The sequence below is a fragment of the Cyrtonyx montezumae genome, unplaced genomic scaffold (genome assembly GCF_038088225.1).
Source record: "Cyrtonyx montezumae isolate F1298 unplaced genomic scaffold, pur_monq_1.0 scaffold_11, whole genome shotgun sequence".
NCBI classification, from domain to species: Eukaryota; Metazoa; Chordata; class Aves; order Galliformes; family Odontophoridae; genus Cyrtonyx; species Cyrtonyx montezumae.
Genome location: NW_027071837.1, coordinates 3,123,767 through 3,260,658, shown reverse-complemented (window position 1 = coordinate 3,260,658; position 136,892 = coordinate 3,123,767). Strand labels below are relative to the sequence as shown.

General features: G+C 45.2%; 3 protein-coding genes across 3 annotated transcripts; all 3 read right to left on the bottom strand.

Annotated features, from left to right (window-relative positions):
* Positions 1–18,413: 18,413 nt before the first annotated feature.
* On the bottom strand, positions 18,414–30,496 carry IL13RA1 (interleukin 13 receptor subunit alpha 1). The gene is made up of 10 exons (XM_065729387.1): positions 30,394–30,496; positions 27,179–27,336; positions 25,678–25,813; positions 24,647–24,767; positions 23,017–23,201; positions 22,513–22,664; positions 21,069–21,201; positions 20,570–20,666; positions 19,968–20,052; positions 18,414–19,717 (listed from the first exon to the last, which is right to left on the bottom strand). Exons 1-10 carry the CDS (start codon positions 30,473–30,475, stop codon positions 19,598–19,600), a joined length of 1,269 nt encoding a protein of 422 aa, XP_065585459.1. The 5' UTR covers positions 30,476–30,496; the 3' UTR covers positions 18,414–19,597.
* Positions 30,497–36,180: 5,684 nt separating this feature from the next.
* Positions 36,181–106,013, bottom strand: DOCK11 (dedicator of cytokinesis 11). Its single transcript, XM_065729386.1, has 53 exons — positions 105,838–106,013; positions 88,968–89,084; positions 88,652–88,741; positions 88,050–88,132; positions 87,504–87,573; positions 85,437–85,532; positions 83,551–83,685; positions 82,544–82,721; positions 81,994–82,073; positions 81,633–81,716; positions 79,625–79,765; positions 78,153–78,362; positions 77,774–77,896; positions 77,356–77,438; positions 76,179–76,301; positions 75,937–76,013; positions 75,182–75,366; positions 75,041–75,106; positions 74,769–74,861; positions 74,243–74,366; positions 73,057–73,178; positions 72,553–72,639; positions 71,610–71,699; positions 70,089–70,207; positions 68,057–68,126; positions 67,854–67,979; positions 67,244–67,315; positions 67,007–67,153; positions 66,471–66,554; positions 65,948–66,059; positions 63,086–63,264; positions 61,207–61,323; positions 60,558–60,633; positions 60,339–60,433; positions 58,286–58,397; positions 58,085–58,151; positions 57,692–57,739; positions 56,544–56,686; positions 56,257–56,372; positions 54,746–54,883; positions 50,642–50,824; positions 49,979–50,092; positions 48,145–48,360; positions 48,007–48,064; positions 46,441–46,547; positions 45,365–45,487; positions 44,661–44,774; positions 43,122–43,268; positions 42,514–42,724; positions 42,004–42,194; positions 41,283–41,383; positions 39,717–39,855; positions 36,181–37,124 (listed from the first exon to the last, which is right to left on the bottom strand). Exons 1-53 carry the CDS (start codon positions 105,958–105,960, stop codon positions 37,002–37,004), a joined length of 6,228 nt encoding a protein of 2,075 aa, XP_065585458.1. The 5' UTR covers positions 105,961–106,013; the 3' UTR covers positions 36,181–37,001.
* A 3,852-nt stretch (positions 106,014–109,865) lies between these two features.
* WDR44 (WD repeat domain 44) lies at positions 109,866–130,299 on the bottom strand. The gene is made up of 20 exons (XM_065729385.1): positions 130,208–130,299; positions 125,625–125,658; positions 123,747–123,821; positions 122,639–123,269; positions 121,930–122,060; positions 121,742–121,834; positions 120,751–120,887; positions 120,004–120,087; positions 119,622–119,728; positions 118,518–118,669; positions 116,989–117,127; positions 116,830–116,894; positions 115,538–115,651; positions 114,266–114,388; positions 113,528–113,719; positions 113,242–113,343; positions 112,632–112,747; positions 112,223–112,350; positions 111,400–111,528; positions 109,866–110,955 (listed from the first exon to the last, which is right to left on the bottom strand). The coding sequence occupies exons 1-20, from the start codon at positions 130,282–130,284 to the stop codon at positions 110,861–110,863; spliced, it is 2,724 nt and encodes a 907-aa protein (XP_065585457.1). The 5' UTR covers positions 130,285–130,299; the 3' UTR covers positions 109,866–110,860.
* Positions 130,300–136,892: the final 6,593 nt, after the last annotated feature.

The following is a 136,892-nucleotide window of genomic DNA, read 5'->3' as shown; positions in this document are numbered from 1 at the left end:
TCTTAACTGTGTACAGTTGCTCAGTAAATAAATGAATAAATACCCACTCTTAACAATTCTGAATCCTGCCTGATTCATTCTATTTGAATATACCTAAGTCACTTCTCTTCTTACTTCTTATTGATCTTTAGAACACGATCACTGAAAAAAAAATCCTGGCAAAGGAAATGGAGTGGTTTTGTTCCACTGCTAATGTGTCACCAGTCACAGAATCGTAGGGGTTGGAAGGGACCTCCAGAGATCATCGAGTCCAACCCCCTGCCAAAGCAGCTCCCTAGCCCAGGTTGCGCAGGAGGCATCCTGCTTCCCTCTGTTCCTCTTCTGGCTCTGAAGCTCTGCTTTTCTTTTTCAATCCATTAGTTACTTCGATTTTTGTCCCTAGAATCCTGCTAACCAGGTATCTCAGCCTTGCCTGGATTTGATCTTCTCCATCTTTGAGGTACCTCTCTCCTTTAAATCAGGCAGAGTACTAATTGTCAATTCACACTTGCTGTTTTAGGTGAGACTTTCAGCTTTTTACACATTTCTGACTTGCATAAAACCAAATACGGCATGGAAAGGTCTGTAACAAATGTATTTAACAGGGTAAGAATAGGACAATTGGGATGCATGGCACAATGTGTTTGTGCCACACACACCCAGAAAACCGTGGGATGATATGGGGAGTGTGGCCAGGGAGGAAAGTCTGCCAGGGAATCTTGAGAAATCAGCCAGGCACGTAAGGACTGAATCACCAAGCCAGGCGGAGAGGTGAGGTAGGCTGGCACCATAACATCTAAGAAAAGGGTTGTAATACTGTTTGCCACTCTGTAATTAGCAACATCTAATTTGTTCATTAAGAAAGCCAGATGGTCAGTTGCTGATACTGCTGTATGAAAGGTCTTCCCTGCCCGGTCACAGCCCGCCCTGTAAATGCCTGTTGCTGCTATTTTCCAAGACTTAAATTGTGTCTATAATCCATGTGGGACCACTCTTAGGGCCTCACAATACCAATGCAACCCAAATCAGACCTTCTGTTTGTGTCGTTGCTTTCAGCTGCTGTGTTGGCATTGCTGGTGAGAAAGCACAATTATTTTTTCACCAGAAGACTGCAGGAGGTGGTAAAAACACAAAGCTCCTTGGGATTATCTGTACCACATTACCTGGTTTAGACCTACCATAAAACACAGCAGAGATTTCTTTCACACTTCCAAACTTAAATGAATAACACATCATTACATTGATGAGCAGAAAAGTATTATGTTTTATAGCTGTGGGCTCTAGGGACTCCTCAGACCTTCCTCACAATAAAAGCAGCATAGCTGAAGGGTCATCCCATAGAAGCAGAAAAATGCATCCCAAACTGGTAAAATACAATGCCTTTCATGCCTGTACGTTTGGAACTATCCACTGAAGATGTTTTGGAGGTTAAAAGTTGAGTGAGACCAGAGAAAAAAAAAAAGGCTGCATATTTATTTTATTAATGAGAACAACAGAGATGTAAAGGTTCTCGGAAGGATATAGTTTCTCCATTCCTCGACATAAATCAGTTGCTGATTCACGGGCACTAGGAGTCACTTTGTCTTAGAGGCAAGTTATTCAGCAGCTGCAGAAATTCCAGCACTGCTGCTGAAAATTACTGAAATTACTGATCCTCCCTAACGTGGAAGACAGATGTAGATCTCATCAATCAGAATTTTGATATTTCTGCAACCAGTTCATCTTTTAAAACTGTAAACCCTTGCCACTGGATTGGAAACATCCACTTCTTCCCGTTGCTTCCCCATCCACACCTTGCATCCAGGCTCCTTGCCTCCCCACGTTCTCCAGCTCCCGCAGCATCCGCCCTTCTCTGTTTCCTTTGTGATCTGGTGTAATTGTTTCCAGCCTCCCGCTGCCTACGTGCACACAGGTGAGTGCCAGGACTTAAAGTAGAGGCTCCCCTTGTTTCCAGCATGGTGGCAGCAGCCCGATGCCATCAGGAAGAACTGACTGTCAAAAGCCTCCAGCTCTGGGTTTCCCAGGGCAGCAGGTGCTTGAAGCTCCTACAGCACAAATGGATTATCTGGAGAGTTCAGCTGCCAGTGTCAGCTAAGTGTCCAGATATTACAGTTCTCGTGTGATATGGCTGAATTGTGCACTTCATCCTGGAGGCAACAGTGGCACATCCTTCACACAATAATTGCTTTACCACATTCCACGTCCTCCCTCAAAAGCAAGGGGGCACATTTCTTCTCCTCCTTAGTGGGGCAAAATGATACAACTTCCTGCAGTCTTCTCCTTAGAAATAGCTGAACTATTTTTTAATTGTTGCTTCCTGCAGTTTTAAGGAAAATAATCAGGCTGAGATAAACGCCTAGAATGGAAAAGGTGGGTGAGGGATGCTTGTTCACCATCTCCTTCCATGCAAAGACTAACAATCATTAAATTAAACTAGCAGGTGCCAAATTCAAAACAAACACAAGTAGGTACTTCTTCATAGAGGGTATAGTTATACAGGGGAACTCATTGCTACAGGCCAGAAGTGACTGGACAGTGTAATGGAAGAAGAAAAAAACATTGGGAAATACTATTTATAAAACTAGCACCTCTGGTTGAGGAAGTATGTGAGCTGCAAAACCCTGGAGGTGTGTGCAAGCACTGCCCTGGCAGATGACAAGGGTCAGAAACAAGCTACCATGGCAGATACTCATTCTGGCATCATCTACCCGTTCCTGTGTTGAATTCTCAACCTGAAGGGTTAACATTTGGCCAAATGGTAACAGCTGGAATGAAAAATCCATCCTGCCATTGTAGGCAGAGCTGGTTGTCCTGCTGGAACAGGGAGACACGGTACCCACAGTACTAAATAATTCTGCAGCTCAGTTTCATCAGCTCTCTCCTGGAAGTTACGCCTTGACATAACCAAAGTATCAGTAAGATGTCTTTACGCAGGTACTGAGCTAACAGTGAATGCATGTTGTACCCATGTAGTGAACGGTGAGTCACTGTGTGACTAAAGGTTACGATAAGTCAAATGGTCTATTCATAGGTTCAAGGGCAAATTTTCCACCTCTGTCATAAAAAGATCCTTGTCCTAGTGAAATTCATGCTTCAGTGCAGCGTTTGGCTTAAAGAAGCCCATCTTCTGTAGGGTAGTCCTGTGCTTCCAACATTGCAGAAGTGAGATAGCATTAAATGCTGTGTTTCTGACGTTGTCATTACAAATACACTTTACTTACGCTTTCATTTGTAAAATAAACAGTATGTTTATACACACATATATGTAATTATACCCAATTCGGTAGTTTAACATCACAGAACATAGATCTTCTTGAAGGAATGTTCTTACATATTCTCCTCCCTGCTTGAAAATATATTTTATTCTTTTAAATAACTCTGCTCTAATTTCCCCCCATAGCAGGAAACCAAAATTTCAGCAAAGCTTGCGCTCTTGGAATACCAAAAATACTTTGGCCACAGCAGTGGAAGAGGTAAAGGAAGTGAGTGAGAGGACCTGCCAGTGGGCAAACAAAATGCCAGCCCCATCAGCAGGCTTCTATACAGACATATATATAAGTAAAACACATACAGTATTTATAGAATTTAAAACATTTCTATATAAGGAAATGGCAACAGGAAACTGGGTCTAGTAGAACTTTTATACAAAAAAAAAAAGCTGCTGATCCACAGGGGCTGATAGCCCCAAGCAACCTTCTGCCAGCATCCAGCAAAGAGAAGTGGGATGGGTTACAGGACAGAGACAAAAGAGAGACAAAGAAAGAGGAATTTCGTAAGAAGGAATAGGAATGGAAAAGGAATAATAAGAAAGGAAAGGAAAGACAATTTCAGGAAGTAGTAACTTGTCTCAGCAATTCTCCCTTGGAATTACTATTTTTGAGCACTGGATCTGCTCACCTTTTCTACCACATCTTTGATCTTTTTGGTGTCTGACTTCTCTTGCTATCCAGAAGACAACAGTCTCATCACACCACGCATGCTGGTCCAGGCCTGCAGCAAGGCAGCAGTGATTTGGTGAAGGAAACTGGGAAGAAACAACCAGAACAATGAAGTGCTAGGAGGACCGACTGAGAGCAGAAGTCTGCTCTTCCCTTGCCTTGCCAAGCTGCCAGCATCCAACCAAAACCAAGAGAGCACTTGTATGTATACACACAGCTGTGTACACATACAGACACACGCACACATAAGCACACCCATTTTCAGCTGATCTCCTCATCCCTCCTGAGAGGCTTAAAACCTGCCAGGGCCATGGGTTTGCTTGGTGCTGCCCTGCCACGTGCCTCACAAGCCTGCTTCCCTCCACGCTGGCTGCAGCAACAAGAGTTGCCTGTTGGGCCCTGACAGTGTTTGGCTCCTGGGAAGAAGCATTCACACACGGTGGCAGCTCAAGAGAAAAGTTGAAGAGGAATCAAAGCCATCTCTGTTGAAATAAACATCTGCTCTCCATTCAGTATCGTGGCAACGGGGCTTGCAAAATGCACAGGCAGCCCTCCAAGGGCTCCTGGCACATCACAGCTATTGGTACCTGCTGAAAACAGGCTGGCAGAGTGGTCACAGCCTGGTGGGGAGCACAGACGGGGATGCTCAGAAGAGAAAAGTTGGGTCAAAGCTAGAAATAACTTCACCGTTCCCTTGGAGGAATATAGCTTAGAAATTTGCTGCCCCTGCAGTGATGTTGGCAGATAGGAAGAGACTGCAGCACCATGAGTTCTTGCACGGAACTGGGATCACCTCAACCCACAGCCGTTTTCTTCTTTGTTGCCCCAAAACTGTGACCTAACAGCAAGCTGAGCCCAGAAGGGACAGTGTGCCTGAACTGTTTGTTGGGACTGTATTACTGCCACAGCTAGTGGACCTCAGTGCTGTATTTGCCTTGTATACCTTTGCTATTAATGACAGTGCCCTGGTAGGGGCAGGACCATAGGAGACCCACCTGAGCCTCCAGCTGAAACTCGGTAACGATGGCAACAAGTCTTTTAAGTGAATGATCTGGATGTGTCTGAGCCAGGAACTGATGTGAAAAGACAGCCTGGCTACCAAGCTCCTTTCCAGAGCAGAGATGCACATTGTATGCGTGAAACTGATACCTTCCTGGGAGGGAGAACAGAGAGATTTTTGTCTCTGGTCCAATTTATTCCTCCCAGAGCAAAAAGTGACAAACATGGCCTTCACTGGGAGCTTCAGAAGAAAATTCCTGTTTGCACAAAAGGCACATGAAGTTGAAGAGAGTATGGAACAAATCTCTTAGAAAAATGTCCAGAAGCCACTAGGTCATGGGAAATGAGGCACAGCATCTGTGTCCCATTTGGGCTGTCAGTAGATGAGAACAGCAAGTGCCCAGTTTTGGGCATGCTGCAAAACATCACAGGTTGTGGCTCAGGTAGAGGAAGTCGGGAGATGCTCATGTATTTATCAAGGCCAGTAAGGGGGAAAGAGAGGCCACTGGGAAGCTGAGGAGGTGGGGACAGTTCAGAGTTTTGCTAGTTTTAGGGCAATATATATCAGGAAACACAGAGCTACCAGAAAAGCTTGCTGGCTTCTCATTGCCATTTGAATATGAAAGTAAGGTGATCTGGGAACTTTCCTGCCTTCACAGTTCTTGTTTCCAAGAAATTAAGTCTAAAGCAATGCTGCAAACCAGCCCAGAACTGGGCTGAGGAGCAAACAAAGAGACAATAGAGCTGACACCTCTGTCTCAGTTCTGCAATCAATCTGCAGAGCCTCACAGGTAAGATATAAAGAACTCTACACAAAGGGTCTCTCTATGTGAATGGATCACACCTAGATACCAACACTGGGAGCTGGTCTAAGTGGCTGCAGTGTTACATCTGAAGGAGGGAAGGGAAACTTCAAGTACAGCCCTATGTGTAGGGAGTCACTTTAGTTCCAACTAGGAGCAACCAAGAGCAGATGCCTCATGAGTCACTTCACTCCCAGCTGCTTTGGGAGCTCTCCTCTATCTGATCTAACTGCTATGGTCACCTGTTGTGCTGATGAGGAAGTCAGGCAAAAACATGTGGATCAAGGTGAGCACAGCTCCCTGGGGAGACTGTAAATGGCATGAGGGTGACAGAGCTGCATCTACACAACAGCTAGTCATAGCAGTCAGTGCATCCTCCATGCGTGCTAGTGTCACATCTGAGAAAGTGGGCATGCTTCTAAATAAAGTGTAAATAATGGTGAGACTTAGGTAAGTACCCTCTCCCACAAGCAGTACATTCAGTCCATGCTCAGGTTCAAGTACACAGAGGATGGGATGAGATTGGGAAGAGGAAGCATTGCAGACCCCATTACCATTCACTGCTAATGAGCTGCTGAATACGTGGGCCATTAATTCTCTTTCTCAACGTGTCAGTGCAAAAGACAGCAGAATAACCTGCCAGAGTGCAAAAGGATCCCCGGGAGAGGTGTCAAGGGTGCACTCCACAGCCTCATCCTCCTGCTGTGTTTGGAGAGGCTGCTACATGGCGAAATGGTTACCAGACCGACTCAGATACCAATCGGAATCAGGGGGTAACTGGGAGAAGAGGGAAACAAAGAAGTCAGTGCAGCAGAGATGAACTTTCATAAGAAGGAAGTGAGGAAAGCTTGTTTATGAGCTTTGTCAGGAAGTCCTGTGACTAACCCTATTTCACTCACCGATTTTATGTATCAAAATTGTGTTTATTGCATGCAGGAAAAAGTGCACAACGAAGCAGTGAAAAGATGGGCTCACCTTCTCTTGGCAAGGTTATTGCCAGCTCTCTGGAAGCTCTCCTGCCAGGAGAGCACCCACCAAGGCACAGCTCTGCCTTTGCAGCTCTGGCAGTCGCATGGGGACCTGCAAGCAGATTTTGTAACCCTGGGGAGGAAGCACAGTAGAGCCGTGTCTTGCAGAACCCTTCTGTTTTTGCAATTTCAAATAAGAAAATTTGGTACGCCATAGCTAGGCATTGTGCCAATCTGACTGTTCCCATGCAGCACAGTGTGGCATCTTTTTCCATTCTCTTTCCTCTACTCTCCAAACTCAAAGGAAGGCAAAACTAGTTTCTGCAGTTTCAATGACAACTGCCGAATCACATGAAAAATAGAGTTGCTTATGAGCCTTCTCTAGCAGAGCTTTTCATTTTCTGTTCATACACAGAATCACAGGATCATTAAGGTTGGAAAGATCATTCAAGATCATTCAAGATCATCTAGTCCAACCATCAAGCCATGGGCAACCATCACTGCTATGGTGTGGACAGAAGACCAGAAATACTCTGGGAGTTTGTGCAAATCAAACAAAATGAACATGAAGCACAGCATCATCTTGACAAGCTTGTGTTCAATGGCAAGGCAAATCAAGTATGATGCTTACAGACTGAGAAATTCAGGGGAGGAGAAGAGGGAAGGCTCAAATGCAACAGTGCCAATGAAGGATTAAAGCAAAACATGCTTAACTTGGTTAAACATCAACTCACAGATAAGAGGAACAAGCCAGCCTCCTGAAAGGGTTTGCACAAGACACTAGGATGAAACAGAGTGCCAGCCTTTGGAAATACCTCTGTCACTGCTGGCTGCCCATGGTGCGTGATCCTGTGCCTCTGTCTTGGGCTGCCTGGGGACAAGTGATGAGTGTGGGTGCTGGCAGACAGGGTGAGCAGGTGCCCTCAGATGTCCTTTCTGCCCCACATACTGATGCCACCAAAAGGAAACCCTGCAGGGTGCTCTCCTCCCGTGCCAGCTCCCCCAGGGGAGATGGGTCACCGATCTGCAAGTGTAAGGTCAGAAAGGACAAGTCCCATATCCAGCCTTACACAGTGCCCAGAGATTTGTGCTTCAGCTGCTGGCCACAGTCCTCTTGTAGTTGTGAATTGTTTGGTGACAGCACCATGGCCTGAGACAGGCCCTATAGGGGCACACTTGAGTGATATAGGTCCAATCTACCCATATGTCTTCTCCAGCACATTTCCTCCTGCTGCGGTGTGATGGTTTGTGGCTGGATGGATGTGTTGTGGCCGCTGGCTGCCTTGTCCCTTGGAAAACACCAACCTAACCAACATTATGCTGTTGGCATGACAGCATGGGAAGGAAGAGCTCTAGGGCCACATCTTAATCTGCAGTGCTTTTCTTTCACTTCTCCTTGTGGTGGATGGGCAAAGGGAGCGGAAACCTCCTCTGTGATGGAGAGCTAGAGAGGAAGCTGGAACTTAGCCAGCAGCAGCAAATGGCACCAAGGTGATATGCACCCATCTGGGTGCTGGGACTCCTCATGCTTGGCCCTTGGTGGTCTCTTACCCATACCCCTTAGGTGAGCTGCCTATATAAGTAAATAAGTTTAACCCACTTTGATTAAAGTGCTGCTCTGTCAGCTGAAGGAAAGGACCTGAAACTTGAGCCGTGGCAAAGAGGTGCCCACCTGTGTGGTTCCCCAGACCTTGATGGATGTCCTTTTTGCCCTGGGCTGGCTTTTGAGAGCTGTCCTTGTGTACCTGACGCAGACCCTGGAGCCTTCTGCAGCCCGCCCCTGTTTGCTCACTCCTGCAGGATGGCAGTGACAGGGAGCAGTTTGCCCTGACCAATGCCAAGGCAAAGAGATCAGCCTCTCTCACCTCAGCTTTCCACTCAGGATGGAAAACCTGAGACCATTCCCATGGAAATCTGTCCTTCTCATTACAAAAGCGGCTCTGAGGAATGGTGCCATGTCCCTGCAAAGGTCTCATTTCCTGAAAAGCCACTCCACACCAGTCCTTTCCACTCAAAAAGTCCCCACCTGTCTTTGCTTTGAGGGTTAAAGGGAGAGGGAAGGCAAGCAGCAACCAACGTCCCTCCCAGTGCTAATTCTCGCCGTTGTTAGCTGGGAGAGGCAGTGCAACCACCAACAGTGAGCACTTAGCGAAGCAAGACTTCTCCCCCAGTTATTTCAGAGATACTTATCACAAAGCCCTGACACCTGCACCAGCACTGCCTTTGAAGCTGACTTGTTTAGGAAACAAAATTGAGAGAAAACAGCCAAGTCACCCAAGGTGTCCGCACCAAAAGGAAGCTCAGCAGCCAATTAGCCCTCCTCTGATGCCTGAAGTGGATAGGATTTGGGGGCGGAGGAGAGATAAGAGCAGATTACACCGACTTTCATTCATTTGCAGGTTAGGCCGGTTCAGCAGGATTTCTGGCTGCTGACATCAGAGTGCTCTGGGAGCAGGAGGCGAGGCAAAGCCGACACACTACGTTTTCAGGAAACGCCGAAGACTGTCATTAGCGGCTTATTAATAAAATGTCCCCGTTCCCTGTCATCTCAAGCTTTTGAACAGGGTCTGGGCACCCTGCTGTGCCCCGAAGGTGTTTCCCAGGTGTACTTTACCTTGACTAACTCAGGCTTTCAGGCTGTTGAAGTGTCAGCAGCAGGAGTCCTCTCTGCCGAGGGGAATGCGAGACATGCTGCCGACGCTGAGTAATTCGTGGGTAACAGCCACTTTGCTCCCCTAAAACAGAAGCTGAACGGAACTAGAGGCAGTGCCCAGCAGCTGCACGCTGTGCGGGACCTGTCCTGCCCCCTCTCACCCCTGGGTGAGACCCCAGCCCCGGCAGCGTGGCCGGCTGTGAGCCCCGGGGCAGCCGAGCTGGGAAGGGACGGAACAGCGCAGTGCGGATCGGTTCGTGGGAGACTCCTGCCCCCCAGTGTCGGCCCTGGGCAGTGCCAGCTGCGCTGCGTCGCAGAAGTCGGTTTGACGTCGGTTCGACAAATAAATAAACACACGTCGTTGTTGTAGCACCCTCCAGCCTGACCTGGGTGTCTTCAGGGATGGAGCACCGCCACCATCTCTTTGGACAACCCGTGTCAGTGCCTCAACCCCCCCCTGCTGTGAAAAACTTTTCCTTTATATCCTTTCTATCTCTCCTTTTTTAAGTTTGAAACCATTTCCCCTTGTTCTACCACAACAGAACCTGCTACAGAGTCAGTCCCTTCCTTCTTACAGCCCCACTTTAGATACTGAAAGGCCGCTATCGTCCCCCCAGAGCCTTCTCCTCCCCAGGCTGCACAGCCCCAGCTCTCAGGAGAGGTGTCCTACCGGCTTGTGAACACAGGAGATGGCTGAGAGCTGTGAATGTGTCTCAGGTGAGAGAAAACAGCACATCCCCCACCTGCCAGGCAGCAGTCTGTCATGGAGCACAAGGCACAGATCCTCAGGAATCAACACCTCATTCAGCTCAGTGCTCACAGCCTTTCTGTTGGCACGGAAAATATGGTACCTTCATCCCCGTGCCCCCTCCCAGCTAGGAAAAGCACACATAGCAGGAGCCCGGGCTCTCCCTTGGAATGAGCTATCCTCCAGGCACGTTCAAGCTGCAGCTGGCAGGATCAGTGCCTCTGACTGTCTGTAAACGAGGTGCAAGTAACACCAGGGCCTGCCGTGGATCTCACAGTGTTTGACAATTCCCCCACAGCTCAGAGTTCTGGTGACAAATGGCATCAGCTTCCATTGGAAAGCTTTTAACTTTCGTATAATCAAGGGAGAGCCAGAGGCTGACTCAATTGCACCAAAAAGGCAAAGAATCCAAGGGAGGAAAAAAAAATGCATGTGATGTGACCCGTCTGTATCTGTGTTATATCAATCCGAGTAAGCCAGCTTGGGTTCCCTGCTTTTGGAGACATAACATGCTGAACTTCTCCATTTTATCTAGATGTAGCCTTAAAAATAGAGGCATTTCTTTTATTTTTTTTCCCTCACAAAATGAGAAGTTTTACTCCTGCCACTCAGGAGTCAAAACATACTGAAGAAAGTACATGGCTTTAGCTTAAACGCAGCAACAACAGCTTTCCACCTTAACTTTGATAGCACTCAGAAGCACTTTCCACCACTTAAGCTGTACAGTGAAAGCACTCATTGTGTGCCAGTTCCTGTAGAGGCCGCACATAACTCACTTATCCCAGGCAGGTGCCTTCAGATGAGAATCTGCTCACAGCAGTGCTCGCTGCCATGACCTGTGCGCACTGGAGGCGATGCTGCTTTGGATCACTTATTCTGCTTGTCTGATTGCCGTGGTGTTGGCTCGGGTAGAGTTAATTCCCTCTGTAGAAGGTGTGCTTGGGACTTTTGATGAAAACAGCAGTGATAATGCAGAGGTGTTTTGTTGCTGCTGTGCTGCGTTCGCACCGAATCAAGGACTTCTCTACTTCGTGTGCTGCACTGCCTACAAGGGGCTGGGGGGCACAGCCAGAAGCTGGCAGCCCAAGGGCAGTCCCATCCTGTGTGACAGCACACTCAGCACTGGGAGCTGGGGGAGGAAGGAGGAAGGGAGGGGACACGTGTTGTGACAGCGGTCATCTTTCCAAGAAGCTTATGCAGAGTGAGCACTGCTCTCTCGGAAAGGACTGATGGGAAGCAGTGAGCAAACTCCTTGTTTTGCTTTGCATTCACACACGGCTTTTGCTTTGTCTTTATGTCATGCCATGAGTTCCCACACTTCCACCTTTCTGATTCTCTCCCCTTCCCGCTGCAGGAGGAGAGAGCAAGTGGTGCTGAGCTGCTGCGGGGTCAAACCTCAGCACTGGGCTTAAGGGGAAGAAAAGTGGAAAACCCACTGGCAAATCAGGAGGTTATCAACAGGAGGGCAATATAAGCAGCAGTACATTTGCAGAATCACCCAGAAAACACCTGTACTCATGTCTGTGATGAAGAAAATGGAACAGGGCTTACATAGGAAGACCATCAGAAATAGGACTATATGTGGTCGTATACATATGCTCAGGGAGCTGCCAGCATCACATCCCCCATGGGGCTGTGAGATGGACACTAGCTCAAAGGCCCACTCTGCATTCAGCTGCTCCCTCTTCCTAGTTGCTTAGGAAAAAAAAAAAAAATTAAATCACATTTCCCAACCCAGGCAAGATGTTACACTTCCTCATGAGGATGAAAAGCTGTGCAAGTACTGAGTCAGTTCCAGATTGAGAAAGATATACCTCAGTCACCCCAGGAGAGATGTGCACTCTGATCCCACTGTTACAGGAATCTACAAATCCACAGGGGCCACACTTGTGCTGTGAATTAGCATCTCCAGAAGGTTTTGCTTAAATAAAGGGAATAAAAACATAACAAACACGTGTGTTAAGAAGATGTTATACAACGTCCCAACATACTGATAAAACAGAAGATTGCAGCTGTAAATAAGGAGATATAAAGACCAGCAGCACAAAGTTGGGCACTGGCAAGCAGAGAACCTCCTGATAATTACAGCATATTTCATAGGAGAGTATCAGTGCCTCAGCGCTCTATTTTGTACAGTGCACTTTCCATTCTTATTCTACTTCGAGAACACAGCAATGGAGCAAAAATCCACATTGCATCTACTTCCACGTGTTTTTAAGAGTGAAGATTTACAAACGTGCAGCAATAGATGGCACCAGACCTCATCCTCCTGCCATATTTGGTAGAGCAACGAGGTCACGAGGAGAGAAGCAGCAGCCTGTCTTGGCAGGGCACTGGCATTGAAGCCTGCTTTGTGTATGCTGTCATTTGTGGTCACTATCTCAGTAAGATCTGATGTTTTTCATTCCCTCTGAGCATGCCCTGCCTCTGCTCTGCGCTAAGGCTTAGGGCATCCTGTAACAGAGGGTGAAGTAGGCAAGGAAAGAGCTCGCAAATATAAAAAATGAAATAGAGGAGTATGACCCAATGAGGAGGACTGGAACAGACAGTGAAGCTTGGCACATTCCATTTTCCTTTTGTTTCGGTCCTTGCAAAAAATTATTATCTGTAATCAGTAATTATCTGTAACCTTGCACTTCAGCAGGCAAATAGAGAGACATCCAGACGAACAGGCTGGAGAGCATTCAGACAAAGTGTGTGTCTTCAGGTGGGCAGGGCCACGCTAATCCCTGAGCACAGCACACCTCAATACTGCGGCTGCCTGGAATGCTGCATCTCCCTTTGAAGCCAAGTTCTCTCTTTGAAGTTCTCTCTAAAAACGGAGTGACAAACATCACAAATGTCTGTAGAAAGAAAATCTCCAAGAAGTTATTTGTCCGGTTGTCTAACTCTTGTTCCAAGATTTCCATAGGGATAAAGTAAACAGTTCTGTATCTCTTCGCATCTCTTACAAGCCCTCAACAGCAGTTTGTACCAAATATACAGGGCAACATCCTTCCAATCAACTCGAGGAACTACAACAGCTCATCACCGAGGTGGACACACAGCTTGCTAAACTGTAGAACAGTTGAGTTGGAAGGGACAAGTAAAGGCCATCTGGTGCAGGGACACCCACATCTCCATCAGGTGCTCACAGCCCATCCAGACCGACCTTGGTGTCTGCAGCGACAGCTCCTAAAGATCTCTTGACCACCCTGCAGGACAGAAAACACTATTTCACAGGAATCGGTCAGGCTCATAGCTTCAGTCAGCATTTTGAACAACTGAGCCATGTGGAAGAATGCACTCCATTGATTATCTTGAATGTAGATTGGTTAGGAAGATGTCCAGGGACACAATTAGAGTATTAAAAAAATTACAACAGCTTTCAAACAGCATAGAAATGTAAGTGACAGAAGTTATTAAAAACATTCCTCTTTGGCAAGAGGAATAAATTTCTCAGTAAAAAGTCACAGAGAGAGTAGAAGCATTGCTAAAAAGATCATGAATTATCAAGAGCCATAAAATGACTGTACAACAATCCATTGCAGCAAGGAGGTAATGTGGACCTATTGGGAAACGAGGACTGCAGACCACGAAGGCGAGTGTTCTGTTTTCAGGATGATGCAGTTTTGCATAGAACAAAACACAGGCACTATAAGGAAGAATAAGAAGTTGTTTAGAAAATGTGATCGAAGTGATGAGTTTGAAAGATCTGGGCTCTTTTCAAAGTGGAAAAGAGAAAGCAGACTGAAGTCAGGGCAACATCCGTGAGTGCAGAACCGCTGCTGAATAGCCTCAGTCCATAGCGATGCCAGGAAGGACAAGGAATCATCTCAATCTGCAGCAAATTCAATTTAGGTCAGTTACAGGGGGAGATTTCTAATTAAGGCAGATACAGCAGAACAGGAGCCTGGGAGAGCCTCCTTCACTGGAGATTTCTTTTGCAGGCAAACAGCCACGGTGGTGTCCTGAGAGCTCCTCCAGCCCCACAAAGCCTTAACCAATGGGTGATTGAACACAAGCCTCAGAGCCCTGTGCATGCAATAAAAGTGGTGTGAAAATCAGCTCTGGAAAAACACCAGCTAGTGGTACTGCTTCAGTGTTTGCCAATCTAGGCAAGGTTACCAACATTTGAACGTTCTCTTGGAAGATGATCTCCCTACCTGAAGGGAGTTTGTACTGAGCTGGGGGTGGTCAGGCACTGGAATGGGCTGCCCAGGGAGGTGGCGGAGTCACCGATCCTGGAGGTATTAAAGGAACGTGCAGACATTGTGTTGAGGAACATGGTTTAAAGAGAACTATTGCTGATGGGTGGACAGTTGGACTGGATGATCTCGGAGACCTTCTCCAGCCTTGGTCATTCTACAATAGAATGTAAATGAAAAGCTAAGTAGCCACGCTGTGAGTCATGCTCCTTGTAGCGGACACGCTGACATTTGAAGGGCTGAGCGGTTTCACAGCTCTCAGAAGTACCTCACTGGTATTTTCTAGGTTTCTACACTGACATTTTGTGTAAAGGAAGGAAATGGGCGATGCTCTCAAGCTTTGGTGTGTGGGAGGGAGAAAGGTTCCAAGAGGCAAAACATGATGACTAGGAGCTAATTTCAGTGCTCCCACTGCCATTGTCAGAAACCAACAATTTTCTCTCAACTTGCCGTGTTAAGGCAGGCCCAGAAGGGGCAGTGACATAGCTGAGTGCTGTGGGGAAGCACTGGACTTTTGTATTTTGGACTTTACAGAATGACACCAGTGAGCAACAGCTGATAAAATGTGATCTAATACATCTTTGATTAGATTAAGTAGGAAAAGAAACCCAGTGTGCATCCAAAAAAGGAAATCAGATTGTTTTCCAGGATGAAGCATGCATTCAATTTTATTACTTTTTTAAAAGCAGAACAGTAATTTAACCTTGGTTCAGCTTGCTCCTAGCTTTCTGATCCGTCCAAGTTCCATGCCTGAGCATAACAAGCCTCTTTGCCTCTGCTTTTAATCTCATGCTTTTAGCCAAGACTAATTTTAGCCATTTAGGGCAAGTTGAATACAATAGAACTTCAACACTGTGGGCTAAGAGGGTGATTACTCGAAATATTGGTTAGCTGGAAAACAGCTCTTTGTGGACTCTGCGCAAGAGCCATCAAAACAATTTCAGTGCTTTGGCAAAAGCAAAGCAAGGCACAGAAATTACTAGAGTACACTGGCTGGGTTACAGCTCTGCGGTGACAGCAATCATTAGCTTTCCCTGCTGAGTTATTACCTTAAGAGCATTGCTTGGAAATAACTACAGCACAGCTGCAGAGTGGATATTTTAATGACAACACGCTAGGTTTGCAGGAAAGAGAAATTATTTCATTAACCTAAACCAGCCTAATTGAGAAAAAAAAACAACAGAAAACCCAGAAGCCATCAGCATGCTTTCAAGATCTTGGTACTGCAAACCTGAGTGCACTGTTTCCGGACCTGAAAGAAAGTTTTTCTCTCTCCTGTGCCTCCCACCCAAACTCATATTGCTTTGCTGTGGTGACAGCGTGGATTGAGTTACATCACCGTGATCTTCAGTCATCTGCTTTCACCGTGATTCAACACAGCTCGTAGGAAACTTGTCCAAACTGAAAGACCTTAATCTGATTTTGTGTTTGGATTTCAGCTTTTATCTAGAAGCCACATTTCTACAGCTGGCAACACTCCCACCGGGGGTTGCTCCGACTGAATTCTCGCAGCAAAAAACAAGTGAGCAAAACCAAAGCAGTTGGCCATCATCTCAACGAGCTCTCAATAGCACTGCCTGACCTCCTGCTCTCTCCAGCCACACCGTGCCCACTCCCAGAGCTGGGGCACACAGCAGCTGCCTGAGCTCAGTGCTGGGGATGTTTCTGCAGTTCCAAGGCCATCCCTGGGCTCCCAGTCACCCACCTCTTTCTTTGAGCGAGGGGAAAATCCCTTCAAAACTGAAAGCTTTTTTTTTTTTTTTTGGTTAAAACTAAAAAATAAATGAAAAAAAATAAAATTCAACCTTTCCCTTCCAGTGGAAATTCTGAATATTTCAAACACTAATTCAGAACTAAATTTATTGGGTATTTCCATTCACTGGAAAGTCTTCAGTCTTTCAATCTGTGAATAGTTGTACCTATTAAGCACTGAAATGCTTTAGCTTACAACTGAGGTATCCACCTACTGATTCCTTTTAAGCTATCCAGCTATGTCATGTCATACCTTAACTGAGAGCAACAAAAACTTACAAGGAAATCAGGTGTTGGATTTTTCTAGACACGTCAAATACAGGAAACTTCAATTGTTTTGCATTGAGCACAATGTGTTAAAAACAGGGAACAACTTTGAGGTGCATTTAAAACCACTACTGCTCAATACTGCCACAAGAATTGTGGAATTGGAAAACAAAAATCCAAATAGCCTCGCTACTTATCTTCACAGTTAGTGCTTTAACTTTGAATGATTTGCTCACTGAACTGGACGACATGTACTTTCAAACAAGCCATTGCTGATGTGCTTATTTGGCACTTGAACACATCTGGGTCTAAGCAACCAGGCAATGGCTATCATCAGATTAGCAACTTGACATTTTTAAATTGCTTCAGCAGCTAACAGGCACGTAGAATAGCAAACTGCTTTTAAGGTTACGGCGAAATAAGTCAAATTTCTTCCTGAGAAGGTGTTATTTATTATCTCTCTATTATGGAAAAAAACAACAACACACCCATAGAAGAAAATAGAGTTGGAATGTGAATGCACAGGGCAAGAGCGTGCACCATGTGCACAGCTCCTTCTTATTGTTCTAGCCCCAAACCAGCAGTCCTAGCATTCCCCACTGAGGACACAGGCTGTGCTCACTGGAAGGAGAGGTGGCAAAGCAAGACTCGAACATGCATCCTCATCAAACCACTGCCACCTTTTCCTCAAGCCAAGAGTTAAACGCCACACACCTGTATCAAAAAATATTCCAACATATTTATTCGTTTTTTAAACAAACGTACAGATCAAGTAACTGCAACAAACAGCAAACAATAGCAAAACTGGGGAGAAAATCCTAACCGTAAACAAGATGTGTTGGAGACCACGATACACGCAGACACTTTGCATGCTAAAACACCAGCTCGGGAAGTGCATCCATCCCTCAGGAAGCACGTTAATTGCTATTACACAGAAAGCAAAGGATTGCCCCAAACATTTCTATATTGATATAAACCATCCTCCATATTTAAGCTCTTCTTTCAGCCGAGATCTTCCAGCCTGTTTTTACCCCCACCTTCTCCTTAAGGGATTTTTGTTTGTTTTCCAAACAAACACGCTTAGGTTTTACCACAAACACCAGAACAAAGTCAAAAGAATTCAGGGTGAAGTACCAAGGATTATCATCCTAGACTGATATGCCAAAAGCCACAAACCTTTATGTTATGATTACTGATACTGAAATCGTACATCTGTGTGTCTAGCAATCTAGAATGAACATCTGAGATGAGGTAGATGTGAGGAATCGTTCTCTCTCTATAATGACATGAACGTTGCATGGCAGCAGGGGCGAAGCTGATGAAGGAAATTAATAACTCTTTCCCCATGTGCTATTCTTTTACCTCTGGGATACCAAGCAGGGCTGCTAGCTGACTTTGTATAACCTGAGTGTCATTACACCGCACTGAAATCCCTGAGACTTCTTGTTTTGTCTCATCAACCAATTTTTTATAATTTATTTTTTTAAGCATGTTTGCAAGTAAAATATTTAAGGTAGTATGTGTTCTCTTAGTTCTGCTGCACTTCTTCCCTTTCCACCACCAGTAACTCAAGGTAGGCAGGAGATGTGGAAGGAACTGTGTATCTGAGTGGTTCAGTGGGAACTGGGAACTAACAAGGGGGAGGAAATGCATGGGAGGGTAAAGGATGTACATTTATAGCTCTGTTAGTTCAACTTCTTGCAGAATAACTCTGAAAAAAAATATATATATGTAATATTTCATTTCAGCATTTTGGTTGAATTGAGCTCAAGGATAGGGCTGCATTTTAAAACACCAGTGGTTTCAGAACACATTCCTAGCAAACCTCTGGAGATCTCTCCCCAGTCTGCTACGAGGGTCTCAATAGCCCATACACCCATATTGTGCTGCTGAGGGAGGAGCAAGAAGCCCCTCAGCTCCCCCTGCACAGCCCCTCTCTCCCCACAGCTTTCTGCCTCCAGCACAAACCAGGCGCTGCTGCCAGCAGCCCTGCAGTCACAAACTGACGCTCAGAATTTAGTGCTGAGAAACATCACAGTTGTGCCAGAAAACTTCTGTTGGGCTCTGCTGGCTAAAGCTACCCCAGAATAAAACCATGTGAGGAAAAAAACAGCGCACAAATTAATTCAAAAAAAAAAAAAAAAAAAAAAAAAAGTCAAATTTTTCCTTGAAGGGAAATAAGCACCTTTTTAAAAACTGCAAAGTCCCAAGCCAGGAAGCTGAAATCCAAAAGTCATCATCGTATGGTTGAACTAGATGATCTCAGTGGTCTTTTCCAACCTTAACAATTCTATGATCGCTACTGAAACCATGAATTCTGTCCCCAGGGAGGCAGGCCAAGGTTGTCCTCTTCTCTCAGATCTGTCAGCACAGCAGAACAGGCAAATCTGAAAGTCTTTGCATTCACTCTGTTTCTGAGGTTTAGGACTCACGCATCCACCCTGCAATTCTGCTGGATAAACTCCATATAATTCAGCTTCTAAAGTCATTTGGCCAATATGGCCAGAGCACAATGACTGCCTGGTGACAGCCACCAGCCACTGCACAACACAGCTGAAGATAACTGCTATCACTTTAAAAGTTTAAGTAACACACCAAGTTCATGAAGGCCTTGCATCTAAGGCACTTGATAGGACAAAAAAGCCAAAGCAAGCCTTCTATGGACAGCCTGGATACCAGCCTGAAGGTGAGGAGGAGTCTCATACACATGTTTTAAAGAAAAAGCAACCCTTGTTCTGGGTTTGATCAGCTCACAGCTGAAGCACAGCTTGGGAAGATCAGTCCACGATGCCCCCTGGAAGCCCTCTGCCCAGGGCACCCTAACAGCTGCTGCTCTGCATCCCATCCATTGGCAGCACAACAATGACTCACCCACTGTTATACAAGCCCTGCCTCACCTGCTGAGGAACAAAGCCAAACACTTCGCAGTGCGTGCTCCAAGACAAACAAAACCCAACAAAGCCCCAGAGAAGCCAATATTTACAAACTAACGTGCGGCACAAACGCAGGTGCAGTTGACAATAGGGCAGAGCAGGTTGGAGTCTGAACAACAGATGCTGTGACACAGAGGAAACTCATGTACACGCTCATCTCAAGGGATCCAAGATGAATTCTGCTAGCAGAGATGGCAGAATGGACAACATTGGTGATGCATCTTCTGAGCATCAAAGAAATAAGGCTCAGAACGGACTCTGTAAGGTAGGTGTTAGTGAATGGTCTGCAGGCATCTTCACATTCACGTTGCCACCTGAGTTAAGGGAAGACTTTCAGGGTTGCTCCTTTATCTTCCACTGTGAAAGCAGTTCATCGGTGTTCTTTTTCAGGATTAGAGGATTCAGGAGTTTCTATTAAAATTAAAGAATGAATTTCTTCTTCCTTGATTAACCTGTCGTAACCATTCACACAGTCCTCCTTTGCACAGCTCTGGAAGAGAAGAGCAATGTTTTTAGCAGTGTTTTTTTGAACGTGAGAACTGTTTTTTCAGCCTCCCAGAAGACAAACCAGTTTCACAATATAAAGCTCTGGGTAAATGTTTCTGTACAGCTCTTCCCATTGCCATTATTTGGACTTACGTATATTGTGTTGGCTTTGAGATAGGTGGTATCAAAAAGAATAGTGGAAGCTTGCAGATTCCAGCTCCGTAGATAAACCCACCAAACAGCTTTGTACCAACCTGGGGATCCTCATTCTGCTCTCCAAACATACGCTTCAGGATCTCCCGAGGGTCAGGGATTGGTGGAAGAATGAGTATCTTCAGCCTTCAAAGAATGAAAAAAAACTTCAGATGAATTCATTAAAAAAGAAAAATCACCATTTCAAAATCACGCTTGGGTGCAGACAAGAAAATGCGTGGAGTTGGCTTTGACACCACTAGCCCATATTTAGCTCCTGTGCAACCGCAGCCCAGTTTCTTCATTCCACACTTATATATATATATACACTTCCCATATATTATCTTAATTTTGAATTTGGATGAGGGAATGAATTTGGAAGAGGGGAGTGAGACCCCTGTGTAATAAGGATCTAACTGTAATCAGATACAAGAAATGTTACCAAAGGGCAATCAGAGCACCTATGTGACCTACAACCCTAACTCCAACAGATGAGGCACAATCCTGTTGCCATTTTTGTTACTTGACGTGTGCTACTGAAAAAGCAGCCACTGCTGAAACATGCCACATCATGAGCAGTCACCTGGAAGACAGATGCATTATAGGGTAAACCAAAGACCAGTCAGAAGTAACAGACAGTAAATAAAGCAATATAATTATTTACCTTTTAAGGTAAACGAGTAGAATTATTGTGGATACCATTACTATTAATGGAATGGTGATTATTAAAAGAAAGTTGAATGCAGAGTCCGGATTCTCACCTGGAAGAGAAAGGTTTTTTGAAACTTACAGATGTTTTGGGAGTGAATAAGTCTGTAATTAACTCACAGCCTGAATGTTTTCCAAACACACTAATACTTTTGGATGCAAGGGCTCATTTTTCAAAATATGATAATAAAACGTAGATAGTGTTGGCAGGAAAATGAAGAACAGAGACTCAGAGCTGAAAAAGTGACAGCACTTGAAAAAGGTGATTGCACAGCTAAACGGATGGCAACCCAAAACACATAGAAGTGTAAGCAGCAATAGAATTCCCTTGATCTCTCCTCATGCAAAATTAAATATCCACACTGGAAGATGATCCAGGACTCCCACTAACTCATCAGGCAAGGTATGAGATTCCTAACAGATGAAATTCAAATTCAAGGAAAAATTGCTCTCACCAATACTCTTTTCTTCGCTCCATTCACTGTAAAACTTGCTGCTGTAGCATTCAACCTTTGGCTGTGCTCTCACTTGGAAGGTGTACTTGCTATTAGGATCAACACTAGGAATTGACGTAGAATTAAATTTAACCTAGCATAGAAGGAAAAGGTAATTGGCTTTGTATGATTAGTGATACAGATGTTTACAAGCACATTTCCCTTTTGCAGTTATTGCAATACTAATGTTTTGATAGAAGATCTCATGAATACTGAACTTCAAAGAAAAAGACATAATAACATCTAATCAGCAAAGAGTGCCTAAACAGAGATTTCAAAGCCAAGATTTAAACTGACTCACTGCTGTATCTATTGTACAGCATTTGGCAAAAATGATTCAACAAAGACTTTGTGTCTGGCATGGTGCCTTTTTTTTTTTTTTTTTGGCAAAACATCCATGATCTGCATTGCCTGCCCCACACTCAGGCAAGGCAACAACACTGATCTAACTCTGACCATGAAAAACTTTACTGTGATGCCTCCATAGAGAGCTGGGCTTAAACTCCATATATTTTTGATGGAAGAGGCCAGTTCCCCAAGAATTGTTAACATAATTTGAGTTAGCTAAATTTTTTGTAGGACAAACGAGATGCTCTGCTGGACAAGACTGGTACCTTGCTCTTAAATTTATCTTGTTGTTTACCATTCTGATCAGACAGCACAGTCAGTTCGACTACACAGACTCAGGCATGAGTACATCCAGACACCAAAGTCAATGCTTTTTATACGTATGTCTAAATCAGTATACCTAAGAGTGCACAACTTTTTTTCCACTCCCAACCTCTGTCAGTTTTAATCCCCCATGACTTTCTGTACAAGGTTCTGTGTTCTTGTGGGCAGTTAATTTTACTTTACAGTACTTGAGGCATGTCATCCAAGGACAAGCAAGTCATTTGGCAGAGGGCAGACCAATAGCAGGCAAACACACTGCCACTGGACCAAAGTTCCAGATCAAAGAGAAGAAAGTAAGTTTATGCTCTACAGTATATTTCCTGGTGAGCGTTGCTACTTGGTTTAATATATACCTCTTTATCAGAGACTAACTATAATTTATTGCTTTGTAATATACAATGGCATGGATTTGGAAGGCTATCACAAATTATGTGTGTGTATATATTACATATACTACTACTGGAAAACAACTGTATAGGATAAAAATCCATCAAATGCACACAACGCTTTCAGCTAGTGCAACCAACCCATTCACATGCAGCACATACCATTATTCATTTTTAAACAACAAAGGATTGAGTTACTATGATCATCAGCACAAGTTATAGAAGATGCACTCCTGCCTATGGCAGTGGCTTGGAGATGGATGGTCCCTTCCAACCTAAGCCATTCTATGATTCTATGCACAGGGAAAAGAAATCCAAACTGTTAGATGTAAGCAATGAAAACTTACTTGAATTGTCTGAGCAGGGGTCAAATCACCATTGTGATATCTCACTTCATAACTGAGACAGTTTGCTGGAATGGTGCCTGATTCACTCCACTGCAGATGTATCCCACTGTTAACGTATGACAGTTTAACTATCCTTGGTGTAGCAGGTTTTACTGACATACAAAATATAAATAAACAGAAATAATTTAAACATTATATTGCATTGGTTACAGATGTGAGTAGAAGTTCTATACTGCATAACGTTACACATCTACCAGTTTGACAACAGAAGGAGGAAAAAGAACCAAAAAAAATAAAGAAAGAATCAAAGGAAGAGTAGAAATGAGTGAAAACAACTCTTCTTAAAAAAAAAAAAAAACAAAAAAACCCAACAAACCTTATCTATATAAATCCTAAATCAAAGATGGTGGAAGAAGGGAACATCTAATCATACTGTTTCTCAAACACATTGACACACCAGCAAATTTCTTTTCCCCCACCCCCTCTACGTGGCATTCAACTCACCAAGGGTGGTAGGATTTTCAATTGCACATATGGGCATGATCTTTTCGGAGTCATCTCTAACCAGTATACTGATGGGTGGGTACCTATTGGCAGTCTGAGGGAAGGTAAGACTGAAGGCACATTCAAACCTTCCTTGGCTCACAGAATAATTTTTGCACTCCTTATGTCTTTCCAAACCATCAAACCTATAGGAATAAAAAAAACCAAACAACTTTTTAACTTCAAAAGAGAGGGCAGCAAGGGGCAAGCTTATTTAGAAAGCTGCTACAAAATCTGAAGACAGATCTTGAGTTGTGCTATAGCATATTTTTTAGCGTTAGCTTTACATAAGAACCTTCACACTCATATCAACCTCCAGGAAAAGTATTATTTTCATAAGGAGTGTCCAGTAGCTGAAAGAGACAGGTCACAGTGTATGTATTGCCAAGCATCAGACTGATGACTGCTTTCAGTCTGAGTCCTCGTTTCTCCGTGGGAAAACAATTTCAAGGAAAAAAAGAAGAGTTTAGAAAGCAAACAGATCAGGATCACTTCCCATCAATAGTTTCACTTGTGATGGATGAATCTCCTTCAGCAGTGCCCGAGGTATGGCTGTTCTTGCTAGAGATGGACACATTTCACCTACTGCATGCATCTGCTTCCCACAACGTATTTCCTTCCAGTAACAGTGAGGTGACGGCTGCCTCCTTCCTTACATCCCCAGCTTCTACTGAAAACATTCCAGTAGCTTTCTCTCCACAGAAAATAAAGGGATTGCTCTCTAACCAACCACATGGGCTTTGTTTAAGAGCTCTATAGGAATGACACTTCCCTGTTCACACTGCCCTACACAGGGGGCTGCCAAAGGCAGAACTGCCCATCCTGTTTTCAGGTTCCCTCTTGTACCTGTTCTTCTTAACTCTAATTTGGGTCTAACAAAGAGGGGAAGCATTCGGAGCAGACAACACTATGGAGACATATCAACCTGCTCTGGAAAGCCTCCGTTTCAGCAGTGATCGCAGGGCACTGGCCCAATTTGTTTATTCTCAGCTAACATATCCATGGCATCCCACAAGCCCCATCAGCCAAGTTTCTGACTGCACTGCAACTCTCTTCCTTTGGAAGAACAGTCTGTTTATGGTAGTCAGCTGGCAAGCACTGCAGATGATAAAAAGACGTTCTTCATTACTTGCAGTGTGAATCAGTTATTTATGACAGAGAAATTACAAACAGGACTACTAAATGTTAATGCTGCCATATCATTTTCCAGTGATTTAAGAGCTGACGTGCATTAGTGAGAGATTCTGGCTTTAACTGCCCTTGCTTACAGGGCTGCAAGGAGAGGAACTAATATACACTGCTAGTGCAGATTTTTTCCTCATTTGAATCACAATTAGAAAAAAAATGAAAAGAAATAGCAGTAAAAGGGCTTTAAAAGCAGCAAATCCTTCGTATAATAAACATATCAATTTCTTGGACTCCACAGCAGCAACTTCTGTATCCTCCATCAGCTGAGCTTTCTGTTGGTCAGGACACCCTTGCGCTTCCAAGATGTTTCAGAGCAACAGGAAATAAAATGCATTAAGTTATGTAAAACTACAGATCAGCACTAAAGCAGTTTAGGGTTGGTAATAAAAAAGTGAATACGAACCAGTAGAATAAAGTATAATTGGTATCACTACTTGCATTCTCTCCAGGATGCCACTTACAAAGCATGTACTCCAGATTGTGCCAGACACAGCTCAAGCCAACAGCAGCAGTACCTGGAATACCTGCAAGGCAAGTATGAAAGTTTGATTTTTGCCAGCAAAGTCTTCTCACTGCTTTCCAAACATCAAACATCCCTTTTTAAGTAACTGAAAACATGCAAAAGGCAGAAGAAGAGTGATATTCCAACCCATGTTGTTCCAGCACAGCAAATCATCAGTTCCAGTTGTTCACTGACACCCCTCCAGGACAACTTCTGGATGTCAGTGATTGTAACAGTGATACTCAAAGTTTCCACCACGTGGGAATTACTACTGAGTTACTTGAGGTGATGAGTCAGGAAAATATTTTGTTTCTATTGAACTACAAATACTTTAAAAAGGAATTAAAATATATAACCATTGTAGGCACAGCACTGAGCTTTATCATCATCATCATCACAGACACCTACCTTGAAAACAGTCAATTATATTTATCTTCTCCAGACAAAAATATTACTGTCTCAGAATTCTGAATGGTTGGATTAGATGATCTTAGTGATCTTTCTCAGCCTTAATGATACTGATTATAGCAATACCTTTAGTTCTTAAACTTGGACAAACACAACACAGGGGTACACTGAATTTTCTGTGATCACAGAAATAAACTTAGATGCTAGGGTTTAATCAGTGGGCTTAAGCTGGTGTAAATTCCCTCATATCTCACAACCATAAGATAGTGGATGGAAACCACAACACTTTGAAAGTGGCACTCACACGTGAGGAGCTTTCCCATAAGACTTCAAGTATCAAAAGATGCCACCGCGTGTCATCCCGTTAAGCTCTGCCAACTGACCTTCCCCTCACCCTACTATCTCTCAGACATAACGTTGCTCTGATCTGTTTCTATGATATTTTGTTCAAATAGTGCAGATAATGCTCCACCTCCTCACCCAGGAGATGCATGCCAGACTCTGGCCTTGCTGTTCTGTGTTACCTTTTGGTGCCACAGAGGTCTCCACCCATCGGCTGCGATCGGTGGCATTGCCATTTTTGCATTCACTTCTCACTTTGAAACGCATCTCCTTATTCAAGACTGTGTCAGTCACGCGGAAGAGACTCTTCCTCCACTCCTGGGTTTAGATGAGGGAAAAGAAAACCAGAACGTTTGGAGTACCACATCAAATACGTGGAAATTAACAGTAATACAAAAACACATTCGAGTCCATTTAAAAATGAAAAAAGCTCAGAGCACAATGACACAAACATCCAACAACACATGGAAGAACTGATATCACTCAGATGCTCGTTTTCCTTATCAGACAAGCTCACAGCTCAACAAAAGAAGAGTTCTGTCTGCTTGTTCATATCTACTGTTAACAGGAGTCAGGCACCCTACCACAAAAGGAGTAAGGGATAAAGGCATTAACGTAACGTGGAGGAAAATGATCCTGCAATAAGTCTGCATGGATCTAACAGCTTTTTTCACTGCTCTTGACCTTAGCTTTTGTTAGACCCTCCCACAAACCATCCCATCTGTAATCCGAGCAGGCTTCCAATTAGTTACTGAAACTACTAAGGAGGTCAATAGCTTTCTGCTGACTCAGCAAGTTCAACTGACTCACAGAAAGGTCTGACAGCGATCATTAGAGGAGAGGGTGTCAGAAATGACATATAGCCCTTTTAGCAGTGTCCAGCCATTCTATCAGCTCATCTGTTTGCGAAACCACAGCCGTGCTCCAATCCCAGCACATCCCAGAGCTCTCAGAACACAGCACTCCCAGCGCACAGGCCATCAGGAACATGAAATAACAGCAGGGGCTCAACAACAAAGGACTTCAGCAGGCATCCTCAGGGGCACTGCACTGATTTTAACCATGCCCACCACAGCAGCACTGCAGGTCCCACAGTCAGTGTGTACTCAAAGCTTCAAATTCTGACTGCTTGGAACTACTGACGGATGGAAAATTATCTCGCTAGCTCTGCTACAGCCCCTTCAGTGTCACAGAAACATTGCCTGCCATTGTGATCAAACAGTTGCTGATCTATGGGGAGACACACTGAGAATCACACCTGGGATACAAAACACCCAGCACAGAAATAACAGAAGATTCGAACAAACATCATTTTCAAGGAAAAAATACTGTTGTCTTCACAACACGACGCCCACGAGCAATTGTAAGAACAGAGCTGGGGCAGGGCAGGCACATGCACTATTTCACAGTATTACTGTGATATCTCTGTGTTATCGGGAGCAGTTCCATTATCAGAGAGTGACAGAGAGATCTTTCTAAGTCTGTGTACTTCACTTGCTGGTATGACTCGCTTTTGAGGTTTTGATCCCACAGCAAGAATCAGAAGTTGAAATACAACCACACTCGTTAATACATACACATGCATATAATAATTTAACACGTACAAACATAGCTTTATCACAACAATACATTCACCAGAGCACAGCAGAGCACGGGGACTCACAAGACACAAGGGGAACTCACGTTCTTGTGCTGAGAGACCTCATCAATCAGAATGTCGCTGGAATATTCCAGGTCACAGCTACTGCTGATGTTCTCCGGGGGATTCCATGTCCAGTTCAAGGTGCAGATTTGGATAAATGAATAGTTGAGGTTGGATGGAGGGGGAAGAACTTTTTCTCCTAAAAGAAAGGAGAAGTTATCGGTATCACCCCCCCTGCTGCTCCACGTTTCACCATTAATACTGACAGACTTTCAGCTCTGTAACAGGAAAGAGCATTCTTTACGTTCCTATTTGCTATCAGATAGCTATTGTCCACCAAAACGTTTCTACTATTTCTATTAACAAGGCCTGCTAATTATTATAACAAACACACAAAATATTTTAAAGCAATTTCAAGGAAATTGCAGCACAGAGTGTCTGTGGTAGAGAAACCTGCGTTTATAAGGAAAGATGAATCCCACGTTTCCCAGTTCTTTCTGGTCATGAGTGTTTGCATCGTGAACCCCAAACCTTTTGCAAATACACGTAGAGTCTGTGAAGCCACTGATACTTCATCCTACCCACAATTCAGCCACCAGTCGAGGTTCAGAAAGAACACTTTAAAAAGAGACAAGCAATCACTGCTCGTAAGCAATAACTGTAGGCTAGAAGCACAGCTCAGCCCAAACTAATCAAAATCAAGAACACTACTCAAACAAACAGACAAAAAACCCCACAGCACTTCAATTTCTCACATTTAATGCCATGCTCGTGCACAGCAAGTCAACTTAGCACAGAAAAAAATAGTGATTTACCGCAGCTGCGCTTCAGTGGTAAATCGAGGAACGCCGTGACTCAGAGACACTTGTAAGGATAAGCCCACTTGTGCCTCCAACCTTCCAGACCCAGGCTCTGAGTCACTGCCTCCTAACAGCCCATCACGGCTCGAAGGTCAGATGGAGAAGGAAACGAGACAGAAAGTAGAAAATGGGCAGAAAAAAACTCAAGTGTCACTCATCCTAGAGAAAGTTAGCAACTGGTAAGCCCCTGAGAAACCCTCTGTGTACTACTGAAAGATAGCTAATTAGAGGCCAAATGAGATGGCCTCTTGACTGCATTTAGGTCTCACTGCTACCTGCTGGCTGTGGAAGCAGTATTCCCATGCCAACAAGCACTACATGTCCCAAAAACCCCTCCAGCATTTGGGGCAATGCGTGCAGAAAGGGAACAGTGACACAGAGGGGAGATCTCCCATCCACTTCAGTGTGCAACCACGTTTGCTTCTGTTAGCAGAAGGGGGTGGAGGAAAAGGCAAAAATGGTTCCTCCAGCAAGAATTCTGATGCAAGCATCTGTCATACCATTATCTTAAACATCCCAAGAGCCATTTCTGCTGGAGCTCGAGGAAAACTCATCCAGCAGCTGCAGGGCTCAGAGTCTGCACAGCCAAGGAACAGGCAGCAGTGGAGATCCGATGTCACCATTCGTGCATTCATACATCTGACAATTTACATTCAGAACCAACATGAGAACAGTCACCAGGATTTGCTGGTGCAGCCCAAACACTCCTGGCTTTCCTGAGCAGACAAAGCTTGCAGGATTATTATTATTCTTTTAAACAGCTGATCTCAGAAGCAGGGAACACAGAGCACTTCTGAACGACCAAACTCACAAAGCAGTTTCCTTCTAGAACAAGCCAAGGCAGCAAGCTAAAACACTGTCACCCATCACCTGTCCCACTCCAGAACGCTTTTCTCTATTGCCTCTTCCGCAGCAAAACCCCTGCAAACAGCAGCAGGGCCTGATCCTGTCAGTGCCACGTGCTGCTTCACCCCGCCACCAAATATTGATTGAACTCGGCTATGTGCTCCGGGCAATGTCTTTTCGTGACCTTTCTTTAAAATCACCCACAAAACCACAAAACATTAAAAAAGTGAGTTTTCTCAGTGATTGCAGTTTAAAAGCTCTGATGAGAACTTCTGACTGCCCACAGCGTGAGCCGGGAACGCTCACGGTATTGTAAATAAAGAAATTGCAGCTCCGTAAGAAACCGAAATCCAGAAAGTGTTCAATTGAAGCAAAGCTGAAGAATTCTGTAGGCTGATGTTACACTCGGCTGAAAATTTGCTTTCACGCCTAAGCACGGCCTCTCCAATATAGTTATATCTATTTATATACAAAATACAGACACCGTCTAATACTTTGTTATTCAAATCACATCGGCACAGCAATTTGGCAGGACACCTCAACGGCCAAATACTAAACATACGAAAGGCACGATCACCCGGAGGCTGAAACTGCATGATCGTTAAGGCCCCTTCCAACACAATTCTTCAATTTCACTCCTTAAAATAAAAAAACCCCACACCAAACAAACAACAAAACCAACAAACAGCGCAGTGCCAGCTCCTAACAGTGCAGCAGTAACGCACATCGCAGAGCTGAAGCAGTCCTGCCCATAAACAAACACAACCACCACCAAAAGCCCCGAGCAGAAGAGCCGCACGGTGGGAACACCAGTGAACACTTCGTATAGAGTAGAGTAAATATATATATATATATATATATCGTAAAAAGAAAAAAAACAATCAACAAACAAAACCCTTTCCCCTCGTCCTCATTTATCTTCTTCAGACGCGTTTCGTGCTTACAAAGCGAATCGCAGCCGGTTATAAAGCAGCGATTTCCTGACGCTTGCGGCCGTACGGACGCACCATCGCGAGCAGGGGGCTTCACCCCACGCTCCCTAACAGATCCCCACGCTCCCGCACCGCTTTCCTGCTCGCTATTCCAACAGCGAAGGGAGCCGGGATGCCGAGGGGCGGCTCGGGGCAGAGGGGCACCGCTGCTGTCCGGAGATCAGCCGGGGATCCGCCGCAATGCCCGCACCGCTTCGGCTCGGGTTTCCAAGGCAGGGACAGCCGCAGGAGCTCCGAGTTTATAAGATACCCCCCGAACCTGCCCGATGCTGCCCTGCAAGGAAGGAGAAGCAGAGCTCCGAGCATCCCCTTTCCCCGGCCCCGTCAGAGGAGCAGCGCAGCGCGGGTACCGATCCCGCTAAAGCATATACGCTTCGTCCAGCGTCGCCACGAAATGAAAGCATTTGATTTCGGTACACGAAGCGGAGCCGTGCCAGCCAGCCAGCCCCCACCACCGCCCGTCCGTCGGTCCGTCCGTCCGCAGCCCTTCCCCGGGGACCGCTCCCCGCCGGCACCGAGCCCGCTGCTCCCGCTGTCCCCCGGCCCGGCCCCGCTCACCTGTCGCCGCTGCCACCGCCCAGCACACGGCGACGAGCGGCAGCATCGGCAGCGCAACTCCGACGGAGCCGTCGCGCTCCATTATCTCCGCCGCTCCGTCCGTCCGAGCGCGGCCGTCCGCTCCCACTTCCCGTCGCGGGGGCCGGGCCAGACGGGAAGAGCCGCTCCGCGACCCGCCCAGGTAACCCGAGCCCGGGGGAGCGGCCTCGGAGGGCGGCGGCGGACGAGCCGGGTCCCACCTGAGCCGCCCCTCGTTGAGATCGCCGCCCGTTGCTGTGCTGTGCCTCCCTGGGACCCTCCCCCGGCATCGGCGCGGCCGTGAGCTCGGAGGGATTGCGACTGGGGGAGTAAAAGTGATTTTTCGCAACCAGACCTAGGCTTGGCTCCGACCAACGTGCCCAAACGTCTTCTCACGAATGAAATGTGCTCCTGAGTCCCCGCGAGGTTCTTGTGATGTGACGCTCAGTTCCCCCCCCACGGCAGAGCTCCCCACTTCCAAATCCCTCCTGCAAATCCGTCTCCTTGCTGTAGTTGCCCTCCGTACTAAAAACGTGCGTTGTTCCTTTTCCCTCCCACCACACCAGCTCTTCCTGATGCAAACTTTCCCAAACTTCCTCTGCTTCAGCAGTGTTGCAATCGGGAATCAAGGCCACTTTTTGCTCTCTTTTATTGGTGTGACGTGGCTGTAGCTTTCCCAGATTTCCACAGAAGTGGAAATACCCCACGAGTGATCTTTTGATACATCCCAGGATAAGAAAACCTTTGGGGTGAGGCGTATTTTCTCTGACCCTATGTTGTTATTGAGGTTAGTGTGCCTGCTCCTGGTTATCATCAGAATACAGACAGAAAATTGCACAGAATGAGCAGAGAGGGCTGAATTTCAAGGCAAACCAAAACTGATCAGTGAGGATCGCTTGTTCCCACTCATCCAAACTGTTCAGTATTTCCTCAGCTCTTCAAGGAGTTTTGCAAGAGTTCATCTGCTTTTCAGAGACTCAGATTAGAAAAAGGGAAGCAGATCTTTTTACGATAGGGTGGGGAATGTCCTGTGCCAATAGTTTCTCTTTTCTGCCTGTTTGTACAGTCCTGGAAAAACAGGAGGGCTTAGCAAATTTCCTAGCTGCTGCTAGAAAGCATCCATGGACCTGCAGTCATCAACAAATGAAAACCATCACGTTGAAGGACACAGCTATACTGTCAGGCTGTAGAAGTGCATGTAGCTGGTGTGAACTACAGCTGCTGCAGATGATCTTTGCACAGCATGGCCGGTCAGACCCAGTGACCTCGCTCTTGCTTTCAGTTTCCTTCTTAATGTTTTCTTTCCTTCTTTCTGTTTTGTCCACATCCTGGGATGCAGTGCCAGGCACACAGCCTGGGCTCGGCTCTGCCTGTTGGCTGCCTGCCTGTCATTGGAGGCAGATGCAATATTTCTCCCTGCCCCAGCCATCGTTTTTCCCATCCTGTGTCTCAGTGCAATCGGAGCTTTGATCCTCACCACCTCCCTGAGACTCCTCGTTTCCCAATCTCAGTGAGTCCTGTCCTGCATCTTGCTGTTGCAAACCCTGCCCTTCCTGAAGATCTGAGCTCATGAATGTGCGCTGCAGCGCCTGGGACTCACGCCGACGCACCTGATGGATTTCTGAAAGGCTCTGGTAAGTGTCTGCCACACGGCATCACTTCTGGTGACACTGATGTAAGGTCGCAAAGGAGAGCTGCCCCTGCCTCCAGCCAAGCAGTCACAGTGAGAGACCACAGTCTCGAAATCAGATTAACAAACAAATGAGGTGCGTGGGGTGGTGTGGCTGCATGGTGACCAGGTGCAAGAGGCAGCAGCGATGGGCAGCTTGGGGCCAGGGGGGGGGACTGTCCTTTCTGGGAGCAGAGGTCTTTAGTTACCCCGTACCAATCATAGAGTTCTTCCTTTGTCATTTCTGATCTTGCAACAGTGGGTACTTCAGATCTCAGCTGACATCATTACAGGCTCTTCAGAAGATGGATGGGGTCAATTTGAAGAAGAGCCGGGTTGGTTAGAATAGTGTTGGATCAGAAGAACAAACATCTAAAAACATAAGCTGAAAAAATCTGCTCTGACTCAGTGGGCCTCTCCCTTTTCAACCTCAGTATTCTTCAGGGCAGGCCAAGAGTTCTGGAGCATGTGTGCTCACAAGAGCCTCATAACTGTGCAAGCTGTCCGTGAGCTGCTACCAGCATCTCTGGAATCCAGAAATTATGTGGAGTAAAATCTCTAAATCCCTCAAAGAGCCCTTTTGGGAAGACATGGAAGCCAGCATGCTTGTGCAAAAAAATTGTATCCCTCTCCGACAAGCATCCATGTAAATGCATGCATCAGCTTTTCTGCTCAGTTTGTGGTCTGTTTAATTCACCTACATATTTGACAAGGGAGTAACTCCTTCACCTCCCATTGTTCCCAGACAGAGGTGTGAATGAACGTGATTCTGCAGCTGTTTTGCCAGGACATGCAAGAGCCCTGCACAGGAGAGCAGCAGTGGAAGTGAGGTGGGTAGCAGCGCTGTTACTGACCTCCACTGCATCACATAATAGCTGTCACAACTGCCTGAGTCGGAATATTTATTGTATCCTGGCAACTGAACCTATCCATCAGCTGAGTCAGTGGGAGCAGAGCGACTGGAGATGTGTTCCCAAAGAGCACAGGTTTGGGTTGGAGAACTGGAACTACACAACATAGCAAAACCCTGATTGTGAACTTACTGGGTTTTTTTTTTTCCTAGGAAAATAGGCAGATTTGCCACAATATTTCCACACTGGTGAATCATGTTTTGTTCTAAATTTGTGTACATTCCTACATCTCAGTCATTGGTTTCCTGAAGGATCACATTTCTGCGATCCTCAGAGAAGGATGTGTGACGTTTGTGGTCCTGTGGTGTTTCTGAGTCAACATCTTCCATTTCCCAATGAATAACTCGGAGTTAATCCTGAGATTTGGTGCACTCACATGTTTGAAGGTTCTTTTTTTAACCTTGGGCACGCTGCACGCAGTGGCACATCGGGCTGGTTTTGGTCCCCAGCATCCTACTGTGAGATTGGCCTCAGTTCACTCATTCTGTTGTTCAAAGAAGGGAAAAAATAAAAATAAAAAAGGATGGAACCTAAGCAAAGTGTATCAGTTGCAACACGTACTTTTTCCAATGTTGTTGTCTTTGAGTGTGCCCTGGAATAAACTCTCCCTTCTTTGGGTTGACTGGAACGTGAATTTGCCCTTCTTGCTGAGATGATTGATTCTCCAAGAACAAAACAAGGACAAAAAGAGCAGAACAGGAACGCAGGTCTGAGGATTGTCTGGAGTCACTTTGTGTATTACTCAGCACCAAAGTTACACGGGGTCACAGCAGAGGCACACAGGAGGTGCTGCTCTGTCATTGTAGAAGTTAACGGGGGCTGCACAATGCACATCCATACAGCACACACCATAGAAGCACTTCTGCTATGACTTGGTAGTAGCAGGTGTTAATCACATGCAAAGGGAGTGAATTACATCCAGAATAGGTGAAATATCACAGTCATCACTGGTTCACCATTGCTCAACATGAGCGAGGTGGACATGTCACACACTACACACATTCTCACAGCCACGATTTCCCATTTGTTGTCCCACCCATCTCATGGACAATTCCATTTTCGGAAGAAATCCAGATCATGAAGAAGTGTGCAGAAATACATCCTCAGCTGCAGGAAATTGTGGATCCCAGGCTCTTTGGTTTTGAAAGAAATGCTGAAATGATGCCTTAAGATACCACTTTCTCATATCTCTGCAGGGAGAAAAGCTGCAGGCCAGAGGCCACAGCAAATATTGACACTTTCCCCGCTCCATCTCACGCAGGTGAACAAATCTCTAAAGCACGTTCTTGTGTACAGAGTGCTGGCAGGCCCTGGGTGGCTCTACATGCCCTAATCCATTTGGCTCTAACACACAATGATCCAAAAAATTCCCAGTACTGAGAGTCGTGCTCCTAATCCTCGCTGCCAGGCACCTTACCCACTCCTTCTCCCTTTGTACAAACAAGGGAGTGATTGCAAAATTACTGACGCATCTGCTCGGGAGATCTGACAGATTAGACAGCAACTGTGCAGCAACAGTAATTAGGGGCCTGTTTGTAAAATACGTACGTGCAGCTTCAGTGATGTTAGAAAGAATGTCTGTGAATTAAGCTATTGCAACCAGAAATAAGAAAAAAAAACAATGGAGGACTTATTTCAGTGGTGACAGTTACCTACCAAAAGGAGAGGAAAGGAAAATGGGAGCACTTGCCAGACAGAGTTGCCCAAATATAGGAGTAATGAGTTCTGCAACCTTCTGATCACTCCCTATTGATTTCAGATTGGTAAAAACACAAAGCAAAGCCAAGCTGGTTTGTCATCAGCATCATTACATCCCGTGTCAAAAAGGCATTTTTTCCTTTGAGATGTTTCTGTTTTACATCCAGTCAGATTATTTAGCTGCAGGAACAGCGGACAGATCCTTACAGAATGAGCATTTTTGTTATTCATTAACTCTACTTATGCTAATTGGATTTGAATTAAACATAGTTTTTTTGGTGTTTTTCTTTTTTTGGCTGATTTACTGAGACAACTTTCATTCTATATTAACATTCAATTGAAATGACAACTCCAAGACCAACAGTAGAATTAGAAGTGAAGACAAAAACTCATCTTGGAACATTCGAGACATCCAGAGACACGGACAAGAATTTTGCTTGGATTTCAGCAAAAATAAGGAATAGCCATTGAAAACATCCATACACATTATTGTGGAACATCTGAGACATCCAGAGACACAAACAAGAATTCACTGCAATTCCAGGAGAACAATTAGATTCTCTGTAGGACTTAAGAGCTATAGATCAAGAGCTTTCGTATGGCCACATCTCATTGCTTGGCATTTTCAAAATAGGTCTTTAGTGCCTAATTGGAGTATTACTAGCTCCAAAAAGAAATCTGTTAACACATCCACTATTAAAACAGCTTCATCTCCTTTTAGAAAATAGGAAAACTCTCACTCTCTGCCCTTGTGTGTCCTTTGCTGAAAGATTCAAATCACTAAAGTAGGGACCATACTTACATGTCCCAGTCTCTCTTCCTCTTTCTTACAAGCTAAATTCAGAGCCTGCTTGGCATGAGAGCACACAGAAGCAGAAATGTGGTCCGTTGGTTACACTGCTGGATCAGTATTTTGCTTTGCTTGCAATGGCTCGTGGGTGGATTTGGGGATCACGACGTTTGTTTCCCAAAAGACAATTTCAGATTTTTAAAATAAACATTTTGAATGTGGTCCATTTACTACTTGGAGATAATTTTTGTTACAGAAGTGAGCAGGTGAGCATTCTATAAGCACTATAGCCAAGCTAAATACCTAGGCTGGAGTCCTTTTATTATGGCATTTTGTCACATCTCATCAAAATCCTCAAACCTTCCCATATGAACTACTGGAACTGTATTTATCAACTGATGGGATTTTGAAATACACAGACATTAAAAATGTTGGATGGAATTCCTGATATGTTTTCTCTTTCCCGTGTCTGAAAGAGTCTTATTAAAGGAGACAGAGCCAATGTACCAAAGCTGTGGGGAGGGGAAAAAGGAGTAAAAGAATGATGGCAAATACATTTTCTCTAACCATGTGTTGGACAAAAATAATGTGTTTTCAGAAAACAGATTTGCATCATGGGAGGGACTGTGCACATCATGTGATGTTAACACCAGTGAGGTCTGAGCTGTTTCATTTCAATGCACTTTCTTAAAAAACACATCTCAAAGATGATTAGAATTTTATTGGAATGTTATAATTCCCCACCCACTTTCAGGTGTTCTCAGAGTTTATATTTGTGTGAGGCTGTGAATGATAAAGAAGATAAACTGGTATCAAATGACAAATCTCTCAGGTTGTCCATAGTGGCTACAGTCCATCCTTTTGCAGATGTGAAAGTTGAACCAGAATTCAAACCTGGAGTAAATCCAGCTCCTGTGGAGGTTATTTTACAACCACCTTCTCAGAGGATGTACAACAATTATCATTTCTTAATTAGGTTTTAGATATTCCAGGCCAGGGCAAGTTTATTCTCATCATGCGAGTGAAACTGGGGGCATCTGGGCCCCAGGTCACTTTCTTGAAGGGGAAGATCTCTTACTAGTGACTACAATTTCTCCTTCATGCTGCTGCCCATGAAAGCTTTTAGCAGCAAATATAATACAGTGCTAATGTCTATATACTCTATGCTCCTTCTATTTACAGAGTAGTTTTACATTTTATTATATCCCATTGTACAACTTTACACAGTACCATTATCATTTCAATTCATTGTTCTGTAATCCAATGCATATTTGGGTAACTGCCTTTCCATGTGTGGTTCTAGACTTGGCTATAAAAAAAAAAAGGTAGAAAACAAGCACAGTGGTGCAATGTCCAGGCACTTTCCATGTTGCTCAGCAAAAGAAGCAAGCACCCTGTCTGAAAGCATGGTAAACTCAAGGGGGAGGAAAAACCCAAATCTCTGCTCATCGTGGATTTTCCAAAATCCTTTACGCAGTTCCAAATATTCCTGAGAAAGCTCTGTAAAATGCCACCAATGTGTTTATATTTCAGCAGTGGGTCTGAGTGAGCAGCAGGCTCCGTTGCTGGACGTGCCACTGATGGCGCAGAAGACGTGCAAGGAGTCGTGCATCCACGGTGAATGCATTGGGTCCTCATGGTACATCTAGGCAAAACAAGACAGCCACGAGCTGAGTAAAAGTTTCAGTTCGTTATTAAAAGAAGTTGCTTAAAAAGGTATGGGAAAGAGATATCCAACCTTGTCTTCAGAGCTGTTTCGCAAAGGCAGCACAACAAAAATGAGAAAGAACAGTGATTTAGCAATTACTGTAGCATTCAGATACATACACCCTTCTGTACATTACCAGATAGCCTTCAGTTATGACTATCCAGTCTGGGAAAGAAACAGTTTTCTCTGCATAGACCTTTTACACTGTATCTTAGCATCAATAAAAATCAGTTCTAAATATGTATTTGTAAGCATGGGGAATATATGCAGCTAAGTGCAGCAAACACCTGTGGAAAGATTTTGCACTCTCTAACCTGAAGGATGTCTTACTGCACTGAACCTAAGTGCACCGGTAGAAGTGTCCCAGAGCTGAGTGTTTTTACTCTGTACTTCATCCCAATGAGTTTGTCTCAATTTACAGTTGGAACCATCATCAGCAGATCCTGGACACTCGGTGTTCAGCCACTCGAAGGCCTCTTGTGCCACTTGTTTCCCCGTTTCCCTTAATTAAGATATCACTGGGAAGTGATATCACAGGCTGACCTGTCTGCCCCCTCACCTTCAGTGAGTGTGCGGCGTGTGCTTCGTGGCACAGAACACACTTTGAAACAGATCTGTTGTTTGTAATGAGAGCCCTCAGCAAACATAACGTGCTCGTTATGTTTAACTGACTAATTTTGCAGGAGAGGAAAACGTTTCATCGTTTGGATGGTGAGATGGGCTCGTTGGATGGCAGTACAAAGTTCAGGTCTGCAGTTACGTATGTACTGTTGTACAACAACACAACAGTGCTCATTAACACCAGGTTTCAATACAAAATACTAAACCCCTGTAGAAGAAAGTGAAAATATATCCTTCCCAATGACCAACGGTCATTGGGAAGGATATATTTTCACTTTCTTCTACGTTGGTCATTGGGAAGGATATATTTTCACTTTCTTCTACGGGGGTTTATCACTTTGATATCTCAGTTGCTGTAATATTTCGCACGTTAATCAGAGAGCGGGATGGTGTATTTGTAAATATGTAAAAACTCCTAGGGCACGCTTTAATGGCACTTCTTTGTTCCAAGATAATTTTAACTGTAGTGCTGCCACAGCACAGAACTGAGTGATTTGTTTCCAATTTGACTATTGCAGAATTCAGAAACCACAGAAGTTCCAGCAGCTGCATGCAAATCAGATGCCCTGGAGGAGCACGCTTGCAAACAGTGCAGAGTAAGCAGGTGGCAACTCCTATAACAAACAGCTCAACAAAATTCAGCAGGGAAGTAAACATGGGAGGGCAATGCACATGAAAAAAAAAAGAGCATGCTAAAGGAAGGGACCACTAAGAGGAAGGTGGCCATGAGCAGAATAGCAGGGAAAACTACCGCAGAGGGGACGTGACAGTCAGCTATTCACAAACACATCCTCTTTTATATCTCTACAATGAAATTCAGCCCCACTTTGATTATTTTGTATTCCTTTGAACAACTGCTCCAATTACTGTGGGATTTACCTGTTTTCTGGGATTGCTGCAGTTTTCATTAACTGTCACACATGGGACTGTTGCATTAAAGGTGAATAAACAGTGCTTAAGCCATATTTTATCTAATCCATAAGAAGATAAATGACATTACGTCACCAGGAGATTTTGAAAACTCTCCTAACTTTCAAGACCTATGAATCACAACACAGTCAGCACTGCTCATTTCACATTCTTGCTGCCACACGACTGCAATGAGCTTTTTTTTTTTGGGTCATAATGAAGGCAAAACAAGAAAGCAGATGCTACTTCAGAAAGTCTTCATCGTATTCCACAGCATGATGCCAGATAGGTGTGCACCTCTCTGATGCTACTATTCAAATGTGTTGTCCTAGAAAGATCCCAGAGAACACTGAAGCAGGAGATGGAAGGCAGCACAGCACAAATATCTTTACAGGGCATGCACACAGTTGGCACAAAGTCAACATTCAAAGAAAATAGCCTTTAAAGGGAGAAAAAAAAAAAAAAAAAGGAAGTCAAAGAGGATATAATTGAGGAAATGGAAATTTGGCCAGACAATTTCAGTCTGTGACTTATCACAGCATTCCTGCAATGTAGAAAACATGAGGCAAAGCATGGCACAAGAATTCTGATGACTACAACATCCGGGAAACCAGTGACACGAGTCACTGAAGACTCCATTCTGTATACAAGATCAGGGAGAGACTTTTTGACACAGAATGAGAGGATTGTGGGGTTGGAAGGGCATCTTTGCTCACTGAGTCCAACCCCCTGCTTACAGCAGGTTCCCCAGAGCAGGTTGTGCAGGAAAGCATCCAGGTGGGTCTTGAATATCTCCAGAGAAGGAGACTCCACAGCCCCCTGTTGCAGTGCTCTGCCACCCTTGCTCAATGGTGTTCATGCAAATAGGATGGAAAGGGAAAGCAATCATGCCACTGACAACATGAGATGTTTTCTATTAGTTTTCAGTAAGTTTCCAGTTTTAGCTAATTTTCAAGCACAGAGAACCACTTCTGTGGGCTCCTGACATGCAGTACATGCCTGTTCATGGATGATGTCTGAAAGCTCTTTCACCATATCCCGAAAGTTTGATTTTAGACCCTCGTGGTACTCCACTTGATCCTCCTTTATGAGTCTCTCGTTGAGCTCCAGAGCAATTCCACAGGCTTGTATAAACTTCCTGGGGAGGAAAAGAATGAACTTTAGGCACGACCATTTCCCAGTCTTCTACTGAAGGACACAACCACAATTTCTCTTTTTTCCAAGTCATATTCTAGGGCCATTCTGAGCATAGTGCATCGGGGAATGGGGAAGGACTGCAACACAGGACTGTGCTTTCTGAACGAGCTCCTTGGAGGCTCCTTAGGCACCATGTGGGGCACACACACCTGCAGTCCAACACAGTGGTCTCTGACCTTCTCCAGAACCTGTGCACCTCACACAGGGAGCAGATCCCAGGGGAGCCCAACCACGTGCCAGTAGGGTCACAAACAGAGGCAGGCCATGGTCAGGTGCACAGGGCTTGATCCACTTGAGATCAAATTGCTAACAGCAGGCACACCCTCCAGGAAGAAATTTAGATAATGTGGAGCTCTAATGCTATTTTCACAGCTACTCATTTCATGGTTTCTCATCTTTTTCTCTTCCTTTCACAGGAATAGTTTTCAACTTTAATTAATTAAACTGAGACTATAACAAAAACACAAGTATATCTGGGATTTTCCAGAATTTATTTTATTTTATATTTTAGTTTAGTTTAGTTTTTTCTTGCATATGTGTGCACGAACTAGGTTATGTTTGTTTTCTCTTTTTGGCTGCAGAGCAGGGCTGGAAAGTAAAGAAAAACACTACCTCTGCTCTGCAGCCATGCACAGCAGATTTGCAGAGATTATTTGCTTATTCCTTCTGTGTTTTGCTTGGTCACTCGATATGCTGAAGGTAAATGGGATTGACCCAAATGCTGCTCTGCCCATAAGTCACCAGTGTGTGAAATGTAGTGTGGCAAAGTGTGGGGACACAGGCATTCCTGAGGTACAGCAACAGCTTCACATGATTGTGTCTTGGGGGACACTTACAAGTGGGAGGTAAAAGGCCGTGCTCAAAGCACCTACTGTGAAGGATTGGAGAGAGATAGAAGCATGGCTGTGAAAGTCATACAGTGTCCACAATTAGCAACAGAATCAAGAATGATGGTCCCCCACAAACTGGAAAGGGATTTGTTTTAAAATAGTTAAAGTTCATCGTTATTGTAGTTAAAAATCTCTTTGGAAAGATAGGGAAATGATGCACAATAAGAAAAGGCCATGAACATGACTTTCAGGCCTTTGGTTTTCAAACTTTCTTTCTTTACATTATCACCTTAAATACCAGTGCAAGTAACTGAAGAAGGCATTCAAGCATGGAAATCACAACCCTAAGATCTGACATATATTGTTACATTGGCTTTTTTCCCTATGTCTGGGCAACCTGTGATACATGGATCTTTATAAGATGTACCTGAGCATGCAGTATCTGCTGATCTTGGGGACACACAAAACACACCTAAAAAAACCCAGCACTGTGTTCCAGCCAAGTTGCTATTTTTTTTTATTACAATAGAAATCCTACCTGAACATTTCTTTCAATTCGTTCACCTTCTTAGCAGGATATTTGCTGGACTGGCTGTCACTTAGGAAAGCCCTGGCATAGGCCAAGGGACCAGCATTAACCTGGAATCAAAGAAACAAAAAGTCACTTATGCCACAATTTTGAGTCACTAAGGGCACTTCTGAAGGTTAGAACATTTCTTTAAGACCTGAAAACCATTAGCGTGTTATTTGGATGCCACCAACTCTGTGCTACTAATATGACCAGAGCAAGCTGAGGACTCTAAACTGGAGTATTAGCTTTCCTATACAGGTTTTGAAAGCCCAAAAGATAAATGAAGATAACAATGAAGACGGCAGTCTGTTTCCTCATACTCTCCTCTTACTTCTTCATGGCAAGCAGTATGGTCTGAGTCTTAAAGTCATATATCCAGCTGGAAAATAAGTCAGGTTCACAGAGAGGTTATTTCTCCCTGATATTTACAGTGCAACCTTAAAGAATTATGTATATTTTAACACTCTTCCATGGCCAGCTAATGTACAGTAACACTTAGCACTGCAAACACTGCTGGACAAAATGCTTCTTGTCTCGAGCCACCCATTGGTGTAAGTGCAGGCTGATGGCTGCAGTGCTGCAAACCAGCTAGTTAATCATTTACAGTAAGCAAATGTGCTGTGTTGTGAAAAGATGACTCACTGAGATGTGTCTGTCAATGTAATTTCAAAGATATGTCAAGCCTTACCTGCACAGAAACACAGCCTTGCAATTTGAGCTGCAGTTGGATCATGTCAACATCACCAGCAGAGCAGAGCTTTTGCAGCTCTGCTGTCTTGTCTTTTATTTCATCAGTTGCAACATCAATTGGTTTTAAATTAACCTGATGCTCATAATTGACTGGAATTCTCTTCTTTACATATGGAAAGGAGTTCAAAGCTGGCAGAAACAGCAAAGGAAGTTTATAGCTTGAAAGGCTGCTCAGTGAACAGGAGTCCATATACAGATAGATCATTGCCCTCAGTTTTACTTGGAGTGGGTGAAATCCTGGACAAGGCTCTAATTTAATGGCATCATTTACTCATTTGCAAAAATTTGCCCATAGAAATGTAAGATAAATTCCCCCACCCAGCTAGATTATTATACCACAATTCTGATTAAGACAATTTCTGATTCTTTTGGGATATTTTTATGAGCTAAAATAGTCTAAAATTAGTTGCTGGTACCTACTGTCTTATGATCAGATGCTCTAACTTACTGGTTAGAATGGTCCTTTTTTTACACTGTTCTTCCACACTGCCATGTTTTTTTCCAGATAAAGTATAAGGAGTCTCAAATACGAATCTATTGATATTATGATTCCTTTCAAATTCAGTCTTTCTTTCAGAAATCTCTTTGTCTTCAAAATAGGGCTTCACATAAGTCACTTGAATATGAGCATACTTAGGGTCAAGGTCTTTAATGTTAACCTGTGAAACAAGAAAGTTACAAGAACAAAAGCTAGTAACTTAAAATTGCTTAATTTTTCTCCTGGGACCTGACGAACACTCTGATTCCCTGCTGTGCATGTGTGAATGACACATCAAGCACTCCCTTTGACCTCAGCTGGGATGGCTAGACCACGAGCTAGCAGACACACAAGACAACAAGGTTATGGCACAAGAAATGCCTCATCTGGTGCCAAACAAGGTGCACCTGGAAGGAGCAGTCATATCAAGCTATTCACCAACGCAGCACATTCACAGGTTACTCAGTCCTTCTAATACAACCACGGTCCTGAAGAATGATATTTATGTCACACTTATCTGCTACGTAGCCCCAATGTTCACTGCATTTCACCAGCTTGTTCATGCAGTTTAATTTTACCTTGTTAGAATCCTGGATAATTTTTACAGTTTCCGACCCAAATTTTTCTCCATAAAGTTTAAGAAGTCTGAGGGAGATCTCGGAAAGGCCTGTCAGCTTCGGCTCTTTGTAGATATATTCCTTTCCATCTTCCTCTTCAAAGAAGGTCTAGCATTAATCACAAACAAGTCATGACGAGTGGATGAGTGTCTCTGCTTGGAAAACGTTATTTCAGATTTGCTATCTTGAAAGCAACTTTCTACTAACAGTTCAGAACATCAGTAAGGTTTAGAAGGCTACGGATTGCACAAAGTCTCTTGTGTGGTCTAACAGTTCCCTTCAAAAATTGTGTAAAGAAATTTGATCCTTGACCAATGCAAACACATCATCATCAAGCACAAAGGCCCGAGTATGACTAACAAAGAAATCCAAACAGTGTAGCAGAGGGGTTTGGCCAGAGGTTGTCTGTGAGGAAGGTTGGAAAGAGGCAACCGGGACAAAAACCACAAGAACATAGCATAGAGAACGAGTAGAAAAACAAGTTTTCTAAGCCCTGAAAGCAGAGCCATGTGAAATTTGGAAATATGAGGGTTTTGTGTAAGCCAACAGGGACTTCAAGCAATAGATGAAGAAACGTGTTTCCGCTGCTTTGATTTCTCCTGCATTCGGGGAAGTGGAACTCCGAATATTTGTGGTAAGTAGAGAAAAACTTGCAGCAAAGATTGTGACTGCATCACCAGCCCTTCCTGTAACGGAAACAGTGTGAAAGCTTCATGCTTTGGCAAGCTGCTCCAGTCAGGAGTCGTGACAGACTCTTAAAAGGATCTCCGTGCAGCTGACAATATAAAGCTGCCAATGCTCTAAGGTGCAAAACTGAATCGTGTATGAGAGTTGTCAGGATAACGTTACCTTGTGTAATTTGTTCCAGTTATTTCTGCAGATTTTAGAAAACCAAATTGAGCAGTTGTTTAATTTGTTGCTAACCTATTTACTTTTCACATATCAAAAGCATGAAGTCTGGGACAAAACATTTGCTGCAGCAGAAGTCAGTGATCAGGTATGTTGTGCATGAAGTGACAGTGGTGTTCAAAGGTACAAACCCAGGATGGTTTCAGGGGCACGCATCGATTGCTCTAAAAGAAGGAACTAGGAAAGGCAGGGCTAGTTTGTCATTTACATAGCAATTTCTAGAGTGGTGGCCTGCATTTCCCCCAGAGTTATGGGTCCACAAGTAGAAAAGGACCATCCAAAGACACATGGGAGATGAGATGTAACACACTTTATTAGATGAGCTGGAAAAATAACAACACTGTGTAACTGCCTTCACACTCAGAAGATATGGTAAGATCATACTTCTTCTTGGGACTTTGTGCCCTAGATCTTCTCTATTTTTCCAAATACTTAAAATCAAAGAATGGCTTGGGTTGGAAGGTACCCTGAAGGCACCAGCCCCCTGCCATGGAGCTATCAGGCTTTTCAGCTTAAGACTTGCCTCAGCAGCAGCTTAATTGGGCAGGATTTTGGGTGAGCAGTAGTTGGTGAGCCTGTGTCTATACTTACTTGTCCATAAAACGCCACTCTGAAAAAGGTTCCAAGAAGCCTCTTCCCTGTGTGCATCACCTCCAATATTTTAGCATATGCCCCATGAAGTGTTCTGTACAGCTGAGTAAGTTTCTGGAAAGCAAAATTTGACATCATTAAAGCAGAACTTCAAGTAGGAAATTCTAACTAACAGTGGAAGCTACTGAAATATCTGAACACAATCCTCTGGAGAATTCAAACCAGAATTTCAGGCATCGGGCCACAGGCTGCAATAAAACCACTGTCCCTAGAGAGAAGACTGAACCTACAATCCTGAGACTGTGTTCCCTGGCTAAGCCTTTAAGGGTAGAGAAACTTGCAGTATTTTACTCAGTGATTTTTTTTTCTAATTAAAAACAGCTTTATGATGAAAAAAATAGATCAAGACTTCTAATCTCAATTACACAGTTGGATGCTGTTCTGATGTGGAGGGGTCATGGGAGAGGGAGGTAAAAGGGAGCACTGTTCAGCAGGAGAACCTTACCAGAGCACAGACCACAGCAGGTGCTGGGAAGGAGCAAAGCTTTAATTCCTTTCATCGCATTATCTTTCACTAATTTAACGACCGGCACTAAAGCACAGTGTGTGCTACACTGATGCCATCAGAAAAATAAGCACCTTGGTTTTTTTCCTAGCAGCCTGTGAAATCACCCAATGCATACAAACGGGTTCAAAATGTGTACCTCAAATTCACGCCGCTTTTCATAAATAGGAATGATCAGTTTGGAAACTTCAGAAATCGTTTCGTACCGCTCTGCTTTCCACAGGCCATCTACACATTGCTCCAGCAGCTCCACTAGGACTTCCTACAAGAGCAACCAAATGGCTGTTGTTAACTTACAAAGGGGATAAATCATTTGAGCTTCACATAACTTAATAAGTCCCACTACTGCGCCCAGAGTTGCAGAAGTCTAAACACTGTGTGCTCCTGCCCTTTCCAAAGGTATTCTATAAGTTTTGAATGATAAAAAGCAATTCATTAACAGTATAATTCTTAATAACTCATTTGCACAATAGTAAACAAGTATGCCTTGGTTATTTAGGTGCCTCCTAAGAAAATGCCAAAGCTTTAGGAGGGTGTGGAGATGACAGTGCTTGAAAAGAGGTACACGTCTAAGAAACATTCTAAGGAACATGTGAAGTAATGTCAAAGAGCAGTGAGATGTGCTACTGAGGATCCCCAAGCCCAACACTGATGAATGGACACTCAAGCAGCCTGGGCTGCAGAGCCACATGGCCCACCCAACACAGTTGCACAGAGGTGGTGCAAAAGTAATCGTGAGTTTTTATAACTCACAGGAGCATCTTCTCACTTCCCTCATGCCCTGCTTTGGTTTCTGGATTGTTCTGCTGCCATGGCAGCACAGCCCTAACTCAAGGGGAACCTGAGTTGACTTCTTGCTCATCAGAGCTTGACTTCTAACCTTCTGTGACTCCTTGAAAATACTATGCTGTGCTGTCCTGTGCTGGCGAGAGTTAGCATTTGCATACCATGGCAAGCAAAGTTTGCGGTGTAGCTTTTTCAGTCTCAGGACTTAGAAAAGCCTTTCAAAGGAACCAAGAAGCTAGACCAGATTTACGTATCTGAATTGCACACAAAAAAAATCCATCAGTGCAGATTTCTCTTGGGAAATTGCCATGGAACAGTCTTTTCTGCAGAAGCCAATGTACAATTACCATTTGTTACAGCTCACGTGCGTATAAAACTAAATCCCAATCGGTTCTGAAAACTCCTGCAGTCTGTGCTACATGACCTCACCTCACTGTAATGTACATCCATCATCCCGCCATCTTCTTTCATTGCACCTTCTTCATCAATGTTGGGAGTGATTTTCCTGAAGGCAGTACATCCACTGGGGAAGAGTTCTGTGGTAGACAAAAGCAAATGGGTTCACGGAATAATTTATTTCAAATGTATCTTGCTTCAATGGCCAAGGAAGCAGCCTAGTTGATAACAGAGTCCTACAAGCAGCAGAGGTCTTGATTCCCATTTTTGCTGCTCAACTTCTATAATAGGACTGAACACATCAGAATCTCCCCACACCAAGCACAGCAGATCTTCCAGTGTGCTATTTGGAAGTCATCTTTGACCAGCCTAATAGCCTGCCATTGACTGAAAGTCAGGAGAGAAGGACAAGGGTGTATTTTGTGCATTTTTGTGCAAAAGATGCAAAAAGAAAACTATCATGAGATGCTGGAAAGCTGGGTAGCTAGTGACTGGGATTGTACAACCCTAGCAGAAAGTACAGTTCTTGATGCACTCCAAAGCTTTGAGTAGTTCAGCCTGTACTGAAACATTTCCAGCCCTACATACGTGTAAAGAGTGTCAGTGACAGAAATAACTCAAGTTATTCACTTGATAATCCTTTTGACTAGTTCCTCTTCTTTTTCACAAGTTCTCCTTTGTGATTGTGATTGCAAAGGGGTGACAACCACATGGGGGTTGTGGTCAGCAGCCTCCAGGGCACAAACGAAGAATGACCACTTTCATTGCTTTCCCCTCTGCAGCCATGAGAAGTCTGTGTATGTCTCAAATAATAAGCATGCCCTGATTCTTCCCACTTGCCAACACAAAGTACAGAATGTGGAGGGACTTTCAGCCCCCTGAGCAAGGCCCTTAGAGATCTTTCCTACCAAGACAGCGCTGTAGTCATCTCCTGTGCACCCTAACATTAAAAGCAGCAGAATAAGTCCCTTTCAGCACTACTTCCTCAAACAGAGATGAGGAACACGGTCAGCGTATCAACTAAGAATTAATATATATAAGAAAACCTGCAAAATGTTGTGTTGTTACTTGAGAACACGTGAGTCCATCCTTGCTTCCTGTTTTGCATTAAACCACAACACTCCCCTTTTTTCCTGGTTGCTCTTTTCCATATTTGTATAGTTAGGCTCCATATTTGAATAGTTAGGCTATTGCCTCATTTTTTGACTGAATTTTGACTGCTTTCTCCTACAGTTTCCCATATTGACTAGAGCAATACTTCTGATGAACACACTGGCAGACAGTTTTTAACATGGGCTTCCCCCATGTGCACATTTCCTAATGTGAAATGCATCCAAACATTTAAACTGAGACACGATGTGTCGGTTCTTATTTTACTCAGTAAAGTGCCAACGTGACTACTTAAGAAGACCTGACCAGCCCAGCAACACCTGGATTATTTTCTTTAATAATATTCATCATTTTATACCTTCATCATGCCACAATGCATTAGGCTTTTTTCCCTTTTTAGCTTGTACAGAAGAGATCTACGAATCACCATTTACCAAACTGTCACTCATCACTGCATTGCCTTGTGCCCCTCAAACAGCAAACACTTACTTTTCCTGTGCAGAAACTCTGCAACGAGGGCTGCTACGTGAACGTAACACATGGCTGCCTGCAAAGCACAAAGAGAGAATCAAAATGTCACCTCCACATCTGTCTTGTTAAACACCATTATTTAATTATGTGAATTACCTCTGAGAAGTCTCCATTTTTCACGTGTATTTTTGCCATGCTGTCCAGCCACGTTTTCCGTAGCTCTGGGGTACTTGCATAAGATTTAGCTAAGCTGTACTGTAGATCTATCAACATTTCTGGATCCTTTTCATGCTCTTTCATTTGGGCAGTAGCCATAAGTACTGTACGGATCCTCTTTGTCAAATCTTTGACTTCCGAAGGAAAAGCAGTTGCCTGTTACAAAACAAATCTAATTAGAAGCAAACACAGAAACAAGAAGGTGCGGCAGGCTCTTTCAAAGACCACTGCTACCCAAAAGCCAAAACTCCATTTACTGCCAATCTAAAAAGTGAAGCACAGGAGATAACACTGACTGCAGTTTTACCTACTGAAATCCCAGTGCATACAGTGTACAGTATTTAACATGCAATTAGAAGTATTTCCATCTGGGCTATTCCCATTCTGAAATGCAGCAGGTACTTCTGCAACCTGAGGAACTGGGTGAGGGTGGGACAGAAGTGCTCCTTGCATGCGAATGCCACAGAACAGAACAATAAACACTTCCTTAAGCAATTTCCACTGAGCTCACCATCTGGACTGTTAGTGTCTGATGTGGTCACTCTTTAATTCCTGAAGTCCCACAGGCATTCCCACCACAGGAATGTGTTAAAGAAACACAGGGTCCAGCTGATCCTTTGCTATAAGCAGGATCAGTGTCGAGTTAGATCAAGGCTTGTCCAGCCAAGTTTTGATAATCTCCCAGGAAAAATATCTAACATCCTTTTTGGTCCCTGTTCCAAAAAGGGAACATTTCTGGGAAGTCGTTTTTCTTTATGTAAAGTTGGAATTTCCCTTGCAGCATCTCGTGCCTATTGCCTCTTGTCCTGTCCCTCTGCACCTCTGGGACGAGTCTGACTTCTTCCTCTCTAAAACCTCCAGTTACATGCCCCCTCATCTTTCTCTTCCCTATGCTGAGCCTGGCTTGGTTCCCCCACATAGCTCCTCAGCTATGCCTGTGTCTGTGCACAGCACCTGCTCCAGTGTCCTGAAATCTCCCATGTACTGGGAGATCTCTCCTGTACTCTTGCTCTTATGTAATGACATGATCTGGATATAAAAATGGTCTCACGATGTAAAATAAGATCAGCAAAACAGTGAAACCCCTCTTAACATCTGTGTGCAGAAGGGAACAGAGGTTCTGTCAGGCATATCCAAACTATAATTCTGTTATATCACAATTCAACACCTAACTGAGGCTCACAATCCTTCAGCTCATGTAAAGGTCACAGAGCTCTAAATCTTCTCCTGCTTTTCTATATCCAGCATTGGCAGTTATACTGTGTGCAATAGAGCAAATTGTAATGATGATTTATTTCCCAGTGGATTGGGTAGAAGCTGTTTATTCCAGCACAAAGGCAGACAATTATTTTTCAAAGAAATACAACCATCAACAGCTACAAAAGACAACTTCCTCAGTATTACTTACAATCAAATTATTAATTTAAATTCCAGCTAATTGTGACTTTTAGGCAACAGGCCCTCCCTTGGCATTCCTGTCAAAGCTGGAAATTCTTAGAAAGCTCTTTGCATACTCTTGAAAGGAGCACCCCATGCAAGGTGTAACCTGAATTATGGTCCTCCCTCCTCTTGGTATTAGGCATCACAGTGGAATATGAGATGGTGCAGCTCTTCCTATTGCTGTTGTTATAATCCTTTTTTTACTGAGCAAACAGCCCAGCGCAGGCTTATGGATTCTACAGTTAGAACTAACTAGGATTATGATAAACACGATTTTCTTGAGTGCATCTTGCATTAATGGCTGATAGCACATGATGTGACTTCTCCAACCTACCTTCATAGGTCTGTCACTGTTTGCAAAGTTGTTAATGATGAGCAAGGAGTCCTGAAACCTCGTCCCACCACTGAGTGCCACATCTGCTATCAACTGGCTCACTGCAATTATTATCTGTAGGGACAACAAAGGGGCATTATTTAAACAAGCCCAGTGAAAGAGTTTTATTGTCAGAGGTACATAAAAAGCTCATACAAAACATCATATCTTTCCCATACTGTAAGCAGGGGCTGCTGTTGTGGCTTCACTGCCTGATCTCCTGTGGACAAACACTCCTCAGAGGACCAAACTGCTTTGCTGAACAGCAAGTTCACAGAATTAACGAGGTAGCAGTCAATGCAAATCCTGATGCAGAAGTACCTCTGTTATCATCTTCCCTGTTTTATCACAACCCAGTGTTCCTTAAAAAATTCCTAAAAAACAACAATATGGAGTGCTTGATGGCAGCATACTGCACCCTAAGGGCCTGAGGCCAATCATCAAAAACAGAGATTAGGCAAAGCCTGGAAATCCAGAAGCTATTTGTCCATATATACGATTGCTCCTTTTAGAAATAAATGACAAGCTCCTCTGTAGACATGAGGTGAGACATAGCTATGTTGGTACACCCTTTCACTACACCTGAGGCATCCCACTGCCCTCCTTCTTCCCCCAGCTGCTCACCTGGAGATGTGTTCTCAGAAACGTTCTCCTTTTGGTGAACTCAAAGTTGTTTCTCATCAGCAGGTACAGAAGAGCGGAGGCTTCGTTCCTTGTGGAGGTCACCTTCGAAGTGCAGCACTTCAGGATCTCGTAGCAGAGGGCAGCACACATGTTCACCCTTCCCTTGAAAAATGCTGAGGGAAACTTCACAAGAGGGGGGCAAGCATTAGAATACACACCACATAATTACACCCCTAGGGCTCAGATGGGCAAGGGCATGGGGCAGTACATTGGGCTCAAACTTGGAAAGCCTAAATAAAACTTCTGCCGGAGTGTTGTGCTCAAAACTTATTTGTTGGAATGCATTCAGGGCCTATTTTTAGCCACATTTCCTCGCTGTCCTTAGCTGTCATGCTTTTTGGGGATGTGTTTGTGCATGTCCATCTATCCTTAACCCAAACAACATTTGGGTCCAGTGGCAGATTCTCAACACATCAGATGGACAGAATTCTGTTTTATGCCCTTACAAAAGCCCTAAATGTGGTCAGCAGGACAGAGAGAAAAGGTCTCAACAAAGGCTGCTGTGGGAGACATCGGAATATCTGCCAGAGCCCTCTGACAGGATCTGCTGGGAAACGTGACCTGGGATGCCTGCACCACTACTTCCACGTGCCCTAGGAAAATAAAAAAGCAAAACAAAAAACAATGTGTAAAGCACAACTTCCCTCAGGAATTCCAGAATGCAAACAAGGGACACACTTGTCCCAGAGTGCTTAGCACACACAGTGACTCATGAGCTGGCCCCAGGGAGCAGCAGGACGAAGCCAAGCTGCAGTGTGAGCCGCCTGTGCTGGGAGCAGGGCTTGGGGACTTGCAGTGGAAGGGGAACACCAATGGTCCACATTGTCATAGCACATCAGTCCCCTGAGCAAAATCCTGCTTCAGAGCTGCAGACCTCCACGTAGGGCTCGCTGGAGCATCCATCCACCTGTGGATGGAGTGGTGGTTGGTGGGGAGGGGACACTGCACACTGCTTCCTTCCACCCACACTGCATTGGGTTGGGCACAGGGAAGCAGAAGAAAGAAGGGTTTGGTGCTGGCATGCAGCTGCCTCCACAGCCACCGCAGGGATGTGGCTGCAGGGGGTGACACCAGAGCCTGCTGGGGAAGCAGAGATGGTACTCTGAGCCCTAAGGATTTCCTGACACAGAGATAACCATGGGTCTTATCCATGCAGGGGAGAGGTTTGCTCAATTCGTCCTCCTGGGCATGGTCCATGAGCCAATTCTCTGTCCTACCACCTTATTCTCATAGGAGATGACAGTAAACAGTGTCAAAGTATTCACTCACAACCTCCAAGTCAGAGTCTGGAGCTGTCACCTTGGCCCTCTATCTTTTATGCTAAATATATGTGATTCAGAAAAGCTTGTAGGCCCTCAAAGTTCATTAAGGTCCCTTCCAAACTAAGACATACTGCTGGAGCCAACACCATGGCGTGCTGGTAAATGGGTCTTAAAACAGGAACCTAGGAGCTGTGCCTAGCAAGACAATTCCATTGGGTGTAGTCCACCATTACAGTGAGCCACACAAATTACAAGCCACTGTGAAGGCACTGCTTCAATACTCTCAGCATGAATCACTGCCTGCAGAGACTTATCAGACACTTGCAACCCAGTGCTAGGGAGAAAATCTTTGCCTGAGAACCTGCTGAAAAACAGGCCCCAGTCCTCTCAGTGCATTTCTATCTGTGTTCCTCCAAGAGAACGTATGTCCTGTTCATAGTGAGCTTGCCCCACCAGGCAACCTCCTGCTGGAAACAGATCCTGAGCAGATGTCATCACTCCTGGGACCCAGGCAGTGCCCAAAGGGTTTGTGCTTGCCACAGCTCTGGTCAGCTGCTATGTCACAGCTGCCAGGGGCTGTTATAAATCCCAGTAAAGCAGGGCAGACAATTTTATGCTCCCTCCCGCCCTTTCCAGCCTGAAGATAGTGAGGTTTGCTGCTGTGAGATTGCACTAACAGGGAGGGAAAGCAGGGCTCTGTAGCCCTGCTCCTTCAGGGCCTGGGACTGGTGATGCCTCCAACACATTATTGCAGTCAGCAAAGCACAGAGTGCTTCCTTCCCAAATTCCCAGCACACAGAATGAATGCAGCACTCATTTTAAACCCAAAACCAAACATGCAAACAATTATAGATTTCATTTGTTCTTTGCTTTCTTGTGACATATCTTTTTAAAGCATCCTGCATAGCAAATGACCAGGTTTGGTGAAGAAAGAGGGGCATTTTTAAGACAGATTTTAGCAAGCAAAATAGCATTCAGGTTTTCCCTACAACAATAATTTGCTGTGACACGAGATAAAAGAGGGATTCTTTTCATCATAATTATTAGCTGCAGAAGGCCATAAAGAATAGGAAATTGCCTATTCCAGCTGTGTCAAAGGATAACACAGTTTTGGCTTTCTTGAAGTTAACACTAATTTATAGCTGGCCATGGTACACAACTCAAAACAAAACAACACGATTTCTATATTTCAAAACAAGCTGGCAGGAAAACAAGCCACCCTTGCACTTGCTGTGAAATGCTGTAACCCTCACCCCCAGTTATTTAATCGTCACTTTGTGTCTTAGAAAAGCCCTTCAGAGGACTTAAAAAGGAAGTTTGGGACCCATGCGGTTACAGAGTTGGCAAAGAAATCACTTCCTTATAGATACCATCTGCTGGGCTCCTATCTTGCTTTTACAGAAGCAACACTGTGTCCTGTCATTGGGGAAATGTGAGAAATGGACTAAAGGAATCTTTCAGATCTCAGGACCACTAAGTCATAGAATGGCAGAATCACAGAATGGTTTGGGTTGGAAGATCCCACTAAGGCCATCCAGCCCCAAGCCCTGCCATGGTCTGGCTGCCCCCCACCCCACCCAGCCTTGAGCACCTCCAGCAATGGGGCACCCCCATCTCTGGGCAGTGCATGCCAGTGATTCACCACTCTAAATGCCAAATCCATTGTGGGTCTGAGCTGGCAGAAACCCAAGGAAACCACCTGGGTCCCCTGTCCCTGCAGCAGCTCTGAGCACAGCCTGCACTGCTGCAATCAGTGTTTTGGAAAGCACGTAACCCCCACAGGACTCCAGGCTGTGAAGGCTGGTGGTGAGATCAAATGGAACAGGGGTGTAGGTTTGGCTGCATGCTTATACAACCACAGAAAAATTTGCCAAGGAGGCAAAGAACATCTCTTGTTTGCTACAGGAAGAATTTCTTTTTTTATGGCTAAACAAAGTTTCAGCTAATAAAGGAGAGAGAGGTGCAGGGAGAGTGTGTCCTTGTGGGCTGTGTATAGATCTGTAGCTGAGTGTATTGCAAGGCTATGCAGTCCATGGCCAAACTAAACTTGACAGACACAGGAAAAGGCAGCTCCCAGTCTGGGGGGATTTAAGGTGCCCCATGGAAAACCTCATGTAGGAAACCACGCTGTCTGGAGCCAGCAAGCTAGCAAGACTTCTGCATTTTCTGCTTTTGGTCTATCTGCTCAGGACAAACCAAACACCAGCCCTAGACATATACATATTAGATCTTAGCTTTGCCATGCAGTTGCAGTAAAATATTCATAGCACATGCTTTTTCCACCTCTGAAAAACAGTTTTAGATTTCTCCGTCTTATAACAAACTTTGTTCAGTGAGTTATGCAAGACCTCCTTTGGAAATAATGGCTGCATATCCATCACATGCTGGGCTGTCTGGTTGCAATCTCAAGCCGCACAAATTTACCTCATTAATGAAGTGTTGCATTCAAGTGAACGCAGAGCTTTTCATTCATTTTATTATAACTGTGCAGCTTGGAAGCAGTGGAGTTTGCGTGTACCTCTGGTATCGAAAATGTACTTATGAGAAGTGGTATGCTGTGACAAACATGGAAGGAAATGCCAGCAATAGCTTCAGTCACTGCTCTCGTGTGGTTAGCTGTGGCTTTGTGCTCAGGGGGTTGGGCAGACAGTGTTCCAGGGCTCTGAGCTCAGCTGAGTATAGGGATTGGTTCAGCCATGCTGCCCTCTCCCACATGCAGCCAAGGCCAGGAGATACTGGTCTCCTCTGCCATGCAGAAATCCTGCAGGTGTGTGTGTCGTACCTTGCTGATGAAAGCTCTCAGGGAGGCGAACACGTGCTTGAGAGCTGCTTCTGACTGCCCGTTTTTCAGAAAGGCAAGATGAATATCAAAAACCTTCTTCATGAGGGGGTTGTGGCCATCGTTGCTTAAGAGCTGGGTCTGGAAAGCAAGAAGAGAATTTACTCTGCAGCAACGTTGTGTCTGAAGGTGAAAATGACAGGAAGCATTTTGCACCATTAATCATTAATCACCAGTTCTTAATCCAGATTCGGTCCAAACTTAATCAGTCCAAACTTCCAGTATTTGGTCAGAGTCTATTTTAAGAAGAGAACAAAACCATGTTGTCACTATTGCATCACTACTTCCAAAACGAAGTTAGGTTTTGGACAATGCTCTGTGAAATGTTCACCAGAGATGTTTTAAATAAAACAAGCATTTACCAACATAACACACTGTTTTTTCCATTTCACTTCGTGAGTCTCAAGAAGTGCTTTATTTATGATCCACACGTTTTAACTGAAGACCATTTATGCTGCCAATAAGAACAGCATCAGCACTTTTACTGCAGCACAGAGCACACTTCTGTGCGGTAACACTGGATGTCTGTGAAAGCAAAGCAGAAGCCCATTAAAGCAGAAGGGAATCAGCCTATCCTGTGGTCTGAAAATCACACTGTTTTGTGGTTCAGCTATATTAAAAAAGAGGCAACTGTGAAAATAAAACAAGCTTTAACTCTTGTATCTAAACCCTGCTGCTGCCAAACTGCTATGGAGCAATTTGGTGTAAGCACCAGGATGACCTTTTTGCTCTCAACAGAAGCAGAGGATATGCTTTGTTTTTGTGTTGTTCAGTACATCAGAAAACAAAATCTTTGTGGTGCTCACTCTGAAATACAGTGCTGCTCTTGCAACATTGCTATGAGCAGAGTTCCTCCAACCACACTTCGAGGAAGAGCTTTTCTGGACCAGTATTTCAGTACTTGGATGCCAGCTTGGGCTTCTCTCCATCACAGAGGATTTGACTCTTGTAAATGTCAGTGACTGCCACAAGTGTGAATCATTACATGGAGAGCAATACCTCTACCAGTTCTGCTGGTGCTATTTGGACTGTCAAGTACAGCTAGAATGCCTCAGCCCCAAAGACATCCACTACAACAATAAAGAGAAATATAAATCTAGACAATTAATGGCAGAAATCAAGGACTGTTCAAAGCATGCCAGACCTTCATTTCCCTTTCCACTGGTCCTTCCTTTCTATACGGTGGTTTCCTCTTTTTCTGTTTTTCTAACGTGTACTATCATGACATAATGTCCACATAATTTTCTCTGGTCTTGCAGTTTTGAAGGAATTAGGAGATCTTGCATAATTGCTCAGCAAGACTGTGAAACGCTCCATGCTTTGGAACTTAAACATGCTGCAAATGATTTACTTCTGTAAATGCTTCCACAGCCTAAAAGAACAGATTGCTGAAAGCGACAGGCACACAGAAACACAGCACACTGCTCTACAGCACTTTTGATTTCAAAGCTGACCTTGAAACTCTGAGTGAAAAAAGAGATGGTGTCCAGGACCGTCAGGCACACTTCGGTGGCTATGTTGCCCTCCAGCAATGCCTGGTGCACAATATCTGCTTCTGAGGTGCCTGCATCTGCAGATGGAAAGCAAACCAGGATGAAATGGTGCTCAGCACTTCGTCTCCCACAAAGTGCTCCAGATGAGGTTCCACATCCCCAGGCAACGAGGAGCAAGTGACCAACGGATGCACGCAGTTTTTAACAGGTTAATATGGCATGGGTACACCTCGCTCTGCTGTACGTACTGTGGTTGAGTGTGAAGGATGTGTCTAAACTGCCCAGGTGCTGAAGCCGTGCCTGCATCCCCCCAGATCTGCTGCGGAGCACTGGCATCGTCTGCGATTTCCTATCGGCCGCTGCGTGCTTGGACACCCAGGCATCGTGCACCCTGCAAGGGGAAGGAAGGCTGTGGGATGGGACAAGGAACAGCAGTCATACTGCAGGATTGCTCCAGGCCTGGGGTCCCCAGCACAAGGATGTGGAGCTCTGAAGTGGGTCTGGAGGAGGGCTGCAAAGATGCTTAGGGGGCTGGAGCATTTCTCCCATGAAGAAAGTTTGAGAGAGCTGGGTTCGTTTAGCTTGGAGAAGAGGAGGCTCCAGGGATACCTCATTGTGGCTTTTCAGCACCTGAGGAGAGCTTATAAGCAGGAGGGGGACAGATTTGTACATGGTCTAATAGTGATAGGATAAGGGGGAATGGCTTTAAACTAAAAGAGGGAAAACTTAGGCTAGATGTTAGGAAGAAATTCTTTACTCAGAGGGCAGCGAGGCACTGAACTGTTGCCTAGAAAAGCTGTGGGTGCCCCATCCCTGATGGTACTCAAGGCCACGGTTGGGACTCTGGGTGAGGAGCTCCTGGTGAGGGGCACCCAGCCCACAACAAGGGGTTCCAGGTCTATGATCTTTAAGGACTCTTCCAACCTCAGCCACTCTGTGATTCCGCAACACTTGAGGCGCCTGCCTGGAGACCTGGTCTCCCTCCGATGCACTAATGTGGCTCATCCCAATACTACCTGGGCTACTCTCACCTGCTTCACATTGCCACAGAGCTAATGGAACAGCAGAGCTGGTGCTCATAGGGTTGGGATGGAGCCACGCCTCATGTCTCACCTGCAGCCAGCTGTGGGGGACATGGCAAACCTGCTCAGGCAGCTGGGAATGCCTGGGGCTGGGGGCCTCATGCAGGAGCTGGAGGGGAGGGAAGGGGCAGGGAAGGGTGCTACAAGGAAGGGACTCTGCTTGCTGTGTGGCACTGAGCTGAGTCCCAGCATGGCCCCACAGACTTCCTGCCTGCTAGGGTTTGCCCAGTGTGGGTGTGAGCACTCCCTTCCTGCCCAAGCTGCAGCAGAGAGAGTGGGGAGGGCCCCCAACCCCGGATGGAAGAGCACAGTACCTGGCAATATTTCTCTTCCCCACATATCTGAAGTGAAATAGACACACTCTAGAAAGAAAGAAAGAAAAACATTAAAGATTCTGCGGATCACGAACAATCAGAATATTTCAAATCTTCCTGATCCCTATCTGTGGACACTCTCCTCTGCACATGGGAGTTTGGAGTCTATATTCATGCACTGCAAGACCTCAGACCCTTGCTTCTGAACTCCCTGACTCCTCAGCTATCTGCTGCTGTGCCATCTCATCACACCCTGGCCAGACACCTGTAGTGCTGTGCAGGACTCTGTAGAAGGACTCAGGACTTCTCAGGACTCCTGAGAAGCAGCTGCACTCATCTCCTCACTGCCAGCACAGAGGTTCAGGGTTTGAACTGCAGTCTTATGATACTTACTCCAGAAGCACAAGGACATTGATCAGCTCTTGAGGAGAAAATTTGTTCCAGTAGGCTAAAAGCGTATCTGAGAGAGAGAAAGAAATACGTTGAGATTCCTTTTTATAGAAAAGGGATTTTACAGATCCAAGCAGCCCATGACAGCCTCTTGTCTTTCTGGCTGCCCTCCAGTACACCCCACAGGGATCAAGAGCCACCAACCTTCAGAGATCATCTTCACAATGTAGAGGTAGCACATCAGGAGCGTGCGGATCTCAAACTGGTCCAGGCGGCTGCAGTGTGACACGCTGCTCCTCGTGGAGCTTCTGCGGATCTGATGGGATGGGAATGTCACGTGGAGGCCCAGTGGCCATGGGTGTCTGGGCTGTGCTGGAGCACAAGCACAACAAATCTGGGATGTTCCAGATGCACCAGAGCTCCTCCTGAGCCCCAAGAGCACCTCGTAGGACATGCCTTGGACACATCCCATCTAGGGATGAGCAGTCTGGAATTCCAGGCTAAATTTTCTTTGCCCAGAAAACAAATGTCTGGGCAGAAAAGGATGCCTTATCCAGCAAAATGCATGGCAGCCCTGCTATTGCTCTTGCTCAGTACAGCATCTGAGCTCTGTCATATTTTTGAAGTCAGGTTTTGGCAAACAAAATTCATTAGCTTTCATGGTTTAAAGCAAGAATCTTTTTGTGAAATATGTTCGCATCTGATCAAAATGTCAGTAAGTAAAGAAACAGGAACTTCCCACTTAAGAAAAGAACCATTTTGTTTTTTCCTCCTGAGTTTTGGGAGTGTCTTTTTCTTTTTCCCCCCCCCCCCCTCATTCTTGAGTTAGGCAAAAACAAGTAAAAGCCTTCTTCTACTATCAATGTTTGAGGGAAAGAAAAGTCTGAGTGTTCTGTGGTGGGAAAGAGGGGACTTGTATCACGTTGTTTGGCATCCTCTGTGCTTCCCCCAGTCATATCCTCTGACAAACGGATGCGATTAAGCTCTAAGGAGGATGCTTCTCTTAAAGCTGTGCCTCACATGTTTGGAAACTGACCCGCAGATCGTATGTGTTGTTTATTCTGGGGCAGGCAATGGACATGAGTCATAAGAACACAGAATTAAACATTCAGATTAGGGCTGGAGATACAGTGCTATGGCCAGGACTGTGCTGTTGACCATGCCAAACTGTCCAGACAGCACACACTCCAACAGCACCGAAATAAACAATGTCTGCTCTCATACAGAGCCTTAAAGCTGTGCTCCTTCCCGTGGCATTGCTCTTACAGGGCATTGAGGAAGTTGCATGCATTGAGAGAGAAGCTATTTTTGACTATTCTGAAATATGTACCTTCAAGGACACGGATGACTGTGCCTGGCTGCGGGGATGAGGTGAGCTAAAAGCCAAATGCCTTCTACAAACCCAGCCAGGTGTTGCTGCCAGCAGGGTGGAAGCACATGCTCTGAGCTCTGCTGAAGGTGAGCAGTGTGACACTCAGGGGTTTGGCTGTGCTTGGTTTTGTAGCCCTGTGATTCTTATGGGGGAGCCCCACCTCTCCTGAGCGTGTCAGGACGCAGCCAGCAGGAGCCTGGATAAGCTTTACTTCACTTGGCTTGTTGGAAGGGCCAACATTTTTAAAGCTGCATCAAGGATTCATGCCAACCCAACACATCTGGAAAGCACCTGAAGGCAAACCAGGAGCTGGTCTGTCCAAATGTTGATTTCCATGTGTGCGATCTGCCAACAAGGAGAGCACACACCATCTGACTACTGCGGTCAGACTTCTTTCTGTGACACCTTCTGCAAGTTTATGACTGTGGGTATTACTCTGTGCTGATTTTCCTACCAACATCTCATCTCTCACATCAGCAGTCACCAGCTCTCATATCAAGGTGCTCTGCTTCCCAGTTGTGTGCAGAAACCAACTCCCAGCAGCACTCGCCCAGTGCTGACTGGGCTCAGCCCTGTCCGAGCACAGAGGACACATCTGTGTGTGGATACATGCACTGTGGGAGCAGAGAATTTCCCCACGGATTTTGCCATTCATAAATAATTTGTCAACATTTATATTATTGTCTCAGAGACTTTTGAAGGGAAAGCAGACCAGTAAGCCTAACTCCTGCTAAGACAAATCTGTTTGTTTCCAAACAGAGTTATTTACAGGCTGTTTTATAAATTGTTACCCATCATTTTTTCTCCCCCTTATCTAACACAGCCTGTGCAAAGCCCGTGGGTAGGTGCAGCAAGGACCACTCTTTCTAACCCCAGATACATTACATTTTCACTCTGATCCGGGGAACCAGTTGCTCCCTCTGAGTTCAGGGATCCTTTTGAGTCCTCTCGCTTCATCCCATGGCCATTTGGAAGTGCTGCTGAAAAATAACACAGATCCCAAATGACATGGTTTGCACCCACACTCCTCAAAACATCACACTGCCAGGGCTGGTGGTAGTTGCATTGGAAATAAAAGCAAAAGTAGAATTTTAGAGAATTTACCTGAATCCTTGTCCACAATCAGGCTGGATCTGTTTGAGGGGGATGTAAAATTGCAGATGAATTCATCCCTGGATGCCTGTAAAGCAATGAGAGTGTTTTGTGAGCAACAGAAGATAACACTTATTCTTTTATAGAAGAGAATAATGGAATAAAAAGTAAAAATAGAGCAGCTTTTAAAATGCAAGTGAAAAATCCTTACATCCTTAATAAGGACACAACTGCCTCAGGGAGTAGCACAAAGAACAGCAAAGTACATTAAAGGAAGTGATGGCAGCTTGTTCCCTTTCATTTTTCATCACTTGAGTTGACGTTATTTTTACTCAAACTTTTTTTGTCGTTGCTGCTGCTTTGCCCTAAACAAACAGGGAAGACTCATCTGCAAGCCTGAACCCATCTGGGAGGCAGATGGGCAGCTCCCAGAAAGTCTGCTGGGAGCTGAGCCCTGTTCCAGCTCATTGCACTTGGGGGGACTTCCTTCTCCAAACAGCACAATGTGTGCCATAAAGGAATACAGTAAGCAGCAGCAAGGAAAACAGCCACACAGCAAATAGGGAAATGTCACGGGAAAAAGGTCAAACTAAATAAACAAGCACATCAGTGGATGGGGGGAAGAAAAAAATGCCCTCTTGGGTCGTTGGGCTGTACTCACAGGGCTGGAGGTGGCAGTGCAGGAGACGAGCACGTCGCGGCCGGTCACGCGCTGGATGTTTTCCAGCAGCAGCCCCAGCAGTGGCAGGTAGAGCTGGACAATTTTGGCCTGCTGGTTCTGCAAAGATGGAGAGGAATGGAGGTAAGAGCTCAGGGTTTCCACAAAAGTGAAAAAAGGAAACCCTTCAGCCAAAACGTGTACGTGCCACCAGGGGGTATTACCCTTCTGGCAACGACGTCTGGGAAATGAGGGATTTTGGGGGCTGAATGACATTCCCACTCATACAGGAAGCATGACAAACAAATCATAGAATGAATCACGGAACGGCTTAGGTTAGGTTGGATGGGACCATAAAGATCAACTAGTTTCAACCCTCCTGCATGGTACGTTGCCACCCACTGAAGCAGGTACCAACTCAGACTGCCCAGGGCCCCATCCATGGCCTCATGCACCTCCAGGGATAGGGCACCCACAGTTCTGAGCAGTGCCAAGGCCTCACCGCCCTCTAAGTGAAAAATTTCCCCCTAACATCTGACCTAAATTTTCCCCCTTCTAATTTAAAACCATTTCCCCCTGTCCTGTCACTTATCAGACTGTGTAACAAGTCAGTTCCCCTTCGTGAGCTCCCTTCAGTGCTGGAATGCTGCAGTGCTCCAGTTCTCCGAGCACCATCATGGCTTCCTCTGGACCTGCTCCAACAGCTCCATGCCTTTCTTGCACTGGGGGCCCCAGGCCTGGATACACAGTCCCAGATTTCATAACTTTTTTACTGGCACTTCACTTGTGGAGCTCCATTTTGAAGTGCAACACGCAGGAGTAATATAATAAAAACATTTGTTTCTTGAGAGGTGCTGACTATTGCTTCCGGTTGGAAATTCTCCATAGCAAATGCTTCTAGTTAAAACAGTTTGGAGGAAGGGATTAACTTGAATTAACTGATACAGATTGCTCATAAAGTCTTGAAATGATCAAAAGCAGTCTGATTGTCCTTTTCTAAATGCAAGGCTCTTTGACAACCCACTTCTTTTCTTGTTAAAAAAGTGATTACCCTGAAGGTGACAGAAAGGTCCCACTCAGCCCTTCCAGTTATGCTGCTGAAGATGCAGAGAAGGGAGAGGGCAGGGAGCAGGAGTCCCTGGTGCATTTGGGTCACATCTCCCACCCTTCGTGCCCAGGATTCTACCCATATTCCAAGGTAAAACCATGAATGCAGCAAGCTAGGAGCCAATTTTAAGAGCTAAACTCTAAACAGAGGCGTGCTTACAGCCTACAGCAAGGACACGTACTGTCTCTTCTGGTAGCTCGTCACTTTCAAGGACATATGTTTCAGCAGGGATCAGCATCAAGAAAGAAAACAAGCCCATCTCCAAGCTCTCAGCAATACCACATGCTGAGTCTCTGACCAAAGGAAGCTGAAAGTCCCCAGCGGAAATCCAGCATCTCGTGAGAATCCACAGATCCTCTCTTCTGGCTCACTAATTAGCAAAACATGCAGCTGCCTTGTAACGCAGATCAGTCTTGCTTCCTAATTATAGTATATTAATGCAGGATATTAATTTAAGTATGAGTCCAGAAGACCATTGACGTTGCTTAACTTTGAACAGTCTCTTGGCTAACAACACTCTCAAGTCCTTTAATGGCTCGGGGCTTTATTATCTAAATACTCAGCATGGATAAGAGCTCTGCAGTTATCACACCACATTATTTGTATTCCTAGACCATTCCTCAGAGCTATTACTGTAATGCCACAACTGTAACTTAAAACAGTTCCCAGAACAGTAACGAGAACACACCCAGTGCACCAAATAAAATCTAAAAGTGATGCTTTTCCATAAAATTCAAGACCTTTACGTTTAAAAGCCAACAAAATATGCCTGACCTTGTGCTGGTATCTGTTGTCAAAGGCATGCTTTATCAAGAGATTTTTTAAGACCGTGATGGCCGTATATCTGATATCATAGTTGTCCTGCAAGGCAACAGAGGTTTCTCTGAGAAGCATCCCCACCAGGAAATGATGCCTGCAATACTCATCAGTTAAACTGTATTCGAGATTTACATCTGAAAGAAACAGCAAAGCAATGGTTAAAGGAACTGCTCCAAAGATCTATTAGGATTGAGACAGAATGGTCAAGTAAGGCACAACAGTTCATGGGTATGGTCCATCACACTCTCTCCTACAGCACGGTGACCTTTTAATGAAGGCTGAACCAACAACAGTTTTCTCAACCACTAATATGAAAGAATTTGCCATCTCCCAGTTCAGGTGAGGCATTAGTTCCAGCTCTCACCATCTCAGCAGCAGTTAACTGAAAGATTTGTGCAGCCCAACGCTTTGCAAAGCTCAGAGCTCGGAGGACCAGTTTGTAAAGTCAGAGATGGATGAAATAGGGAAAGGCAGCACAACTCCAAGAACCCCACGCTATCACCAGGGTCAGAAAGCAGAGCAGAGGCAAACACTGCTGGAGTGAGGGATGCAAACAAGGACAAGGTGCCAAGTGACCTCCAGCAGTTTACACAGCCCCACTATAGGACTCAGGAGGCAGGGCATGGTTCCAGGGAGCTGTGTGCCAGGAGCTGTGAGGCTCCATTAGCTCCCTGCCAGCAGACACTGAGCACAGCTCCCTGAGTACCTGGAGAAAGGCAGCTCAGTACCTAATCATCTTGCTGAACTGACTCTCACTTTGCATCTCATACAGATTCGGGCTGTATTCATGCTGTGATCAAAGGGGCAGCTGCAATAAGGGTAAGGCATCATTGTCACTGACTCGCCCAGATAATGCAGCGGAAAAGCGACAGAGACACAGATTTCAGTGTGGGTTGCATGTGCACTCGGGCTGCTACAAATGACCTTGCTCTGACACCATTATCTCTTTCAGGAAGTCCATATGCTTAATCAGAGCTGTGACAGGCACTGTTTGACTGCTGCATTACAGCACTGAATATCCCAGAGGGATAACCTCAAAGCTGTGTGTTCCTCCCCCAGACAGTACAAACCCCCATGTGCTCAGCTCAGATGTGTTTTTGAAAACCCCACAGGTGTGAAAGCTTTTCTGTGGTGTGCACACACAACTTTGAAAGTCCCAGCCAAAGGGCTCCAACAGCACTGTTCCATGCAAAAAATACTTTCAAATAGTTGGCTGATTCATAAGTTGCCCTTACTGGCTTGTGAAAATCTGATTCAGAGGAAAGAGAAAGCAATCTGGAGTATTATCTAGCTTTCACTGTTAGTCATGTTAGCAAATGCCTGTGTTACACATCATGATCACTTCGTTAGTTGGATACAAGCTAATTGACTGGAGACTGAATATTTAACTTAATTTGACATTAGAGGACTCAGTCATCCAAGTTGGACCCACCTAGTGGAGTGAACCGTTCCACAGCAAACAAAAATAATCTCATTTGTGTGTAAAAAGAAAAGGGACAAATAAAAAGACAGCGGAAGTAAGCAGGAATAAGTACAATTTCAGGCTTGGAGAAACTGGACAGTACGTCATGTTTTAATGTTCTTCCCAAGGCACATGCTTAACTTGCAACTTCTGTCAGTCTCATGGGCTCTTTGCTGTCACAAAATTGCAAAGCACAGGTCTGTCCCTACAAATGGACCAGCCTGCCATGGAGATTTGTGTCTCCATGAGTGGATAAGCTGCTCTGGTTGTGAGCTTTTCTCTATCTCAGCCATTTCTAGCAGTGCACTCTGTTAAACTACACCAGTCAAGTAGCCAGACTGATGTAAGAGATCAGCAGCCGGCCCAGAGAAAGCTCAGAGCAATGGGAGACATACCAGAATGAAGCAAACCTGGGAGCTATTGCTGCTTCTGCTACCTGGGTGCAAAGGGAAACCCTATAAGGTTTGCATGGCTGCACCTGGAGGCACACCCAGACATTCCCTCACCTCCTCCAAAGTAAATCCACAGGGCTTTCACATGGGGAATTCCAAACCTCACGTTCCTCTCTGGTTTTTGGCCAGGCTACCAACACCTAAAGCTGCCAATGTGCACCATATTTATCTAGCACAGGTGAGAAACCAGGACCACCAGAGCATAAAGCTCTGCCTGTAGAAACCTCAGGAGGCTGTTGAGGTATATCCCGGGCTCAGCACAGTGGTTGCATGGTCGTAGACATCCACACTTGCATGGCACCTCAACTCAGACACCTGCAAACCTCACTTGCTCTGCAGGGAACAACCCCAGGAGCAAAGGAGCCGTGGTGTGACAGTGAGATTGGGCTGTGTGTGTGCGGTGCCGCCGTATAAACATGGCATGCACTGAGGATTGGCACAGACTCTGCTGGCTGTGTTCAGCCCAGGCTTGAGCACAGCCCCAGTCCTGTTCAAACTGAAACCAGAAAGCCACAAAGGGAGCTGACAGAGGAGCAGTGAATGCAGTCTGTTCTCCTGACCCTCTCTTCACCGTGACCCTGGCTGACAGGACACCCTTCAGATGCTGACAGTCGTGGATACAAAGGATTACTCTCTGCAAATCTGTACTTCCTGAAATAGGGGCAATTTCTTTTGGATATTGTTAATCTTTTGCAAACTTCAGTGTAGGAAATACTGAAAGGACCAATTGCAGACCATTCTGGAGCTCACTAAGGTAACACTGCCAGAGCAGCTTCAGGTTAACATCAGTCAGGCTAACCTGAGCATGCATTTCCTTGACACTAAACCAAGCCACATCTACTCTGAAGCCATTGAGAAAGACAAACCAAAGCTTTCTAGCCAGTCCCTTGAGAAAAGACATACCTTGAACTCTCTGCAGCTTGGGTTTGGAAAAGGTCATTGGTAAGTTCAGAGGAATGTAGTGCTCATGATTGCAAATGGTTTGAAGAAATTCAAACTTGTATTCAACCAGCAGCTGAGAAAATAAATAAATAAAACCAGACAAACACAAAATACATTTTCAATTTGGCTTATTTGCTTTTAGTTCAGTGTGTTTCTTGCACAAAGACTGGGAAATCTAAACAGCATTTAGTGCAACTCTGTAATTAATGGCAAATTTTTTTGTGTCACAGTGTGCAATCGTCACCTGGGACTTCTTTATCTTTTTCAACCAGACTATTAACAAGTCCCTTCTTGAATCCTGACTGTTTACATGGATTTAAAGCTCAGCTGCCTACAGGCTCACAGACCCAAAAAAGAGATCTGTGCTTCCAGAAGGCTCCACAGGAATGGCGTCTAAAAGGCCTCCAAGTGCAGTATGAAATGATCACTGCAGAGCTTTGACTGATGCAGACGTGTACAAACTTCCAAGAAAAGCACTGCTTACCTTAGGGTCTTTGGGGCTGAATCCAGAAATGTAATCATTGATCAGGTTAAAAACAAATCCTCTGTCCATAAAGGTCAAACAGCGCTGCAAAAGGCAGTGGCACAACATCAATCATTAAAAGAGAGAGCAATTGTCCTAAACCATTCCCATTCCACCTTCCCACCAGCAGCCAGATTTGATCTTCTGGGGTGCTGCTGACTTCCCAGAATTTATTTGCTCCTGATTCTCTGAGATTAATTAGATGATCTCACTTAAACCTTTAGCAGACTACAGAAATATGTAAAATTAGAACATGTGTATTTCATCTCAGGTTTTGAACAGTTGCTAGGCAGGACTGAAAACCATAGATAGCATAGAGAGTGTCTATCAGAAAGATACCATGTCTTTCCTAGGAAAAAAAGGAACTCCCTGAAGTTTTTATCACTGAAGAAACGTAAGGGATGAGATAGTACAGACTCATACGTTTGTGTGTTACTTATTTTTACATATATATATATTTCTGATTAGAGCCTGGGAGAATGAAAGAAACTGCTGACCTTCAGGAAGTTGGCCAAGCTAAAATTGGCATTCCTGGATTCTTCAGGGATTTCATTATAGCGTATGGTCACATGAGGAATGATGGCGAGCAGCAGTGAGTGCAGGGCATGCTGGTAGGAGTCTGGGAACCGCTGGGCCCTGGGCAGCTGAAAGTGAAAGTATCAGGCAAAAAAAAATCAGAGGACAGTTTGTGTGTGGTGGTTTCGTAATGCAACATCGAACAGATTTGTTTTTACCTTGATTTTGTTTTCCTCCAGCAAGTATATTGCCATTGACTTTGCCAGTGCTTCAAAGAAAAACCATGAGTACTAGAACAAACAAAAAATACTATTACTTTTCTCAGCAGGATCGAACACGCTAGGCTGTGTGGGGAAAAAGCAGTGTGGGAGGGAGAGTTTGCATTCAGATGGCATTTTGCAAGCACGGCTGTGCTCGGCAGCCAGCTCGGCGTGGGAAGGGGACTGGAAGCATGCTTTGCCACCTGGGTTAGCTCCATCCCCTCTGCACCCCACAGCACCTTGCAAGGAGCCAGCACAATTTGGAGGGCCAGCTGTGCCCAGAGGGGCAGCAGTTTAGTTTTTCTCCCCTGTCTGGCTTGAAGGAAAGAGGTAAAATTGGGGAAATGGAAAGCCCTTGGCTATGGCTGGCCATGAGACTTAACACAGTGGGCTCTCTGCAAGAATTGTCTTTGTTGTAAGGGGAGAACCTCAAGGACACAGATTCAAGGAGCTATCCTAGTAGCTTCGCTCCTGTGGTGGGGTTGGATGGGTGGAAATGTTGGGCTTTGTACCAGATCCCCTTTTCCTCCCTTCTACCTCAGGCAACCAAGCACTGCCTGTACTTCACCTTGAGAAGCTTATTGATGGCGAGAAAATCTGCTGATTGTTTCAGGATCGTGGCCATGGAAAGGACCAGGATTTCATGGGTCATCTTAGCCTGCGTCACACTGGGTTTGTCAGCTCGGAACACATACTGAGAGGCAAGAAGGACAGTGTCAGCAGTGTGCCTGCTCCAACACGGAGCTTGTCGAGCAGTGAGCCGTGACTGACCTTTATGAAGGAGCGCAAGTAGTGGTCCAGGCCTTCCTCGTGGCACTTGGACACGATGTGCAGAAGAACCCTGGGCAGAAATGTGATCAGCATGCAACGTGAGGGCAAGTTCCTCCCACACACAAAAACAGTCACCACGTGTGCCCTATTCTGCTCCAACCCAAAGCCTCACCACTGGCTTTTCAGCCAGCATTTGCAGGCCAGTGTCCCTCACAGCTCTTGTGGCTGCACCATAGCTCAGCCTCCCCACTGAGCACTCAGAGCTGAGCACCCAAAGCCTCTTCTCTTGGTGTCACCGAGCCCAACCCAGTGCTCCCTGCACAAGGAGGCGAGGTGGAGGATTCCCTGAAGGGGACGCATCCTGCTCTTTATGCATGCCAGTGTGAAAGCCTGCAGCTACTTACACCCACACTGCAGCAAGCACTGGGCATCTGAACAACACTCAGGGGGTTAGGTAAGTCAAAAATGAAAATATGCAGTTCATCTGCTCTCAGCCAGCTCTCTTTGACTGGTGTTGCCCAACAGTGGCTGCATCCCCAGAGCAGCCACGCGGAGAACAAGCCCACTTTTGCCTCCTGCACATGCTGCAAATTCACCCACACTGTACAGTTCGTGGTGTGTTGAGTTTCTCCTCATTGTGAGCCCTGTCCTAATACTGGTAAGAATGACTATTACATCAAGTAAAAAAAAACTATGCAAATAAACAAATGAAACAACAACAAAAAAACAAAAGAACAATCTGAAATCTCAGCTGAGAAGTGGGGAAGAATTCTACATGGTTGTTTTACTCCGAACCCCCAAACTCTATTTTCTTCCCAATCCCCCACATTTACTAATTCTAAAGGCTCTTTTTTTAGTGAACTAACACATGTATCCTCCCTTGCTCCTAGTTACACTCTCTGAATTATTTTCAAGCTGTTGTCTTGTAGTTCACTGGGGGGACACAGCCCCTGGAGAACATGCCAGCCCTCTGGAAGCACTCCAGGCAGCTGACGAAGGCAGCAAGTGCCTGGTTTCCCAAGCCAATATCAGAGATTTACATTCCAGTTCAAGTCAGAGGGAACAACAAACTGTTGCACACTGTCACAGACCCCACAGGCCAAACCACAGAGAGGAGTTTACAAGCTGCTTTTCAGATACAGCGGGTTTTGAAATGCCACTCTGCAATCCTGGATAGGAAAACAGTTGTCATTAACAGAGAGCTATGGACAAACTGGAAGGGATTGATCCAAGCTTTGAAAAAATTGGCTGAGGGACACATGGGAGCTGATCAGTCAGGAGGCGTCCTCTGTTCTTAGCAGAGTGGGAATGTGTTCCTCACAGGAGGAGATCACACATGCCACAGCACAGGACCATGACCACAATGGATCCTGCACCCCTGGGGACTCTGGGCTCAGCCTCTGACCTTTGGTTTCACTGGAGGGAGATGTTTTTGGCTGCACATGTCCTGGAGTTGGAGCAAGACCTCCATGGAGTGGCATCCGGCATCCCCCTCTGCACTGCGGTGCTTTATGGCAGAAGAGCCATAGGAGGAAGATGTTTGTGTTTAATGCACCCATCAATTTCCAAGCACAGGGGCCACAGGTAGGACAGAAAGCTGCTCTGTCACCTCGTGCTCCACTGGGAGCAGCAGCAGGGCACAAGGCAGCACTGCCCTCTGCGGGCTGCAGGCACTGCACAACCCCAGCAGCAAACCCTGCAGGAGACCTGAAACCTCCACAATGAAGCCTCTGAGCCACAAATAAATAATTCTATTAATCCAACCCCTGCTCCCAGGTTTGTCCCCTCATCTCCTCGTTGTCCCCACCTCTACTTCTCAGCAGTTATCTTTAAGATCACGCATTTCCCCCGGGCAGCTCACAGACCCCATGCTGCCCTGTGCCACCTGGACATGCTGTGTGAGTGTCAATTGGCAGCCATGGACAGCCAGTGCTGTCACTTAGCACCCTGCACTGGGAAACCACCCCGCCTTGCACTGTAATTTGTGGCTTTGCATTTGTAACAGAAGACAGATAGTTTAGCAGACACTCACATGGTGCAGTTGACAGCTACTTCATCTTCCTGGGTCACATTTGTAAGGACTCTAAATAGTTGCATAAGAATTACAGGTAGAAACTGAATCATTACTTGGATCTCCATGGCGTGTAAACACTAAAACAAATGTTCAAAACACAGACACTTTTAGTTCAACAGTTTGCAGATGTTAAACATTTACAGTCCACAGACATTTCTGGGGCAATATGGCAGGCATTAGAAAATGCTTTGGGGTGCGGGTGTCAGCCTGCCAGAGGACTTGAACCCCAAACAGCACTCACTGCCTGCATCCAACTCATGGATCCCAGCTGTGTGCCCTCAGGGAGCAACATGAATCACTCCTGGCAGGTATTAATCTTCCTCTCAGATGTGCCAAGGCAGCTGTGACTTAATTAGAGGTCACATGCTATAAGCTGACCCCGGTAACCCAGAACTTAGGGCAGAAGTTTTGCTTCCAACTCTTCTTGCCACTTGATGGGATCAAGTCCCATTTTCACAAATGCCTTTGCAAAGTCCTGATGCTTGACAGCTTGCAGTGAGACCTTTCTCTAGGGGGCACAGCTTGCTATTGGAAATGGGATATAAGTGATCTGGTGAAGGTCAGGATCATCTGGTGCATGCACCATTGACCCATCAAGTAGACCTCTTTTGCCTGAGCATCGTGATGTGAGTCTAGGAAAAACGATGTGTTACATTTTCAGTTTTTAAACTGCAAATCTAAATCTTAAATCCTCATGTAAATATTTAAATTACTGAAATTACTGATGTCTCAGAAGTAAGAAGCTCCCACTTGTGGTCAGCATGGAAATGTCTCCCTGTCTGCAGACTGCGGTGAGGTCAAAGCAACTGTTCTTTTAGTGCTTGGCTCCCAAACCTGACATATTTTTACTGCTCAGGGTATTTGTACACCATGTGAAACACACTCAATAACTCTGTGATGATAAATCCCCATCACTGGAAGTAATGCAGCAATTTCAAACACAGGCAGCTATGGAAGGAAGCAAGGACACTGAAGAGCCAAGGAAGGCATCCCCTACAGAAGCCTCTGCTGAGCCCACTCCAGTGCCCTTACTCATTCTGCAGTGAGCATCAAAAACCTGGGTATGGGGTCACAGCCCATCTGTGGTCAAACTTCACCAATCTCACTGACCTTTTTCAGCCTGAAAAAAGTCCTGATTTGAATGGATATATTCCCAAAAGAGAGGAATTGCGCTACAGCTTTTAAAGTTTAAATCAGATGTAGGGCAGCAAGGGCTGGGGGGAGCATACAAGTTTACTGGCAGGAGGCTGTGCCATGAGCATGGCAGGGTGATGCTGACTGATTGTTTCATCTCCTGGGAAAGGCAGCAGGAAACAGCACATAGACAGCAGAAGGTCATGTCAGTGAGCAAAGGTAAGGCTCTTGCACAACCGACCCCAGCACTGTCCAAGTGAGTGCATGTTCCTACAGAATAAAGCTCTGGGTATTTACTGATGATGCAGAAAACATAATGAAAGCCCACTGACAGGCAGTGTTCACCTTTAGGTATTTAACAAGCTCTCCAGGGACTTCCTTCACACCTGCCTGAACCAGCTGGCAGTACTGGAAGAATTTGTGCAAATGCATATCCTGGAAGAGATAAAAAGCAAGTTCAGTGCGGCAGCATCAGTCTCTGCCAGTTCCTACATTCCTGCTTACACCTGAAACTCTGCTGACAGACCCACAGCAGTGAGCTAGGATCATGTCCCTAGCAAGCCCCATGTCAGTATCAATAGCATTCTTGGCCCCCAGCTGCCACCCCCCAGTACAACAGCACTTCAGCAACTCTTCATGACTGCCACAGCTTCTCCATTCTCCTCCCTCCTCCTCTCAAGCTAAATTTAATTACTGGGTTATTTAATCCTGAAAAGGATCTGGGAATGTATTTTGAAGGGAAGTGGAGATAATGTGCTGTACAAAATCAGGAAGACCTTAAAACAGGTTTAGATTATGCTGAAAACAATGCAGCTGATCCCACGCAGCACAGGGCAGCAAGTCCTGCCAAGGGCATTTCCCTGTGAGCAGTGCAGACAGGCAGTGCCCTGGAGCATCTGCTGGGAATCTTTGCTGCACATCACATGAAGCTTAGGGAAGTCCATCACCATGGCAAGTCAGCAGAACACTTAAGGACTAAGCTGAACTCCCTAAACTGGTTTCAAAGGGAAATGAGGTATCTGGTTTTCCTGTGAAAAGTGTCTGCTGGGTCCTGCTAGTTACAGAGCCATTGGCCAAGATAACATCAGCACCTCCCAGTGCTCATTCACTCACACAGCTGCCTCATCACACCCAGACAAAGCAGCAATCCCCGGCCAGGAATCCTAGACCTGCTGCTAGAGAAGCATCTCAGTGCTGCTCTGCTAATAACAGAGAAGCAGCAGAAATACAGCACACACTTCCTGTGCATTTGCGTTAAAAGTCCACAAGGGCGACACGCTCAACCTACCTGGGTGTAAATGGTTGAGTCCAAGTGGATTCTGATTTTAAAAAGTGGCTTTGCTCCATCCACCCACTTCGCATCCACGCTGGACTGCTGTGAACAGATAACATACAGGCACTGGGCTTCAGACTGTGGGGAGAAGGTGGCTGTGTGCAGGCAGACACTGGGTCAGAAGGTAAGGTTGGCATGATACGACTGCAAACACAGCAGGGCAGGGCTGCCCACAGGAGAACACGCTCACAGAACACATGGCCACTCTCCTGCTGTGCACCACATGCAACAGCCCAGTCCAACCTATCACAAAAATATTCTTTGCAACCTACACAGCTACAGACAGTAGAATGAAAGTGTCCCTTCTGCCACCCTTATGAACCACAAGTTTTGAGGGCTACACTGGCTGTGAAGATCTTTCCAGCCACGTACAAGCACAAGCCCATAACTTACGGGGCAGCGAAAGCTCAGCTTTCCTCTTCCCTTTATATTTAAGCCCACTTTAAATGTCTTCCCTACCCTTCGTGGCTCTGTGTCCCCAAGACCCAGGTAGCCAGGTGGAAGGTTGGATGAAACAGGCAAGTGTCGTTCCAGGGTGACAATCCGTCCATCCTTCAGCAACGGGACCCAAGCGTATCCCACTGCAGAGGCAACCAATGGACACAGTTAGCAGACACAGTGATATGTGGTTAGCTCAAGCTCCAAAAATTGCTGTGTCTCACTCTACAAAAACCCAACTCCCAGTTATGCAAGTGGCTCCTACCAGGCAAGGATCAATCATGTCAGCCTTGCTAAAACATATTTTACCTGCTGCCTCAGTGAACAAAATTCAGCACAACCGAGATCAGGAATGGGATTGAGGAGGAGAAACTATGTGCGAGCCTTGAGTGAAGTGGCAAGGTTCTTTAGTTACCCAAAGACCAGCTGGAAGGAGAAGCATCCCAACCCATCCTCACAAAACTGGTGAGGGGCCTGGAGCACAAGTCTTATGAGGAGCGGCTGAGGGAGCTGGGATTGTTCAGTCTGGAGAAGAGGAGGCTCAGAGGAGACCTTATTGCACTCTACCACTTCCTGAAGGGGGGTTGTGGTGAGGAGGGGGTAGGCCTCTTCTCCCTGATAAGTAATGACAGGACGAGAGGGAATGGCCACAAGTTGTGCCGGGGAAGATTTAGATTAGACCTGAGGAAGCATTTCTTTTCTGAAAGAGTGGTCAGGCACTGGAATGGCCTGCCTAGGGAGGTGGTTGAGGCACCATCCCTAGCGCTGTTCAAGAAGCGTTTAGATGAGGTGCTAAAGGACTTAATTTAGTAGTTGGGTAGAGATAGTGATAGGAGGATGGTTGGACTAGATGATCTTATAGGTCCTTTCCAACCTTATGAACTTATGAACTTATGAACCAGGGGGACTTCAGCAAGCTCAGTCTTCTACACGTGCCCAGTGTTGGCAGGAGTGGCCCCTGAGGCCCTGATCTTGAGCCAAGTGCTTGGAAGTGGTTTGACTGACTCTTGCCCATTCATACATGTCAAGTCAAGGATGTTAGGTACTAGCAGCAAAATTTGAGCGTCACTATACACAGCTTAAACCCACAATTTGTCTTAGGTTGCTCCCATAAAAGCAAATGTAGATAGACAACTGTTTTAGTCAAGTATTTTTTCATATCCCTACATTTATTTTATCTTGGACGTAATGTAAGCAGTGAACATACCTTGAGTTTCAACGATGTCCTGTTTTTTCGATGTTGCCTTTGTATTAATTTCACAGCTGACATGATAGAAGGTGAAAAGCAAATGATGCTTTTGATGGAGGTGAATTGGAAGCTCAATTTTAATCTAAAATGATATCATGATAGGTAAGACTGTATTTTTAATCACGGAATAATAACTTTAAGTTCTATTTTATTTCACAAACGTTACACGTTATGCAGTCACACAAGACAGATTCCTACCATCTTAGACAACTCCTGACTAACATTTTCAGCACATTTGCACATTACTTATTAATGGTGGTATGTGATTGGAGTGCACAAAGCGTGACAGTAAAAACCACAGAAAACAAACTGGCATTAAAAATTGATAAGATCTCTGGCTCTGCTGGGTTCTTCTACTGAGGGGAAAAAAGCTGATGTTTGTTTTTTAACCTGTATTTCACCCAGTCCTGGAAACAGAGGTATCCTGAAAAGCTGCTTGGCTTTGTGGCATCTAGGAAAGTTTATTTCCACCATTTTGCTTTACCTCATCGTAGAACTCCGGGCTCTGGTTGTGATGCAGCACAGCTGCATATGCATTGGATGTCAGGAGCTGGCCTCCAGGTTTGCCATAGATACACTGGAAATGCAAATGAGAAGGTGGGTACAGGGTTGCTGCCACCCTAAATTAGATGACCAGATGGAAACAGTGAGCACAGAAACTCTGTTTTCCTATTGCTCTGGTCAGCCTGGTTGGCATATGGTACAAAGCAGCAAACAAATGTCAGCCCCAGGCCACTAGAAATAAAAGGTACTCACCTTTAGTGGCCTGGCATCAGCTTCATCTGAATCCCTGAACTCAATGCAGACAGCAATGTTCCTTGCCTGAATTAGAGAACAGGAGGATGAGCCACAGCCTCAGGTCAGCAGCATCACTCCAGAGCCCACCAAATCACTCACCTTCGCAAACACTTTCTGGTTTTCATACTTCAAATGCAAGGGGTACACATAAAGGTGGTTTTTGTAGACAGTGAAAGGATAACAGTATTTTGCAACTTCTGGGACAAGCTCCTCCACTTCAACTGCAATGTTCTCACAGCTCTTCTCAAAAGGCTTTATAGGGATATAAGAAGCTGTCACACAATCTAAAAGAGAAGGAAAGGATGAGCACATGCTCCACAAACACAGGAAGCACAGCTCGTGTGGCATGAAATTTGCAGGTCTGAAACTGCCATTGCTCCTGAGAGCTCAGTTCTCTCATGCCAGAGGGCCATGTGTGTGACCAAGCAGTGGAGAATGGCCCACTCCATAGAAATAATTAGGGGGAAATCCTCCTCTTCAGTAACAACTGAGGTCCCCAGCTGCACTAACAACACTGAGAAAAGATGGTGCACAAGAACCACAGGACTCTGCTCTTCTTGCCAGAAGGGACTGCAGAAGTGTCACTGCTGAAGCTCTGAAAAAAGTCAAAGAGCCTTTTGGCCTTTCTATGGCTGCTTTCTTTCCAAGCAGATTGTGACACCCTCAGGTAAACCTATGCACCTGGACCACATCTCTCTACAGAATCCATCAGAAAGATGTCGGTGGTTGTGTTGAATTACTGATTTCTTATTTCAACCCCAACATGTTCCTACTAATGAAACAGAAAAGCTCCCAGTGCAAGCACTAACTCCTGAAGCTCCATCAGCATTTATTTTCAGGTCCAACATCCTTACTTGTGAAGTCCAGCGGGATGTCTTTGATGACAATATTCAAGTGGGCTGGAATGATCTGCAGTTTTGTCTTCTCTGGTCTGCATTAGGAAAAAAGGAACAAGATGGTGAATCTTAAAAATTCAAGTGCTGAACCCATCAGCAGGGGTTTTAGCTACCTCCTGAGCACTGTTATCTCAAGCTTACACCTACTGCTTAAAAATGTATGTTAAAAGGCCCGTTTGGCCTCTGCACCAGGCTCTTACTTCTTATACTCTGCTAAGAGCTTCAGCATATCTTCATTCGAGAGTTTGCCACTGTCTTGCTTGTACAAGGGTGAGAATTTTCCTTCAGCATCGAGAGTGCCCTGGGAGTCTTTGAACACCGGTCTGCAGAAAAGAAGAAACACATTTCCTAAATGTTGTAAAGATGCAGCCATCCAAGGTCTTTGGCAGGCTGAAGGGAGGTTGATCAGGTGAGGGATTCTCTGACTACCTCCAGACCTCCTGATCCCTCTCCCATCCTCATGTGGTGCTTAGACCCCACATTCTGCAACACACTTTGTCACACAGCATTGCATGGAGCATCCTCTGTCTTTTTATCCAAGTGAGACGTATGCACTCAGCCCAGCTCCACGTCAATCCACTTCTACTAACACTGAGTGGTAAAGTATCTTCCTGGCTGCTCACATGAGGACTAGAATAAGGGCTGAGGCACTGAGCAGGGTGTGGGCTGGCTTTCATGAATGGAGCAGAGTGCCAATGCCATAGGAAAATCAAGCTTCAGAATACACACAGCAAGCTGCATGCCATCAAATCCCAGCCCACTGTGACAGTCATCCGATTTTCCTATGTCATTACTGTCCCTTGTGTCAGCACCAAATGGCAATTTAGCAACAGGAGACAGTGGCAGAGAATCGAACTTGCCTGCAGGGCCTTCTTTCAACATGAGTTTTAAGGAAGTTAGCACTGAAATAACAGCGATGGAATACGGTCACTACCTCCAGTCGTTCCCAAGAACATTAATTAAAGCAGAGTCAGAGATGGAGGAGTAACTGCTGATTCTCTCTCCTCTTATCCCCTCCCTGGCAATGTATGGTGCCAGAGGGTAATTTCTGCACCGATTCTCATAGTAGCACAGGACAGGTTAATCCAGCCATGGGGACGTTCTGCCTTGAAATCAGTAGCTGCAGGTCAGTGGGAAGGTTACCGTCTTCCCAGCACTGTTTACTATTTAATATTTTGTTTCTAATTCTAGATAGAGCATTTCAGGCCAATTCACGTTCTGCCTGAGAAGTCGGGGCCAGATTCTGACCTCTGTTGCTTCCATGCAGCCTCACTGACTTCAGCAGCTTGGCCCTTCGCCCACTCAGCCTGATGCTGTCCCAGATCACTGACAGCAGCAGCTCCCAACCCAGCAAAAGCACAGTCCAAGGCCACTAACCTGGCAGCCCAGCCAAAGGGCATCCGGTACTGCCCCAGACGGCTGCACACCTGCTTGGCCACCTTATGGACCTTCTGGGCTGTCTGCAAAACACAAGAGAGAAGGTGAGCATGTGCCACTGCTTCCATGCTGCACTGGGAATAGAAAAGAGAGGGCTACGTTCTCCAGGGAGGAGATGCCCTGTGTTTCATGATGCACAGCACTGCATGCACACAGCGTAGCATGGCCTGAGCAGCTGACAGAAAATCCCTGCCACATCACACCATGCATAATGAGATTACAGCACAGGCAGTATGGAGACCAGACTTTGCCAGAAAGCAGCTAAAGTGCAGCAGACACATCCCACGCTACAGACCATGCTACTGACCACAGCAGCAGGCAGCGTCACTAATGAGACCCCCCCATGACCCCATCTCACCTTCCCTGGGTCCGAGTTTTTCATGTACGGTTCTGCACAGTGTGTAATGCTGCCCTGCAGCACCTTCTCCACACGGGCCACCAGGAAGATCTCCACATGTGGGTCGGTCACAGAGAAAACACCCTACAACAGACAAGATGGAAGGCTGTCAGCAAGTGGGATACCCTACTTGCACCTCTGGGTTTGGCACTGATTGTCCCATCCAGAGCTCACACAGACCCTGCTCTGGCAGCTGCCATGGATGGGCTATGGGATCTCTCAGGGTTTGAGAATGGTCAGCTCCTGAAGAACTCTAGCTGGTGCCTGTGAGCCCACAGCAGCACACAGTACCCACAGCCATACAGAGACACAGAATGAGAGGACAAAATCAGTTCTTCACCCGTTTTATGTAGCGCAGGCAAGACTCAGGGATCCCGTGCACAAGGCTCTCGCCCGGCGAACGCCCCTTCACATCCTCTGCCCTGGAAGCTGCCAGATCCAGCAGCATGTCACGAACAGGAGGAGGATTCAGGTCCACGTGGAAGTCCGCAGAAATCTTGCAGTTATTTTTCAGGTCAAATAAAGCCAAGCTGAGGAAAAAAGGCTCAACCTGCAAATGGAACACACGTGTCAAAAAAGGCATGGTTCATGCTCATGGTTATTCACGTGCATTGCCTTCCTGGCCAGGAAGTTCCATTAGTTTTGTCTATCAGAATTTTCCAGGATTCTTATAATTCGTGCTTATTTGCTTTGTAAAGTCGTAAATCCACTTTTCCCCTTCATTATCTTATTTAAATTTTAAAAAAGGCTTCCATAAAAAAAAAACCAAAACAGCAAGTTTTCTATAAATGATAAACTACAAGTGTAGAGAAAAAACTATCCAATCAATCCTATCAATGATCCTAACAGGCACTGTCCATGAAAGGATAAAAGTGAAGGCTTGAAGAGAGGCTGTAGCACATCCAAGATGTTACAGCTTAAGACTGAGGTATTACATCAATACTAAAAGTGTGCCAATTGGGTCCAGCACTGGGCTGATAATATCAATCAAATAATATCAATCTGTTATCAGTAATGCATTCATCTGCTGGGAGGGACTGAAGAACAAGGCTGGTGTGCTGGCTGATCCCACCAGGACCACGATACCTTCAGCACAGATTGGTCTGCTGGTGCTGCTCCCTCTCAGCCCTGCAATGTCATCTGCTGCTCTGAGCACCCTTGTGTCAAAGGCTGATTCCTGTGCAGGACATGGTAATAGGGAGAACGTCTTGGGAAAAAGACTGGAGAAGCCTGGTTGGTTCAAGTCTGGCAGACCAAAGTCAGAGGAGAGAGATAATTGCTGGCTACAATTTTCTGAGCTGGAGGCTCAGGAATAGCTTTTTGAGCTAAGGAACAGCTTTGGCACAATAACAAATGCATAGAATAAAGTGGCTGTGAATACTGTTGGTCAGGGAGATTTCAGAACAGGGAAATCCCTTGCCATTAGAGGAAATGAAATAAAACTCAGCAGTGTGTGGCTTGGAGATGGAGCTTAATCCTTTACCAACAGGACTTTCACAGGGATCAGAATACTGCAGACACACTCCCTGTTCCCTGTGCTTCTGAACCTCTGACTTCCTAGTAGCATCAGTTCCTGGCAGGCCAAGGTATGGTAGGGCAACTCCATTCCAAGATTTATTTTTGGAACACCAGAATACTGTGTCAGACAAACCCCACAAAGAACCTGGGCCAGCAGACACCACCTGCCCAGGCCCCACCATAGCTCAAGGCAGAATGAGACTCCTTTACCCATCCAGATCAACCTGCCATAGGTTTTCATTGCCAGTGAGAGGAGAAAATAGACAAAGCAGGAAACACCAGAGCTCTCCTTACATTGGTGGGTCCTCCCTCTGACTGGTCACCGAGCTGAGCGAGGAGGTTGAGGGACAAATCTTGGCAGCAGACCACAAAGCGCCTGCTGCTCTTCTCCTCAAATGGCTTCACGTCCGGCTCCAGCCCTGAGAAGTCCAGCCTCTAGACAGCAAACAAACAAATCTGGTCTCATTAAAAAAGAAAATACACCCCCAAATAATGCTAAGGAATCAGCCCAACCTAAACCATTTTTGTTAAAGCAGTGCAAAGAGTACGAGACGTTCACAAATGAGTGCCACTTTGTGATGTTACACAAATGCGTTCAAGGCATGAATTCATGGGGATGTATCAATTTTTAGCAGTCTGATTTGAAGAGCACAGAAAACTAAACCTCAGAATGATTTCAGTTCCTTCCTGCTTTGCTGTAACCCTGGGGGATCTTCCCAAAACACCATTTAGAGCTTGGGGAAGAAAGTGGAATATAAGCCGTCGTTACCCTCAGAAAAGTATCTTCCACTTTGAAGATTTGACTAGTTTAAGAGATGGTCCCCCTGCCTGAAATAGAGAGAAGGCACATGCTTATGGGATCATGAGCATCTCAAATTGAAGGCATTTCTAAATGCAAGACAATAAGTGGCATGGTTAGCAACAACAAGGGCTGCCTGCAGAGCTGGCTGGGAAATCCAAACAGCTTTGGTTCTAATCACATCCTTCCTAACCCAGCACACCCACAGCTTGTGACTTGCTCAGCGTCCACCCTTCTCAGAGAGCAGGCATGTACGTGACCAAAATGCCATCATCAGAGAAAGACTCACAACCTTCACCACTCTCAGTGTCCTGGGCACCAACCCCCCCTTGAACACCAGCACACCTCTCAGTGACACAGCTCTATTAGCTTTTTCCTCCTTAAGTTCTACAGAACCTGCTTGCAAATGTGAGACAGGATATCTCACAATTAAGTAATTTGTGCAAAACAGGGTGTGATTGTTCATCTGATTCGGAGGAACTCTTCCCACTGTTTTCTCCATTTCCCTTCTATGAGGAAAGTACATTGTGGGTGCATGTTCCTGCTCCCAGTTTCCTCTGCAGCAGGCTCACAAGCACGCACACACTGCACTGACTGGAGTAACCAAAATCACCTGATTCTGGTTGTCAGGTCTTTGAGCAGATCTGGCTGCCCCATGCCATGAAGAAGAGCTCTGTGTATGTAGGTACTGAAAGGGATTAAAAAAAAATAATAATCTTCCCTGGATGCTTCAGGGCTATCTGTCAAATACCTTAAAGGAGTGCCAGGAGAAAAGCTCATTTAGTACAATTAAACTTTTTAAAGCCTAATTACATTTCCTTGTTAAACCAGAATTATTTTTTTTCCCCACAGGTGTGAACAAGCCAAAGTGTGCCAGAAAGGGAACCAGAAACTAAGAAAGGACTTGGAACAATTCTCTGAAACTGTGTTAACAATTGCTGCTCATTCCACTGAAATCCCACAGCTGGCTCTTGGCAGAGAGCTCAGCAGAGAGGTCAAAGCTGAGCAGAAAAGAAGCCAAATAGTGCACAAACCCCACATTGGACATGAGAACAGTGCATGGAGTTTCTTCCGTTTGTATCTCCCTACATTTGAAGACTGCAGTTGGCCTCCAGCATCACTGCTCACTCCTCCAGATGCACTGAGACCATGCAGCACTGCAGCTCTCCTTGCAATCCCACATCTGCTGCTTCTGCCCCAGTGTGGGACCTGCCCCAGAGGCCCAGATGACAGGTTTGAGATGCAGAAACAAGATGCATCACAGAAGGCAGCAAAGTTGGTGGGAGGCCATGTGTGGGGCTGCTGCAAGTGCTCCCTTTATTTGAGCTATCAAGTGAGCACTGATTTGTTCAGACCTCATTGACAGGGACACGGGCTGAACTTCTCCACTCTGCCAAAAAACGTCCTGTATCTGCAGGCAAACGCTGTGGTTGTTTAAGGAAATAGAGGAGGCATGATGCTAAGGGAGCAAAACCTCACATTTGCCAACAGGGGAATGTTTACCTGGACTTCTGGGTCAAAAGAAAAGAGGTTTTGTCTTCCATCATTTCTGCTCAGTTTGTTCAGCTGATCTGTTTCTCTTCCATACTAGGACAAAGAAAAGCATTGATGTTACTGCCCGGCCTCACATCCATTAGATGAAAGAATGGCAGCAAAATAAAATAAATATTTGTCAGGTTCCCTTTGTGAAGGGGCAAGGCTTCCCAGCTGTATCCACCAACACCACACAGAGTAAAGCAATGGGGCTCTGCTGACTGAGAAAGCAGACAGAAGTAGGCAGCTGCACTCTGGATTGTGCAGGAGATAGACGTGGTGGAGAGAGTGAGAGATGGGGCTGGGAGGGCGATCCCTGCAAACACAATACCTTCATCAGCTCTGGATGCATGCTTCTCTCCAGGCTCTCCAGGATGTTTTCTGATTTACCCTGCGTGCTCGATTCATCATCTGCAAGGACACGAAAAGCAGATGTTCAAAACAACTGCAGGAGCACCATTCTATTTTCCTCTGCCAGAAAGCATCCTGCAATATTTGCTTACAATAGCACAAAAATAGTTTATGGATAAATAATAGAGACTTTTCCACTTGGATGTAAGATTTTTCCATACGTTGTTAATAGCAGAATGTACTATTAACAGCCCTGCTAGGTTTTTCCAAAGCAGAACTTCAGCCCAGATCCAACTTTCCAGGGGTCTTGAAACGTTGCCATGGATTTCCCATCCAGAGGAAGGGTCATGTTTCTCTCCACTTTTATCCTTCAGAATACTGTCTGCATTACACTAAGCCATTTGGCATAACATTATGTATCAGCCACAATTCTTGCTATTAATCCAGAAAGAAAGATGGATGCTTCTGCAGGCACCCTGCTTGCTTCCTGCTGGAGAAGGGTGAAGGCAGGTATTGATTGATAAACTGACCTTGTGCAGGTTCCACAGTATCTTTCTTCTCTTGCACCAAGCTCTCACTATTGCTCTGAATGATCTTTCTCAGAGTCACCAGCCACTCTTCCATCTCCTGCTCTGTTTCAGCTGCGAGGTAGTGGCTGTACTTATCTATTGTCTTGAGTTCAAATGCATAGCGACGCATTTTGGGACACTGAACAAAGAAGAGAGGGTAAGCTTTGTGTTACACCTCCCCCAGTAAATCAGCACGGTACTTTCTGCAAGGCTCCCCTCTGCAAAAGCATCCTAAACTGAAATACTGTAACAGGGAGACACACAAGGACCCTCCTTGGTACCTCTGCTGCAGTAATCATAGAGGGCTGTATGGTTATGATCACTCCACAGCTGCCAATTACTCTGAGAGTGGAATTAAGCCAGAATGAACCACAGACATTGCACTGAGGAACAGCAGCAAGCCCCCTCCTGCATCATTAGACCTTTAATATTTACACAGAGAAGCCAGGATCTGGATTTGTTCAACACAATAAGTAATGCAGCACATTCAGAGGAACCTATCTTAGAGGCAAGCAGGTCAATATCATTTTCTGATCTCTGTCTTCAAACAGCACTTCCCAATGAGAAAACCAGGCACATCTGCTGCAACTTGGGCAGTACATCCTGTACACTGCCAAGACAACTTCACTACTGTGTTAGCTGTGTTCAGAAAGATAAATGGAAATGCACAGCTCTGACTCATCTGTGCTGAAGCAAACAGCCCAAGTAATTCAAGCTTCCGTGTACCAGCTTGCCACACTTGGTGCTCAGAGCTCCAGCAGTGACAGGAACAGCAGAAGGCACAGCAGCGATGTGCTGCTACGCTTTGCTCTCAGCAAACCCAAATTTAAGCACAAATATCTACTCCTAAACCTTACAGGCGCTTTGGGAGCGGTTGCTAGGTCCTTCCTTTCACCTCTCAGTGGCACAGACTGAGCATTTCTATCTCTGAGCTCTCAAAGCATAAGCTCAAGTACAGGCACATCTACCTGGACAACGTCGTTGCAAGCATCCAGGAAAATACAGCCTTTGGATTCTTTCGAAATCTTCTCATCTTTGTAGGAATTAAGAATGTAGGAGCCATCTGTGAGTTGTGACAGGTAAAAATACCTCCGCTTGAATACCTGCAAAAGGACAATGTCTCACTCATGCAAGTACTCACTCTGCTGGTTATCACAAGCAACAGTTTCTGCCCTCCTGCTGTTGAGAAAACATCGTTACAAGAAGCACTGATGACCCTTGAGTACTGCAGACACCCCTTGGAGAATGACTTGGTTTTGTAATGAGAGATTTTGTCATCTACTTCAATTTTAATGTCTGTTGTTATTAGAAGTTTGTCTATCTAAAGCAAAGCCCCAGGGCTTCCAGCTCCTCTCTCAGCTGGCTCCAGCCTCAGTTATCTGCTCATGGCAAATCCAGATCAGTGCATCAGATTCATCCTGCCCTCCAGCTGGTATTTCTAGGCTCTTTTTGATAAAGACCTCAGAATTACGAAGTAAGTCTCCAGAAGACTTTGGGATAGACATGTGGAAATTCCAAGCCCTCAATTGCAAGCCAAAGAACACTGCAATCTGTGCAAGTGCTCGTGGTTTTGTTTGTTGTGGTTTTGTGTTGTTGTTCTCTCTAGCACATCTATTTTCATGAACTGGCTTTGGCATAGTGTGTTCAGTTCTCACCTCAAATGCAGTAAGTCAGGGAGAGGTATTTGGATTTTTGAGTTACTGTCATGAAGACTGAATTAATTAATTAACCAACACACTGTTCAGCTTTCTCTCAGAACACCTTCCTTCACACTTGTCAGCCCATAGGCACTGGACTATAACTCAGGAGAGCATTTTGGCAGCAATTAAGACAGCGCCATATGCTGGCAGGTGTGGGAGGCACAGGGTGCATCTCACAGTGGCTGGATATCACTCTTAGCAGAACCACAAAGCACCCCAGGCTGAGTGGCATTGCAAGGCTCTGAGCATTGCCATTGTTCTGAATACATGGAAGAACTACAAAGGAACACAATATTTCCCACTCCAGAAGGGAGACTACTGGTAATTCTGTGCTCCCATCACTGCTGACACAATCACACAGTAAAACCTCCTGCTCACTAGCATGGAACTGGAAAGGAGCACTGTGCCTAGCTCCTCTGAATGGCATCATCTAGATGAATAGAAACTGTAATTACCAACAAAGCTAAGAACCTCACTGCAGCCATCCCTCAGCTGCACAGAGTAACTACAGAGTATTCTCTCTGCTGTAAGAAGGCAGCTAGCTGCACAGTGGAATATTGGACAGGCTCCTTGCCACGGCAAAAACCTGAGGTGGAACTATTAAAAATTTCCACTGCAAAACCTAAGCAATGTCAGGCCAGATTATGTGCAAGGGAGAACAAGAGAGAAGGCAGCTGTTGCTTTGAGGTCAGTAGTGCTCTTTCTCCTCAGTGACATCATCCCTGCTTTTAAACCAAAGTCTTGTCATTTCAATTTAAAGCTGCTCTCTGTACATATTTCCTACCAGTAAGGAAACTATCAATTTAGTGAGTCTTCTTTGCAGGGCAGCTGTTTGTCATTTAAATGGCCTTCCTTTTCCTAGTCTGTGCTGCTCATTGTGAAAACATTCTTAGTTTATTCAAGCACGCTCTACCTTCTTGCTCAGCTTGCCTGTCCTGATTTGAAGTGCATTGGGCTTAAATTCTGAGAAGGATCAAAAAGCTGTTTCCAGACTGCGTTTTCCAACCCACCTTGGGATGCTCTACAAGAGGGATGGGATAGACACACCCAAATCTGACACCATCTTTGCACTCCCACTGCCTTCAGAGATACGATCTGAACTTAAAAGAGTTTGTGTCTTGTTCACAATTAACCTAACACGGGATCAGCCTCACCCTCATGGTAACAGTGATTGTGCTGTTGACATTTGCTTTGTGCAGCCAGCCTTGCTTTATCACACCGCCCTTCTGGGAGCACAGTGATGAGGAATCCTGAAAGAGAGCAAAAGACCAGAAAAAGAGCAGGTCAGCTTAACTGCCTCCCATGTCAAACTCCCCTGGAATACAAGGGTATGTCTGCACTGGAAAGCAATACTGATAACCACAGTGACATAGTTAACCCCATAGTGTAGAATGCACACTTAACCTGTAGAGTGTCATCACAAGAAAACTCAGAGTCATCTCTTTCCAACAAAGCTAGCCAACAAGCTAGCTTGGGTCACCTTCCAGAGGAAAAAATACATCTATGCTGACAGAGCTGCACAGGGATTGTGCAATGAGGAAACGCATGTTGGTTCTTAGGCAGTATTTCAGAAACCTGGGGAAGTAGGACATCTTCTACACGGTCCGTTTGGGCAGTTGCAGAACACAGCACTTCATATTTATTTCATCATTTCCTTTTGCATAAATCAACTTTCCATTTTAAATTGAGGTAAAAGAACACCAGACCCAAATAGCTGAAATGTAACTGATGTGCTTCGCGTTTGTCAAACCAGAAAGATTCAAGTGACTCAGCTGCACTGCTCTTGGCACACTGGCTGGGATTTCTATCTTCAGCCCTGCCCTGTGCTCCCAGAAGGGGAGAGCAGCCCTCACCCATACCCAGCAGTGACATCCCACAGGGACAGGGGGAACTGAGATGAAGGAAACTTGCCCAGCCCCTTCCAGTGTCTCAGCAGCAGAGGTGAACCTGGACTATCTGCTGCTGAGCTATTAAGGCACTGCTTTATATCACCTGCATTCGAAACAGCAGCTTTTCATCTCTTTTCTTGCCATACTGCCAATGAAAAAATGTTTCTAATGTTTTTTTTCCCCTGGGTAAAACAACCCACTTCAACCTTTTTCATCCAGAGAATTAAGAAAATTCTCTTACTTGAATTTCCATTGCATATCCTCATGTAAATGTTCTGTGGGGAAACTGTAACAGAATCCTTTAGATATGGCCAAGCCAAAAGACATACATAAATGGCAAAATATCTGCCAAGGTTCTTGGAACACTCTTCCATTACCAACATCGTAACTGCATTTGTTTGTGTATTTGGGACACTGATCAGAAGCAAGCAAGCACTCCACCACATTTGGATAGTGTATCTTTGTCTCTCTACTTTTTCAGGGGCGTGCTGATAAGATACCGCACGGCTCTGTCTCCATCCAAAAGCAGATACTAATCAGGAGGTAACAGCTCAAGTGAACAGCAAACTAACACCACAGCCAAAAAATTAAAGCCAGATTTGACAATACATTTCCATCTAGGAAAAAACCATCTCAGTGCAGAACAAGAAGTGCTGGGACATACACAGCAATTACTGAAAGTGCAGTGAAATAACGCTCCAGAACTACAGCTCTGCAAGAAAGAAACTTCCCTGTTCCTCAGCCTGCTCCTCAGCAGCAGCACCTCGGTGCCATGCAGATCTTAGACAGCTGGGCTAAACTCCTTACACTGTAATCTAAGAATCCTTAATGCCAAGTGTGTGAGCTAAACTTCACACAGCGATTGACACAGGAAAGTGCTACCTTCCTTCTGCAGAAAATGTGATATACACAGCAAGAAAGAACTGTGGGTTATGAGGCAGAGCACAAAGCTTTGTAAGAAGAGGACTCTGATATTGTAGTGTCATCAAGTGGCTAGAAACCAAACTGCTTTAAATTATGGCCAGGAAGAATTTTACTTAGTTTGTCAGTTGGCTTTTTCTTTTTTTCTCTTACACTGCTGCACTGGATCAAGTGGAACAGCCACAAGAATACTTGATGGCTCATCTTCCACCTTATTTAGGAGAGTCTTGGCTCCAGCAGATTATCTTGACCCACTTTCAATTAAATTGATGTCTCAGTTTTGGCCCCACATCTGCAGTATGAAGCACCACACCAGAAAACCACTCCTGGGAAGTGAATTCTGACTTTGCCACTGGAAATCTGCTTTTTAACAGATCTTAGAGTGGAATATGTAAAACATTTTCTCCTTACCTCATCTTTTTCAAAGTCTTCATCGATTTCAAACACATGGCTTGGAATCTTGTCTGGCCTGAAGGATTTGCTGAAATCACAACACCTCTGAATTGTTAATGACTGGGAAACAATGACCTTCCACGCCAGCTATCCCATGCCAGATACACCAGCAAGTTCTGCAGAAGATGCAAGGAGACCTCCAGCCCTTACAGCTGGAGGGAGCCAACTTCTGAGCGCACCTTGTGGAAGCTAAGTGCAAAGACCATGTAACTAGCTTCCCCTGCTTCAGCTGTTTGCCTCTGCAGAGTTTCTGCTGACTTGCATTTGTGCAGCACAGGGATGCAGCAGGCCCATCTGTCTTCCATCTTGCTAAACGAGGAGCCAGATCAGGCTGTGAGATTATTCACCAATTTTAATATGATTTGATCAACAGTGTTGCTCCTCTGCTGCCTTGCTTCCCTGGAAGCTCTTCAGAACAGACCTTCTTTGACTGTTTCTCCTAAGCCTGATCAAACCATGGCCCTGTGACTGTGCATTAGTATTCTAAGGGAGAGTGACACTTACCATGGCAACATCCGAAAGTCTCCTGAGTATTCCTCATATTTGTAGTTCACCACGTGCCAGTCAGAGCTGTAGGTTTTAATGCACTGGAAGGAAAACAATAGAGCTCTTTGAGAGCTACAGCAAGCACAACAAAACCATGCATAAGTCCAAAAGGTTACGGGCTGCTGGGTGAGTTAAGAAGGGTTGCTTCACTTATTTTGTGCTGCCACACTGAATTTCAAAGGAACCTTTCCAGCACGGAGGCAAAAATCACACAGCATCTCTTACAGATACCGATTTTGAATCTACGTTGCTCCAAGATTTAAAAAAAAGAGTGGTGATATGGGAGGGGATTGCTTTTTGGGAAAGAGCCAATTTCATGCCCTCGGAACTGCAGTGCCCCTCATTCAATGCAGACCATCACCCTGCACTTATTTCCACTGCCCATGAAGGGGAATGGTCCTAAAGAGCAGCATTTTGCAGGATAATCCTGCAGCACTCAGGATGCAGCGAGGGAGGATGTGCAGCACTGCCCTGCTGCATGCCTGCAACTTGCAGCTCAAGCCATATGCATTGTCTGAGTACAAAACCTGTTGGAAAGAAGTGTGCATTTTTGCCCCTACCTCTTTGACAAAGAGACTCTGAGCTTTCTTGAGGGCATCTTCTGGCACTGTAGATTGGACAGTCCTTCTCTGCCTACTGATGACTGAGAGCTGCAGGGAAAAGTGGAAAATAGTTTCAGTGCAAACTGGGTCCCCATGGCTTGATACTTGTTTTGAATAAGCGTAGTGGGCCCAAATCACCAGGGGGTTAATTTCACTTTTATGTGTCAGTAACACAGCCAAAATCAACGTGTGGCCAAGTGTGGAAATTTTCCAAGGTAAGCAGGAGTGGAGATGAATGAGCCTCAAAGAGGAGAAACAGCCAGCACAAACTCACAGACACATCTTCGATTGGAAATATCAGCAGGTCCCGGAGGGGATCGCTGTAGATCTGAACTTTGCGCTGGAGGATCACGTTCTCATAGTCCAAGGGTTCAACCACTTTGGTTTTTTCCTGTAGGAAATACAGAGGAGAATAGTAATTACAAGAATATAAAATAACAATTAACTAACATCTTGTAAATAATTCAGTCAGATCTCTTCAAACCCTGTTACCAATGAATTGCCCATTAGCCCAACAATTGGATGCACGCACCATGCAAGGAAGCACTGACATGCATGCTTTGCAGTGATGGAAACAAGGAGTTAAGTTCTTCAGGCCTGGTTACAAACTACAGGAAGAAAGCAAGTACTGTGCTGCTCTTACCCAGCCATAGTCTCTAATTTCTTAATGGAGCAAGAAATCCTCATGGACAGGCTGCAGCTTTAACAGCTGCAAGCTTCAGCTTCTTCCAGTACGAGCACAGCTCAGCAGCAACACGGGTTCCTGCACCAGCTCAAAGCTGGTTTTGCTAGATGTTCTGATGGGAGTGTTTGGAAAAGTGCTGCTGGCAGAATGGGAACAAGCTGCCTGCAATTCCAGCACAGGGATCTCTGTAGAAAGAAGATCACTCTGGAAATGCAGGAGAGCCCTCTGCATAAACCACACCCATGGCTGGAAAACTCCAGAGCCTGGCTTTGCCCTTATTTACGTTTCTGGGCAGTAAGAGGAACTTCTCCAAAATCCCTGGAGTCATCATTAAAAACTATTAGGAGAATACCATTATGTTTTCTATTGTATTACTTCCCTTCATGCTACAAGTCCAGAAAACAGAGCTTAAAAAACCCACAAAGGCAACTTCCAAAGCAGGAAAACATCATCTCAGCTCTCCGGCCCCAGACTCCAGCATTCATAAGCACAAATTGGGCTCTGCAGTTGTGAACATTACTCTGTACACTAAAAGCAAACACACAACACCATATGCACATGAACAGTTATAATAAAAGAGGAAGGAAATTCAGATATTTCCATTTTGTCTCTCTTTGAACCCCAACCAAAAGTCCTCTGATGCCTGGCTATGCTGCAGATGGTTCTAAGCTGTGATGCCAGGCTGGCACGTACCCCTGGGAGGGCACACCCTTGCAGGTGGGGCAGTCCAATCTTAGGAGAGGAATGTCAGAATCTCCCTCATCATCAGCAAATTTAACTAAATATTTTCACTTGGATGAACTGTTTCCATAGCTCCCTGGCTATTCCTCCATTCCAGGCGCATACCTGGCAAGCTTGTAATATGTGCAATGAAATACAAGATGAAATATTTTCCCCAAAGCACTTCAGAAATGCAAGGAGGGTACCTCTCACACTGTGTTTCCCAGAACTGCATCCCAGCAGCATGATGAGATCCCAGCAGCTCACTGAGGAAGGACAGCACGGAGCCTGCGTGCAATCAAACCTGTGTTACCAACGTGAGCAATGTCTCTGGTCGGGGGCACCTGCTCTGCCCTGCTTCTGGCTGTCTGCAGAGAATCTCTTAATTTTGACTGGGGAAAGTACACCTCCTGCCCCAAGCAATTTCGCATTCAAAACGTCTATTTTCCATGCACGCAGGAATCCAGCAGGGATTTGCTCAGATAGTTGAAACGATTCCCTCTTAATCGGTCTTTGGAAAACTTTGCCTCACTCCTAATGCAGTCCTAAAAGAAACCTCCAGAGCCTAGTGAGCAGCACTGCAGCACTGCAGGGAGCAGCCCACTGGGTCACAGTTGGGGAAGGGCAGCGTGGACCCAAAAAGAGCCCATGCTGTGTGCCAGGATGTTGGGGTGTGTGGTGTGAGAGCTGTTCGCCTCAGTGCTGCTCCTGCTCCAGGACTCGAGTCATACAGGGATCTCACGTAAAAGAAAAGGAGCACCTGAAAAACAGGAGTCCCTAAAACCCAGCAGGAAGACATAGAGAAGGGATCCAGTTTTCCCTCAGTTAGCCTCACACTCCTTAAATGCTTAATTAAATTTGGTTAATCACCTGAAGCACTAGTCTTATTTCAGTACAGTGCACTGCTGCAGATTTGCCAAGCCTGGCACGTTAATGTGAATTAACACTCACAAAATGCTCTCCCATTTGAAGGCATAGGGTCTGCTGTCCCTTAATCTCATCAGCTCTGCTGCCATCCCTGCAGCAATCCCAGCAGCACTCCCAGCGTGAGCTGCTCAAACTCACACCAGCTTCCCACCTCACCCTGCCCTATGGTAAGGGTGAATTAGGTTCCTTCCAAGAGCCCTGTGCATTGCCACGGTGTTAAGAAGTGGCTTTGGGCACTCCATATTCAGCCGTGTGATGGCCCTTTGCAGCACGAGTACAAAGCAATGCTGCACGCAGTGCACCCTGCGTGACATAACGGAGTTAGTTGTCACAGGCCACGAGGGGAACCACAGCAACGTCTCAAAGGATGTAGGTCAGGCTGTGTGCAAGCAGAGCTGAGAAAAGGATGTGGTATGGCCTCTGCCTGCCGCCACGGAAACACGGACGCCTCCGTCAGTCTGCTGGGGCCTTGCAAACAGAGCTGCAGAGCAGGAGGGAGCCCCCGCTCACCCTCTGCTCCCAGCAGGGCAGGAGATAAAACGTTAAGCCCTGAAAAGCAGATTTTGAAGTCTTAGTTCTTCTGATGAGCAGGGTTCAAGCACACCTCGCCTGGAGCGGGCCCGGCCCTGCTGCCCGGTGCTGTCACAACAGCAGATGGCACCAACCAAAGCCATTATGAAAGCGGAGGAAGAACTATTATGCTAAAGCAATTAGAGTCTCAGAAACCACAAATTCCTCTGCAGGGAAAGCCAATATTCAAGTGCAAAGAAACACTACCAGTCCAGCAACAAACACAACACATTTCTGCAAGAAAAAAATGCACAGTGCTGCCCAAGCAGGCCTGCACCGAGCATGAGCCTGCATGAGGGAATGGCTGTCGGCAGGGCCAGGCCGGGTCATGAGCTGCTCTTGGACAATGACATGAGCAGAACAACAGCCCATCTATTATGCTATTGACTCTCCACCAAGAAGCAAGCTGGCTGGCATTTTAACAGGAAATTCAATTGAACGGCTTCAACAGCAACATGCCCACGAACGCCAGCACAAGGCAGCATCAAGAGCCAGGCCCCAGGAAAACCCCAGGGAAATGCCCCCAGCCTCATTGCCCTGAGCTGTCTCCTGTCTGGAGCCATTTGCAAAGCATGTAAAAATCCTTACATTTGCTTTATAAACAAGGGTTCACACATTTGAGGGGGGGGGCATTTCTATTTTCAACCTTTCTAGCTCCAATCACAGTGGCCAGCTGTCTTCTACTGTCCTGCATTTAAACTGTACAAATGTGGTATCACTTTTATTATGTGATTAATGTTTTTCTGAGCTCTCTTTCTCCTAGAATTACAACAGGTATAACCACAGTGACACTACTGTACAGAAAGTGAAGGAAAAATTGTTCAGTTTGAGGTTACTTTAAAACAGTAGCCGAGGGAAAGCGATCAAAATGTGTGAATTTTCAGTCCTTCCAGGCCGGCTCTCATTTAAAACAAACAATATCCAGAGAAGAAAGCGATTTGATGGCAAACCCAGCTGGTTTGGCTCTGCATTAAACAATTTGCTCATTGCGTTGACACCTGTCCCACGTGGGCTGACAGCTCACATTTCCCCCTGCTCAGCAGAAGGCATCACCAGAAGTACTCACAGCCCTAAAAAAAACCCCAGCCCGGTGCAATAACTGCAGTTTGAGACAATTGTCTCAGTCTGCTCCCAAAATCTAGTGAGCATTTTACTGCCTATTTACTACTTTATCTGTAACCTTGTAATATACTTAGGAGCAACACCTAGCAAAGCACAGGTATTAAAATGAATCCCAAAGGACCAAATGGGTGAAACACACAGAAAATGTGAGAAAAATGCAAAATGGGGAATTGATTCAAAGCTCAAGAGGCATAAAAGAGGAAGCACACACCCTTTGGCCATACCAACCACAGATACATCACTTCCGAGAGCAGCAGCAGCCAGGGAGGGACTCTTTCCTACCATAGCACATCAGCTGCAAATGCAGAGAGACCACTCGGACAGAGAAGAAAACTCCCCAGTTAGGGCTCTGCTCACGAAACCCAGAGATCATGGGAAAGTTTATATGGAATCTGGGAACCAAGAAACCCACTTGGCAAACTCTATGGGCACGTGGAAGTGAGGGATTTCACTCCACAGAAAAACTTTTCCAAAGGCAGAGAGGTACAGAGACCAGTCATGGCACTCTCAGATCGTGTAGTCCTAAAGAGGTTTTGTATTTAAGTAGCACATCTGTGGCTCTTCACTTTCTCAGCCCTCAGCTCCAGCACTGCCATCTGATCGCATTTGCAGCCCCTAGCTCCAGCTTGCAGGAAAGATGGAGCGCTTCATTTAAAAAAGCTGAGATTCACACGTCATTCATCATCCCAGGAGCCTGGGCATAAAGAAGAACAACAAAAAGTGAGAAACACTTTGCTCGCCTATCCAACATCTGGAACCACCGTAACCCAGTACAAAGCCAAACAGCATCTTTGGCCCAGAGCCTTCAGAAGTGGAGGAGAGAGGGAAGAGGTGGGAACAGAGCAACAGGGGAGGAAGGGCAAGCAGGGCGGCAGCGTTAGTCAGCACAGACAGCAGCAGGCACAACACAACGCAGCCTCGCTGCTGCCAAGTGGTTTGCAGGCTTCTCAGCACAGCTCAGAGGAGAAGCCAGGAGGAAGGCAAAGAGGCAGCTCCCATGGGATGGTGCTGCAAACCCGGCTGTCAGCTGGATGGAATAGCAGGGCCCAGGGTGAGCTGTGCAGACATGGGCTATGGTAAAACCACAGGGAGGAAAAACAGTCAATACAGCTGGGTATGAGCAGGCCAAGACTATTTTTATGCTGTCTGGAGAGATGGAGGTTTAAAAACACAAGGCAAATGCCCATGCAGGAACCCTATCTGTGGTGGAGGCACAAAGCCCTGTGTCCAGGGAGAGCTTTAAACTAGCTGTGACGGGGGAAGGGGATAAAACAGGGCTCTCCAGTAAAGAGCCTAAGGAGGCTGTGCTGAAAAAAGGGGTGAGGCAGATATCTCAGCTGAAGTGCATCTATACCAATGCACGCAGCATGGGCAATAAACAAGAAGAGCTTGAAGCCATTGTGAGGCAGGCTAACTATGACCTTGTAGCTATTACAGAAACATGGTGGGACCTCTCCCACGACTGGAATACTGGGATTGATGGCTACAAGCTCTTCAGAAGGGATAGACAGGGAAGAAAGGGTGGTGGCATAGCTCTCTATATCAAAGAGTGTTTTGATGTTGAAGAACTAGTGGTTGGATATGACAAAGTAGAGTGTCTATGGATAAGGATCAGGGGGATAGTCCTTAGGAGTGACATCGTGGTGGGGGTCTGTTACAGACCACCTAGTCAGGATGAAGAAATAGATGAGATGTTCTATAAACAACTCGTAGATGTTGCACGATGGCCAGCACTCGTTCTCATGGGGGACTTCAACTTCCCTGATATATGCTGGAAATACAATACTGCGCAGAGGAAGCAGTCCTTGAGATTTCTAGAATGTGTGGATGATTGCTTCCTGACTCAGCTGGTGCAAGAGCCTACCAGGGGAGATGCCTTGCTTGACCTACTTTTCACTAACAGGGAAGGACTAGTAGGGGATGTGAAGGTTGGAGATGGTCTTGGCCAGAGTGACCATGAAATGGTGGAGTTTGCTATTCTGGGTGCCGTCAAGAGGGTGACTAGCAAAACTATTACCTTGGACTTCCGGAGGGCAGACTTTGACCTGTTCAGGACACTTGTTGCAAGGGTCCCTTGGGACTTGCTCCTGAAGGGTAAAGGGGTCCAGGAAGCCTGGATGCTCTTCAAGATGGAAATCTTAAAGGCACAGGAGCAGGCAGTCCCGGAGTCCTGTAAGTCAAGCCGGAGGAGCAAAAGACCAGTGTGGATGAACCGGGATCTTTTGTTGAGACTCCGAGAGAAAAGGAGAGTCTATGTCCTCTGGAAGATGGGTCAGGCTACTTGGGGTGACTACAGAGAACTGGCCAAGATCTGCAGGCAGAAAATTAGAAATGCTAAAGCCCAGCTTGAAATTAGGCTGGCTACTGCTGTAAAGGAGAACAGGAAACCCTTTTACAAATATATTAACAGCAGGAGAAAAACTAAGGAAAATTTCCCTCCTTTACTCAACGAGGCAGGCAATATAACCACAGATGATAAGGAAAAGGCTGAGGTTCTCAATGCCTTCTTCACATCTGTCTTTAATAGACAGGACAGTTATCCAAATGGTACTTGCCCTGACCTGGAAGTCCGGGACGGGGTGCATAATGCACCCCCTGTGATCCAAGCAGAGATGGTCAGAGATCTACTCCTCCATCTGAACTGCCACAAGTCCATGGGGCCAGATGGGATCCACCCAAGGGTGCTGAGGGAGCTAGCAGAGGTGATTGCCGAGCCACTTTCTGCCATCTATCAGCATTCCTGGTTATCTGGAGAGGTCCCACAAGATTGGAGGCTTGCCGATGTGACTCCCATCTTCAAGAAAGGCCGTAAGGAAGACCCGGGGAACTACAGGCCTGTCAGCCTGACCTCGGTATCAGGGAAAGTTATGGAACAGATGATATTGAGGGAGATCACATGACACGTGCATGGCAATAAAGGGATCAGACCCAGCCAGCACGGGTTCACCAGGGGCAGGTCGTGCTTGTCCAACCTCATCTCCTTCTATGACTGGGTGACCAGACAGGTAGATGAGGGAAAGGCTGTTGATGTAGTCTACCTGGACTTCAGCAAGGCCTTTGACACGGTCTCCCACAGTATTCTCCTAAGGAAACTGGCAGCCCGTGGTGTGGACAGGTTCACTCTTCTCTGGGTGGAGAACTGGCTGGAGGGCCGTGCCCAGAGGGTAGTGGTTAATGGAGTTAAGTCCAGCTGGCGTCCTGTAACGAGTGGTGTCCCCCAAGGGTCAGTTTTGGGGCCCATCTTGTTTAATATCTTTATTGATGACCTAGATGAGGGAATTGAGTGTACCCTCAGTAAGTTTGCAGATGACACCAAGTTGTGAGGATGTGTCAAACTGCCTGAGGGTAGGGAGGCCCTTCAGAGGGATTTGGATAGGCTGAACAGCTGGGCTGAGCAAAATGGGATGAGGTTCAATAAGACCAAGTGCCGGGTCCTGCACTTTGGCCACAATAACCCCATGCAATGCTATAGGCTTGGGGCAGAATGGCTTGAAGAATGTAGAGAGGAAAAGGACCTGGGGGTGTTGGTTGATGCTCGGCTCAACATGAGCCGGCAGTGTGCCCAGGTGGCTAAGAAGGCCAACAGCATCCTGGCCTGTATTAGAAATAGTGTAGCCAGCAGGAGCAGGGAGGTGATCATCCCCCTGTACTCAGCTCTGGTGCGGCCCCACCTCGAGTACTGTGTTCAGTTTTGGGCCCCTCACTACAAGAAGGACATTGAGGCCCTGGAGCGTGTTCAGAGAAGGGCAACAAAACTGGTGAGGGGCCTGGAGCACAAGTCTTATGAGGAGCGGCTGAGGGAGCTGGGATTGTTTAGTCTGGAGAAGAGGAGGCTCAGAGGAGACCTTATTGCACTCTACCACTTCCTGAAGGGGGGTTGTGGTGAGGAGGGGGTAGGCCTCTTCTCCCTGATAAGTAATGACAGGACGAGAGGGAATGGCCACAAGTTGCGCCAGGGAAGATTTAGATTAGACCTCAGGAAGCATTTCTTTTCTGAAAGAGTGGTCAGGCACTGGAATGGCCTGCCTAGGGAGGTGGTTGAGGCACCATCCCTAGCGCTGTTCAAGAAGCGTTTAGATGAGGTGCTTAAGGACTTAATTTAGTAGTTGGGTAGAGATAGTGATAGGAGGATGGTTGGACTAGATGATCTTATAGGTCCTTTCCAACCTTATGAACTTATGAACTTATGAACTTATGAACTTATGAACTTATAAGTCCTAAGATGAGTCTGCAGGACTTGGCCACAGTTCTGACCCCGAACCCTTAGAGGGCTTTGTATGAAGCACACAATGGGGTTACAGGTAGAGGGGATGGCTGCTGGGGGACAGCTCTTGGGAAGGCTGAGTTGAGTCTGGAGACAGGGAAGGAGAAAAACAGGGTCCCAAGAGGCTCTGGGCAGGGAGGAAGGAAGGAAGGGGTTCTGCTCATCTGTTTGCTCCTGTCAGAGAAGCAAAAAGATCCTCCCCCTGGCACTGTGTGCTCCTTGGTGAGATGCTAGGTGATGCCTTCAGCAGGGTACCCCAGTGCTGCTCATCCCATAGCCTGGAAACAGACATGTCCCAGACGTGGTCCAAGCAGGCACATCAGACTCTTCCTTCCTCAGTCCCCAGTGCTCCCTCAGCGACCACTCTCCACAAAGGTTGCTGCATCCTTCTCTCCCCCTTCTCTGGTTCTGCCTGGGGTGCTCACTGAAATAAAAAATCAGGTGATGGAGAAGGGAGGATGGGTGCACGGTTCTGGCACCCTGCAAGAAAACATCTGCAGTGAAAATTACTCATGTTTTCCATCCCAAAGTGCAGAGCTCAAGTCCTGCACAAAGCAGCCTCACTGCCCACACCTGCCTGCTCCTGCAGGACAGGGTGCATCCAAATGAAAGTCCTCAATGATGGATTACTGCAAAAGAAAAAAACAGACCAAATCACTGCAACCTTTCCCCCTTACCTCTGGCCACTTTTGCTGTGTGCACCGGGGCCAGCACTGGGTGGGTTCTGGGCCACACTGCACACTGCCAGTTTGTACTTACTTGGCATTGAATCCAAGCTGGTGAACCCAGCTCAGAACCATGCACTGAAAGCGTATTTTGGAACTTGGATGTCCACTTTTTCAATATTGTGCCCAATTCTCTAATGAAAAAGGAAGCGTTTGTAGTTTTGAGCATCCTCTTTGAGAACATCAGATCAAGATAAAAGTTTGGAGAAAGTTTGATGAAATGGTTGGAAAGCTGACGTCAGGGGAGACACATCAGCATTTCCCCATCCTTACTGCTCAGGCCTGGTGAATAAAAGTGAGTCAGGGTCTGAAGCACCTTCAGACTGGCTTAAGGATGATAGGAAGACAAGATGTGTGGCCCTTCATTTCCCTTTCACTTATTTAGAAGTGAACTCCACACTTCACAGTCCTTAGGAGATCACACTTCGAAGCTTAGATCTGCAACCACGAGGGCCAGAAACTCTGTTTATTTTTTATCTTTTCCTGAAAGCTGAGAAACTTGCACAATCAGTCGAGCTAAAGGAAACAGCTGTTCAGCAGAGTGGTAGGTTTGCAGCCAACCTGTGCATGTCACCTCCGAAAACAACACCCCAGACAAATAGGAGATGCACCACCAGAGGTTGGTTGTAGCAGAGACATGCCCCAAATCCCACCTCTCCCTGCATGCACGGGTACCCTCCTGGCTCAAACCCAGCCCTGCTGCCTGAGGAGCAGAGCTCAGCACATCCCTGCATCAGCAGAGCTGCACCTGCATCCAGCTGAGCATCTGCTGCAGAGCATGAGAGAGATGGAAACGCAGCGCTGCTTTGATTTTCTCCTCTGAAAATAATAGCGTTAATAGAAATTGGCAAAAAGCTACTGGTTTCCATGGGACAGCTGAATTTCTGCCAGATACGAATTCTCAAAACATTCTGTAAGCACAAGCATGCTGAAAAAGGGGAAATGGCAATTACAACAACAATAATAGTCGTTATTTATATAAGCTCTTAACTGGAGCACCCCAAAGTGATTTTCAGATATCACTGCTATTTCATCATTTATTTATGTAGTACGAGTTCTATATTTAGCATCCAGTTCCAGGAGATCCAGCTTCAGAACATCTTAAAACAATTAATTGCACATTGGCAGAACCCCTCCCTTTCCTGCTTTCTCCCAAAACTCCTAGTTTTTCACTCAAGAAACCTCGTGCTCTGGTTCGAGCCAGCCCTGCAGCCACTCCTGCAGGCAAACCATGGCCAGGGGCTCACCCCAGTCCCTGCAGCATTGCAGGGTAACTGGAGCAGGAAGCCACAGATGTGTTTTGGGTTGCCTTAGTGATAAGGTGAACACCCACAACAGTGAAGTCAAACCCCAGAGATGTCAGTGGTGACTGAAACAGCTCAGGAAGTTGTCTGCATAGCTCCCATCTCAGCTCTTTCTGCGGTAGCTGCAAAGATAAACTGTTTTCTCCCCAGTAAGCCCTCCAAAAGGCTCTATAGCTACCAGGCAGGCTCTGCAGTGCTTCAGCCCAGCCAAAATGCTGCTCCTGGTGGAGGCACCTCCAAGCTTCCCCCAGGTGAAGCAAAGAGATGAGGGAGCACAAGGGAAAAAGTTGAATGTAACTTTCCAGACCGCTGCCTGGGGGAGTGGGCTTTGCCTCCCTGAAACCCAGCTTTGTGCTGCACTCAGCCCTCTCCACCACCTTCCTCCAGGAGATGAAGGCTCCTTTTCTCCTCTCCTGACTCTGCATGCAGTGGCTCTGCAGATGCATGGGGATGAACTGCACAAAAAAATTCACTGCTTACAGATTCACCACTTCCACCAAACACCTGAGAAATGGCTGAGCCACAGCTTTTGCTGTACTCTGAGACATCACTGCCCCTCGTGTACACCCACCCCAAGCACTCAGCGTTTCAAGTTGTGGTCCTGCCATCCATATGTGCCCTCCTAGCGCACCACAGCTCCAACCCACGTCCCAGGCTCCCAACCACCACCAGAATACAGCTCTCAGTATGGCTTTTGCAGAGAAAAAGTTACAGCACCATGGCATGACCAGATCTATGCTGTGTTCAGGAGAGAAATCGTCTCTCTGGCTGCACTTTTGTCATGTCCCTGGCTCAGGGGATGGAGGGGCCAGGCTGCTGCAGTGGGGATGTCACTCACTGTGGAGTTAGGGCAGGAGGAAGGAGCAAGGATGCTCTGGACCCAAGCAGAAGTCTCCTTCCACTCAGCCCCTCTCCAAGGACAGCCCCGTGACAGGAGTTATTAATAGGAGAGAGAAAGAAATTGCATTTCAGCAAGAAAGGAGAGAGGGGTGAGAAAGGGGTTAGGAACAAGCAGACCTGACCCCATTAGAGGAGCAGCAGGAGGCTGAGAAAAGCTGTAAAGATGAGACAGGGCTGTGCTGAAGGGAAGAGCAGTCAGCAAGGGAGAGCTTTGATTTGTACTTTTTAAGGGAATGAAAGAGATGGAGGAAGATGGTGACAGGGAATCATACTCTGGTATTTCTAAGATGACAGCAGTGCCCACAAAGGCACACAAACCCATCCTTCTCTTCCTCGGCCAGAACAGGAGCGAGGAGGCCAATTAAGCAGGAAAACCTAAAACCACAGCCCTAAGACCAGTTGTTCTTCTGCTGCTGTGTGCAATTGTGATTTGCATTCTGGGGACATAGAAATGTGAAAAGCTTTGTGTCATTTTGCATCATTAGAGATGATAAATCAGTGTGCAAAGAGCTAAATGGAATCATGTAAGAGCCACCAAACTGCCAACATAAAAGGATGCTATAATACGCGCTCCAGCAGCCCAAGTTCAAATGCTCCTGGTCCTCGGGAGGAGGGAGCTGGGGGGGGGGAGTGGCACATTGCAAATATCTCCAAATACCAGAAAGGGCTGAAACAAAGCCCCACAGCCATCCTCTCACTGCATTTTGAGTGCACCAAATCCCCATCCTCATTGCTGGTGGCAGGCTGGGGCAGATGTTGTCATGGCACTGCCTCTGACACAGAACCAACCACTCTCAGCCTTGCCCAACCAGCACAAAAAGCACGGCCATAGAGCTTGCAAGACGTGGCAAGAGGTGCGAGCACAGAGCTCACCTCCTCAGAGCCTTCTTACAACAAACCTATTTCAAGGACGCTTTGGGAAGGATAAGACTTTCAGTCTATCTGAAGCTTGTCGTAGCCCCTAGAAACTTCAGGAAGTGCCCACACTGAGCATGGCCCATCCTACAGTGTCCATTTCCCAGCATAAGGAGGCACTGTTCTCTCTCCCAGACTGGGTGTCAGCGGGAGATGCACTGGAGATTTCTAGGAAGCAGCCCCAGGTAGCTGCCCAGTGCAGCAGGGGCTTTGCTGCCCTCTGCAAAGTGATGCCCTTCACCCAGAGCACAACTGCTGTGCACTCAGGCAGGAACAGCCCTGACCACTTGCACTGCATGCACAGCTTGGGGCCATTTAGCACTGAGCGAAATGCAGCCCCTAACAGTGAGAGCCCCAATTCAGGAAGGTATGTGATTAATTTTAAGAATGTGTTTAAGTGTTTTCTATGAGTAATAACCTCACTATAAGCACACAGAAGCCACCCAAGCACGTGGTGGTGGCACTCTGGAGGCAAAACTCCTACTGAAGCAAGGGCAGAATTTCCTCCCATGTCTCCCATATGTCTCTTTTTGCCATTGAAGTTATGCAAACACAGCACATCGACTGCACCCAAAGGGGAACAAGCATACACTCCGTGTCTCTCCTGAGATCACTACAAGCACTGCATATAAACAGCCTTCACACTGATCAAAGCAAATTCAGCTTATTAAAGGAGGATTCTGTGTGGAAAGCCCATCTCCTCTGCAGGAGTATAAATTCAGTCGCATATAATATAGATTAAGCAGTTAAAAAAACACAGGAAGAACAAAGCGCCTTTTTGCTTCCAGTCAAAACCTCCTCAACATCACTCTTTGGAAGCTTTTTATCTCCTGATTGGCATCCGCCCGAAACCGAGTGGTACACACAAGCCCAGCCCAGCCTGGATCAAACAGAACCCATCTCCTCTTGGCAAAGCTGCCAGCAGCACATCCCACAGCACCACGTAACACAGGAGAGGAGGCCCTCTCACTTCTGGATGGCAAGAACCAGTGCAGTTTGCAAGCAGATATCTCCCGTGCTGCAGTTGCCTGGAGCTGACGTGTTGGCAGACACATGGCCAAAGCTGGGAGTGTGCCCAGGTCCATGCATGGGCCACATCTCACTGTGCAGCACGTCACCAAGCAGTGCTACTGAGCTGGCCAGCACCCAGCGTGGGGAGAGCCTGCTGCCCAAATACCGTGCTCCCAGCCCATGTTCCTTTGGTGAAGCTGCGAATGTATCTTCAGCTAATCCATGTACAGATGATCTGAAGAAACGTGCTCGTGGGAGACCAAAAATTGCCACCAGATGACTCGTTTTGGCAGCACGGTGGGAAAATGGATTGTCTCCTCTGATCTCACCCCTCCCACACTCTGATCCCTCTCCCACTGCCAGCTGCACAGCTCCCACAAGGAGGGGAGGCCAAGAAAAGGCCCATCCCTATGTTCTCAGGTTGGATATTAGGTGAAATTTCTTCTCCAGAAGAGTGGTGACGCAGTGGCACAGATGCACAGGGAGTGGTGGGGTCACCATCCCTGGAGGTGCTCCTGAACTGTGGGGATGTGGCACTGAGGGACGTGGTTATGGGCATGGTGGGGTGGGCTGGGGTTGGACTTGGGGATCCTAGCAGTCCTTTCCAACCTGAATGATTCTGTGACTCAGCCAGAGAAACAAGTCACCCCAGGCAGCTGGTCCGTGTTCCCAGGCAGAAGGCAGAGCCTTTGCTATGCAGCAGCACCACAAGATTATGGCTTTCTTTTGCTCAACTCTGCACCACCCCATGAAGTTTTGAAGGAAAGCCAAAATGGGGCAAAGGAGAGGTGCAGGGACACCTCCACCAGACCACAGAACATACACCCACATCCCTGGGGCGTGGGCTGAGCTCCATCCTGTGGTGCTGCTGTAGGGGTCCCACATTGGTTGGCAGCTTGCTACAGGTTCCCAATCCCTTCCCATAATAGTCAGTAATGTCTCAAGTGTGGAGAGAAGGGGAGGAAGGAGGTTTCACTGAAGGCCTGAGCCAAAAGCACCAATGTCCATTCACTGCCAAAGGTCCCCTGGCTGCTCTCCTTGTGCTCCAACCTGGATCCTTCCCCTGGAGTTCAACACTTTGGCTCTGAATTTATAATTTGAATGCAGTATTTTACAATTGGTGCCCCCAGGTTCAAACTGCACGTAATCTCATGGCTAAGAATGGTTTAAATTATCACACTTAGGCCCTGAGTGTTCCTCTCTCTAACCAAACCTTAGAACTTTCCTTCATTGCTTTGTGCGCTGCTTATCTCAGCAGCCAATTTAACGCTATTGCTAAATGTGTCTATCGAAACAGTGACCTTGTTTGTCAGTTATTCTGCCAAACCTCCATCCATTGATTCCTAACCAGCAGCATGCATCACGGACCATTCAAAGCTGAAGTTGATACAATCTGCCCTGCAGCTTTGCAAAGAGCGGGCAGAAAAAAATCAGAGTCCTTATGCTGCTCTGGAGGGCTGCGTGTGCTTCCAAGGGATTCCTGCTGAAGCTTTTTTTTTCTCACCAACAGCTCCTCTACACAGCACATCTGTGAACATAACGCAATGCCAGAATGCAGCCAAGATATTGGGAACAGCAGCACAGGAAGGGGAACAGAAGAGCACCAAGTGGGGGCTGCACTTCATCCTTCTTCATCCACAGGGACACGGGTGACTCTGGGCTCCCCACCACAGCTGAGTACAGCTCAGGACTACAGCTCCACTTGTAATGAGAGCAGCACTGACTGCACCCCAGCAGCTGAAGCAAAGGAGGGACACGGGTACCCCGTGGGGAAGGCTGGGAGCAAAGCATGGGACAGCTCCATCTCTCTTTCCATCTCACAGACACAACGGAGCGAAGCTATCACCCGAGCCCTGACTGGCTTGACTCCAGGTTTGCACACCAAAGAGAGAAATAAATATTCTTCTGCTATACCAGTATAACTGGGGAACCAGGAACAGAAAGAGCATGACACGAGCTGCACTGCACCTGAAGACCACACTCTGGGAGCTGCCTCTCTGCCTTGCAGCAGCACAGTGTCACTGCCCAGAGATGCATCTCCCCTAACACACAAATTACAGCTCCATGCAGGCTGACCTTTTCCATGACGTTAAAGGTTCTCCTCATGGAGATGATTTCATTTAGCAGTATTTCACCTACAGACAGTTCCTCCTCCTGAGGGTGTGCTTTGGATGCCCAAAGTGCTGAGCTACATCCACACAGCGACGGAGCTTCATGGTGCCCACTCCCTCTGGGGAGGAAGATGAGTGCCCTGGTGCACACAGTGCTAGCTCTGAGCCCCACACTTTGCTCTCATCCATGCTCACCCCCACAGTTCCCTGCTATAGCCAAATCATGGACGCCAATCCCACCCCCTCCTTACAAAGGGTGGAGGGAGAAGAACCACCCATTCCTTGGAGCAACACGGGGAGCGTGCTCCTCACTCTTAATCACTGAGGATGTCTGCTGTGCTAACCAAGACAGTCCTATAAGCTCACACCACCTCCTTTCCCACTCTCTGAATGCTGCAGAATCCTACGGCTCTTTGCAGGGATGCAGAAGTGCTGGGATTTATCCCTTTGTTGCTGAACTGTCAAAAGCAGGAATCTCTGCCAAGAGCAGGAACCAGAGCCACCTGCCCTACCCTCCTCCAGTGCCTGGCTGCAAACACAACGAGCAGAGCAGCAGCTCAGGGGATCTGCCTTTCTGAAAGAGAATGAGAAAGAGTTGGCAGAGGTGGTGCAGGCAGTGAAACCCTGGAGAGGCTCAGAAAGAGAGTGGCTGCTGAACCCTGCCAGCTCCTGTAGGCTGCTGTCAGGGTTTCATTTATTTTCATCCGCAATCCCACTCATCCCTCTGGGCTCTGACAGAGGGCACACGGCACAGGTATTGTGCCACCATCTGCCTGTAGGATACCAAAGCTCTTGAGATCCTAAACGAGAGGTTCCATCCATCCATAAAATGCCTTTTATGAGGCATTTATCTGTATATACTGTTGATGAAAGAGTGCAAACCCCACAGGTCCCCATAAGGGCATGGGAAACAATAGCATTGGCACAAGAAAACCAGGTGGGATTGTCACTGTGATTTTTTTCTGGCCTTAGGAATTAGTAAATTTACAAGAATTTCATTAAGAACTTTGGTGTGTGAGCTAAATAGATGGAGGGCTTTACATTTAACGTACTAGTTGAGAATGAATAGGATTTACTCTCTCAACTTGTACTGCACTTTCCGTGTGCCCCGTTTCCTAACCGTCCATCACAGTCAAGGTCAAGTGTGATCGCATGCTAGAGTAACTCCACGAGCAACGGTGAAACGCATCCAAGAGAGCTCAGGGAGGCTTTGAACTGCCCCCAGCACCCCCACCCCGGGGTACCACAGCCAACATTTGCTCAGCTGTGCACACAACAAAGACAACCTGCTGCAGCATCCCACACGCAGGGATGAAACGCAATCCCATTAAGCACGTGGCTCTCATTCCGCCTGTTGGGGCACGGCTCCTGGGATGCGCGGGGCCGGCAGCTTGCAGCAACGCCTGTGGCTCTCGCCAGGCCGTGCCTTTCAGTCCCGCCCCGTTTGTTTACCAGCTTCACACTGCCCGCACCCTGCCAGGATGAGCCCCAGTACCTGTTTGCTCGCTGATTCCTGCTCCCACCTAACTAACCCAAGGTGACAGAAGCGTCTGTTCCTGCGATCCTCACTAGAGCACGCTCAGATGGGCACAGCGATGGCAGGCGGGGCTGAAGGCAGGATGGCACAGCACATCCCGCGGCAAGGAGTACCCGAGAAGGGCGTTCCGCTCCTGCCCTGCCCTCCCGCATCTCCTGCCTTGCTCAGCCGCGCCCCGCCCGGCCCTTCTCCCTCACCCGGCGCTCCCCATCCCCTTCCTCTTCCTCTTCTCCCGCTCTGAGCATCCCCTGCCCAACTCTGCCCCTTCCGCCGCCGCTCCCCGGGGCTGGGAGCTGCCCAAGGTACCGCCGCACCGCGCCGTACCGAACCGGGGCTCCCCGCCCAGCGCTCACCGGCACGAAGGAGCTGCGCACCGCTTCCGAGACGCTCTGCCGCAGCTCGGCGGCCGTGCCCGGCTTGCTGAGCCGCTTCGTGAACTTCCTCACTTCCGACATGGCGACATGGTCCGAGCGCATCCGAGCCGAGCGGGGCCGCGCCGCGGGCTGCTGCCTCCCAGCGCCGGGCGGGGCCGGGCCGGGCGGGGCCGCTCAGCGCCGGGCGGGGACGGGGAGGGACCGAGCTCAGCCCCCGCCCCGGCCCGGCCCCGCTTTGTCCCCGCAGCAGGTGCCGGGAGCTCCCCGTTAGGGCTCGCGCTCCGCACGCAGCCTGCCCCGAGCTGCGTCCGCGCTGAAAGGCTGAGCCGGATCCAGGACGGGATCCCACTACCGTGCTACAGCTGAGTGAATGATAAGGAACTGGCTGGAACTGTCAGCACCCCCATCAGACTCACAACAGAAAGAGAAATCGTTCAGATGATGAGAGCTGATCTGTAGGGGAGCGATGAATACAGCTGTTACGATCCGAGCCATTGAATCTGTCACTTGTGACTCCCACAGCACGCGAGCCACTCGCTGTTCTGCTTTCCAGCAGTTCACGGCAGGGGCAGCAGACACCATCTCATATTAAACATGGCTCTGATCTTCTACACCAGAGGCAAAACAGAGCTAAAAGTTTACCCTTAATTATGAAATATGTAGATGAGGGCCAGAAAAGGAGGAAGTTTAACAGCTGGGGCATTAGCATTTGCAGAAATATCCCTCCTGAAGGCTTTCCAAAAATCTGTCCAAACTAGTTCTAAAGAAACAGAAAGCTTTGTGACAAACATTTCCAGCTGCACAGCACCGAGTTTCACTTCCTTATCCCTACAGCCGTGGGCATTCTTGCAGGGATTTCACCAGTGTCCGTGCAGCTGCTGAACCTGGAGCAGAGCAACCCTGCTCCTCCTGCCTGCAGGAGAGCTGGGACAGACTGCCTCGTGGGAGAGCGACAGCCAGTGCCACACCACTGGTGGGGATCAGCACTCGTGGCTGTGCCATTTTCTGCCTTTAGTGTGCCAGATTAGGGAAAGCACTGAGAGCAGCACCACGATGGTCACTGGACAGGAAATAACGTGATCCCTAGGAGCACCCAGCCCTTGTTTATGCAGTCAGAAGCACAGTTCCCAGTGAGGTTATGAGCTTGGTGCTGCGCCCAGGCACCGTCCCACTCAACTGAGCCGAGGAGCCAAGGAAGCAGCAGCAAACTGTGAGGCTGTTCTGGAGCTAAGCATGAAAACAAAAGGAAAATAGAAGCAGTGAGGACACATGACATGAAAACAACATGCAGAAAGCTCTATTTCAGAGACTGAATGTCAGAATAAGAGTCTCAAGCACAACAAGTACTAAGGCAGAGAGCAGCAGGCACAGCACTACTACAAGAGGAGCCCAAGGCTTGTGGCTGAAATCTCCTTTTGCACAGGGAAGAAAGGTCAGGGATAGTTCATCAGCATTACAAAGGCACATGAGAACATGCAGCAAGACCTTGCAGGAGCTGAGGAACAGCACAGGGCACCAGCTGAAGACAGCCCAACTTTCCTGAACTCAGCCTGCCACAGGGAACACACAGCCTCAACATTTTCACCTCTTAGTGCCTCCAGGGTTGGTCTGTTCCCAGGAAAGGGCAGAAAACGAAGACCTTCACGGACCTTCAGGACAGCACAGAGTACATGAGAATAAGTTTTGCAAACACGCCTTATTAAGATCACCAGCAGAGTGTTTCCTGCTTACTGGCAGCACTGTAACATGGAGGATGGGGCTAAAGCCATCCATTTTTTTGCCTGACTCATCAGTTTGCGGCTGACCCCGATGTAAGAGCTGAAAACCTACACATGGGGCTCATGGGCCGTCACTGAGAACCCCTCAGTGAGGCTGGAGGGTTAGGGGCAGGCTTAGGGCTTCACTTCTCACAAGCCATCCAAGGTAAGAGGCATGCAACATCGTTAGAAAATAACCAGTGAAGGCAGTGAGAAACAGGGTTGTGTGAGCACCTATTTATCACCTTCAGATGGACCTATCCCAGAAAAACACTTCACTAAGTGATTAACCATAAGCAGGAGATTAATCCCATTGCTTCACTTCATTGGAGACAGGCCTGCATTCCTGCAGAGCGCCAGCATTTGATTCAGTAACCCAGGCATGACCTTTTGTTGGGAGGAACAGAGTTATGAGTACCATTACATCTTCACTTTCCTCACTTAACGATTTCTGGGAGCATATTCCAGCTGTGCAGCAGCAAATCCACACTTCCTTTGGGCTATGACCTCCTCGCTGTTACAGGGCTGCCCTCTGCTGACTTCCCAGGACTGCAGGGCCACAGCTCCTCAAGGATGGGAGAAACAAACTCCAAACACTGCTTCAGGATTTCTGTACACCCAAATATTGGAGGGGAGGCAAAATTCTCTAGTTCTACACGCTCCATACACTTGGCATTATATTCTGATCTGATTTCCACACAGAAGCCCGAATTGCTATGAAAGCACATATGCCTCGTGGACTGAGAAGCTGCCTTAGCATCCTGGTAGCAGGCCACTGCTGTTGGGAAAGTGCTAGGAGAGCAGCAACAGCAGTTGCAGCCATTAGCACAAAGAACCCTGAACCACAGCCCCAGTACCACGTCCTGAGAACTGGTCAACAGCTGCCAGCAGCCTGTTCCCACATTCACAGAATGGATCAAAACCAACATGCCCATATACAGACCTCAATCTATAATTACCTGTAATTAGACGGAAAGAAATGAGTATAGAGAACAGACATTGCTGGAATACAGATTAATTTGAGTTGGAAGGGACTTGTAAGAGCCATCCAGCCCAACTCCCCTGCAATGAACACGACCTACAGCTCCATCTCACTGCTCAGAGCTCCATCCATCCCTGCCTCCAGGGTGAGGGCGTCCATCACCACACCTCTGGGCAACTGGTTCCAGTGCTTCACCACACTCACCCTAAACAAACTTTTCCTTTACAGCCAATCTGAATCTGCCTTGTTTTCATTTGAGACCATCTCCCTGTGTCCTATCACAACAGAATCTGTTCCCTCCTTTCTTACAGCATTAGATGCTGTTGTTTTTGTTCTCTGCACATGCACTAGGATTTGAGGAGACAAAAATCTCAGAGACAAAGTAGTAGAGAAACAACCTGTTCCCAGCCACAGCTGCTTGCTGCCAGAACGAACTGTGACAGGAACCAGCAGCAGGAGAAATCAGGTCTTGAAGGGAAGTTTGCATTCTCTTTGACAGCTCACTTTACAGATTCCTGGGAAGTAGTTGTGTTAGTTCATACATCTCACTTCTGTCTCCTGGAAATACTCAATTGCATTTTATAAGTGGATTTTGGATTACATGGATGTCAACAGCTTCTGTTGAAGTACAAAAGGATAAGTAGGCCCTTGGAAAATTATAACCTTCTGCATATATTCGGAGTCACAGACCAAGTGTGTTTTTGAGCCACCTTCTCACCTCAGTCAAGTGAGTAGAGCTCAACAGAGCTCAAAGGAACAAAACCAAAATCTCAGTTTGCTTCTGTCTCATGCACAGGAGTATTTTCAGATCTGTAAGTTATACTTCGTGTGTAAACTGTGAATTTTCCATAGCACTCACCATTTTCTTTTGTATTTATTTTGTCAGACAGTATATCCCTTGCAACTTCCTTTCATGTTCAAGCCAGCACTACATCAAGTCATCATCAAATTCACCTGAGCAAAAAGAGAATTAAGAGAGGGGGACCAATTCCCTGACTTTTCATATCTTCACTCTCCCACTAATGGCAGGACAGGAATCTTTACACGCTGGAATCTCCTCCTTACACCACATTACTGTACAACTACTCTCAATTCTGCTCCGTATCCAATCCCAGTACTCCATTCCCCATGACAAAGCTGTTAAAAAAAAAAGGGACAGGATCAAACAAAACAGAACTAAAAAGAGCACACAAGACCAATGATCTCAGAGAACAGAGCTATTCAGACAAATGGCAAATCTGTGAATCAAAACAGAAAAGAAGCAATGCTTTCCAAGTGTGTGACCAAGTTTAATGACATCTTTTTCCTCTGAAACACTTGACCATCAATAACATTCCACGGGTTAGGGTGCCCAGAATGTTACTTCATAGGTATTTTATATGAATATTTACAAAGACTTCCAAAATTCAGTGGCACTAAACAAACAAACAAGAACTTAAAATTTTAAGCTACAATGCTTAAAAAATGTAAACAGTTTATTTTACATAGTTGTAAAATATAAGAACTTTCTAATGCAGCTTAATTTTATCTGGAAGGTGAACATATCCTGGTGCCCGTGAACAAGGAATGAGAGAATTCTTTACACAAATATTGTGCTCCAGTGTGCAAAAAAATTATATATAAGAAAGGAATCTAAAGTCCACGACACTTAAAAGACAACAAAAAAAAGTTTCACGTCCTGAAGTTGAGAAATTTATAAAAACATTTACACGTTGTTGCTGACCCATCAAAAAACTTGCATAACTTAAAACTCTGAACAACAGCTACTACAAATCCATGATCTTTCTCAAATGGGGTTTTGTGCAAAGATCAGACCAAATCATTCAGCATTTTTTCAGCCATTCCTCCATCCTTCCCACCCCCTCTCTCCCAACACCTGGCGGCCACAAGAACCACCAAAATCTCCAGTAGGTTTTCAACTTAGTGCATGTAACCAAAAGGCACACACAGATGTGAAGATGTTTCCGTGCAGAAATCTGTGCAGGTTCACAATTACACTGCAAAATACTTCTTCTCAAAAAGTTTGGAGTCTAATGTTTTGGCAGCATTACTCTTACACGTTCCCTTCTATTCTACAAGCCAAAGTGTTAATTAGGTAGACACTGCTTTCCAAGAATCCAATGTTTGAGTAGCCATAAAATAAAGATTTTAAAAATAAATCAGCCTGTAACATTATTATATTAGATACTCTGCTTCTGCCCACATTATTTATGGAATTTTTATCCCACAGTACCATGGTTTTATACTGTCAGTTGCAAAACAATTAAGATACACATTTCTTTTTGTTAATGAAGACTTTGATCGCTCCAGTGAAGTCAGCTGACAAAAGCACTTCTGTGTGATCTGTCTTCAGTGCTCCTTAGGGAAAGAGAATAAATCTGTTATTTCTTAAAAATAAATAAATCAAGTTTTCATTAGAAAAATCAATGATGCTCCTCTCTCTCCACTGTTATCTAACCATTTCTTCAGGAAATCTCTGCATTTCCAAGAAAGGGACTTTTGTATTACATATAAGATAGAGCTGTATTAGCAGTATTCTTGTTAATATTTGGCAGTATTCTTGTTAACTTGAGCTGTTAGGAGGTTCTAACAGCTCAAGTTAACAAGAATACTGCCAAAATACACAGGGTAAAGCTACGTCCCTCACTTCCTGCTCCCTGTGATTTTAACAGTGTAAGAGCTGTCAAGAAGCCCAGAACATTCACGTCCCTTGCAAGGACTTTTCCTCCAAAGAAGCCTCCCTCCCACACTGAAAGTATTCTCATATTATGGTATCAAGCAGAGGCCATCTTCAACACCTACCAGAGGGAATGGTATCTGCTGTTTCAGAATCTTCTTTACTTTCAGCTTCTTGCTTCTCAGAAGTTTCCAGTGACACCATCAAGCCAGGATTGGGAGCAAAAATCGCAGAGGTGACCACTGCGTTGTGTGCTTCAGAAAGACAACCCAATTTTCATTACCTCATTTTAAGGAATGGTTCATCTTACAAGAATAGCAGGCACACTTTTTAGTAAATAACCCACAATACAATTGGTAGCTGCATGAAGTCAATTCCTAACTCAAAGCACACAACATGAAGTACCTCTGAAGCTCCTGTAAGTGCCCAAAACTAACTGGCAAGAGCTCCAGAGTACATCCAATATAAACACTGTCCTGCATTTCCCCCAAAACCTGGGTATTGAGTGATGGTAAGGCAGGATAAATAGAAGAGCTGCTCTTTTTTTAGTCACATAACGAAAGAAAAAGTAAATGTTTGCATTTGTTTTCAAATTCACTTTTTTTCATAAGGGATCTAAGGGCTGATAAGTGTTTTGATTATATACTTACACAACTCAGCTCTGCCAGGGAAACATGACATTCATTCACATTCTGACTGAAGCTGGAAAAGCTCCAAGCTACATCATCTCTTGCCATCCCAGTCATGCATCCTAATCTTACACATCAGTCTCCTGAGGATCAGGTTTTCCAAGTCCACTTAAGAACCCAAAAATCACAATATACCTTTCTCTTGAAACGTTAATAATTCGTTCAAACTAAATGAACAGTTCTGCTGAGAAAAATATTCTTCTCTTCCGGTTTTTAATTTTTTGAAATCTTTGATAAAATAAAAATATTGACTTTTTACCTTTAATGCCTTCCCAGAAGTCATTACGGTCTCTTCTTACAGATGTAAACTTGCTCAAGTCATGGTAGGTACTCCAAATATAAACATATTTATCTTCTGAACCACTTACAATGTATGTAAAGTCATGGCTGAAGATAGAAAGAACATTACTTGCATTGGATGCTCACATAAGCATTACAACAGTTCTCCAGATGACTTGCAACTTTACAAGTGCAGTCAGACTAAGTTCACATTTAGTAGAACCTTATTGTAGAATTAAAGCCTTCTGTTACATTTGTATCCCGAGCTATAAAACATTTCAGAGGCTCAGATTTGTACCAAGGTATACAGAATATTCTAACTGTGGATGAAGTATAGAGGCTTTGTATCTCCAAAATTCAGCAACTCTCTTGCTGTAATACTGCCTTACCTAAAGCTGGCTTTGATTTGGCTGCTGCTGTTCACATAACCTTTGTATTTCATAGATAAAGACAGATCTCTTAGGTCATACAGTCTAATTCTGGAGTCATTAGATGTTACCAGTATCTAGAAAGAAATGAAAAAAGTTAGAAGTGGAAACAATTAGCACAACCAAGGAGTTCATTCTCCATCTTTTAACACAAGACTTCAGTTCAGACCAAAGCAAAAGAACTGATTCCAAAGAACAGAGTACACATTTTTTGAGTATCCACCTTGAACTTTCAGCATTTTTTTTGTTTCTGTACAAAGAATGTTTCCAAACAAACATTAGATTTGGAGAGGTTAGTTATGCCAAAGAAATTTCCACTGAAAGCCACTTAATCTATAAACATTTTCTAAGCTTTACATTATTCAGAGTAGAATTAAGTATACATTTTACCACTAGTCAGTATTCCACAGTTTAAAATATGCAAGAACAATTTCATTTTAGGAGTGTAAAAAATCCTAATTCATTTTGATTATGGCAAACAAAGCTTAACTGAGCAAACAAAAACTTAAGGAGCATTAGCTACAAGTACAAGACTCCAATACTGAGTCAAGCTTTTACTGAAAGGCAGTACCTTATTTTCCCCAGGCAAGGGTTCAATGCCAGTAATTTTTCTTCCAACTCTATTTCGGCCTCTGGTAGAACGCACATGTATTTGTGTATGATATTTCAGGTGCTGAAAAGAAATTAAAAGTCATGTTTATTTGAAATAATTTTGAAAGAAAATCAGTTTAAAACCATTTTGTTTCAGGTTCTAACAAGCTTTGTCTCTTGATACTTAAATAATATTAAATAAAAAGCGTGACTTTTACATCCGTTTATTGCTTAACATGAGGAAACCACCCCAAAAACTTTCTTACCTCTGTGTCATAGAAGATGCATCTTCCATCATATGTGCCTATTACTGCATATTTGCCATTCTGACAGAAGTTGGCAGCTGTAATCAATTTTGTCTGCCCATCCACTTCATTCCATAACGCCACTTTTTTGTCAGGAATGTTCCAGAGTCGGAGTTTCCCATCCAGCGAACCACTTAAGAAGTACCTGTCATCCTGAGAGGACACACTGCATTAATCTCCACTTGTGCTAAGTATGCCTGGAAATATTTCCTTAAACCCTTCCTGCTTTGTTTCCAAACTCCTCTGCAGGAATGTGTTGATTACAAAGTTTAAGATGAGAGAAAAGATATTCAAGTTACTGACAAATGGAGTTTAATTACTTAAGAGTTTTTTGACAATATTACACACAAGCAGCCTACAAAACAAAGTACCTCAATCTGGAGCACTGTTCATTGTTAAAACAATTACGTTTTTGCTTCTGAACAGAAGCTGCAGAAATACTGACCCTGTCAGCTGAGTTACTCAAACCTATGCCTGCTGTGATGTTGTCAGCACACAGGCAGTTCACATCCCACCTTATTCCTACAAATGGTTAAACACAGACACTCCTGGTGATGTTTAGTGGAGATGAAAAGACTGTTCTAGAATTTTATCCAATGGGATAACTTTAATAATAGTTTGTGTGGATTAAAAGTATAAATAAAGGGGTAAAACAATCTCAAATTCTGCCTCTAGAAGAAACAAGAGCATTACACTTACCCTTGGATGGAAGGCTATAGCAGTGACAAAGTCTATGTGCTGGAAACAACAGAGACATTCTCTTCTTGATATGTGCCATAAACGGACAGTTTTGTCCATAGAGGAAGAAAGCAAGAAGTAATTCTGTGGAACAGAGGAACCCCATGGTGACTAATAGGCACAGAAATAAAAAAAATATAGAAGCAATCTGACACCATGCCTTTTTGCTTGGATTGTAATGCTTTGTACAGCTTTCTTGCAACTACAGAAAGCATCAGCCCAACAAAGCTCCAGTGCTTCATGACTGATTAATATATTTACCAGTTTTCATTTAACACCATCCCACTAAATTATGTAACTTAATGAGATGCTGCAATTTTCTTTAGCACAACATTTCTAGGGCACTGACTGTAACTGCAATGCACTGTAATGTTAGCAGGTTCCCCACCCCTGAGACTGAAGAAACTTGGGTGGGACTGCAGGGAAGATTTCTGAAACTTCTTAAAGCAACAGCATGCATCAGGACTGCCTCCTCTCACACACAAACACAAGAAAAACCCCAACAACTCACAGCATGTTTCAGGAAAGGCAACTCTCCAGAAATCAAGTATCCTAAATGCTAAGGGAAACAAGTCTCATCAATTCCTCCCCTGCCATGAAATTCAATGCTATATTCTTTCAGAAAGAAATGTTTTATCCAAGTTACTGAGTGATGCTTTCCTTAAGCCCAGAACACCCATGTTCAGTTACAAAACTCCTCCTGGAAGAGTCTCAGTGGAAATGAGTGCTTGGAAAAGTAGTCATGAGAAAAACAGCACAATGAGCTCCTGAGAAGGGCTAAGAGGATCTCCTAAGATCCTTCAACCAGTCTAAAAGAAAATGGCAACAGTCTTCCAATATGGACAATTATCCAATTTGCATAAAAAGCAGTGAAGTACACAAAAGACAAGAAAAACTGTTAACACCATAAATAAGGAATTACAGAACAGCTCAGTGGGAAGTCCTCTCCTCCAACTCTAAGCATTTTAACTTACTTCAGTAACAAATAATCAGACATAACTGCACAACTAGCATTTTTTTTAAACAAACTGAATTAAAGAAGACCAAGAAAGAAATCCAAGTTCATTTCATCACAGCGATTTCAGATGGAGTAAGTGATGTTTCTGCCAACCCTTTCTCTTAAAGTCAATGATTATTCCAAACTGTTTAGATGTATGGTTCCAATGGCATTTGATATAAAAAAAAACAATGAAAATGCAGGAGAACTGTGCAGCCTGTATTAAGGTGCCTTACTTTAGACCAGGAAAGATCAAGGAGATCTGCTGTATGCCCTTTGTATTTGCAAAATGGTCGTTGTCGGAATGGGGCATTTTTATCATCTGGGTCCTCATCAACTCCACTGCAAATCTATCAGATAAGGGTACAGAAACAAAGTATTAGCTGGGAAAATTAGAAAAGAATGCAGTCACTGTCTACATGAAGTATAGGGCCCATAACAATTTGAAGAACTCTTAAGCTATACAAAACAATGTTGTACTAATAAATAGTAATTTTCAAGCACAAATGTGCTGTGAAATATCATCTTGAAATGACAAAACCAAGCAGGTCTACACTGTCCATCAACACAGCTCTTATTCAACAGGATAAACTTGGCAGCAATTTAAGCAGACATTCAAAGAATCTTTTGGAACCAAGTACACCAAATTTAAAACCTTACTTTGATTTAGAAAATAAACTGTGTGTTAAAGCTTCAGTGTTGTTATGCACATCAAGAATGCTAACTTCCTAACAAAAGGGCCTTTCAGGATAGACAGTGGCAAAACAAGAACTAGAACTTCTTATACAAAAGCTCCCATGTAAAAATCAACTCAAACCAACATCTCACTAGTACATGGCATATTCACTTATCTAGGGGTAAGGACACATTCCCCCTCCCCAACAAAAGCACACATTAAATAATACTACTGCTACAAATCTTCAATTAAACCCCAGTTTCATCATCTGTTTCTTACACTACCAAAACCAGAAAAATCCTGAATGTGTTGATTTTAATGACACGTTCAGGAAAGTATCTGAACACTCTACAAATAACAGTGTCTTAATACCTCTGTCTGTGATGTTCCATTTTATTCTATACAGACATGTAAACAACATCATGCTTCAACAGCCTTCCCAATTTGCTATTGTTCAGCTTGGCCTTACTTAGAAAACAGAATATCAAGGCAGATGTTAACCAGAAGTAATAATGCTCTGAGGCAAAACACCATGCCAGGACATTCAATAGTGTTTTTTCCCCTTTAGTACTTCTTCCAGAAATCTACTCTACAAGACAATGGCAGAAGGCCACAGGGAAGCAAAGCAGATTTCAAAATGTATTAAACTCAGTGACTTTGTCTCTTGCTTGCTTCCCAGATATGTGGCATAACAGTATCTGACCAAAGAATACTGACAAAACGTTTTGTCTATAGCTCAGGCCAAAAACTATTTAAAATGTGTTTGGATAAAGGAGCAATGAAGATTTGCCATTGCAGAACAGTGCAACCACCCTCCAGTATCTAAACCCTCTCAATATCTGGTGTACGTACCCCTGTATCAGTATCAGACTTGGAAGAATTGAGGCTCTCTTGAGATGGGGAAGGTGAGACACGGCCTGGAACAGAAGCAGAAACTCCACAATCAGTTCTAAGATCTACATCACTACCATTTCTAATATTTTAGAACTGTAGTGATATGTGGAAAGATACCTTCTGTGTTGTATTTCATTCGCATATTATTGAAGTAGTCAAAAGCATTTTTTAAAACCCATATTCTCACTACGTTGTCCTGTCCTGCAGATGCAAGTAATCGACCACAGTGAGAGAACTTCATGGTCCAAACAGCACCCTGTGCAAATAAGGAGATCAAGGTTTGAGTTGCATAACGTGTCCCCCCCATGCAAAAAATGCTTTTCTATGATGTCAACAGATGTGATTCAGGACACACAGAGACACCACAAAGAAAACAAATTGCAGATCAAGGCACTGAAAGGTAATGGTTAAAACTGGTGGACAGCATAACATACAGGGCAGAACGTTGCAGAAGAGCAGAGATAAGGCAGCTCAGTGCCATCTCAGTGCTCTATATGAATCTGGTAAGCTCACTAACAGTCAGCAAAGCAGGGCTGATGTGCAGAAGTGGCAAATGTTTGTAGCTGTGCTTGAAGTTAGATCAAGCTGTGATATTTTATTTTTTCCCCCTTGGGGAAGTTATGCTTATGACAATTCCAGCACCCTAAACAAGTACTATATATAAAAATACAAACACATTAAATGAGGATTTTGCAAAGCTTGTGACAGCAACTTTTTATCCAACACAAAGCCCAAAGAGTCAATCAATAAGAACACAGTACTACACAAGCAATATTTCATCCTCTGCCTGTTATTTAATGGATAGTACGTATTTGACCACACCAAGATAGCTCCCTTTTAAAATGCATTTGAGGAATTTATAAGTTCTAAGAAGTCAACTATTGTCTTGATAGGAACGTGCTCAGCCTCCAGGATTGGGAATGTTTGTTTTGGAGGACAAGTTAGAACTCTCCAGTCAAACTGACTGCTATATGCCATTATCCTTATCCTTACACTTAAACATGAGGGACAGCTTCAAATGTTGTTGCACAACAGCTGTCAGCAAAAGAACCTAGAAATACCAGAATGAATGAATTTCAGACTCCACAGGTGAGCACGTGATAATGGGAAGTTTTGTGGCTCATCCTCCACAGTTCCCTCTTTAGAAGTATCACATTCCAATCTCTTCCCTCCTTATCATTCCAGTTCACACACCCCATTAATCTCTCCCCACTCTTGCCTCCAGATCTCATCCAGTATTTCAGTTCATTAAGTTTATATTTGTTGTGGGCACATAAGTTTAGTTTCTGCTGACTGGGTCAAACTTGCTGCTCTGTGCTCACAGTCAGTGGATCACAGTCTATTTTTGCCTACATTTCTAATTGCAGAAATCAGGAAAACTAAGTTACCACTGAACACAAGCTCTTTAGAGGAAAAATTATGTGGAATCTCTCATATCCAGTTACCCTTTTCTTTTCACTGAAAAATCTGATCAAATCAGTCAAGTTTTTATTTCTCACCAGAATATCAATTTTACAGAATGGAACTGCCCTTCAAGAAGAAATATGACAGTCTCATTTCTGAAAGTCATCAAGTATATAAAGCCTAAAAGTTGAACTTTAGGCTGACAGATTCAACAAAACCACAAATGGAAATTTAAGACATACCATATGCTCTCCACTGAGATCCTGAACAACTTTAATTTGTTCAAAATCATAAGGTCCCTTGAAGCCATGTGCTGCTTTGAACTTAACTGGTCTTGTATATGGCATCCCTTCATCATCACTGGAAGAAGGATCATCTTGGTCTGTGTGGAACACTAAGAGGAACACAAATTCAGACTGTTGCAGCACACCTTCTGGTAACAAAAATATATGCCAATACTTTTTGGTAGCAGCTCGGTCTTGAATTAGAAAATTTTGATAGTTTTAAGGTCCTAAAGCAAAACAAAAACACTGTTGCATCAAAGTCTAAAAATATACCTACACTAATTTCAGTTAGCAGTAAATCCAAACACTCAGCACTCATAGTAACTGCCATAAATTTTTGTTCTGCTCTGTTCCTTGCACCAGGTTTTGCATTCAGCACATCCTGCACGTAGCAATTTCTGCCAGTTTAACTCACGCTGAAAACAACAGATTTAATCAAACTGGTTTCTTCTGACAACATGCAGAAAGGGCACGTTGGTTTGCCCACAAAGCAGAAGAACTGCAGAAAAGCTGGGGCAAAAAGCCAGTGGCAACATATCATCAGGATCCTGAAGTGCAGCAGTTTGATGGAACTTAAGTCTCTCTGGCAGTGGTTAGACTGGCCTACTGAAGTACTAGATACCTGTCTGGAAAACTGCTGAAACAAAGAGACAAGCCAGTTGTTTTCAGAAAAACATCTACCAGGAGTTCCAGCTGTATGGGGATAGAGCACTGACCGTCATGTGTTCTTCTGACTTTATTAAAGCAATTAAGAAAATCCCAACTTCCAACTCTGACGGAATAACTCCTCAAGAAAGATTGTTATGTTGTGAGAAAGCTGCCTAGATATGAAAATGAAAATCATACTATTCAACAGGCTTGGCCAAAACAAACCTCACCAACTGCTACAAAAGAAACCATCCTTGTAACCTGAGAATGCCTACTGAGTTACAAACCTGACCTGTACTCTGTTGGCATACAGTAGCATATGCCCCACCAGACAGTTTTGATTTTGGGAAGTCCAAGAATAAACAGATTTATTTGGTGGGTGGAGGGGTCAGGCATAGAAATCAAGTCACTGACCTTCATCTCGAACACTCTTGACTTTATTTACAGCACGTTCACCATATTCCTCAGCAAGGTGCTTCGCTCGCTTTACAGATTTGCCAAGGAACTTTTTCAGCTGAGTCCTTAAAAAGCAAGGACATTTAATTCAATACAACAGTGGCAAATTCTTATTTTTTCTTACTACAAATCAATCGCTTTGATTTGAAATGCAGTATTATTGTTTTCCATCACTGTTTCTAAAAATAAGCATTTAATTCGCCAGCAGTCGTGTAATCTTTAACTGCAGAAAAATAAGCTCAGGTAATTTCAGACACCACTTGTTTGGATTTAAGAAGTGGAGTTGCAGCTGAAAATGAAATCTAATACTTCTTAGTAAGGACATGAAACAGTATCTTACGTTTTCTGCTTTAACCTTCCTCCATCAGTATCTGTCTGCTGTGTCTGCATTTTGTCTTCATCATCAGATTGTGCTGCGTCATTACTAGGAAATACAGAAGTTATTCAGTATGAAATCTTACTGTCAACAAGCAATGAAAAACCAGTGAAGTCAGATCTGCATTTTAGGATCCCACCTCATTCCTTTGCATCACGTGTTGGAAACACTTGGACATGATGTTAACCAAGTGATAAAACAAGTCTTTCATTTTTTAGGAATCTCGATACTAAAACTGCATATGTGTCCTACATGTTAAAGGAACAGTTCTATGGAAGTGAACATTTAATAAAGCAGCAATGCAAAAAAAGTTTTTTTTTAATGTATAATACACGTAAATCTAAACCTTAGAAATAAATTGTTTCTAAACTGAATTTCCTGATGATCAAAATGTTGGTTTTTAATTTGAATTTTACAAACAGATTCAGTTTTAAAGATGAGAAAGGCTCAAAGCACTGGACAGAGCTGGAAAAACTCTCAGTAGTAGCTACAGTGACCGCAGGCACACACTGCAGTACTATCATCACCTTTCAGTTAAATTAGAAAAATTCAATGAACTATTCTGTCGCCCCAATGAATAACCTTGCTCATACAGAACAGGGAATTAAACATGCAAATGAGAGACAGTTGGATTGGGACTCTTTTGCCTGTATAAAAAAAATTATGACAGCAACAATATTAGAAAGAGTTTAAAGCTATCGACATTCATACCTGACATATTCTTTAGTTCTCCTCATGATATGCAAAGTGAGTGGATTAATGCCTGTTGGCAACTTTTCTTCTGCCAAACTCAGGGGTATTTCTTCACCTGTATCAAGGTTTTTTATCATTACACTTGCTAGAATTTCCTATGGAGAAAATAAGGTGTGAATTCAAGGTCAAAACAGAAATCATCCAGTCTTACAGATTATTTGTAGTGGTGAGAGATCCTGTAGTTCACTATATTGTAGAAAGTTCGAGCTAATCTTGCCATCAGGACATTAGTGCAAATACTGTGAGTAGCAAACAATTATATGTCATCACAAGCTTTGATTGTATAGACTAGAAATGCAGCTATACAAGCATCAGACTACCTGACACACGCCATGCTAATATCAAGCATACATAGAATTATTCTGAAGCATCCCCCTTTCAGATATTTTAGCAGATTTTAGATTTAGGCAAAGAATCCCCACCTACAGTTAGAGAGTATTTAAACCCATCAAGTACTACAGAAAAAGGTTTTTTTTGAACACAAATACACCTGTTGAGCAATAGTAAACTGACAACACTTTGACAACATCACGAGGATTAACTGAAGTTATTAACCAAATAAATTACTTTTCAATGCTGGAAAAGTCATTCTCTTGTTTCTGACTCCTTCCTGTTTTCAGTGCAGGAAAAAATTATCAGTATTGCTAGTGTTCCCCCACATTGATCTTGCAATGTGCTTGCATAGCTACAAGCACAAATTCACAACATCCCAGGTCCATTACAGCTCATGCTTCTAAACATTACTGCATCAAATGACTCAAGAACCACGAAGACTTTACGTGGTCCTTAAACAGACAAAGCCAGTATGCCATCACTTCTATCTGAGCCTCTGGTCACAGCTTATAATGGATCAAAGGGCAAGAGCAAGGTGTGAATACTGCAGTTAAATCAGCAGACTGGAAAAAGCAAGCAGAAAAAAGCTCTGTGTATACACCACTTTTATTCATACCTCATCTGTGAGCTCTCTTCCAGAATTAGATCTGGGTCTTTGTGGTCCAAGTACTTCATTTGTTGTTTGGCCATCAGCTGCTTTTCCATTTTCCTGAAATTTTGCAGAAAGAAGATACATAATCTCTACTGTAACAATGGAATCACAGAAAATGTTAGTGATTCTGACTTGAAGCCATTTCCCAATACCTGTGCAGTGACTATTTTATCTCCACTAGTTGCACTTGCCAAATCCAAAGAAGGCTGAGAATCCTTGGGCATGACCTCTGTCACTGCACTTGGAGTTAAAAGACCACCAGCTGTGAAATTCTCTCGAGGAACTGAAAAGAGATTCATATCAGGAAAAGGAGCACAATAAGAGCCACAGACAGGCTACAGAGGTTACTGGAGTCCTGACATTTTCTAACAACTTACTGTTCATTAGTTTTACATCAAGCATCTCTAAGTCTGTCACAACAATTACATAGTTCATACATAGCAGGGGACACAGGTGTGATTTCACACTTGGTCTTTTTAACTTTTGTTAATTGTTTTTTTCTCTTTTGGTTATTTTCCTAGTAACCCAGGATACTCATTTACATGAGCCCTCAGCCTACACCTTGACTTGTATTTCTGCCCTAATAGAGACTGCAGATACTTCATTTGAAGTCTTCATTTTTTATTCCTTAGTTCCTGTATTGATGTGTCCAATTCTCCTTGCTCCAGAAATAGCTCTTTTGGTAAAATGTGTTAGTTTGCAAGAGAGCCCATGAATTACAAGCATTTGTAAAAGGCTTTTTTATACACTATAAGAAGTTTAAACCGTTAAAGGTCTTTTTTCGCCTACAGGTCAACTAAACTGAAAACACACGATCAAACAATTCTTCACTCAGAAGACAAAAATAAACAGATTACTTGCCTTCTAAAACAGGTTTTTGTACTTCAAAATCCAGTTCACTCTTTTTTTTCCGGGGCGGTGGAGCAGGCCGTGCAGGCGGTGGTGGTCTCGGAGGAGGAACGTTTGTTGGAGGTGGTGGCCGTGCTGGAACAGGCTTCTTTGTGCTAGCAACTATATCAGGTTCCACAGTAAGCTGCCTCGGTGGTTTTGCTGGAGGCATCTCTTCTGTTGTAGGAGGGTCTTTGGTAGATACATCTGAAGTCACTTGTTCTAAATTATTTACCTCTTTCTTGCCTGTTGTGGCCTCATTTTTTGAGGTTTCTTCTTGTGCTTCTGTTTCAACCTTTTTATGGTCAGTTGTATTTGTTACTTTTGTTAGTTTATCAGTTTCCTGTTCCTCAGAAGTAAACAAAAGCTTCCCAGATTCCAATTCAGCATCCTCACACTCACTCTGACACACTGGTTCACTTGGATCTTCTTGTAATGGAGCTTTAGCTGCTAGTACTTCTGGAACACTATTAACAATATCTGCTCCAGAAATCCACGCATTTGCATCTGAAGTTGCAACAGTCAGTTCTTTCCCTCTAGAAGCTAAAGAATCATCATCAAGTTGCTGTGCCTTCTGGCTTTCTTCAATAATACTGTCAATAATCTAAGGAAATAATTAAAAAAACCCAACGTTGCACTGTTAAACAGCAGACACTCCTGGGGAACGCTTACCACTCAGTTTGTCCAATAACCAGAAAAACCCTTCAAGAGTTACCTTGTATACAAAACATATTTTGTCTAAAAATTCTGTCAACTAGAACCTAGATGCAGAAATAGCTGCATCTGAACAATGAAACAAAATAATTTTCTTCCCTCTTTAATTTGAGAGACAGTTATTTCTGCATCAGAAGTTATTTGTCTCTTTGAGTTTTCATGTACTGCTATATATGAACCTACAAAATAAATAATTAAAAGCTAGCAAATCTTAAATATGTTTTTACAATACTTACCTTGATGTTCACTCTTCAGATGAATACTCTCACTAACAGAAGTCACAAATCTGTTGGTTTTTGGATGACAACTCATTCATGTTAAATATTTCCAGTGTGAGCACAGAAGTGTAAAGCAGTATTTAACTAACCTCTTTTGAATCATCTTGCTTCATTTCTTGTACAAAGGTTTCATTTCCAGCTTTGTGCAGCTTGCTGTCCACATCCTATGAAAAAAGGGCATAGGAAGATGTAGTGAGAAGTTCTTGAGTAAGACTGTGTACAGCTACAACAAACTGAACTGAGCATAAGGGAAAAAAACACTGCCACATACTCATCCATTACTGAATAAGCATCTACCTCTACCTGGAAGAAGTAATGTACAGTACACATGAGGATCATTTCACACTGCTACACACAGTCAGTGTGCACGTCAGTAAACAAAAGGCAGTTCAACATTTAGTGTTTCCCTGGCAGCATGAAGTTTAGAGGAAACAAATGTTTAAGAATCCAGAGCAAAGAAAAGCTATTTAAAAATACTTTGCTCTTCATCAGATTGTAGGAAAGGATGCAAGAACTGCTTTATCACCACTTAGAAAATAGAACCACTACCAGAAATAAACAGGTTAAGTCAGGCAGATCTATGATGTGATCCTAAGTATTCCTTTATGGTTCCAATGCAGAGTCTTACCTTCAACTACAACAGCTACATCTAGCACTGTCTACTTTTGCTATCAGTCATCTTCACATAGATCCTTCTGAAATCTAAATTAACTGCAGCAGAACAAATGGAATTACTGAAGTAAAAAAAAACAAGAATATTTTCAGAACATTTGGATGAAAAGTTCTATTTTTTTTTTATCTCTAAAAATTTATCCTCAAAGACACAACTTAGGAATTTAAGTGCAATCAGTTCCTACAGTAGCCCACTACATTAATTTCTAATATTGTTGACTTAATCTCATACACCTGTTAAACTTTGGACTTCAGGAATATTCCTTACCTACTCCAAGACAAACTATACCATTAGTCACACATTCAGAGAACTGATATGGTATCAGGCAGAGGGAGAACTAGTGTTTCAGCTTCAGAAACAATGACTCAGGAAGACACAAAAAGTAAGAGCCCTAAGTAACACGTAAAACCTGATAATGAAAATCCTCTACATATCAGCCAACAAGACATCCAAGTTAGTTAGGCTGCTATGAGCTTAGTCAGAATGGCAGTTACATCTCTTGAAAGGTTTAAATGTGTAACATCCCTTTAACAATAAGTTACTAAGTAGGACACAAAATAATAGATGGCTGCTCCACAAGAGATGCCATAGGATCCAGTATCACTGTGATACCAGAGCAGAGGGCATCGCCTGCTTTCTAACAGTGCTGACAAACACAGCATTTTTGATCTGTCAGGACAAAACATTGATCCTTCTTTACTCCCTGTAAGTGTTGCACAGTACCACCATGGGCCCTTCTGAGACCAGAAATAGTGCAATTCGTACAGTACTCCAACTTTTCATCTACTTTATTGGTGTCAGATTGAGCTGTGCTGTCACTGTGCACAGATGCAGCACACCAATTACCTGCGTGGGAAGTGGCAATGCCATCTCCATCAGCTAAGCATAGTGTTGTATTTTTGTGTCACTTACTGGGGGGGTTTCTGAAGTACACACACAGACTTTGCTTGTTTTGAAGACTGAAGAGAATAAAGTCAAGCATTTCAGATATATCAGGACCAAAAAACCCAGGTCCCAGGAAAACCTGCTTGCTATTCATAAATCACCTGAAAAAGGGTAGTGTAGCAGTTAAGTGCAGCTCAATTCATTTGCAAATTTAATTTTTAGAATAAGATTAGCTTCAAGGTATGTTAATGTTCCCTAAAAATAAAGCTGGAACGTTAAGAGATACAAGCAGAATATCTGCTCCCTCCAGCAAGGAAAGCCTACCATTTCCCCAGGAGATGTTAGGACTACCACAGCACACGTACGTTAAATAGAAATGCTTACATCCAATTGATTTTAAGAAACTCACCTTCAGTACAAAGGATCCAACTTTTGATGGTGACCTGTAAGAAAGAGAAGACAGACTTATGCTCCAGGAAAAAAACATCTCAACAGTAAGCTTCATATCAAACAGTCTCTAACAGCCTTCCTCTACCTGAAGCATACTCGATTCAGACAAGCAGTGAATGCTTCTGACACACTGCTCCTTTACACAGAACACTCCTAAGAATTAAGTGTCCTACTGTCAAAGGTGCATAAGCCCACTGGAGATCCTCTAATCCAAGTCAGTTTCTCAGCTCCAGCTTCCAGAAATCGTATTTCTAGCATCCTTTTATAATAAGCTGATGTTATACCAAGCACACATTTAAAACCATTTCCCGTTATAGGTAATGCAGACTCTGAAACAGTCAGGTTGCATTAGCATCCACTCAGATACGACCTCTCATTTCACTAATTACACAGAAGAAGGAGGTACCTCTGGGGACTGGTATCATATAATTACTTCTCTTCAGGTCACCACGCAATCCAATCAGTGAACTGCCAACTTTTACTACATCCCAAACTTGCAGTCTCAATGAGATTTTCAGAACGCTGATAGATAATAAAACGCCGAGTCTTATCCTGATAACAAGATTGTACAGTTTTCTATCAACACACTTCCCAGCCCTCAGCAGATCCCTTCTGCTGCAGGCAAATCACTCCCTCACTAGTAACACACAATGTGAGGTTCAAACAATGTAGCTGCCCTTCCCACCCGCCTTAACTCGTAAATACTTAGCTTTGTGAAAACAAAAACAAAGGCATCCCACTCTGATGCTTCACTGACACAATACAGAAGAACAGAAAGACTTAATTTTGTTTTCACACAGGACTGCTCAGTAGCTAATGGGATTACATTTGTAACGCAATGGGAAGCACAGCAATGACAGCAGAGCAGCAAGATCATAGGCTGCAGCAAGCAAGGATTTGCTCAAATCCAACAGCTATGGGCAGAGAAACATAGGAAAGAAGCTGCTTACCTTCAGAGGGCCTCAGGCATGCAGGGATCTCCAGCAAGATCCCTCTTGCCTCCACGGCCCACCCTTAAATGATGTCTGGGAGGGGTGGATCCTGGCTCCACCCCTTCCATTCAGGCACACTGCATGCACCTGAGCTCCCCTGGGTTGGCCCTGCCTTCCCACCAGGTGCTCCATCACTGCTTCAAGCCCTGACTCAGTATTTCCACTACAATATTTTAGAATAGATTTTGCAGATTGCATTTCAAGTAAAACACTTCTAACTTCAGTATCCTTACATGATACCACCAGTAACAAAGGGAGGGGTTAAAAGTTAAAGAAAGGGTTAAAAGTTACAAAGATTGGGCAACAGTCGAAATACTACTTCGCCTGCACAAACATAGCACATGTCTGACTAATCTGAATGCCAACAAGAAGATCTCTGTGCTTATTCAGCTGTAGAACTCACCCCAGCACCAAGCAGCCTAAAGGAAGCCACTGCTCCCACTAGTAGCTCTGGTGCAGTACCTGTTCAAACAGGGTTTGAAGTGCTTTCATAATTGCAGAATGTTATACTAAAGGTACAGCTTCACCTGCAGCCAGCTCAGAATTTATTGGTGGCCTTCAGTGTGCAGAGATATGTGATGTTTTCTTCTCTCTAACTAAGGGCTGGCTTGGAAGCTGGAGTTATTCTCTATGCAGCTCTCTGTGGCAGCCCGTGCACTGCTGCACAGTGCTGTTTGAGCTACCCATGGAAAGAAGAAACCTCGGATCCACAGCTAGCTTGGGACACAAGCACTTCTCTGCAGTGCCACAAGTAACTACACCAACATAACAGACACACACTGCTTCCTGCCAACTTCAGGTTTGCACATCAGCTATCCCACGCCAACAAGAAAGCTGTGCTAAGCACATCCCATGCATAAAGAGGGCACAGCTTCACTGTGCCTAGCTTCCTAGAGACTTGATTCCTCAGGAAAAGCACTGAAACAACTTCAGAACAACAGGACTACTGATGTTAGAATTCAATGTTAAATTTCTTAATGCATCAGAAGATAGATGTCTACCTACACCATCTTTCGAATTGAGTGCGTTTTGCCTTTTTTTACCTCTTTTTTGTTGTTGAGTATACCAGGAACAAACTCACCCCTTACTATTGTAAGTATATAATACTCAAGCTATAATATTTGGCAATTCTTCATTACAGAGTAGGTGAAATGTGTTTATTTATAAGAAATAGAGTGATGTGCCTGCATCCAAACAAGCGTGCCTTACTTCATGTTCTCCTTCTCTCACAGCTGACATCCTCCTTTGTGCCTCTAATAATTTCTGAGGTTTGCTCTTGACCTTTTTTCTAGTTACATTCTTTAGAAAGCAGAGTGCCAGAGGTTAAATCAAGCTGTTTTCTGCCACACTTCCTCTCCCTCTCAACCCTACTGGTCACAGCACAGATGCCTTCACTGACCAGCTACCTAGGATCTTGAAAAGCTTACAGAAACAGACATTGCTTTGGACCTAGTAAGCTTTGAGATGTCCATACACATACCAAATGCAGAGTCATACACGAAGTCAGCAGTCCTGGAGAGCTATGTCGATCAGTTATCACATCACAAACACTTTGTAACTAATTCCAACTTTTTTGCTCATTAATCCTTACATAGAACCAGTGATACTCATACTTAAGGATGTGAATATGGTGCTTTCCTTGAGAGAGGGATCTGATCATTGGTAGCTACTGACTTAATGGGAACTGGGAGCTCACACACAACTTGAAAAATGCACTCACACCACAGCAGTAACGAGTAAAACAGCCAAAGAGCAAAGAGGTCACCACTTCAGAATTTCTATATGAGCAATTACTAAACTTCCCCATACAGGGAAGAGAGGAGGGAACTACAAAATTCACACTTCTAATGAGGGCAAATCTATCTGCACTACTTTGCAAAAAGCTGTTTATAGTATATGCTGTATATATCCTATGTGTTTTTGCTGATACCAGAACACAGGCATGTAAGGAAATAACTCAAAATGCAAATGCTAACATGCACTTCTCAGTTGCCCTTCCTCTCACAAGGCTTTCACTATTTGGTGGGTCCCAACTCAGTGCCATTACACATACGTACAGGTGTCAGAACTGCAACCTACAAAGCTGTCAGAACAAACCTACAAAACTCAATATAAATGTGAAATTAGCTCTCAGGAAATCCTGAAGCTTATTTAGAGAAAATACTCTCTATATCGTTAGTACAGACTGAATATCAGACAGAGACAGATTCAGTATCTGTATGGCAAACTAGGCCTTCCAAGATCACCTCCTTAATGATGCCATCAATCTGAATCCATTATGCACTCTCCTAGGTTATGGAAGAGCAATACAAAACCAAAAAGAACTTCAGCTTTAGCTTCTTTTCACTAATTCTATAGCAAGTCCTACTTAATACAGGTGGGGGAAACTTGCAAATCTGGACAGAGCATTATTTGTATCGAATAAAAGGTAGGACATGCAGCTGGGGCAGATTTAATGGCCCACTTCTACCAAAGGATGGATGTTTCCTGCTTCCCACTTCTGCATTTAGCCACAAATGAGACACCTTCACCCTACCCCATCTCCATCCTCTCAGGCTGTGGCTATTTTAACTCACTGAAGAGGTTTTGCTGTTTCTTGCTTTCAGCTGTTTTCAGTTACCGAGTTAAAACAATTCAAAAGCACCTGGGCAAGGTAAGAAACTGGAGCATAACCACCTTTCTCCAACAATATGCTGTTAACTCATCCCACTACACCTTGCAGAACGGTGTGCCAACACATGCTTTTCACCAGGCTATGGAAAAAGCTGAGTTAAGAAAAGCTTTACTACATCAATTCCAATCCTTCCCTTGTTCAAGGCATCCAGTGGCCACTGACTGATTAAAACAAACCCTCCGTACTTTATCAAAGCTTCAACTGATGGATCCCACAACCCATATCTCACTGCTCTTCAAAGGAGAAGCAGCACCTCATCCTGCAAGGTCAAACAGTGGAGAGATTTAGTCCAGACCACGTGAAAAAACAGAACTGATAGAATGGATTTAGCACAAAACCAGAAAGATATACACTATTTAAAAGGGAGTGTGTTGGGCTGTCTGGTGAGACAGCTTCGAGCTATCAGGGTGCAGGAAACCCCACTACAAACCACTGTTCAGAACTCACTACACAGAGCCATACCCTCATACTCAGCAACCCAGCAACGCCATTAAGAACGAGCGACAGAGCGCACCTCAAGTTGACTAACACACAACAACTGCGAGCCCGGCGCTGAAGAAGCCTGCTCGCTTCTCCTGAGCCAGAGAAATCAGATCCTTGCGTCACTTCGGGAGGGTGGGGGGGGAATCTGTGCCACCAGCCCTGACCGCACACCTCTCCCGAGACCTGCGTCCTGCCCGCCCGAGGAAGGCTGGCCTCACCCCAGCGGGATAACGGCTGCCGCCAGTCGCCCCACCTCCCCGCTGCCTCTTCCCCCATCCAACCACCACCGTGCCGCCCTCCCAGCTCCCTAACGAGCTCTGGAACGGCGCGGGGTGGGGGGACCGAGCCGAGGGAGGGGAGGGCACGGCAGGGCGGCGGCCGCGCGGGACTCACGGCGCGGGGGAGGCGGCCGCCAGGTGCACGTCTTCGGGCGCGTCGTAGAACTCCTCAGTGTCGCTGTCGGAGGCCATGGCGGGGCCGGGCCGCTCTGGGCCGTGACGCCGGCAGCGCAGCGCTGCGGGGCCGCGGCCACGTCCGGGCAGGACGGGGCGGGCAGGCGGGGGCCGGGCAGCTCTCGCGAGAGCAGAAGAGGTACCGCCCACTGCCGGGCGGAAATGCGAGGAGAGAGCGGAAGCCGCGTGACGGCAAGCGCCCCCTTGCGGAGCTGCTGTGCGCAGTGGGGCTGTGCTCCAAGTCAGTCCTCCTGCTGGCCTCCAGCCGGGACCGCAGCTGGACACGATGCCCAGAGGTAGGAGGGGCATACCTGTCTGTGTTTATCCCCGAGCTCCCGCGTCGTGCTGGGGTGTGGGTGACGCAGGCGGAGCCCCCGAGCACTCGCGGCCTCAGAGCATCGGGCTCAGCACCGCTTGCATCTTCTTCTTCTGCCACAAAAGCAAGGCTCCCTATTTCTGTTGGGTGATGTGCAAATGGAGGTTGATAAATCAGCTGCAATTTGTAAGCTCTGCCGTTAAACGTTGCCCAAACTGTGGTTTGGGGGCAAGCAAGTGGGAAGGGGGAAAGAGCAAGGAGAAAGTCTGATCCCTGACCACCGGGGGAAATCTGAATTGAGGTAATAGTGAGAAACAGAGGACAGAGAATTAAGGTATTCTGTTGGATGAATTGCTGTGGACTTTTAAATTGTAACGAATGTCTGAAGTCTGTAGTAGGAATTAAATTATATGGTTCCTTATTTGCTTTGCCTCGTGTTTTCCTTCCGGTAAGTTTTCATCTCCTGGTCATCTTTGTGCCGCCATCAGATTGTGAGTGATCGCTCTGCAATAACTCACACAGGAAAGAGACTTCCTTTGAAATCTGGAATGCTTTTCCTTTTAATATCTACACAGCAATAAGGATGTGTTTCTGAGCCAAAGCAGTACTGCCTGAGCACAGCTTGGTAGAAGGTCACTCTGTGGCACAGCTGCTGTCAAAATCTGTGAAAATAAAATTTCGAGGCTGATTAACTGTTGAGCTAGCATAAAACTGGTAAGGACTTAATGTGTTTGAGACAGCCATCATCATCAGATTGATGTTGATCTGTACATACACATACCTGCCCTTTCATGTACACACAATGTAGGGCTGCACCTTCCTGTTTCCTTAAAAAATCATGAAACTTCCCAGCCAAATGAGCTGGGATGACTGGAAGAAGACAAAAAAGCACATGCAATTTGTTCCATTCCACTTAAAAATAAATAGGTATGAGGCTTGTGTACATCTCAAACTCTTCGTGCTTAAGAATTTGGGCAAACAACAGGTACATAAAATTACTGACTTGTGATTCACTGCTCGCTGCTCCTGCTCTAACTGACAGCCAAACACACTGATCACATTAGCGTAAGTGGGATGGTCTCTGAATTATTAAAGACAACAATGATGTAACCCTAGATGGGAAGGCAGACAGCTCTAGAAGCTGAAAAAAAAAAGGCTATTGAAAAGCACCTTGAATTGTTTAGAAGCCTGTCAGTAACTGATGGCAGCTGCACGACTTCATGTTTTGTTACACAGAGGAAATTATATAGCTGCAGAATTAAGGAACTCTAAAATAAAAACCCAGCTCAGGGTTTTAATCAGGTCTGTGTAGCTATTAGTGCAGCCCAACTGCAGTGGTCTCAACCTTCTCACTCCAAAAGCACTTGCCTTTTGCATCAGAGCTGCTCCTTGGAGCCTTTCAGTCCTCCAGACCAAGAGCATTATAACCACAGCTTGCTGTGGCACAGCCCCACCTTCTTTTCCCGAGGAGACAAGTAGAATATTGGCTTTGGAGGTCTTGCATCCTAAGCATCAGGAAATTCACTCTCCAGGACAGAGCCTGAGCGGGAGGTGTTAGTGCTGCCTAGCAGGTAATGCAGGAACAAAGCTCAAGCTTTTCACAGTACTGCTAGGGCTTTGTAGCACTGTTGCCTTTGCTGTTTGTGGAGAGCTGCAAGAAAATGTAATAGGGACAAAATTTCCAGGGACAGAAGATAAGTGTTTTGATCAGGATTTACAGGTGACTTGGGTGTTTTCTCCCTAGGGCTGGCACAACCTTTCTCATGTTGCAGAGATGAGCACTGAAACTACTGTGCCAGCACTGATGAGCTGCTTCCCCACAAATCCACTCCCCTCCTGACATGGGGTTGATATATTTTTTTCGCTTTGGCTTAGATATGAACTTCCCCTGACCTTCATGAATCAGGACCCACATGTCAGCTTGTCCCCAGCACCCCATGGTACCAGCAAGACCATCCTACCAAGAGCAGCACTAGAAGGCTCCCAGCCTTTGGCTGCTGCCAGGCTAACTTCTAGCAGAAAGAGTTGTGAACACTTCAGTGAGTGTGCTGCAGCTTTCCTGGTTTGGAGACCCAGAAAGCACAGGAGTCCCTCTCCATTGTTTCCTAGCTGTTTGCTTGCAGTGCTGATGTTGGCAGATAGGTCTTCCTTCCACTATATCTTAACATACCCACTGCAGGCTGATGTAGGGTAGATTTAAAGCCTCTGCTAAATATTACTAGTCACCGAGTGACATAGATTTTATAAATAGAATTATTTTTTATCATTGCATTAAAAACTAAGGACGAGGAGTATCTTCTGAGCTGGTTACCTCCACAGCCAGCAGGGGATCTCCTGCCTGTCTCAAGGATGCAGGGAGAGGCAAAGGGAGAAGTGCTGGTCCCGTGTCAGCCATAGAGTGGGGAGGTTGAAGTTGAACCCAAAACATATGGCTGACCTAAAAATCTCTCCGATGTCTTTTGCATCTGATCCCAGAGCTTGGAGATGCTTGTCAGCATGACTGTGTTCCCTGGGATATGGTTTTTGGTAAGAGTACAAGAGACAAGATGACGAGAGGTGATGTCTGTGTGGAACTGGGCTGTGGCTTGGGAGTGGCATCAGTGGTCAGTTAAAGGAGGATGATTCCCTTTGGGTTGAAGTCCTGAGCATCAAGCCTGTGCTGGTCTAGGGAGAGGAGGAATACATTGCACATGCATGTTGGAGTATATTTCTTTTCCATTACTTTTACCTCCTTTTGCTTCCTCTTGCTTTTTCCTCTGCTCTGGTCCTGGTGGATGTGCTACTCCCTGCCATCATCCCAGGGCACTGACATACCCACTTGCTGCAAGCTGTGACAGAGCCTCCAGAAATTGTCACCATCCAAACCAGTGCCAGAGAGCCAGGAGGGGCAGTGGGAAGGTGACAAGCAGGAAGCAGAGAGTGGAAGTGAGGGAAATAGGAGCAGAGAGGATGCCAGCAAACAGAGAGCCCAGACATGACAGGTGAACTCAAATCATCCTGCAAGGGATGGAGTAGCACAACAAGAAATGCAAACATGGGGAGAACTGGTGGCATATGATCCAATACCTGCCTTTGGGCATGGAGGAGGAGAAAAACTGCTGGGGAACATGTGCTCAGCTGAGGGCTCCCAGACAGGGATCCCAGTGACAGCAGCAACAAAACCTCTATCAGTAGCAAATCAGATCAGCCAACAAAAATACATCAGACACCCAGTGTTCACTGAGCATGGGACGTGGGAGAGCTGTGGTGATGCAGGCTGTGGCTGCTGCTGTGTGTGGTGGGTGAGCAAACAGACAGTGGCATCTACTGTCTGCTTGTCACTGAGTGACACCGGGAGGCTGTCATGCCTGTGCTGTTCATGCCAGCAGCAATGAATTGGATTGTGTTCATGCACACTCTAACATGTGCCTTTCCTTCCTGGGAGCATGGAAAGTGTTCAGCACCAGTCACACTGTAGGAAAGAAAATTTATCACTACAAAATGCAGAATAGTTCCTCTGGAAAATATTATCCTAGGATGGATAGCATCTTTTCCTGCTGTGTATAAGAGGAAAAGGTGCTCTGAGAGCAGAGCTGGTGGTGTTGGAAAGTTCCAGCTGTGAGCAGAACCCTGCAGCCTGTCCCTGATTCAGCTCCTCCCATACTGCTATTCTGTTTGCAGCCTATATTCCTGAGGCAACAGGCTGCAGGAGTTATGTCCTTGAAAGGCAGAACCTGAGGCATGTGTGATGTTAGATTGCCATGTGGCACAAGAACTGGCATTCCGGTATGGCCAGGCCACCACCTCAGTGGAGCAGTCAGTCCAAGCTGTAAGGTTCTCAGCAGGGAATTTGCAGTTGAAGTTGTTGGCTTCATTTTCCTTTGGAAAGGTCAGTGCCACCCTGGGGAAACCCAGAGAGGAGTACGTCCCCTGCACATGGACTGGGCTCTGCCTCCAGCCCAGGGACACTGGGATATGGTACCTGGAACTGAGCAACACTGGCAATGTCTGGGGTTTCCCCCTTGCTTCCAAACCCAAAGCATCAAGCTGGTTTGTTGGAAGAGAAATAACCTTGTTATTTTCATGATCCAGAATGGTAAACAGGAGGTAGCACAGCTACGTGGGATAAGAAATGGTTGAGAAGGCCCTGGCTGCCTCCGAGGTGCCCTCCCAAAGCTCACCGTGTGCAGATTTGTATTCAAAGAATTCTCCTGCTGCTCTGACTTGTACTACATCATCTGCTCTCACAAATAAACCAATTTAATTACACAGACACGCTCTTTATTCATTCTTCCTGGCACACTGACAATTTCTGCATGTGCAGATGCGTTGTGTCTCAGCTTTTGCCAATGCAAATGCTCCGTCCTCCAAATTTCCATGTTTTATTTTTGCCTGAAGATGTTCAGTGGATGCGGATGCTTTCATACGCATTTGTTGCAGTTTTGTTTGCTCCGTGCTCTGTCTCTGAGTGCCTAAGAGAGTGCTGCTGGTTTATGTATCAGAGTTGGTGCATCACTGTACCGTGGAGCCATGAGTTATGCTTTCCTCTGGAGATCTGCTTTTGTTCTTCACTGCAGCTCACCAAAAGTCACGATGAAAGCAATCCATGCTAAAAGAAGTGCATTTGCTATTCTTGTAAGGAAGAATTGCGAGCAGCTTCCTTTGAACTGAGTTTTGTCAGGTTTGAAAAGATAATTAGCAACTTGTGGAGATTAAAAAAGGATCCAAAATTAATGTAAGTGTTGAATCAGAAACAAGTAGCTTTTACTGACGTGGCTTTACAGAACACTCATGTTTGAAAGAAAATGTAGAAGCAGAAAAGATAATGACATGCAGCAGATGAATTATGTTGCTTACATTTTCCGCATTGGACACAAATTTAAGCCAAAATGAGTGCATTCAAAAACACACACACATACACAAAAACAGATTTTGAAAGGTACAAAACCACCACGGAGTGTTTTGTGCAACTGAAAGTTATAGAATCATAGAATCACTAAAGTTGGGAAAGACAACTAATATCCCCAAGTCCAATCCCAACCCATACCCCAACCACGTCCCACAGTGCCACACCTCCATGCTTCTGGAGCACCTTCAGGAATGGTGACCCCACCAACTCCCTGGGCAGCTGTGCCACTGCATCATCACCCTTTCAGAGAATAAATTATTTGTTGCATCCAACCTGAACCTCTCCTTGTGCAACTTGAGCCTGTTACCTCTCCTCCTATTGCTGCTACCTGGGAGAAGAGGTCAACCTCAACCTCACTACAGCTTTATATGTGCCATTAGTGTGCAGCCAGTCGATACTAAGAAAACTTCCCAAATCTGTGGTCATCATGTCTATGTACAATAGCCCAGGGCTTGTGTGTGAACAACGCCTCTGTTGGGATTTGGGGAGAGCCCAGACTGCCCTGAGCTACAACCAACAGGTCAAACTGTTTTTTAACTGGGATTTTATCAGCTATTAATCTGTTTTAGACTCCTTTCCTCCACAGAACAATTGCAACCATTTAAGCCTCGTGAAGAGAAGAATGGCTCTGAGTAATTTTACTTGGAGGAAAATAAAGCTGTTCCTGTCACACACAGATATCCACTGGTCAGAGTGGGAAGGGGAAGTCCATACCTCTGTTGACAGGACCAGTGCTGGAGCTGACTGTTGTTGAAGGCTTGCAGCTGGCGTTTCATTGTTCCAAGGCTCACTACTAAAACTTTTGCTTGCTCTTCCTGACTCATCTACTGGTGCCATGTCCTGCTGGGGCTGAGGGCTCAGGACTTCATGTGCTACCTATTTCACAAGCCTGAGTTTCCAGATCTTCCCTCAAAACTTGCAAGCTCTTCCACAAAGTGGCTTGTCCACTTTGGCCAGCAGCTCTGTTACCTGTCCAAAAATGTCCTCAAAATGCTGAATATGGGCACTTGCTGGGAAGTCCTGGAGAAACACTGCAGTGCACAACCATGCTGGGGTTCATTGGAGTTACCATGGCAGCCTTGAATTCTCCTGGTTTCATGGTTTTCTCTCTCAACCTTAGTATTAGTTTAACCCCAGTTTATATATATCTATGCTTTTGATGATAATTACTATTTACTTGATGGGATCTTGATGGATTTTAGGTCTCAGGGGGAATTAAATTACCACTCTCTCCAGGGCCCAGAAACAGCGCATGGTGAATATCTGCAAACTTGCCTGGCCTGATGTGGGAGAACTGTCTGAAATGGGCCTTTGGGGTTTTCTGGTGTTTGGAAAGAATACACCAAAAAACTGCTCACTGAATTGCCTGTCACGTTCCTGGAGGTGAGCTGAACTCCCTGATGCAAGGAGTGACACTAGCAG

What these genes read in the sequence shown, in the direction of transcription:
- WDR44 (XM_065729385.1), bottom strand. Translation starts at nt 130,284, where the DNA reads ATGGCCTCCGACAGCGACACTGAGGAGTTCTACGACGCGCCCGAAGAC. An exon ending in GAAGAGAGCTCACAGATGAG is followed by an intron (nt 120,888 to 121,741) that starts GTATGAATAAAA and finishes TTTTCTCCATAG; the next exon opens with GAAATTCTAGCAAGTGTAAT. An exon ending in AGCAGATACCATTCCCTCTG is followed by an intron (nt 110,956 to 111,399) that starts GTAGGTGTTGAA and finishes TCTTTCCCTAAG; the next exon opens with GAGCACTGAAGACAGATCAC.
- IL13RA1 (XM_065729387.1), bottom strand. Translation starts at nt 30,475, where the DNA reads ATGGAGCGCGACGGCTCCGTCGGAGTTGCGCTGCCGATGCTGCCGCTC. An exon ending in CCCCTGCTCAGACAATTCAA is followed by an intron (nt 21,202 to 22,512) that starts GTAAGTTTTCAT and finishes CTTCTATGCTAG; the next exon opens with GTTAAATTTAATTCTACGTC. An exon ending in AGCAGAATGAGGATCCCCAG is followed by an intron (nt 19,718 to 19,967) that starts GTTGGTACAAAG and finishes CTTCTCTTCCAG; the next exon opens with AGCTGTGCAAAGGAGGACTG.
- DOCK11 (XM_065729386.1), bottom strand. Translation starts at nt 105,960, where the DNA reads ATGCGCTCGGACCATGTCGCCATGTCGGAAGTGAGGAAGTTCACGAAG. An exon ending in CCCTTTGGCTGGGCTGCCAG is followed by an intron (nt 76,302 to 77,355) that starts GTTAGTGGCCTT and finishes TCTTTTCTGCAG; the next exon opens with ACCGGTGTTCAAAGACTCCC. An exon ending in TTTTCACTCAGAGTTTCAAG is followed by an intron (nt 54,884 to 56,256) that starts GTCAGCTTTGAA and finishes CTTGCTTTCCAG; the next exon opens with ACCCAGCTCTTAAGCAACGA.